The 125,117-nt window shown below is 35.3% G+C and overlaps 7 protein-coding genes, 3 long non-coding RNA genes and 1 other non-coding gene across 15 annotated transcripts; 7 read left to right on the top strand and 4 right to left on the bottom strand.

Moving 5' to 3' along the window:
• Nucleotides 1-4,919: 4,919 nt before the first annotated feature.
• LOC123317712 (vicilin-like seed storage protein At2g18540) lies at nt 4,920-5,597 on the top strand. Its single transcript, XM_044904320.1, has one exon. It carries the CDS (start codon nt 4,920-4,922, stop codon nt 5,595-5,597), a length of 678 nt encoding a protein of 225 aa, XP_044760255.1.
• A 630-nt stretch (nt 5,598-6,227) lies between these two features.
• Nucleotides 6,228-7,352, top strand: LOC123317714. The gene has a single exon (XM_044904322.1). It carries the CDS (start codon nt 6,228-6,230, stop codon nt 7,350-7,352), a length of 1,125 nt encoding a protein of 374 aa, XP_044760257.1.
• A 4,939-nt stretch (nt 7,353-12,291) lies between these two features.
• Nucleotides 12,292-14,076, top strand: LOC123317715. The gene is made up of 6 exons (XM_044904323.1): nt 12,292-12,496; nt 12,559-12,721; nt 12,818-12,898; nt 13,017-13,094; nt 13,205-13,252; nt 13,454-14,076. The coding sequence occupies exons 2-6, from the start codon at nt 12,694-12,696 to the stop codon at nt 14,074-14,076; spliced, it is 858 nt and encodes a 285-aa protein (XP_044760258.1). The 5' UTR covers nt 12,292-12,496; nt 12,559-12,693.
• Nucleotides 14,077-18,436: 4,360 nt separating this feature from the next.
• On the top strand, nt 18,437-19,077 carry LOC123317299. Its single transcript, XR_006538157.1, has 2 exons — nt 18,437-18,638; nt 18,739-19,077. It is a non-coding gene; the product is annotated as an uncharacterized LOC123317299 (long non-coding RNA).
• Nucleotides 19,078-21,767: 2,690 nt separating this feature from the next.
• LOC123317716 lies at nt 21,768-22,903 on the bottom strand. Its single transcript, XM_044904324.1, has 4 exons — nt 22,890-22,903; nt 22,460-22,782; nt 22,303-22,404; nt 21,768-22,252 (listed from the first exon to the last, which is right to left on the bottom strand). Exons 1-4 carry the CDS (start codon nt 22,901-22,903, stop codon nt 22,128-22,130), a joined length of 564 nt encoding a protein of 187 aa, XP_044760259.1. The 3' UTR covers nt 21,768-22,127.
• A 433-nt stretch (nt 22,904-23,336) lies between these two features.
• Nucleotides 23,337-23,464, bottom strand: LOC123318103. Its single transcript, XR_006538260.1, has one exon. It is a non-coding gene; the product is annotated as a U11 spliceosomal RNA (small nuclear RNA).
• A 291-nt stretch (nt 23,465-23,755) lies between these two features.
• Nucleotides 23,756-26,814, top strand: LOC123317017 (glutamic acid-rich protein-like). Of its 3 annotated transcripts, none has more exons than XM_044903363.1 (3): nt 23,756-23,886; nt 24,597-24,764; nt 24,822-26,814. In XM_044903363.1, exons 2-3 carry the CDS (start codon nt 24,638-24,640, stop codon nt 26,561-26,563), a joined length of 1,869 nt encoding a protein of 622 aa, XP_044759298.1. In that variant the 5' UTR covers nt 23,756-23,886; nt 24,597-24,637; the 3' UTR covers nt 26,564-26,814. The 3 variants fall into 3 exon arrangements, with proteins under 3 accessions (XP_044759298.1, XP_044759297.1, XP_044759299.1); XM_044903362.1 differs by having other exon boundaries at nt 23,852-23,955; XM_044903364.1 differs by lacking the exon at nt 23,756-23,886 and adding an exon at nt 24,024-24,187.
• Nucleotides 26,815-36,948: 10,134 nt separating this feature from the next.
• On the bottom strand, nt 36,949-103,558 carry LOC123316493 (sorting nexin-25). 2 transcript variants are annotated; one of them, XM_044902596.1, is made up of 13 exons: nt 103,123-103,558; nt 102,871-103,043; nt 84,904-85,038; nt 84,677-84,849; nt 84,435-84,621; nt 83,787-84,033; nt 82,462-82,705; nt 76,879-77,159; nt 71,862-72,035; nt 59,107-59,373; nt 49,969-50,102; nt 44,577-45,132; nt 36,949-37,502 (listed from the first exon to the last, which is right to left on the bottom strand). In XM_044902596.1, exons 1-13 carry the CDS (start codon nt 103,348-103,350, stop codon nt 37,494-37,496), a joined length of 2,808 nt encoding a protein of 935 aa, XP_044758531.1. In that variant the 5' UTR covers nt 103,351-103,558; the 3' UTR covers nt 36,949-37,493. The 2 variants fall into 2 exon arrangements, with proteins under 2 accessions (XP_044758531.1, XP_044758530.1); XM_044902595.1 differs by lacking the exon at nt 36,949-37,502 and adding an exon at nt 37,541-37,852 and having other exon boundaries at nt 103,123-103,557.
• LOC123316494 lies at nt 74,588-75,337 on the top strand. The gene is made up of 2 exons (XR_006538085.1): nt 74,588-74,898; nt 74,999-75,337. It is a non-coding gene; the product is annotated as an uncharacterized LOC123316494 (long non-coding RNA).
• LOC123316495 lies at nt 74,779-75,999 on the bottom strand. 2 transcript variants are annotated; one of them, XR_006538086.1, is made up of 2 exons: nt 75,760-75,999; nt 74,779-75,237 (listed from the first exon to the last, which is right to left on the bottom strand). It is a non-coding gene; the product is annotated as an uncharacterized LOC123316495 (long non-coding RNA). The 2 variants fall into 2 exon arrangements; XR_006538087.1 differs by lacking the exon at nt 75,760-75,999 and adding an exon at nt 75,329-75,444.
• A 130-nt stretch (nt 103,559-103,688) lies between the features above and the next one.
• On the top strand, nt 103,689-105,978 carry LOC123317717 (pre-mRNA-splicing factor Slu7-like). Its single transcript, XM_044904326.1, has 3 exons — nt 103,689-103,820; nt 103,877-104,137; nt 104,911-105,978. The coding sequence occupies exons 1-3, from the start codon at nt 103,689-103,691 to the stop codon at nt 105,913-105,915; spliced, it is 1,398 nt and encodes a 465-aa protein (XP_044760261.1). The 3' UTR covers nt 105,916-105,978.
• Nucleotides 105,979-125,117: the final 19,139 nt, after the last annotated feature.

Consider the following 125,117-nt stretch of genomic DNA (forward strand, 5'->3'; position numbering starts at 1 on the left):
TAGAGAAAGAAGAACCATGCAGATCTGATGATTCTATATCTGCTGATTCTCCTAGAAACCAAAGAGGAAAAGTTAATATTTGTAGAAACATTGAGTAGTGTGTATCGATTTTATTGACGTGAGCAATGTTGAACCAAACAGAACAACAGTACTCATCAACAGAAAAAAGGCTGCCGTATGAAGGGTGATGGCAGCAGCGTCCCATGAAGAACCAGCATTTTCTGAAGTATATTATTCCTGGATTTTAATTTAAAAATTTCATACAAATGGAATATGCATTTCAATGAAAAATCTAATTTTATTTCGAGATATTTAGGATTGAAATTATATGTAAAACATTAGGTAAGTATCATTTTTCTCTCAATTATTTATATACAGGGTTAGAACTATTCAGAGGGGGACTACAGGGATATCGAAAACCGTTAGAAATACAGGGTAGCTTAAATTACGAAAAAGTTGCGTTATTCAAGGTGGGTGTAAACAGTTCCCAAATATCTCTGATGGTTCCTGAGATATCTCGAAAAAACTGAAAATCAAGATTATCATTTTTTCTTCATAACTCATTTATTTTTGGAGATAACTACACGAAATTTGGTGTGTAGTCATAATTCTATATAACGATTATACTGGTGTACTACTTTTTTGTAATTTAAGCCACCCTTTATTTTTAAGGGTTTTCGATATTCCTAGTCAGTCTCTAAATAGTTCTAACCCTGTATAATTTTATTACAAACCTCAAGAATTGCACCCCACCCGATCGTACTTTCTTATCCATTCTTACGACGCTTGGACGCTCCCGACGACTTCCAATCCAACATTCAACAGCTATGTGAAGCAGGCACCCCCAAATGCGAATTTTGAAACAAAAATTTCAGGGTCGTTTGTCCAACGTAAGTCCACTTCTGTCCACCCAATTTTTTCATTTGTCCACCCACAGAACCAAATCAATCTTTGAAAATTTAAGAAAGTGTGAAGTTGGCACCGCCGAATGAAAATTTTTAAACCAAAATTTCAAGGTCGTTTGTCCACCTTAGGTCCATATTTATCCACCTTTTTTTTTGTCCACCCACTGTTTGAGACATATGGAAAAAGAAGTTGTTCCAGTGCAATACTCTGAGTAGCTCACCCAAATTGCAAAAACGTGTTTTTAATGGTAAATATCGTTTGTCGAACGTTAGTCCTCTTTTGTCCTCCCAATTTTTTCATTTGTCCACCCACAGAACCATAGAAATCAATCATAAAATTTCTTTGGAAGTGTTGAGTTGGCACCACTATACTCAAAATTTTAAACTAAATACTATGGAGGGTACCTTATACAGGGTGTCCCGTAAAGACCACGTCAAACGAAAACGGAAAGTAGATCAGAATGTGCTCTACCTGATGTGAAAAAATCTTTCATATGAAAGTCTCACAGGTTTCGAGATATTTGATGTTTTATGAAAATGTTGAATTTTTTCACTTCAAATGCTTTCTCTCTTGCGAAGCTACAATTAAATACTTTTCGAATCAGTTTTTTTCCGTAAATTTTGTTGAATGATTACTTCAATTCATGCAATGAAAAATACCACAAAATATTATACAGGGATTCTGAAAAAAAAAATTGAAATTCATGTTCTGAAGGAAGTGTTTTTTTGTGCTGAATTCTATCGGACGTGGTATAAAAAAAAGACACTAGACCTTTTCTGCATATTACGTTGAAAAGTTGCCCATTTTATGAGGATTCCGAAAAGGTAAAATACAGGTGATAACCTTCTTCACGAAAAAAGATATTTGAATGTTTATCGAAAATGAAGCATTTCTGTGAAAAACTGATTTTGTCACCTTTTCCATAAATACTTTCATTTTGCACTTCCTGCTGAAAATAATCAATCAACAAATCGATAAAATGTTATTAAGATGCTAATTCACTGACTGAGTTTTTTTATTTCCTTTTCTTTGCCCAAAGAACTCTCGAACATCGATATGATGTGATGCGATTCAATGATTTACCAGACTTAAATCCTCTGGAGTTTTTTACTGGGGTTTTTCAAAAAATGAAATTTATTCGAATCCTATAAGAGATGAAGTACAACTTAGGGATCGCATTCGTATTTCAGCAGCCAAAATAGCGGGGAGAAGTTTGTATGGTTTGAAAAGGTCATTTCTCAATAGATGCAGGGGATGTATTAGCGAAGGGGGTGGTCATTTTGAACATTTGCTCTAATAAGAATCCTGAATTTTTATTATTGATATTTTTATAAAGTTTCTCCACAATAGATTTGTTGATGCTGAAGGTCCTGTGCGTTATTACATTATATCATTGCAATTAATGAATAATTTCATTTTATAAGTAATTTAAAGACTAACTGAAATTTTTCAAGTGAATTATTCAATATGTTACAGCAGAATCTGCAAAATGAAAGAATTTGTGGAAAGGGTGACAAAATCAGTTTTTCACAGAAATGCTCCATTTTCGATAAACATTCAAATATCTTTTTTCGTGAAGAAGGTTATCACCTGTATTTTACCTTTTCGGAATCCTCACAAAATGGGCAACTTTTCAACGTAATATGCAGAAAAGGTCTAGTGTCTTTTTTTTATACCACGTCCGATAGAATTCAGCACAAAAAAACACTTCCTTCAGAACATGAATTTTAATTTTTTTTTTCAGAATCCCTGTATAATATTTTGTGGTATTTTTCATTGCACGAATTGGAGTAATCATTCAACCAAATTTACGGAAAAAAACTGATTCGAAAAGTATTTAATTGTAGCTTCCGCAAGAGAGAAAGCATTTTAAGTGAAAAAATTCAACATTTTCATAAAACATCAAATATCTCGAAAAGTGTGAGACTTTCATATGAACGATTTTTTCACATCAGGTAGAGCACATTCTGATCTACTTTCCGTTTTCGTTTGACGTGGTCTTTACGGGACACCCTGTATATACTAAATATTCAGGTTCGTTTGTTCTTCGCTATTTCATTTCTCTACATCAGGAATTTATTTTCATTTCCATCCAGACTAGATGCGCCAAATTTGGGATGAAAAATTGATTAATCAAAATTTTTCGTTGATTTCTCCTAAAATGCTAAAGAATGTTTTTCATCGAATGAATCGTTGGTCCATAATGGATTCAAATTTGTCCAATCAAAATTTTATTCTTTCATATGCGTTATTGAAAAAAATAATATTTACTTTTAGTCCAGTAGGACTAACGTACGTGGAGGTTTTTTGAATGCAAAAGGTGGAGTAGTAGCGATTTTTTAGTATGCTGTTAAGCTCACGGTCTTTCCATTATGACAGCGTAACGTTCTGAAAGCTAAATAATAAGCAAGTTTTTTTTTTTTTTGGTGTAGCAGGGGGAAAATCTGCAAGACAGACGAACACACCCTCTCCTGAGGGGGAACAGTGTGGGGATTCTCACTCTCTGAGCTCGAGACCCACTAAAAACCCTTAACTGCTTCTTCATAGGTTCCGGGCATTTTGCCTATTATCCAGTTGACTCTTATGGTTTCTGGACTCTCACACGATCATAGTCGTGTTGATATTTGTATGCTGCCTATAGCTTTCACAGGTTAAGCTCTTCTTTGGTGACATTTAAATTCTTAACTGATCTTTCGGTCTTCGGTGGTAGGTTCTTGACCTTCTAGCTTCTTCCGTTGGATCGTAGTCGACTAAGTCAATATCGATTATCTCCAGTCAAATCCCTCATGTAAACATCTTCTTGATGACCCACTGAATTATTTCGATTTGAAAGTTACTTTAATTTTATCAGCATTGATAATTTATTGATAATAAATTATTCTGGTATAAAAAATACAGATTTTGCTTCGAATGTTGAAAGAAGTCTCCAAAATTATTATGGAAATGTTTTGTAATCTTCGTGTACGACAAAAGGTCGATTCATATTATACGTTCCGCTCAGTTCAGGCCGGCGGAAGGATCATTAGCCCTTGACGGAGGTTGCGTTCATATCAGATTGTCTATGGTTCATATTATCAGTCACGATCGTCTCAGTCACCTTCCGCTTCGTGTGTCGTGAATCTTCGGTTGCATTCGCATAGACCAGCACATGACACATGAAGCCTTTCATTTTGATCAAAACAGTACAAGAAGGACCCTAAAAATTTTTGTTAAATTATTAGTATTATTATTTTCGTTATTCTCTTTATTCTCTTACGAAAACCCTTTAACTTTTGCTAAAAATAAAATTGCTGCAATTTTGACTCAAGGAATTATGTGCTTTTGCATTATTGTTAGACGAAGATGAAGAGGAACAAAAAGTCGGTAAAAAGATTGGGTTTCTAACCAATATTTGAAAAGAGGATAGTTGAAGGTGAATATTGGACATTGGTGCACACATCATGGCTATTTTAGAATGAACAGGAAATCATTTCGATTATATACTGTGAAAAATTTCGCAATTAGTACAAAAAAAAGTTCAAAGAAGCTTTCACAACAAAGGAAAACCCACTCTGTAATCTGTGGGAAAACCCTCGATTGACTGAGCTGAACTGAGCGGTTGCTTATTCATATTATAGGCTTGATCGTAGAGTGGCTCACAACGGTTGTGAACTGTACAGAGCACGCGCAATTCCATTTTAGGGTAGCGAAAATCCATTTGCGCTATAGAATAAGATATAGAGATAAGAAAATTAAAAATAAGAGCGTGAGGTAGAAGTTTTTTTCAAAGTTCAATTGGTGGGTTTTCAGGTGAGTCTGCCCGTTACACAAAAATTGAGAAAAAGGAAATAAAACACTCAAGAAAAAAGGATAATAACAACAAACCCGATATAGTAAAGGAAAGCTGTAACTGACGAGCCAGCGATAGAGGCGGGTCAAAACCTGAATTAAGTAGGGGGCTGACGCAACCGCTCTGCTGACGCACGGCGGTTATACGCGTAAATCGAAGAGTATACGGCAACAGGTGATCCTTAATGAGTCTAGCGGATAAAAAACGCAATAGGAGTGACGAGTTCGAAGAGATAGAAGCGGAGTCTATTGGAAGGAATAAAAAAGTACTGAGATCACCAAACCTGAAACTAAGAAAGGGTGGGGAAGAAATGGATTCCGGAAACCTAGAACATATGTTGAAGATGATGATGGAACAAATGATGGTGGAAATGAGGAAAAATACAGAAGAACTAAAGGTTGAGATCAAGAATATGCGGGAAGAAATGCAGAAAAGAGAGAAAAAATGGAATGAGGAGAAAAAAATGTTAGAGAAAAGAATTGAAATTTTGGAAGATAAGACCGAAAGAGAGGAAAAAAGAAGGAAGAAAAACAATATTGTAATCAAGAATCTTGCAATTGAGGTTGGAAAAGAGAAGGAGGAAATTCAAACGTACATAGAAAATGAACTGAAGACAAAAGTTGAAATTAAAAGAGCATACAGAATAAATCAAGGTACAAATATTGAAATGTTTGTCGCTGAAGTAGGTAGTTGGGAGCAAAAACAACAGGTAATGAAGAAGAAACATAATTTGAAAGGAAAGAAAACAATTATAGAAAACGACCTTACCCCAAAGGAGAGACAAATCCAGAAGCAGATCCTAGAAATAGGAAAAGTGGAGAGAGACAAAGAAAGAAAAGTGAAAATAGGATATCAAAAATAACGATAGATGGAATACTATATGTCTGGGATGAAAAGGAGCAAGGAGTAAAGGAACAAAATGTAACTCGGAACAGAGGAAATTTGGCAAAAAACTAATTATGGTTAGTGGCCACGGAAGTACTGAAAAGATGATGACTAAGCAGGAGAATGAAAATGAATATGGAAACACACAGAGAAAAGAGATGACTAGGGGAAAGAAAGTGGAAAAATGGAGGATAATATTCTGGTTGGAACGAAGACTAAATGGAGAGAGTGGAAATTGGCCACATGGAATGTTAGAGGAATAAGGGGAAAAGAATTGGATTTAATAGGGGAGTTTGAGAGATATAACATTGACGTTTTAGGTATAACAGAGACAAAAAAGAAGGGGAAAGGAGAACAATTGATGGAAAATGGGCACATTATGGTATACGGTGGAGTGGAATATGAAAGACACGGTGCAGCGGGAGTGGGATGTCTGATAAATAAGAGATAGAGTCAATTTGTGGACCACTGGGAGGTGTACTCTGAAAGGATTCTCTTACTGCGTCTAAAAAAGAGTACGAACCGAATTATATCTATATTGGTAGTATACGGTCCGAACGAGGATGCAAGAGCGGAAGAAAAAGATAAATTCTGGGAAGAATTGAATATGGCAAAGGAGAACTGTAAGGGAAAAATTATAATATGCGGAGATATCAACGGTAGAGTTGGTATTTCACAGGATAATAATGGAGTTGTGGGCAAATATGGTGAAGATAAGAAGACAAATAATGGAAATAGACTTATTGAATACTGCAGAGTGAACGACTTAATAGTGACAAATACTTTCTATGAACATAAGGATATTCATAAGTATACAAGACAGGGACCAAAAAGAGAAGATAGATCAATTATAGATTACATAGTCGTGGAGAGGGATAGTAGGAGAGAGGTGAATGATGTGAGAGTATACAGGGGAGCTGAATTAGGAACCGATCACTACATGTTGGTTGCGAGAATGGTAGAAGAGGATGAGGGAGGGAAGGTCGAAAAACAAAATGAAAGATGTTATGAACGGATTAAATATTATAAGCTAAGAAAACGTGTGATTGCAGAGAAGTACAGAACAAAATCTGATCTCTCCTCAGGTGCGAATAAATCTTTCGCCTTTTACTACAGAACAAAATTAGAAGAAGAACGTTCAAGGGTAGATGTAGTCAACTGTAACTGGAGGCTGGAAGATTTGTGGGTCGACTTCAAGACAAAAGTATTGGCAACAGCAAAGGAGGTTTGTGGAAGTGTAAGAGTCAAAGGAAAAAGGAAATATACTTCTTGGTGGAGTGAGGACATTAAAAAAGAGATTAAATGCAAGAAGAACAGATGGAAAGAATACTTAAGAGAAAGAACTGAGGAAAGTTATATGAGGTACAAGGAAAAAAGAAAAAAAGTTAAAAAAATGATCAAGAGCAACAAGGAAAAGAACTGGACTGATTTTGGGGATAAAATGGAAAAATATGCTAATGAGAACAAAAAATTATTCTATAGAATGTTAAAAAATACGAAAAAGAAAAAGGGATTAGAACAAATAACCATAAGAAACAAACAAAGGGAATTACTGACAAGTGAGAAGGAAATCATTCCCATGGGAAGATGGAGAGAGTATTTTATAGAACTCTTGGAAGGAAACGATAGATATGTCATGCCTGAGGAAGCTGTCGGAAAGGATGCTCGAACAAACACTGATGAAGGCCATATAATTATAGAGGAAATTAACGAAGCATTAAATAATAAATAAGTTGAAAAGTGGAAAGATAGCACCAGAGATGATAAAAAATATGGGGAATATCGGTAGAGAAATTTTTAGAGTGATCTGTCAAAAAGCGTGGAATGAGAAAGAAATACCGGAGGACTGGAGGAGGGCTTTGATTGTTCCTATTTATAAGAGCGGAGATAAAAAAGAATGTAGTAATTACAGAGGGATAACATTAATGAATACTGCGTTGAAGGTGTATGAATCGATACTCGAACAGCGACTGAGAGCACATGAAGAGAAATCCCTAGAAGAGGCACAAAGCGGGTTCATTAAAGGAAGAAGTACTCAAGATCATATATTCACAATTAAGCAGATAATTGAGAAAGTAAGGAAAAACAAAAGGACTGCCTATTTTGTGTTTATAGATTTGGTCAAGGCTTTCGATAAGGTCAGAAGAAAGAAGCTGTGGGAAATACTAAGGAAGCGTTGCATTCGATCCAGAGTATGTATTTATTTTTTATTTATTTATTTATTATAAATCTACGGGATAACCCCTTTACAGAAAAAAAATACATCTTAACAAAAAAAATAACAGCCTCATTAAAATAAAAACTACTACATAACAAACTATTTTGGAACACAGCAACTACGACATCGAGTATAACATAAAAAAATAATCTAGTGTTTCACCTTCTTCTACCCATCACTGAGGAACGCGAAAGCACAACGCTCAGCCGTGACCTGAATCTACCGAGTGACTGCTCGCAGATATCCAACTCAGGATACCTGTTCATAAAGTTAAGAGTTCTACCTAGGTATAGATGATTACCATAATTAGTACGTAACGCTCTCGGCCTAAACAAATCAGTATGCCTAGTTCTTCTAGGAGGCACATTCAAGGTTAGTCTTGACACTAGTTCAGGTGAGGAAACGCAGCCATGTAACAACTTATGCAAGAAACAACAGTCCAATAAACGTCTTCTATCAGACAGCGACCACAGTCCCACCGATTCCCTAATTGCCGTAACACTCACTTCAGCATAACGTATACCCCTTTTTTGAGCAATAAATCTCAGGAATTTGCTTTGTACACTCTCCAGTGATCGAGAGGCCACCACACCTCTAGGAGACCAGACCAAACCAAGGAGCCATACTCAAGAATGCTTCTAATCAGGGAGCAAAACATAGAAATCAGTGCACTCTCAGAAAACGATCTGCAATTTCTTATCACAAGACCCAAAAGTCTCAACGATTTATCCCTCACGTAAGCCAAGTGAGAATGAAATGATAATTTCGTGTCGAACCACACTCCTAAGTCCTTAACTGACGTTGTTCGAGTTAATCTCTCACCGCACAGGTCGTATGTGGAATGTATATAGCCTCTTCCTCTGGAAAACGTGATCACCGAGCACTTCTTGATGTTCAAAAACATACGATTGGAAAAACACCATTCCTCCAATCTATTGCAATGCTGCTGCAGTAACTTGACGTCATTGTCACATGAAATAACACGGTAAAACTTCAAATCGTCCGCGAACAACAAATAGTCAGAGTTGAGAAACACACTACTGATGTCGTTGATGAAGAGGCAAAACAATATGGGTCCTAGATGGGACCCCTGTGGCACCCCAGAATAAACAGGAATATAGTAGGAAATGCAGTCTCTCAGTTTGACTGCCAAAAGACGGTTCCTCAAAAAGCTGCTAAACCACTCGTACATAATACCCCTTATTCCCAATCTGTGTAGTTTCAACATAAGGATATTCAAATTGACTTTGTCAAAAGCCTTGCTAAAATCACTGTAAATGGCGTCAGTCTGCCTACCGTCCTCCAGTGCACTGATAATATCCTCCACATAAACCAGTAGGTTGGTCATCGTAGATCTACCCCTAGAGAATCCGTGCTGCTGATTTATTATAAACGAGGAACTCTCCCACACTAATCTGACACACACCAACTTATCGAGTAACTTCGGTAAAACAGACTGCAGCGCAATACCTCGATAGTTTCTAATATCCTCTTTGTCTCCAGCCTTATACACAGGTACCAAATAACCGTTTTTCCAGTATGAGGGAAACTTCCCAGTTCTCAAGGAGACCTCAAATATATCACGAATTGGTGTTGTGAGTGAAAAAATACACCTCTTTATAAGCATCGCAGGCACCCCATCCGGACCACACGAATAGCCATGCACCCTTCAAACCCTGGATCCCCTCAAAAACTTCCCTCGTGGATAGGGACAGCTGAGACAAACCAATACATTCCCGTATTGAGTGCATTCCAGGTGAAACTATATGCTCGTTTTCGTATGTCTTGGCAAAATAATCGGCGAACAAATTTGTAATATCTTCATCGCTATCAGCAATCTTATCATCCAAATGCATACTAACTGGAAGATCATTTGACGGACTCAGTGTTTTAAAATATGACCAAAAAAACTTGGGGTCGGTTCGCAAGCTCGCGTCGATCTCGGCGATGTAACTATTATAAAGGTTTCTGTTCAACTGCTTGCATTTCGCTCTAACCACCTTGAATTGATCCCAAATGTCTGCACACATGGATCTTTTATATTCCCTATGTAATTGCTTTTTCTTATTTATTAACGATATCAAACGTTTGTTGAACCATGCTGGATATTTCTCAGTTCTCATTTTAGTTTTCTTGGGAACAAATGATTCCAAACCAACATTGATTATATCATAAAATTTAGCAACACATTCATCGACGTCCTCGGACTGCGTACAGACTCGCCAATCAACAGAACTAAAGTAGTCATTCAAACCGACATAATTGGCATTACGGTAGTCATAGTATGATCTTGGTCGGTTGGCCCCAAGCTTCATTATCAATATTCTCAACGAAAAAAGATACAGCACTATGATGGATTGAGTCATGAAAAATCTGAGAGTCCTGGAACACCAAACTCAAGTTGTCCATATTAGTGTATATAAGATCTAAATACGTACCCCGGCTGTTTGGAACTTTATTAAACTGATGCATGCCAAGAAAGGTGAAAGTCTCAGCCACACACTGCCGAAAGTCATTTGATGAGCACAACACAAACCTATCGCCATCCCAACTCGCTGTTGGTACATTGTAATCGCCACAAATGATGAAATTGGAAGTTGGATCGTGGAGTTGAACCTCCTCAATGGCGTCGCAATGATGCTGGTAACGACTCTCAGAAGAGCCAGGGGGAATATAGACACCACATATAATTGTCTTGATCGAGTTGATGTTTACAGACACCAACACTTGCTCCACATCCTGAATTGCACATTTTATTGTCCTGCCACACAAACCTTTACGTGTCAATATCATCACACCTCCCCCCCTCACCTTGGAACTAGTCAAATTCGATCGATCACATCGAAAAACATCCCACTCGGGAGCCTGAAATTCCGCATCAAGCACATCCGCACTCAACCACGTCTCTGTCAAAACCAAAACATCATATTCACAGTCAATAGCCAAGGTTCTTAACTCATCCAATCGCGTACAAATACCACCGACGTTATGGTAATAAATCCTTATGTTCTGCTGTAAAGGGGGCTTAACTAGTTTTTCCTCCTGATGATCTTCGGCTCACCGCCGATGTATCTAATTGTTAGCTTTTCACCTTTTAAGCTTCTCTCATCGATTTCCCTCTTCAAATTTTCCAAATGATCGCGCTGCTGAGGAGTTTTATCGTTGAAAATTCTAAAACGTTGCCCATTCTCTCTTTCACTTTCATTTTGATCAAAACAGAAGGACCCTAAAAATATTGTTAAATTATCAGTATTTTATTATTATTTTCGTTGTTTCTCTTACGTGCCCTATCTCATAGGACGTAAACCCTTTGACTTCTGCTAAAAATAAAATTGCTGCAATTACGCCTGAATGAATGATGTGCTTTTGCATTATTGTTAGACGAAGATGAAGAGGAACAAAAGGTCGGTAAAAAGATTAGGTGTCTAACCAATATTTGAAGAGAGGAAAGTTGAAGGTGAATATTGGACATTATAAAAAAAATTGGTCCACACATCATGGCTTTTTTAGAATGATATCATTTCGATTATACAGGGTGATTCATATTGGGACATAGGCTAAGGGCAGATTGTTTGGACCAAAATATGGCGATAGGACCAAATATACCTCAATAAAATATTGCTGTGGAAAAAGATAGAGGGCGTTAAAGTTGAATTTTGTATAAGGGGAGAGAATAATATTTTCTTCAAAGTTCGAAAGTCCTTTATTGAAAGAATTAGAAAAAGCATAGAAGTAGGGGGAGGACACGTAGAACATTTAATTTAAGTTTATTCTTTTTATGTAACATTGTTTTTAATTATGCTTTATCGTCGAAATAAATGAATAAAATAAATAAGCCGTTACTTCAAATCCCCTTCCGATGCTCTGAACTGTTCAATTGTGTTTTTCTTAAAAACGGATGAAAAAATATACAGTGAAATTATTAGCAAAAAAAAAATCAACTTTAATGTCCTCTATCTTTTTTGCACAGCAATATTTCATCGAGGTATATTTGGTCCTATCGCCATATTTTGGTCCAAACAATCTGCCCTTAGCCTATGTCCCAATAGTTATGAATCATCCTGTATACTGTGGAAAATTTCGCATTTAATACAAAAAAAAGTTCAAAGAAGCTTTCACAACAAAGGAAAACCCTCGATTGACTGAGCTGAACTGAGAGGTTGCTTATTCATATTATACGTTCAGTCTCATTCAGTCCAACCACGCCCTTCAGCCCATCCGCACAATATTCTCTGGAAGAATACCGTCGGACGGTCGTAAGCAGAGACAACCGAGACGGTCAACTCCAGGCCAAAATTTGTCCGAAGTTAAGAATGATGCTGCATCTCTCTCTGTTCTGTGTGACTTGTATAAGTCTATCCTTTTTAACCATCTCCTCCAGTAATTTCCAGAGGGCGCTACCAACGCTTTTTGGATAATTTGAAATGTCTATGTACAGAATGCTAAAGAAGAAGAAAAATTTATGAAAGAAGCGGAATGGCGCATGACTCTGTTTATCCTATCTCTAAGAATCATTTTGAATTTCCTTAGAGAACGCCTCGTGCAAGTGATTTAATTTAGATTTTAATTTTTATTATGGCCGAAAGAAAGTGTTTAATATGTGGGGCTTCTGAGTCAGAAGTCCAGAGATTATTTTGTTTTCCATACAACCCTGCAAGGTACGTAAAATTGTTTATTTAAACCTAAGATCATTTGAGTAAATGTATATTTTCTTTCACAGGAATGAGTTGTGGATGCAAACTCTGGGTTTAAAGCATGTGCTGTAAGAAAGCATCACAGAATTTGCAACAACCATTTCAGAAGGGAAGCTTTCACCGATTCAAGTTTGCAGAAACTGAATAGAAATGCTATTCCCATGCCTTGGGTAATCTCTTCTTCTGCAGGTAATTAATTTTGTTTCTAAAATTACTAATTTCGTCCAACGTTGCATATTATCATATTCATATATTACAATGCTAACTCTTATTTCGATGTTTCAGCAAATACATTGGAAAGCATGCCTTCCCTTATTAATGAGGAACATGCTGGTACATCAGGTATATCCACATTCCCAGCGTCAGGTATTTTATTCATTCCTATAAATATCAATTTAGTTCATATGGTTGCATGTTATCTTTGATGCTATAATTAAATGTGTAAATCCCTAATCAAATACAATTCTTATTGTTTTTCAATTAGTTCTAGCTGATGAGGTAGAACCTAACACTGATGAGGAACATGCTGCTGTATCAAGTACTTCCACATTCCCATCATCAGGTATTATATTCATAAAATATTAATTTAGTTTATATGGTTCCATGTTTTCTACAATTCCGTCAAATGTATGATTCTCTTATAAACTACAACTTCAATGATCTTTTAATTAGTTCCAGCTAATGAGGGAAAAGCTTCTGTAACTGAAGAGATACATGCAGGTACATCAATTTCATTATCAGGTATGGTTTTTGCTTTCAATGAAAATCTTAAAACTTTTATTCATTTTGTATGTAAGAATTGTCATTAGACAATTTCTGACTTATTATCATCACTGATCATTATTACATATCAAGTATTGAGGTGTGTCAGCAAACTTTTTCTATTATGAATAAATGTAAAAATCATTTGTCTATTTTCAGATCTCAATGATCCGACTCCGAGTACTCCGGCATTGCCACAGTCTCCAATGTGGAGGAGATCCCGTGAATTTAGAAATATCGACAATTTCCATCTTTCAAATTCGACACCAAGAAAGAAGAAATTGGTCGATATACTACGGAGAAAGGAGGATCAACTGCGGAAGGTGAAGGCTTTGTGCAGAAAAAGGAGTGCTGCTGTCAGTGATATCCTTGACATTTCGAATGAAAGGGTTGTGAAGAATATTTTTAAGGATGTGCCATCACTGACAGCCAATTTGATGGTGTCTCAAATCAGAAACTATAAAGTGAAGAATGTTAAAGGAAGAAGATGGTCGCTGGAGGACAAAATATTGGCACTATCTCTCTTCAAGAGGAGTCCACGTTGCTACAATCTCCTCCGAAAATTTGCATCCCTACCATGCAAAAATACCATTCTTAATTTGCTGAAGAAGGTTCCTTTCAAAGTTGGCATAAACCAAAATATTTTTGACCAAATTGATCAAAATCTTCCCCAAGGTAAGGAAAGATGCTGTGTCCTTCTTTTTGATGAGATGGACATTAAAGAAGCTGTCCAGTACGATAGTAAGCAGCAACCGCACTTGGGGTACTTAGATCTGACATAAATTTTGAGGATCTAGGATGTCCTGATCATAAAAATCGCATAAGGGACATCATGACTGCTGCAATATGCAGGATTGGCATTCCTTGGTGGTGCAAAAGGAAGTGCGAAGAAGTAAAGTCAGATGCCAAAAAAAAGGCCTATGAAAAAAAAATTAAAAAATTGCGACATTCCTGATTTAATTTATTTTTTTACTTCTCTTCGACCAGCTTTTGCATCATCACCCATTTCGATCGCCATTCTTGTCTACCTTTATGACCTTCATGGCTCTAATTTTCATGTTTTTCAAAAATTTCAAAGTTTAATGAATTTTATATGTTCTAATCTTCAATTTCTATGTACCAATTGTAATAAATTCTTGGATTCACCAGCTATATATATATGTGTGTATGTCAATAAACATATTCTGCTGCAATATGTGGGATTGGCATTCCTTGGTGTTGCAAAAGGAAGTGCGAAGAAGTGAAGTCAGATGCAAAAAAAATGCTTCATTCCTGATTTAATTTATTTTTTTACTTCTCTTCGACCAGCTTTTGCATCATCACCCATTTCGATCGCCATTCTTGTCTACCTTTATGACCTTCATGGCTCTAATTTTCATGTTTTTCAAAAATTTCAAAGTTTAATGAATTTTATATGTTCTAATCTTCAATTTCTATGTACCAATTGTAATAAATTCTTGGATTCACCAGCTATATATATATGTGTGTATGTCAATAAACATATTCTGCTGCAATATGTGGGATTGGCATTCCTTGGTGTTGCAAAAGGAAGTGCGAAGAAGTGAAGTCAGATGCAAAAAAAATGCTTCATTCCTGATTTAATTTATTTTTTTACTTCTCTTCGACCAGCTTTTGCATCATCACCCATTTCGATCGTCATTCTTGTCTACCTTTATGACCTTCATGGCTCTAATTTTCATGGTTTTCAAAAATTTCAAAGTTTAATGAATTTTATATGTTCTAATCTTCAATTTTTATGCACCAATTGTAATAAATTCTTGGATTTACTAGTTGTATATGTATGTACCAATATGTGTGTGTATGCCAATAAACATATTCTTGTGAATACAGAGTTTTGTTATTCCTAAAAATGTCAAAAATGATTAACTTTGCACATGAAGAAAAACTTTCATTTTTGTTATTCAAGATATTTTCGTCGATATTATATGTGTCTTGAATATCAAAAATGAGAGCTTTTTCCTCATGTTCGCAAAAATCGAAATATTTAACTGCGATATGGACTAATGGAGATTCAAATTTCCCGCCATTTCTTCCGCCGCCTATTCCAGCGCCACCTATATATTCCCAAAGCCAATGTTAGAAAGAGATGGAAGATAAAATCGGACATAGATTTAGTTCCTAGTTGACCGTCTCGGTTGTCTCTGGTCGTAAGCGTGCCGATAGGTGCTGAAGAGTCGGAGACGGATAGTATGAATTAGTCCATATAAAACACATTGAAAGATATTTTGGCTGAGCTGAACTGAACTGAGACGGACGGATAATATGAACTGACCTTTTAGATCTGCATTCAAATACCTGTGCCGAGTTGCATTTGTCTGCTGCAAGAGTTTAGTTACTAACGAAAACGAAGATTAGTAAAAATAATAATTTAATTTCTTGTCAAAATATATAAAATGTGCGATTTTTCAATTGACCTTGGCAACCTTGGCAATCTTCAACTCAAGATGGAGATTTCATGAAGGAGACTAATCCCAGTAATCCCATCCTTACCTTACCAATCTCACACTATTCGACCTTTTCCGTCGAATAAGAAACGGAAGGCGGATGGTATTGTGAGAACTATGGAGGTAGTGAGAACATACATGAATTTGACACGGGAGATATATGGTGTGGATATGGAACATATAGTGAGAATCAACCTTTATTAGGATTATGACATAAACACCATTCAAGGAAATAATTTTTCAGGATTACCAAATCTTGGTTCAAAGTACCTATTTTCTCATACACAATTACATACTTCGAAATCAAAATGGCGAAATGCTAGAGCAATATATCATCGGCGCAAATATGTTTTTCGGAAAAAGTATCCGGGATATCACAAAAATATAAATTGAAAAGAAGAGGAGATAGTAAAGCTCCTTGTGGGAGTCCATTATTTAAAGTTAAAGTTTTGAAACTTCTGCTTTAATCATGAACAACAATCAATCTTCGATCAGATAAGATATTCTATAAAACGGAACTATTTAACAACATTTCAAATGTTTGATTTTTTTTTTTAATTGTACAAGGAATCTCTCCTTTTCATTTCATTATAATATTGTTTTTTCTTAGTTTTAATTCAAAAAATTTAATTCGTTATGGGCTCAGGGAGGGGCAGAGGCGGATGGGCTACCTCGAACCGGCCCGGGAAATTTCTTCCAGACCGGCCCGCTTCAAGAACGAAAAAAGTACTTTTAAGGTGGGGGTCCAGTGGAGTTGCCAGGAAAAAAAAAATTTGATGAGCAGCCCCTAAAGATGGCACTTCGGTTGGCACCTTAAAAGCAATTTTCAAATGTTTTTTTACAATTCAGAAAACTGTCAAAAAATTGAGCAGACATTTTGTGGGAGCGAGAAGGCGATGAAAAAATTGGGCCATGTTCCCATATAATTGCAAGGGATATTAAAAAACACCTCTAAAATCGTTTCGCCAGAATTTTTTTTTCTTATTCATATAATACTTTCGAGAAATTTTTGATTTCCTGCTTTAAGTGAAAGTTTTCACCTAGTTGTCGGATAGCATGCAGACATTATAGGGAAACACCAAAAAATTTTTTATTGCCTATAGAACAACTACTCAATTTGATTTTTGTCCGCTTTCTGGTTTCTAAGAATAAAATTGAACATTTCTTTTCTTCTTTTAATATGCTTTCTTCAGGAAGCTGTATATAAACATGGTTTGCTCAAAAAAAAAATATTATATGAAAGACCCACTGTTTTTCGACTATAAATCGACCCTTAAATTAACTACACCTTTACAATCTGCATTATGTTAGTTTTATATTTATTTCAATCCATTTTGTTCAAAACAACTCTGAGTAAATAAAATCAACGGAAAATGTATCTAGCTTCTGTCAAATAATATTGAATAAAGTAATAAAGTAAAGTTTGGTAATGTGATATTAAAAACAGAGGTTTAATATCACATAACTAAACTTTACTTTCACACCCCGTGTCCCATGGACTGGCAACTTAAAACCTTCGTATAAGGCAAGTTCAGCATAATAATCAAACAATTACGTGTAGGGTATTTCGCAGCTTCTGTATTTCATTACGTTTCAAGCCACCCTGTTTATGCCAGTTGTTCAGGAATAATTTATTTTCATCAATATTATTTTCAAAACTCATTGAAACATATATTTATTGGTAGTTTTCCCAATATTAATTTTGAATTGGTTTTCATCGGGAATCTTCCCGGTTTCCCGGTGGTCCCATCCGCCCCTGGGGAGGGGTAATTACCCCCTTCTATGAAACCATTGACCACAAAATTGTCCTCTACCAATAAATCTCCATCTCTATGATACGAATTGAAACTTTCCGTTCATATATTATTTTCATTTGTTAGCTGAAACAACTATAAATTCAATAAAAATTAGATAATTATTATTATTTTGTGAATTCTAAAAATTATCACGAACAACGCTCTAGAAACATTGATATTGTCAAAATGATTGTTTGTTGAATTTAAAGAATACGATGGAAACTTTTACGAATCGAAGCCAATCCAACCTTTTAACCTCACAAAAATTGTGGACGACCATAGACTTATAAATAACATGGACTCCGCATGTGAGAGAAGTCGGTTGGTTGAATAAGATGGAGAGTTTGTGGGCAAGCTGTCAAAAGGTTATAGAACACAAGTTTATGCGAAAATTTTCTTCAATAAATTTTAAAGAAGCTTCCGAGAAGACACACAGGAATTCCATAGCATTCCTTCGAAATCAATTATGTCAAAAAATATGTGAGTTTTAGTCAAAATAGATGTAATGAGAATAATAATCAACGTATCAACACCTTGTGGGCAAAGTCTGAGAAAATTGTAAAAATTTTCCATAATAAATGTTCAACAAGCTTCCGAGAAGGCAAACAGGAATTCCTTAACATTCCTTCGAAATGGAAAATATAAAAATTATGTGAGTTTCATTCAAGAATAAATATAATGTGAATAATACTCAACGTATGAACACCTTGTGGGCAACGCATAGACCTAATAAAATATGGACGGGCCCTGAGAGAGAGAGGTCACGAGTAGTACCTTAGAAAGAGATGGACATATGGTAGAAAATGTCAAAATCATATGTTTATTGTTTACTGTTCAGCTACTGTGTTTTCAATCGATATTTCATTCTCCTCATAAACAATTTAGCAGAAAACTTGGTTTTTAAAATCGACTGCTACATGCTAATAAAGCGAAAGTGATTTATTTTTGGAAATAATAGACCAATAAAGGAGTTTCTTTGTTATTTCATGTATGTACATATAGGACATGATTTACAAAGATTTACAAGGAATATACCTAGTCTGTTTTCTATATTTCACAAGGCCACAGCAAGAATTTGTGGAGGTGACTTGAATTTCGAGATAGTAGATATATTTTTGAATATTATAAAGAATGTTGTTCCAAACGAAGTAGTTACATATGTACCATCACATTCTATTTCAAGGCATGTCCGAAGAAAATACTTAATCCCAATCTGGATTCAATATTAGGAAGAGAAGAGATGTAAATCATGTTGATATTCAGTAAGCCCTGTGACATCGGCAAACTCAAAACTCGATATTTTCTGTTGATCAGTGTCACAGAAATCTAACACTGGAAAGCCACACAATAAAGAAACAGGAGCAGTAAAATATTACTGCCAGGAGTGCCAGAGAAGAGCAACTAAACCACCTGATGGAGAACCTATCAAAATATTTGTGAATGATTAATCATCATATAAATATTTCCCCAGCAGGAAATTTCATATTATTTGTGAAAGTATCAATAAACATACTTAAAATTATTGCCCTTTTCTCTATACCACACATGTTTTTGCACAAGGAAGGTAAAATGTTTAAAAAAATTCACTTTAACGATTAATTTTTCTCTGTCCAGCCAGAACGCAAAGCAGGGGTCCTTTTATCTTTCCAAATCATGAGTAATTTCAGTGTATATAAAATCAGACCCCGGCGAATGAGATAATAATGTTGTTTTACATAACTCTCAAGTTTTTTACATTAATAAAAATCAGAAAAAAAAATTTCAGGTAGTATTTTTTTATACGGAATCTATTATTTTATCAGCACTTGAGAGTTTCAAGTACGTGAAAAATATAGTTGATTTGATAACATTTTCGAAGTTGATTTCAGTCAGAGACAACCTCTGTTGTTGTCTCTGATTTCAGTACAAAAATTGCTTCAAATTAATAGAAAGTCTATAAATCTAGCGACAACCACCCAAAAATGCAACATGGAGGATCAGCGGACTGGTAGAATTCCCGAGTTTACTCGATAACTTGTTTGAAGCGGCAACGTTGAATTATTCTCTACCAGCTACCAGCTTGACGTTTACTACCAGGGACTGCTGTTATCTCTCTTTTCTACCACCCCCCTCTCTCTCGTGGGTATTCCTCGATGCGGTGAACGGGAAAACCACGTGAAGGCCTGTCCATGTATTATTAGGTCTATGGGGCAACGTCTGCGTTTATATCCATCATATGATTTTGACATTGCCCACACGGAATCAGTTCATCTCTTTCTTGTTCGATCAAAACGCATAAGCACTTCTCTCTCTAATGCATACAACCCCTCGATCTACTGAAATGTCACGTGACAGTGAGTCCATGTATTATAAGTCTATGTGGACGACAAACGCGTCATTACGAGTGAAGTTCCTCACTTGAAGAATATAATGCTAATTCAATGCACGTATATCGTATATTAATATTTCAAATTATGTTATGTTTACCTACACAACACCTATGTTTATCCTCCACAATTCTATTTTCATGTCTATCTGACAGCGGAATGGAGCGGCTTATTTATCGATATTAATCATAAATGAATGAATTATTCTAATGAATAAATTGGATAATGAAAACACTTTTAAGAAAACATTATTTGCTTTCAAGTTGACATACAAAACACGAGACCAGCTGATTCTGTTCGACTAAATCTTCAATCTTATTGGGGTCCCTTACATAGCATACGTTAATTCTCTCAAAGAATCCCAAAATCCTGGCCAATCAGGGCAAAGCTATCTCGTTTGTCGTTTTCCCTACGCCATGCACCCGATATCGACGTGTGTGAATCGAAAAACGAATGTTGTGTTATGAATTGACAGCTTTCAGCTGATAGCTTAACCTACAAAGAAAGATCTTTGCTACAAAGCTCAACTTGTAATAATTATTATTCTGTCTCTGATATTAGTGTTTTGTGTTGTAATCCACTGATAATATGAAGTACATTATTCAAACATGGATAATAATAATAATATTGGAAGTATAGTATTGTACAAATTTCTCCGTTCGTTCCTCATGTGGATGAATATGAATATTCTTTGATAGTTAAGGTGGTGCGAAACTTTACACGTTGATTAAATATGATATGAAATTTGGTTAATATTAAAATGTAATAAAAATACGGAATTGGGTAAACTTCATAATTACCTGAACTTATTATGCCATTTTAGTTAATATTAAAAAGATGTTGAAAATTGTATCCACTTCAAGGAAGATGTATGCTTTGAATACTAAAATATAACTATAAATCTAAGTCATATCATTGAGTATTAAACCCACTACACACTAATACTCAATGGTCATATCCAAAATTGAGTAGAAAAAAATAACTAATGTTATCAGACAATTTAATGTCTATTCAAAATAAGGATTATCTTTCTAGGGATATTTTTCTACAGAACTCGTAGGCAATGTAACTTCATAATTGCTTTTTCAAATTTTTTCTGTATCAAAAACTTTGAAGAATTGGCTTACAAAAAGAGATACACAAATTTTCTCACTCAATTCTTTTCATAGATGCTCTTGAGAATGAAAATGGCAGGACATAGGGAATAACAGAAACATCCAGGTTGAAAAGTTATCATTCTTTATTTTCTACACTGAACAATAGAATATCCAAGAAGTACGAGTCAATTTACTGAAAACATTTACTTGTTTCACAAAACAAAAATCTGTATAACCCATGGGAAGCAACAGTGCATGTACAATAGCATTATTCTCCAAGGTTGCACTCACAAACTTACTACAAGACTAGAGTATGACCATGCTCAGAGAGCATACTCCGAGGAAGACATACGTACATTTGTGAACGCTTTGAGTAATCAGAGCTTACTCGGAGAAAGTTTGTGTGCGTAACACAAGTGAACACTACAAACAAAATGTATTCAGAATGGATATAAACTAAGCAATCTTATATATTTCTTTAGTATAGTTAGATAATCCAAAATCAAAATAAAACCACATTGACCTACATGAATGAAATTATATTTCACCATCACCCAAAAAAACAAATTCATGCATTTTACTCGAAATTTATATTGAGTGGATAAGACCCATTAACGTCCAAGGCGACGATAATATATTCTCCAAGTCTTTCCCTCATTGACCTAAAAATATTTGGATCGTCTGATCCAAACGATTAGAAATCAAAAAGGATACAGGGAACCCAACATTGTTCTCATCTTTCACTAAAACAATAGTCAATTGATAATTCCTCATGTTGGTTCCATGAATGCCATCAATACAAATAATTTTTGGGAATTCCCTCGACTCTCTTTCCATAGACTTGTTCATGAAAGCTATAGCAAAATCTTCAATTTGTGGCTGAGGGTGACTTTCTCCTGATAAAAATATGATTATTACCTATCTGCTTGAATAAGAAAACAGTGTTTTCATCTTGACTGTTCAATTCTTCCACTTTTAAGGCTGTTGCTGTCATATCATCTGCATTTCGCTGTTTGTTTATGTTAAATTTTCGAATGATATATGAGAGATCTCCTTTTGTTAAAATATTCATTCTCTCTAATTTTCCTTCATTCATGAAACTTGCATCTTCAAGAACTCATTCCTCCGACAACAAGTTTGTTTGCAAGCAGTTCCTGCTGAGTATTGGAGAGACATTTAGATCGAAGTTCATCATTATGACCAACATGTGTCTCGATATATTTGACCGCCACTCCTGAAATAAAATGAATGAATGAATGTAATGTGATGCTATAAAAATGTTACCAGAACTGTTAATTTTAACAGAAATTCTTGATGGACATAATCCAGATATCTTAATGCTGCCTCCCTTCTTCATATTTCGTTGGCTAAACGGACTCAAATATCCTAAAAAAAATATATTAAAATTTCATGATTGTGATTCGGCTCTTCAAACACTAACCTATAGTATTACTACGATTGCAGTTACAATAAATATATTCTTCAGCAGAATCAGTTTTAACTGCTCGTTCTAAAATGTAATCTACATTCCTGTTGGAAAGATATCTCCAAGCCTCAAAATCTTCCTTGTTTGCAAAATGATGGCTAGACTGTTGGATTACCAAAGAATGCATCTGCTCCAAATGATCTATCAAATTTTCGTGGGATCCAAATGATATTTTATCCTCATCAGAGCAAAGTGGGCATTTAACATGCTTTGCTATGCATGCTTTGCTATTTAAAATGCTATGCATTTTTTTCAGGTGCCGATTTTTGTTCGACACACTGGAAAATTGTTTGGTATACCAATTGTTTTCCACATAGGTGACAAACTAAAAACATAAAAACAAATAAAACATAAGCAAAAAAAATATATAAAAGTTAGAACTCACTTTTGCTGATCCATGTTTGATGTGGTTCTCTTGAAATTCAGCAATCAAAATTGCTTTGTCCAATCGTTTGGTAAGTAAATGTCACAATTTGTGTTTTTGCGAATTACAATAATTAACTCAACGTTATTCAATAACCACTCTAAATTCAGAAGAATAATAATAAGATAGCAGAGACAAACTTTGTCTCTGAAAATAGTCACAAGAGCGCCGAGGCCGCCAAGAGAGCGGGAAAATATTTGTTGACATAGAAAGAGACAACTGTCTTCTGCTCTTTCAATCTGTTAGCTTTGCCCTGATTGGCCAGGATTTTGGGATTCTTTGAGAGAATTAACGTATGCTCCCTTACATCACATCTTGAAGCTTGAAGTGCAAGTCGGAAATCTCCTAATCCCCCTTTAATTACACTAACCTTCGTTAGCTAACCAACTTATTTTCGATGATTAAAGTGGGGGCGCCTCCGCATGTCGCAGGAAACTGCCCCGCGATTTCAAAAATTATGTGCTGGGTATGTCTTGATTTCCATACCCCGCAAGGCCGATAAGCCTGCGTGCTATTGAAGAGCAAGCACCCTTTTGAAGTAAGCAACATTTCTTATGATATTTACAAAATTTCGATAAGATCTTTTGAGTGGAGTATATTGTACAGCGCCATCTGTGGTACAATGTTTACGAACACGGATGTTTGAAAACTTCTCTTCAGAAGTAATCTGTTTTCTTTCACCTGTAAATTGTAAAGAAATCTACGTAAACCGTAAATCATGGACATTATGATATAAATATTATAAACCAAATGGGGATAATTCTCATATAATCGCAAACATAACACGAATTTGAAAGATGATCGAGATATTTCATATAAATAGAATGTTAAGTTCTGAACTTTCTATTCTGACTTATGGATTCTAGATTCTATGCTATGATTACAAATTTTCTATGTTCCTTGTTCTTTCCATTTCATCCTTTTGGAGGGATAAAAATTTATTTTTCTGTGCGAAAGGGTAAGTTAAAGTCGTAAAATAATTCACAAAAATCAAAAACAGTGTCAGTTGACTTTTTAGTGATACGAGGTGGGTTGGAATTGATTTTCCGGTTTATAAGTTCTTCTAATCTAATTGTTAAGCTCTAATTGAATGCAAAAACGGAATGCGTAACCCTTTGGTGGTTATGCTGCGTCTCTTATTGATTATTGTGATCCATTGCTTCCTTTTCATCTCACGTAGTTTTGGGTTCCTCTAATATGGATTAGATGATTCGTATTTTTCTGTATCTAATATAGATTATAATATAGGACCAATTTCAGTAGGTATTATATGCACGGATATGTTCATAATTGTCTCATGGAGTTAAATAAAGCCTTTATTAAAGGCTATCTGAAATTTCACAACCAGAAGGAAGATAATCACCTTGCGTTGATTTAATTTCAGAGATTTTATCATTTTGTGGATTGAAATAAATCAGCACATTTCCTATTGAAAAATATTTGCTTCATTAATCAAGAACTACTAAACTATAGGTATCATCAAGTATATCTGCAGTTCCTGGCATTTAGTGAGTGCAGTGATTTTGTAATGGAAGTTTCAATGCTGTTTTAAATATTTGGCCCATTTGAGTTTAATTACATCTGTGTCTGATCGTTGAATAAATAATGAAAAATTAGTGAAGAACTGCCCCACAATTTGACTGTTACTAACATTTCTTTTGAATTCAGGTTAAACTATCTTCTAATATATACCAATCATATTTCTAAATATGAGTAAATCAGCTAAAACTTCAGAGCATGAAGAAACGGATGAGAATGTTCTATTCGATGATGGATTTTCTGTAGTTGATGATACAGGTATTGGATCAGTGGAAGGGGACCAGGAGAAGACAAATGGTAAAAAAAGACATTCCAACATTGATCGTGATTTTAATTCCAAGGAGATTGTTTCAGATGAAAAAAAGGAAGAAGTCGTCTCCAACATAAAAAAGGATATTGCTAAAAAACCTGTGAAAGATCACAAAGATTCAGAGAGCAGTATTAACAAAATTGACATCGAGGATAACTCCGAAGTTAAGACGGAATCATCAAAATCCTGTGGTGACAGCAGTACCCTCATCTTATCTAATGATGTAGATTTGGGTACGGAAGTTCCAGTTACTGTCCACACCAAAGTTAAAGTTGAAAAAGTATCAGAAGAACCAAAAGTAGGTGAAACCAATCAAAAAGAAACTAAACTTGGATCATCTACTGATGAAAAGAATACAAATGCAACAGTTATTAAAAAACTGCAACGGAAGAAAGGAACTTCATCAAGCTTTGTCTGGATCGCTAATATTTCTAGCTCTGTTAATGCTTCAAGTTTAAAAAAACATTTTTCTGATTGTGGACGAGTGAATACAGCTAAAGTGGTTACAAACGGCAAATTATTTTTCGGCTATGTTGAATTTGACACTCCTAAGATTGCCTTAGAATGTGTTGAAAAAATGAACAATACAGTATTGGCAGGAAAGAAGATTTTAGTTAGCAGAAGTAGACCTGACGTCACTAAAAAAGGCCCAAATGGACAAAAAAAACCTGTTAAAAACGACCAACAATTGGTAAAGCATAATGATGCCACACAGAAAAAAAAAGAAGAGGAAATGAATTCAGACAAGAAAGAGGAGAAAAAGGAAGTTGAAAAGCCTAGTGATAAGATAAAGAAGGATGATAAAAAGAAGACAGACGAGGAAAAAAAAATTCCAGATGATAAAACCAAATTGGAAGACAGTGATAAGAAGAAGAAATCAGATGAGAAGCAGAGTGATAAAAAATCTAGAAGTGGCAAAGAAGAATCATCAGTTAAAAGTGATGACCTAAAGCAGCGAATGAATGAAACCAAGAGAAAACTGGATATACTCCGGACCGATTTGGATAGAACCCAGATTGAAGTTCGGAATTTACGCAGACGTCTTATGGGTGAGCAGAAAAAATGTAAGGCTGAAGAGATGCGCGCTGAAAGGTACCGGCAGCAGATGAGAAAACTCGCAGATGAACTCAAAGAAGCAAAGGAAGAGTTCAGGAAGGAAACACATCGGTTGACCAAGAAGCACAAATTGGAGTTGGAGAAGGCAGAGTTCGATCGGGAGAGCTTCTTGAAACGAGAGGATGATCTTAGGAGACGCCAGGAGGATCTCAGCAGGGAGTTCAAGAAATTGGAGGAAGCAAAGAAGTCATTTGAACATTTGAAAAGGTCCAGGAAATCCCGAAGCATGTCACCGCCTTTGAAGAGGTTCCGAGGAAGGGATGCTGCTTATCCAGATGTGTCACCACCACCACCACCTAAGTTATCTGGAGACATTCGTAAACCGTTGCTTGATCGTCCACCATCCAGTTATTATGAGGAAAAGAAATCAAGGGGCATATACGAGCGGTTGGGAGACTATGCTGACAAGGCTTTCTCAAAAGAATCTAGTAATGGTAGGTATCGTAGTTCCTATCCAGGGGAGGGCATCAGTTCTTCAAAGAGCTCTTGGAGTCAGTTACCTTCAGAACCTTGGAAGAAGAATTCAACCCAAAACACAAATTTCCTGAAGCCATACCTTGATAGATTTGGGGGTAATAGTTACCAGGCACAGCCATCATCATCATCATCGTCATATTACCCTCCGGGTACGGAATATCCCAAGCATTTCGATTCATCTAGAAAGTACTAGTTTGAGCCCAAAGATTTATGTTGTTATTTATTACAGTATTTCAGGTAAAGTCTTTTTTGTTGTCTGAGTTGCACATGTTTTTCTTTACTCCCTTTGTGTTGCTCACTATATCTGATTTTATATTCTTGGACATTCTTAATTTAATCTTGAATAATTACTTTGCTGTAATTCTTCATTACAGTGTGTGAAATCCAGAGGTATTTAAATGATGTTATGCTATGTTATGATTTTGAATAAATTGTGAGAAACCATTTTCATTATTATTATTATTACATCTGAGTGTTTGGCACTTACTTTCTCTATTGTATTATTGATTTGTATAAACATTTCCGTTTGAATGTTTCCAAAGCATTTTTCGATTCTAAAAGTAATACACAATTTTATTCTAAATATTTGATGGAAAAGCCAAGTTTGGATCTCTGCTATTGCAGATGGATTGCATGGTAGCTTTCGTAAACAGAGTGTTTCACGTTCTCTACAAGTGGCTAGAGAACCAAATGAGATTTTTTTTTAAATTTGTACATCGCAATGAATGAATGGGGATCTTCTATTGGACTAACATATTCTCATATACCTTCGGTTATACCGGAAGTTTTCCATTTGAAATTGGACATCCTGTATTTTATTAAATTTTTTTTGATTCTCAACAAATTTTTTACTACAACACTTTAGTTGCATTTCCTGAATCATTGGTCTCAAATTTGAAGTCTTGAATGAAATATTGGTATAAGTTTCTACTGACAAAAGTTTAAACTTTGAAATTTGTACTGTCCTCTTTAGGTTCTACTTGTTGATCAGAGTGTTTCAAGTTCAAAATTAGGGGTAACTTTTAATGACGAAAAATTTCATTTCTTCAAATAAAACACCTTTTGTTCAAACCATAAGATGAGACCCAAAAATCTATCTAACAATGTTTTCATACCTTTTCCAAAAATGTAATTAAATCTCATTTATAATAACAAACTTCCGGTATGACTGGAAGTACCACAAAGCATATTTTGGTTGAAAGATCTTGGTCATTCATTGAAATCCAAAATTCTATACACAAAAATCTCATTCGGTTCTCTAGATACTTCTAGACTATTCTTGAGAAGAACACTATTTATAGTTAAATGCTGAAGGGCATCAATCAATAATTTTAAACCTTTTAAAAAAGAGCCCCATGCATTAATGTCCTTTTATAAACAAATTCTATCAAGATTTTGATAAGCTCCGATTTGTTCAATCTGTATTTTGCTCCAATGGGGAAATCAAAATTGTAGGTACTTGTGAATGAAGTTGATATTCCTTATAGAAAGGATCGAAAGATTTATGGTGGAATATTCACCCCTGTAAAACACAAGTTTTCGAGCAATTCTCCTAATTTTAGTTTATTATGTAATAGTCTCCTGACCCTTGGAACCTAGCTTTATATTTGTGTTTAACTTAAAAATTTCTTTTTTTGAAGAAGTAGTGTAAACTCCTCAAAAGTGTATTAAACCAAACTTGGCAGTTTTTCAATTAGATTTTGTGGTTTTCCGACTAACGTAAACAATTTTCACTGACCCTTTGTTTTTTCCTCTTTGTAACTTGACTAAAACTAAAAGCATTATAAATTATCATAATTTGATTTGCAAATAAATAGTGTAAATTGAAATCCTATTTCAAACCAGTGGCATAGCGAAAAATTCGGCGGCCCCCTCCATAGATTTTAGTTATGAAGTTATGTTCAAAGACATAATAAAGAAAAATTTATCAGTATATATAGGCTGTGGTCCGTATATACACTTTGGTTTCTTCTGGTTAGTAAGTGGGCGTTCCGTATATGTCGAATTCCTGACAATTCGGTTCAATATCTGTCACCAGAGTAACCGCTCTGGTAACTTTCGGTTACCAAATGTGTATATACGGACCATACGCATAGTATATATTCTATAACAAAAATATTTAAACAAAAATTTATATTGCGGAAAAAACTAGACGTTGATGTGAAAATCTTAATACAATAGTACCAATCTCGGTATAAGGAACTGAATAAAAACAATTTGGATTCCTAAAGCAACGTTTCGGCGATATATTTCACCTTCCTCAGGCTACAATGAAAACAAAAACGAAATGAACAAAACACTATCAAATGGATGGAACAATTCAGAAAAATCTTTAAAAACACCATATAAAGAATATTAAAAACTAAACTAAAAAATTACTGGCAGATAAAATTTATAACAATTCATTGTTTGGAGACTGACTAGATCACAGTGTATATAACTTCACCTGTAATTTCCTACCTGAGAAATCTTTCATTCTTTAAGGAAGAACTTGTCAACAGTCAATAAGAAAGTCATAAAAATAAAATTCAAACACAATATAGGATGCTTTGAGGGCATATTATGCATCTATTACGATCAAGGTGTCTAATAGCGTTTTCTATTGGTAAAACTAGTGCTGCACTGGATCACCGAACATCAAATGTAAATTAGGATATCTTGAAGTTATTGCACTGTTTTTATAATATGCTCTCAATACGCACCAGTTTTACGAATGAAATTTGCTATTATAGCGAATTGCGGTGGTAAAACTAGCTTCAGATGCATTGGAATGATTGTAGTGACATCAAAATATGCACTCGCACTGCACTAGTTTTACCAATAGAAAACGCTATAAAACACTGTTGTGTGCACTTGTCACTTTTTGCAAGCATCAACATTTCGGAAAATCGGGGATATGGGATCAGTTTCGTGGCGGCGCAACCATGTCATTCGCTTCGTTCTATCCTTGTTCTGCCAAAGGAGGTACAATGATACTCTCTCGTTTTATTTTATTTTGCGTTGATATCGAATGTCGATCAACGAGTTCAAAATATGAACTGGTCCATTTTGTCAGCTGTTGAGGAATATTTGTGATTTACAGTTTAATTTTCGTTGTAAAAACAAATCTGTCAATATTTAAACACTATCGAATAAGGGTTCGAAGGAGTATTTACTATTCTTCTTCAAGATAATTTCTATTGATATGATATTGGTCAAATATCCAATATATTCGGTTGACGGAAAGGGAATTTTCACTATATCTACTCAGGAAGGATATTTGACGGACAGACTCGAATCGACTTATGATGTATTTCTGATTCTCAACAAGGGCGTCGCCAGAGGGGGGCAGCTGCCCCCCCCCCTAGAGATCAAATGTAGCTAGCCGCAAAGCGACCAAAGTGCGAGCAATTGACTTCCTTACCTATTAATAAATTTCGCATCGCATGACAAAACGTAAATAAATTCACAAAGTTTAATGTATATTGTAGAAAGTATTGAAATATTCAACATTTAGATTTTGACATCCGTTTTCAAAATCGCCGCCATTTTCATTACGACTATATCAGATTTGCCAAAACGCAAGGCCATTAATATTAAACAGTGTAAAAACATGAAGGTAGGAGGTAGGTATGGTGTGTGTGTGTGTGTGTGTGTGTGTGCATTGCATTTCTTTCTACGAAAACCGTTCAGTAGCATTCACGTTAGTTTTGTATAATTTGTATGCGGCATACCTTAAGTAGAAGTTATTGTTACGAACATACAACTTTAGTTGGTTTTGTGGACAATGTCATCTATAAATGTTCATAAGAAACACCTACCGTTGAATAAATCCACAATCTTTGTAAAACCTAGTATTGCTACTCGATGCTACTGGGAAACAACGTCATAGAAGCAATCATCCAGCAGAAAACCCTTCAGAATACTGGAAGAGGTCTTTGGTAATACCATACTTAGATTCAATTATCACCTCCCTTGAAGTACGTTTTGCTGAAGAAAACACGCCATCATTCGCATTATCTAAGTTACACCCGGCGCAGATGCAAAAGATGACAACTGAAAATTTGAAACGAACTTGTGAATCTATTGCCCAGTTTTATGATTTACCGAACATAAAGAATGAAATCGAACTTTGGCAGCAATTGTGGCACGACAGGCTCAATCTGACAGATCTAACAGAACAATTCCTTCTTTCCCGAAACGGAAAGAGCATTAAAAATTTTGATCGCTTTACCATGCACGACCTGTACAGTAGAGCGATCCTTTAGCAGCCTCAGAAGACTAAAAACATGGCTAAGAAGCACCATGGCAGAAGATCGTCTTAATGGTCTGGCCATGATGAGCGTACACAGAGCTATAATAAATAAAAACCTAAATAATTTTTATGATAAAGTGGTTGAAAGTTTTGCAAAAAATCCCCGCAGGTTATGTTTTAATTAAATATTATTTTTGTTGAAATAAATAATTATAACTGTGTCTGAAAGTTTGATTTAGTTCTTGTGCTGTCGAGGGCTTGGGAAGTTTTATACATCGATTATTGATATTAGAACCGTTTTTATTACAATGGTCATCGAGTCAATGACTTCCAAAATGTAATGCTTTCATGCTTTCGAATTTACCAGGCGTTCATATTTTTTATCCTCCATAATATTGCCCCATTGCCCCCCCCTTAGTCAAAAGCTGGCGACGCCCTTAATTCTCAATACATGCTCATCACAATTCAACATTACGTATTTCCATAAAACTTAGCTATATCCGTCCCGAATGTTCGTTCATCGGATTTGGATTTGCCTCAAATTCCAACAAAACCGAATTCTTAGCTGTAATTCTTGATCGTCCATACAGAAAACTGAACTTACTAAACTACATGATTAATAAATGAATGTTCTTAACAATTTCTCGAAACTCGAAACAATTTCACACACCAATAATCGTTTATAGATACAACATATTCGTAAGTCGTAGGAAAGTATTAAAATTATTTTCAAATATCAATTGACAATGCTCTGTCAAATTCCAAACAGCGCTACCTATAGTGGGAAAAACGAAACTGATCCCATATCTCCTCGAAATTAAAAACAAAATCGAATCAGTGAATACACCAGAGTTTTAGACATCTCAATAACGATGAAATAAACAGAAAACACTACACCGTGGTACCTCTCAATTATGTGACTAGATTTATGTATATATTGTATACATTATTTCTTGTTTTGTTGATGAAGATCATTTCCTTAAAAATTCTTTTGTCCAAGTTATTTTCCCTAAATAAAATCTCTGGTTCCTCAAAATTAAAGACGTGACCCGTATCCCTATGATGGAAGGATAGACCCGTAGAAAAATTGCTACTCTTGCAATCATTTTCGTGTTGTTTCATTCTACTTTTAAGATATTGTTTGGTTTGGCCCACATATGACGATTCACAATTTTTGGAGTTCACTTTGCAAATTAAATTGAAATTCTTCACGTGGAACTGGGATGGCTCAGACTCAGATTTTTTGTCTGATATTTTTTATTATTGATATTTTGTGTTTGAAACGACTTGTAATGAAGTATTCTACCAGAAGCTGTTGGTTTCTGATAAATTTGTCGAAAATTATTTTATTTTTCTCTGTAATGAATAATGAATCTAAATAGGGTATGGTACCGTTATTTTCAACTTCGTTAGTAAATCTTATGTCAAATATCAAAAATACCAACATGCTGTATCATTATTGCACTTCTTAACGTAAGATTTCATTGACTTTAAAATAACGGAATTATGAAGTTTGAAGAAAAATTCACATCCCGCTTAGATGAGGAAATGTATATTGAGATTTTACAAATGATTAACTTTTATTCTAATATCCGTACACATCCAGTTTCCTCCGATCTTGTTCAAAAATTTCCCAAAATACAGCCATTCTACAAAAATGGTAAAGAGCATATTATCCAAACACTTTTTTCCACCGAAGAATGTTGAAAATTAAAAAATACTACAGACACTCATCGGAAAAATCAGCTACGCAATTAATTATAGAAATTACCTTCAATTACACGATAAGATTATATATATTTCCCACCATTTCGGTAAAAAAGTATCCTGATTGGAGAATAGAATGGACAATCATTTTTCAAACATCTGAGGAGCCTCCAGCCGTGCAATAAAACCATGAGGGTTTCTAGTTTTTTTGTTAAAAAAGTCTTTTAGAGTTCCTACCGTCCACATGAGCTCTTCTTCCACCCATAGTAGTCTTTCTTCTAGACAAGGCAGAATTCTACGAATGTACTAATTCGTGTATTCGTTATACAGGCTGTCCCAGGATTAATGGGAATAAATTCGGATCTATATCCGAACCTGAACTGAGGTACTGAACCTATGTTCATGTTCAGTACCTTAAAATAAGATGAAAAGTTCCTATGGAGTCGTAACCGAAAACGCTCCGTTGAAGAGCTTCTAAGATGACGTTGATTATGGATTTATTTAGTTTTTTAAGAGGAACAGTTTTTCAAATAGAAATGCACCTAGAACTCAATTTTCCACTGATTCCCGATACCTACTGAGAAGTGAATGATCAATAGGATAACATTTTTTGAAATTTTCCACCATAAATTTTCATTCGGGGTCATCAAGAAATACGTATTGAATTAATAATTTTTTTTTGGAAACTTTATTGCCTTTTAACTGTCGTCAGAGAATAAATAATATTCTTTGGTCTGTTTATGAAAACCACATCGCATGGCATATTCCTCATTTAATTTTATGCATATTTTATGCACATATCTATACTTCATTCAAATTTATTTTAGCAGTCGGTTGGCCATGAAATAATTTTCTCAAGTTTTTGTAACTAGAACGAAGTTAGGTTGGCACTCATGAAATGTCGTTAATGTCATAACGCCGTTGCCACAACTATTATCAATTTTTATTACGAAAATGCCTAAAGTGATTGAAAAAAGAGACAGGGTTTCAGGAAGTGCTATTTAGAATTCAGGTCGGCTCATTCAAATAGTTATACCCTGATATTCTAAAATCCACAATACGTCAGACGGTAGCGAACATATTCAATGTAAGAGAATTTATATAATGTTTCATCTGAATCTAAACATCTTATATTTCAGCTGGATATTTCCACAATCATAAAGATTGTGAATGAAGAGGATGACAAAGAATTTCCTTCTATTGGGAGACCCAAAAAAGTGGTGGCATTTGAGAATTTTATGTTTGAGTGAATTAATGCGAAAGTTTACTACAGGATTTTCGATAAATGTAATCGGAGAATAAGTTTCCTAAAATGGATTTTTCTATTTTTCATTTGACTTGTCCTATACATTGAAAATGTCTTAAGGTACCAATAAATACCTAATTATTATAATTGTATCAATGTATTAAGATAAATAGCCACAAATACGCGCCAGTTGTCCTGTTAATTGCTTATTCATGTGAAATTTTTGTTCAAAGGTGAAGTTCATCTTAACTTGAAACTTCCTTCAATTTCTTTTACTTATATTGATGCAAGATGATTTTTGTTGAAGAATTTAACATTCTTGTAATTATCTGTTAATTCCTTCGGGAGATACCCATTCCCAACCACTGCATCATATGCATTTCATCTTCGGGTTAATATTTTTGAAATCTACAAATGATGTTAGCCAAAGAAGAAAACGAATATTAACTCTCCTCAAGCTAGTGCATATTATACTGATCTCTTGTATTTTCCACGCAAATAACTGGATTTGGTATGCCTTCAATCAGTTTGTATAAACTTCAATTATATTCGTCACATATTTTCCGAAGAGATTCGACTATGTGATAAAGTACGTAATAACAGAAACTTTTACGTAGAACGGGCAACATAGCGTTGATTTAAAACCCAAAAATGTTTTGACAAGCTTCATAACCCCACATTTTCGTACTATACAGAGTGAAATGTGTCAAATTTCCATAGCCAACCGACTGCTAAAATAAAAGTGAATGAAGTATAGTACACACATTTTTGGTTGGTAGTTCAGAAACAGATCAAAGGACATATTTTATTTTCTAAGGTAATACTATCATTTCGCTACGATGAAAATAAAAGAAACTTGAAAGAAATTGTCTTTTCTATGCATAATTTTTAAGGTGATATTCGAAGTCTGCGAAAAGTTGGCAGGATGGTAGAAAATCAGAGTATCGGGATGAGTGAGAAAATTAGTTTCATTTTTCTATTCGAAAAATACATATGCAAAATTTCATTTGTTCATCTTTCCATAATATTTAGTGATAATATTCGAAGCCTGTGAAAAGTTGGTAGGTTGGTAGAAAATCAGATTGTCGGTTTCAAGTCCCTCTAGCTCTGAGGGATGAGTGAGAAAATTAGTTTTAGGTGCATCTTTATTCGAAAAATACGTCTGCAAAATTTCATTGGTTCATCTTGGTCCTACTTTGAAAAAATTCTGTAACTCTTCAACGAAGCGTTTGCAGATATAAAATTTTCGTCTTATTTTGGACCTATATCCAAATCAATTCCCATTAATCCTAGGATACTCAGTATATAAGGGTTAGGTGTCCCAACCTAAGGGAACCTAACCTAACCTCAAAATTATTCATTTTCAATTTCATTCAAGTTGCTCACATGTTTCCAATTCTTCACCGTTTAGAATATTTATTTTGTTCATTTCTCTTATATCTTGTCACTTAGTCTTGCGCACTGTTGCTATTTCAGAAAGGTTAACCGTACGAGGACAACTTACATAATACATCAGTACATACACGTTTTTTCATTTCCCCTCATATATTATTACTTGTGCGCAAATTATCCACTTTTTGAGCAGTGTATAATAGATTGACGTCGCTGCGGTCAGATCAGTTAACTTTGTTCGCAATCAGAAAACTGGCTAAATATCGTACTAAAATTTTATGTTTTAATCACTTTTCTGAGTTGCCGATTGTCTCACTCTCATTGAGCATATTTATTTTCACTTGTAATAAGAATGGGAGTATGCTGTTTTCGATTTAATTCTCATCTGTCGCTTATTCACAATGAACGCGTAACAACCCATAGGTTTTCACAATTTGTTGTTTCGGATTGGATAACTCCAACCAAATTGCTGTACACCATGCATATCTACAAAATGGTGAGCATTGAACCTACTCCAATGGTTCCTATCGATTTGCAATTATTTCAGAAGACTATAGAAGTGAGTCTTCGAAAAACTACCCGTTGGCATATCTCCGAAGATAGAGGAGGTTTGAACAAACATTTTAAAAAATGTTTCGAGAGTATATAGAAGTAATTATAATTTCACCATTAATCCTAATTCCATTATTTCACACCTTACAATCAGGAAAAGACCATAAAACGTGAAACATGTCAAATATATCCCCTATTACAAACAAAATTTACAGATTACACAAAAACAGTTGAGAAACTATTTTCAATTATCGAGCTTGTTCATTCATACCAGGAGCGAGCACTCATCCAGAATTTGAACTCGCCCTAAATAATGTTTTGAAGGATTTTGTAACATTTTAGCTCGAGTATTTCATGAGAAGTTTGTTTGAGCGTTTTTCATTTAATTATCTTGCGATGCCACCGAAATTTTAAATTCAGGCCCGGTTGTTCAGTTCGGGATTAAAGTTAATCCTAGATCAATTTTGGCATTTCCGATCATTTCTGTCACGTTAATCTAGGATCAACTTAAATCTCGGCTTAATCCCGAACTGAACAACCGGGCCTTAGACTTCGAATCGGTACTTCACAACTAGTTAGTGAGTTCCGATTCAATTGAATCAGTATTTTTTTAAACATTGAAATCAAAACTTTCAGGTACCTATTATAACTCAGAAACCATGAACTTAACTGGCGCAACAGTCAACGCATATTGCATTCGTGTACATATTTTAAATTAAAATTTTTTATATTAAATCTATATCAAGGTTGTTGACTGTATCGAGATTGCAAGAGCTGGGGTGCAACATTTCCCGGAAAATTTGGACAACATCAAGATTCTCGGACTCTGATTCTGACTACTGCTGAGATTTCCAACGAGAGGTTCTTCATTCAAGGAAATCATATAAAAGATCATTCCATAGTGTTGGATGAAAATTTCCTTTGAATATGTAGTAATTTTCCTGTATTGTTTTACTCAAAATAAAAGAAATATGAATTTCAAAAACTAAAGCTGTTACCAATTATGTATCTAGTATTAAATTTTCGATTTATTTATTTTATTATTTCTAGACGAAATTGTATTTTGTCGATAATTACGAAACAAAAACAAAATATCCTTAATTTTCGATGTAAAACGGAATAATTCATGCAATATGAAGGGTGCCATAAAAAAATTGAAGTCCGCCCAGGCCAAATTGAACATACACCGTTATGTAATGAAGAAAAAAATAATTTTCATGAAAAGGAGTAAATGTCAGAAGATGCGCAGATACTCAACTGGTTCTGAAGTTATGAATTTTTTGTAGGTCTATGCAAGACGATATTTTGATTTATAACTTGACATAAGTCAAAAAGATAAGCAGATAAGTTTATCGGCAGGGTCGTGGGTGCCTTATGTCGACAATTTAGTGACAAATCTGAAAATGTAACGAAAATGGGAGGTTGCCTTTAAAAAACAAACTGAACCTATGAGCCTAAGATCTCTTTATTACAACAAATTTAAGGAAAACGTTAAATGTTGAACAGATGTTAATAATTACTTGAATGTTGAATGATTGTATAAGTGCCGAGTAAAATTTTATCCTTTTTCTGCCTCATCCCATGTATGAAAGCAGAAGGTATCAATAAATTATTATTATTTACGGCTTTTGTAAATATCCCCACTAGATGTCCTGAGGATGAATTTAAATCTCTGAATGCGCCTATTTTACAGATCTTCTTGATCTGTGTGGCTTTTTCATATCGACAATTCACAATAAATAGAAAAACAAAACATATCCCACAGGCAGTCCACATACCGGAACCGACAGCTATCAAGAGTGAGAAGACCCTCCTAGTCATGTCCATTCATGAGGCATAGATACAATTATTTTTAATCGAAGAGTAACAATTCTTGATATTTTTTGCTGTTAGCGTTGCGTGCTGTTGCAAGGATAACCTTTGTCGGCCTGTCCAGCTCTCTCGAACTGACCGATTTGAGCTTTCTCTCTTATGCGTTCTGTTGCAGTTTTTTTATCCAACCTGAAATATCATGAGTAGATCTATTGAAACAACTTAAGTAAAGATTTATATGTATTCATATCATATCACTTCAGGTACAAGAGATAGTGTTATCGTCTAATAAATAAAACTTTGGTTATATATTGTCAGATACCTTTGGTTAAGTAATGGTAAAATGAAACATGAATCGGTAAAAATTATTAAATAAATCTGATTTCTCGAAATCATAAATACATAAACACAACACTTCATATACAATAATAATACATAAATAATACATATTTGTTAGATAAATTAATAACAAGGTCATTGTATACATATGATTATTTTAGTTCCGGAAAAACTCCATCAATGGCCAATTCTAGTAATTCCTGAAAAAGAAAACTAATCATTTTAATTGTTCACACAACACATAACTGGTTAAGATATAGTTTTCTATGGCGGATTTCAAATTTCTCTGTTGGGCGCGGGAAGGTATCCAGGGTACATTCGATCTGAGCGATTTTCTGTCACACGACTCTAGAGCAGACGGATTGAAGGGGAATTAAAAAACGTTCTAGATCTAACAGATTCTACAAACCTAACCTCAAATAATTAGAGATTTATTTTCTTGTTTTTTTTCTCCGGTTATTCGTTAGTTTTCTGTATTTTTTTTTCGTCAATATTTAGGATTTAGCGGATTAACCGATCAGCAAGGAATGGAGACCGCTCTGAAGGCCATTGTGGCAATAATTCATGGCCACCAAATAATGTTGTTTGATAGTGATGACTAAGAGGAAAATCAAATAAACAAAACTGAAAATTTTTCTGAAGTTTGTTCCGAATTTTCCTGATAGGCAGTTTCAATAACACTTCAGAATGTATTCGTCAACTTTTGATACCTACTTTTTTAAAATTTCTGATGGGGACAGATAGCTAATAATGTAGGATGTTGTCACCCAGAGATCTCGCTTGAGAAACAGCTCCTCATTACCCTTTGGAATCTAGCCAATAATGAATGTTTTCGATGAATAACATCTATTTTTTTTAACCATGATGTGTTCATTAATTATTATTAAAGAACTTATCATTACAAACTGACCAATGTCTGTCAATTTTCCTAAATTTTTATTTCGCAGACATTAAACCAACTTCTTAATGAGCAACAATTTTGAAATTTTCAGACAGACTTCCTAAACAAACAAATGACCTAACCTCAAACGACCAGATTAATCGCTTTGATCCACTCAAATACTCGGAGCCAACAGATTTGCATCAGACTAGTCCGATTCGAATAAAAGAACGGATTTGATTTACTTCCCCTAAATCTAGATGGAATAACAAAACGATCCAGAGCAGTCAGATTGATCAGATGTAAATACCGAATGCGGCCTCATTATGTATTCTTGTGAAAACAATAATCGATCGCAATCGAAGCCTATTACTGGACGTCTGAAATTTTGTTCACGATAAAATATTCGACGATTCCGTGATGTTCTAAGTAAACAACTGATTCCTTCGTGGTTGCAAAGCTTCCGAGCACCAGGTTCCGCAGTAAACAATCCACGTCCAGGGCCTAAATTTGATAGTCTTACTTGTAGGACCACGGCGGTCCGTAGGGACCGCTGTTTTGGAATTTACGACTACTCTTCAGTAGTATTTTTTTTCGGATTTTTATTCGAAAAAAATTGAACAGGTGTTGTTATGGTTATAATAAGGAGATTGGACTCGACAAATTTCACCTGTACCGCATTTGCTGTGCGTTTCTATTTTTCTGGGGACCAGAGCGGTCCCGTGGGCCCGCTCATCAATATTCTTGATATCAGGCGATATTGCACTTTTAGCGAGAATCTGAGCAAAGGGATTATCTATATGATATAAGAGCAAATCAAAATATCGACACAGAAAATTTGGCTCCACAAGAAAATATATCGATATTTGGATGGCGCTCAACGTGTTAATTATTATTTCGCAGATATTAAACCAACATCTTAATGAGCAACAATTTTGAAATTTTCAAACAGACTTCCTAAACAAACAAATGACCTAACCTCAAACGACCAGATTAATCGCTTTGATCCACTCAAATACTCAGAGCCAACAGATTTGCATCAGACTAGTCCGATTCGAATAAAAGAACGGATTTGATTTACTTCCCCTAAATCTAGATGGAATAACAAAACGATCCAGAGCAGTCAGATTGATCAGATGTAAATACCGAATGCGGCCTCATTATGTATTCTTGTGAAAACAATAATCGATCGCAATCGAAGCCTATTACTGGACGTCTGAAATTTTGTTCACGATAAAATATTCGACGATTCCGTGATGTTCTAAGTAAACAACTGATTCCTTCGTGGTTGCAAAGCTTCCGAGCACCAGGTTCCGCAGTAAACAATCCACGTCCAGGGCCTAGCAGATTCCTGAACGTCGAGAAAAAACGAAAATAATGATCTCGAATTTCACCCCTTTAAATTCAGATTGTGCAAGCGCTGAAGTCTAATGATTACCATTTAACAATAATTTCGTACAGAAAACACTATCTTTCTGGAAGTGTAAACAAGAATGGCCATTATTGATCTCCTTAAGGCAGAACCCATGTCTGAAACATCGTTTGGTGTACATTATCGAGCAGTGGAATCGGTTGGGTTGAATACTCAATGCTGGAGACCCATGGCTCTTCTTCTATACCTTTTCAAGTTCAAATTGCCGCTAATCAGATTCAAAATGACATTAGTCAAAATCATCAAAGTTTTCACATCCTTGTGTATTCATGATTGAGATTTCACAGGAATAGGATAATGAATGAAATAGCCTTTTTCTCGACTAAAGCCGACGTTTCGTTGGTATTTTCCAACTTTTTCAAGGCTGTAAAATTTAATTAAAACAGTTTTAGTGGAATACAATGGTAGAAGTCGAGACAACATGAAAAGGAACATACACTTAACCTACACAAACGTCTACGAATAAAATAAATAAATAAACATATAAGTAAGACAAATGTACCTCGAAACAAGTTATACGAACTCACCAAGTCAAACGAAGCTAAATTGAAGATCTTAATATTACGCATTGGACACTATCGTCACCAAAAGCACATAGGTACTACGAGCCAAAAAAACTGAAAGATCTTTTTGAAACATTCGTTCATCGGGCATTACAAGCACCCTACAATATTTATATTCGACTATTATATGAGTGGTTTTTAGCTTAGGCTTTATAACAATTGTATTTTTTGAGAAAGTTCTTTTTTTTTATTCTTATTCTGAAGTGACTAAAGCCCGTTTGCAACAGCCGAGAATTCTCTACAAAAATCTCGCAAGAAAAGGGCGGAGACTATTTAGTACGCAACTGAACAGAGAATTCTACCGAAAAAGTGCGTATGTAACGGTACATAATTCACGGCGCATGAAATCTCGAGTAAATTTTCTAGAGAATTCTCGGCTGTTGCAAACGGGCTTAAGAAAACCAAAACAACAACCTTATCACAACTGCTCATGCTCACACCCACGCACGTATTGTAGGCTGCCTACACGTTATCAAGGCGGATTAATATTCAATTTGTACCTGTGTAAGATATTTGCGTAAATGGAGCTCAGATTTTGTGTGTCCGTTCTGTTGTTGACAGTATCATTTGTCTCGACTTCTACCATTGTATTCCACTAAAACTGTTTTAATTAAATTTTACAGCCTTGAAAAAGTTGGAAAATACCAACGAAACGTCGGCTTTAGTCAAGAAAAAGGCTATTTCATTCATTATCCTATTCCTGTGAAATCTCAATCATTAGTCAAAATCAATTTCAAACTGGCATTAATCAGGAGCACATTGACAAAAAAACGATGTCTAAAAACATGGTGCATGCACTGATTATATTTTGTTCTTCCAATTTATAATTAAATAAGGGATAAGTTTCGTTTTTCCCACTGTAGGAAGCGCTATTTGGAAATTGATAGCTTATTGATATTAGAAAATGATTTGAATACCTTCCTACGACTTGCGAATATGCTGTGTATACTCTTTTCCAATTCTATCCTTCCAAGACTGAAGTCGCGTAAACCTTCATGGTCCAACTCTTTTCTTAATTCGAATATAAGGGACAACCTTTGGCAGTCTGAATGGAATACGCGCACTATTTTCAACAAAGAATTAGTTCCTGATCCCTCGAATATAGTTCCTGGTTTTGATCTTCCCAGGAAAATATGGTGTATTCTGAATCGTATAAGAACAGATCACGGACGTTGCAATAGCATGCTTTTCAGGGGAAATTCAGTTGAAAGCCCTAGTTATGAACGCGGGGAACCAGAAGAAACCATAAATCATCTGGTTAATCATTGTCCGATTTATAAATTTCAGGATGGTTTCAGAGCTATACATGCAGTTTCCGAATATTTTTTGAATTGGGTTGTCAATTTTAGGTCAATCTGACATATTGAATCTAATTTTATTATTTTACCTTTTTCTGCTTTTGTTTTCTCTCTATTTCAGATAAAACTTTCTGGTATCTTGAAGGAGACTTTCAGGATTTTCCTTTTTGTTGAAGAAAGAATCAATTTCTGCAGTTCGAGATGCCCTTCAATATAAAATACTTCAGCTTATTTCGTGAACAATTACAATCCACTACACTCACGGGGAGAAAGGGTTTTTTTACCGAGGTTTTTCCCTAAGCTCTTGTATCATACACCAATTTGTATGGTACCCCGTTACGCTAACCTCTGGCAAAACTGTATCTCATACACATGCTATAATTATTGTTTGCTGTTAAAGATTTTAAAGCTCTGTATCAAAAGAATATATTGTATGTATACATATACCCCATTCACTTTCATTTTAGCATTTTTTAGCACTCGGTTGGCCATGAAATAAAGTTTTCTCAAGTTTTTGTCACTAGCACGGAGTAAGGTTGGCACTCAAGAAATATCGTTAATGCATGGACCTATAATACCAACAATAGTATTTATACATCATTATGTCTTCTATATCATAAGTATTATACATCTATGCGTTAATGTCATAACGCCGTTGCCACAAACACTCTATGGTTCCATAGAGTTCAATTGCCACAACTAATATCAATTAATATCACAAGAATGCCGAAAGTGATTGAGAGAAGACAGTTCTATTTAGAATTCAATTCCCGCTCATTCAAATAGTAGGTAACCCTGATATCCTAATACCTACAATATATCAGACGGTAGTAAGTAAATCTATATAATGTTTCATCTGAATCTAAACGACTTCCTTCAATTATTTGGCTTTCATTGATGCAAGATGATGCATCCTCAAAGATTGGTATAGAATCGAAAGACGGAAACATCTCCATAAAACCAACTAGTATATTGAAATTTATGAAACTAACCTAGTTTTTTTTTAACGAACAGGAGAATTCAAATAAGGTCGAATGAATTTTATAACTGCACACCCAGTTTTAAGAGGTACCTACTTGAGTTCTAGATTCAATGTGAAATGTGGTCAAATAAAATTGAGGACGACATTTTTGGACCTAGATGTCCGAACTTTGGATTGATACATCTTGAATACACTTTTGTGGACTCACATCAGGTTGAGTATTTGACTTGTACATATATGTATTTTAGCAGTACATTCTTGAGGTCAAAAGAAACTTTTTTACTTTACCATTTTTTTCGATTCGACCTAGATAGAAAGATATAGCTATTCGAAGTATTCATAATGAGCTATGCCACCCCTGGAAAGCTGATACTGAAGTTTTTCAAGCATTAAATATACCGTTTTAACCTTGGAAATAAGCTACTATATTAGGAAATTAAGCATTAATTAACTTTTTCCATTCCATTTGGTGGATGAAGTAGTATTTGTAATAAATGATTCACTGCATTTTCGTTGACGATAAAGAAAAAATAATTAAACATATTGTTTTTTTTTCGCGCTAATTGAAAAAATGTATATTTTTAAGTATGGCCGTTAAAATTTTTCGAACCTCCATCAAACCTTCTCGTCTCAAGGAATGTTTTTGTTTTCGGAAACAATTCCGCTTTTCAAAAAACTATAAAACTATAGGGGTCCAAGACTTTCGATGAGAAGTGTATTATCCGATTCAACCGCCTTCCACGCAATTTTACCCGACTCAAGCCTGTAGCTTATAATTGATTTCTTTGAATGTTACTTTTTCACTGAACGAAAATCGTGAAACTGTTTTAATATTATAATGATAATGAATCATATCTTTATCAACACTCCTTTTTAAAAAGATGAAAATGTTTTGTTCAAATCGATAACAAACGAAACGCACAAAGGTGCAGGTGTTGCAATAATGATAAGGGACTATAGTTGTCCATGCACAGAAGGTTTTGAAGGCGATTTTAAAAATGTTTTTCAACACTATCGAAGCAGTTAAATTTTTCAATGCTTCCCAAAAAATTATTATAATTACAGTGGAACTCTGCTTACTCGAACTTCCCCAACTCGAAGAATATTAGTCGAATGTTCCTCAGAAACATAGTTTTAACATCACTCAGTATTTTCCCTTTGAAAGTTTCCACGACTCAAATATTTCTAAAACTCGAACTGAAATTTGGTAGTAGCCAAGGCGGAAGTAAAGCGGTACTCGATTTTTTTGGGGGAACACTGCAACTTCATCGAATTACCGGAACGGGCGACAGATAAAGACTTGTTTTGAGTTTCCTTGCATAAGTCACATGCGCTTCCCAAGATTTTAGCAGTTTTAATTAGTAGTGAAATTTGAGAAACGAAATTTTGAGTGTTTAACGCTTGAGGAAAAATTAAAATCAATGATCAATGAAGTAGAAATGGAACATTTTGAAAATCAAAGAAAAACCAGGTGACTATGAATAAAAATTCAAATAAAAAAAGCATACAACTTGTGTAAACAATGATGTTGATGAAGCTATGCTTAAGTGGGTTGCTATCGCAAGTGCCAAAAATCTTCCTCACTCGGGAACCTTGATCAGACAGAACGTTAAAGAATTTTAAAACCCTGATTTTAGTGTATTTTGACCACTGGCCCTTAGAGATTCGAGTTAGGGAAGTTTCACTGTATTTTGTTAGTGGTTCTACGGCACAAGGGTATGGAAAACCGTTCCTGCAATGAAGTGAATCATAAATACAAATCGACTTACATAAAAAATTTGTTTGTTCATTTTCTTATCTTGTAGGACGAAGAATATTTTGTTCGCCCCATTTTTAGCGGCCGTACTCCCGACCAGGGTAGTGAGTAATTCTGGTATGTTGTTCATGAACAACTCTTTGGCTTTCTTCGTAGTTTCTGCAATTTCTTGTTTACTTCTCACTGGTGACGGGTCGGTCAGAGTGCCACCAGGCCAGAAATTCTTCAGCACAAGCGTGACATAGTAATGTAACATTTGTTCCGAGAGGAACCAATCGATTGTATCACGGATTTGACGATTGATGCTACGACCATAGCTTACTTGAACGAAAGCTATCAGCGTTTTCCTCAAATATTTGAAAACTCCCCTCATGTCGAATATCTCACTCATTAACGAGTAGAGGGGCTCTGCTATTGTGTCTTTGGCTTCGTCATAAATTTTTTGACTTCCATTTGATTTCAACGAGTCGGCAGTGTCGGTACTTCCCAATATTTCCAAACACTGGGATATGTCTTCTTCATCGCTTTCCCTGAGGAATGTATTGCGGTCTCTGCTTTGTTCTGTGTTGCTGAAAACAAAAAAACATTATTTCGCATGGATCAACCATATGGTTCTGTGTACCTTCTGTAGCTATTAAATAGTCTTCCAAAAGAATTTAAGTATTCCCCTTGTATATAAAACATTACAGTCCCTCGGCTGACTCAGCAATACTAGCAATAAAAAACTATTTATACTATTTTTTTCGTTCATTAATAATCATTAATGACAAATTACTTTATTTTCTAACTTTGAAGTTTTATGATATTCATATCAACGGTAGCCGAACAACATCTAGATCTCAGAAAAAACGAGTTAGACTTCCTTACTGGCTTTCTTACAGGATGATGTCACCTCAGGAAGCATTTGATGAGGAATGGGTTTATAAGAAACTGACGAGTGTATATTCTGTGGGGAGGAGATGAAAACTCTTATTCACTTGGTTACTGAATGTCTCGCCGTTGCAAGCAAACGGAAAGAAAGCTTTGGACAAGAATCTTGTAGGAGCGTGGAAGAGATCCCTCCTTGAAACGTTCCTAGATACTGGAATTCCTTATACCCGGTTTACTCACTTCCGCGGCAGTGATCAGGGACAACGCGAGTATGTAAACGCGTCAATTGCTGCGCTACCTCTGCTCATGCCACGTGATTCCTTCCGTAGTCTGTATTTGGGACGGAAGTCAAAAGACTGGCAGTGCGAGTAGCAGCGACTGTTTACATGCTGTACTTTCATTTGTACACTCGTAAATTTCGCTTCGCGACAAAAGAACATTGAAAATTCGTCGTTAGGTCAAGTGATATATATATATATGAATGAGGATTATAGGATTATAAAATTATACATAATATGAAACATAATATTCACAATGCCTGGAAGAGGATCAGCGAAATTCTGGGAAATATTTCAGAATGTTGGTTTTACGTCATTTATGGAAACAACAGCCAGTTACTTCTTCCATTCAGTTTCCAATCAACTTCTAATTTCGATAGACGGTAATGATTATTCGTGATTCCATTTAAATATCAACGGCAACTCGATTACAAAATACATTCGATGATACAAAATCAGCTGTCACTTAAATAAGGATTCGATAAGCTATTGACGGCACTGGGTCTGTGTTTTCAATCATGCTCCATCTCACGATTCTATATTCATCTCACTTCCTTTTTGAGAAGTAAGAGGTTTGAGGCATGCCTACGCGCTTCCTTGTCTAGCGCGTGATCACAGAACATAAACATCAAGAGAATGGTAACTCCCGTGCTAATCTTCTTGACAGTGTTTTTTGTCTGCGACACTAGCGCTGCAACAGCGTATTGTGAAACTACGTTCTTTTTGCCCGTGCGGCTTCCGCTTCCTCCCGTCCGGACCTTACTAGCAGCAGGCGGGAGATTCAAATCGACGAGGACGCATTGAAAGAGCGCCGAATCAGCGAAAAAATGAAAAATTCGAAAAAAATTTTGAGTTTTATAGAAAAATAAAGGATGATATGATTTCTTGTATTCCTTTTCCTGATGGTACTCAGAAAAAGTAATGAAATTATGAACAGGAAGATTTTTCTTCTTTTATTCTACCTATTCCACTTAATTTTTTTCTCGAATTTTTCATTATTTCTCTAATTCGGCCATCCTTCAATGCGTGCCCGTCAGTTTGAAACAGCACCTCGAGTTATTTTGCAGGGGTGAAAAAATGGCTAATGCTAGTAGTCAAAACAAGTTTTGTTTCTTATGTTTTCTCTTATCTCACGTTATCCAACAAAGTATCATAATTATTATTTGGAGAAGTTATATTGGGATTATTGTCTGGGTTTCTGAATAGAAATATTGATTCCGAAAAGATATTCGAAAAGGCATTTATAACAGTGCATTCAACTGGCAGCAGTTAGGTTGAACGATTTTTCTTTGCGAGAGTTTTGTGCTAAGTTCAATTGACGATTTAGAAATACAATTTCATAATTTTCATACTTCCAAATGAATGCTTCTTCTCATCTGTAGAACTTGTTCCATGAGCTGAATCATATTTATGTCTCTTGAGATTTCAGTATGAGGCATACCTATATCGTAACATGGAATTGAAATATTTCAAATAGATACTTTAAAATTTCCACATAAACGCTTTACTTATCAAGATGTCTAGCTTCTACCTCCTTCACAAAGTTAGTATATTATTACCCAGGTTTACTTCAAGAAAGAATCTGTGAAATAATAGGAATTTGTGTCCAGTTACAGTGGATTACCAATATCATCGCTCGATTTTATTCCACAATTCATCCCTTTTAAATGAAGTATTTCCAAAGAATGTTTATCTTTCTGTACGAAACTAAATCAGTCAATTCACCGATCATTCCGATAAATATCTTGATTTACTAGAAAAACTCTGTTAAACCGTACAATCTCGAAAAGAGTACTGACAAACGTCAAAGTTTGTTTACATTTCGAGTTTAATGGTTAAGGATTTGCCAATTGCGTGGTTGCCAATTGGGAATTTCTGTGTTGCCAAGGAAAGCGACACTAGCGCTATAACAGCGTAAGCTTGCAACTCGTGGTCCAAAATTATCTGAATGAGTTTACTACCTTCCGAGATGGAAATCTGCACAAATGATAGTTTTCAACAAGCCTGGAAAGGAACGGAAATTTCCTCAAAATTATAGACCAATCAGCCTACTGTCAGCACTAGGAAAAATCGTCGAGAGGGTTATCGCTAAAAGGCTGAATGAGTAAACAGAAATGTTGAAGATAAATCCACCCGAACAATTTGGATTTCGACGAGAACATTCGACTGAACTCCAATTGCTACGGCTCATAGAATACTTCACCGAAGGAATGCAGACCAAACAGGCCACAGGATTTGTTCTGATGGATATCGAGAGAGCTTTTGATAGAGCATGGCACGAAGCCCTAATCTACAAGATGAAAAAAGCAGGATATTCGACCAAGCTATGCAAGATTATAAGGAACTATCTTAGGAATAGAAACTTTTATGTGAAGATAGATGGAGCAATATCTGACTATGCTTATTAATCTCTTCACAAACCTTTTAGGGCTTTCACTCCCAATCTCTGAAACAAAATCAATTAAAAATGAAATCAACGATTTGCTCCTGCGTGAATTCTTGCACTAATTTGTCAGGAGCAAATTAACTAGAAAAAATTGTTGCCTGACAATGAACTCAAAATAAATAACGTTGAAACTATAATTCTTCGTAACGTTTCGGAGTCTATATCAGACTCCTTCATCAGACGAAAAAATCTACTTTTGAAAATCTTCTGGAATTGTCGCTTTTTGTCTGACATTAAGGAGTCTGATATAGACTCCGAAACGTTACGAAGAATTATAGTTTCAACGTTATTTATTTTGAGTTCATTGTCAGGCAACAATTTTTTCTAGTTAATTTGCTCCTGACAAATTAGTGCAAGAATTCACGCAGGAGCAAATCGTTGATTTCATTTTTAATTGATTTTGTTTCAGAGATTGGGAGTGAAAGCCCTAAAAGGTTTGTGAAGAGATGCAAAATCCTCCCAAAATAAATTTCAATCGATATGCTTATTAAGTTTCTTCTTGTCTTCTTCTCTTTTTGTTGTTCTGTAGATTTTTCTGAGTCTTCTGTTCTTTTTTATAAGTTCCTTTATATCCCTTGGCGTATCTCCATGTGAATGTTTCGGAATTAGTTTCCTTATTCTCTTGGTGCTTTCTTCATAGGCTTCTTTTATTTGATTTTCCAATTTTTCAACTGCTTCATCTAATTCATCCCGGGTGTTTATTTGGGGAATTTCCGTGATTTTCTCCTGAAGTAAATTCGTATATTTCTCCCAGTCTGTGCGATCCTTGGTTTGTGTCTCTTCTTCGTTTCTTGGGCCATGTCCCACTATGAATTCTATGGGATTGTGGTCTGAAGTTCCGTCTTCTATTGTATCAATGCTGATTTCTTCAGTGATGTCTTTCATTACGACAATGTCCAGTACATCGGGAAATCCATTTACTCTTGGTATGTAGGTCGGTATGTCAGGTCCTATCACAACTGCATTAACCCTTAATAACCTGAGTTATGATCACTATTCTAATTGAATAAATATTCTTTATAGAGTGTACAAGACAAAAACAACTCAATTTCTGTTTGAAAATTGTATAGTTTTTGTTTGAGAAAAATGGTGTTACATATATGTAACGCTAATAGCTACAGTTACTGAGAAATAAAATAGATTTGCCAGTGAAATTTGCGTTACATATGTGTAACACTAGGTTATTATGGGTTAAGTTTTTCAGCATAAATCTTCAGTCTTCTCCCGTTGGTATTTTCCACCCTACTGTTCCAATCCTATGATTTGCAGTTAAGATCACCAATTATGATTTTCGGGTGTCTTCCTTCTAGTAGCATTTTAAGATCCTCTCCCAGCATGTCCTTATCCGGTGATTTATAAGTCGAAATAATCTTCACTTGTCCTCGGTTGGTATTCACAATAATCGATATTGCTTCTACTTCTTGACCATTGAATATTTGGTCGAAATGGTGATCCATATTCCTTCTAGCCAGTATGGCAACGCCACCTGTGCTGTTAGGTCTATCATTTCTGTAGATATCGTAATTGGAAAATGCTATCCGTTGGGGTTAAGTTTTGTTTCTTGAAGAGCTATGACATCCGGTCTCTTCTCTTCAATCAGTTCTTCGATTCGGCAGTAACGCAGATTTGAAAAAATCTTGATTCACTTCCAATGTCCGAGCACGCCCAAAGAAGTATTCGCTTCAAGAGTAGAGTGTCACAACACACCTTTGTTTTCAGTCGACTAATTTTCAAAGTTTAAAGTTGGTTATTGCTTATTGCCCATAAGTAACAGATTTTCTCAATAACAACAATCATTAAAATGAACTTACCTCTTGAAAAGTGTTGAAAATGAGAATCTAGTTTTCTTTGGACTGGAACTTGTATGTTTCAAATGGTCGGAACTTGGACTCAAAAAGGAATAAATGGCTTCGCTTTGGTTTAACTTATCGTCTTGGAGTATGAACTGAAATATTAATTGACCGAATCAAACATGGATTAAAAAAAAAATAGTTGGATTGATCAACACAGCGTTTCATCATTGAAGCTATTAGAAATAATGAGAATATCTTTCAGAGAGCTCAAATGAATTTGAAAGAGTGATATGAAGCTGAGAGCCATCTGAAATAAAATAAAGGTTCCACATACACTCATTTTATGCTTTCTTTTTGACCGTTTGAGCAGCTCCTGGGCAGCTCCGGTGCATCTCGCTCGAGCACCGACGCGTTCTTTTTGATTGGGGCGTGAAGCACCGGAGCAGCTCGCGTTCCCTTCCCCTACCCCCTCTTGCACCAACCGAAATGCTGGTGCACATCGAGGGCTTGAAGCCCGTAAACAAACTTTTTGGTTATGTTTACATATGTCAACAAATATTAGAAGACGTGTATTGTTGAAATTTGTGGATTAATACTATAAAAAGGCTGTAATACACCTTATGGACCACCTAAGATTGATTTTTTCGTCAATTGAAACTGTCAGTTAGTTTTTTCATTGAATAAATGAATAAAGAATCAATGTTAGATGGAATTAGAACTAAATGATTTTGAATGAAGATAGGATTCTTTCTTTCAGGTTTGAAGAGTGAACTGATCATTTTTGTCATGAATGCATAATTTTTAGAGATCGATCAAATTAATAAACGATAAGCTTTAGTTTAGTAGCGCCCATCAGTGAAAATGTAGCATTTCATTTCAAATAAGTTGATATTTCATGTACTTGAATGCAATTTTCGTAAAATCAGAACACTCTTTACCTACTTTTACCAAAGAGGATTATTGACGAATCTTTAACAGATGAAATCATTGTTAAATAATTTTTTCAAGTTTTATATCTACAGACATATCCAGTATTTTGTATATTTGTACTCTCCATAGCAAAGAAAGGGTAAAGTTTACCCGGTAAATCAAGTTTTTCAACCAAATATATGGCAATAGCTTTCGAAAAAATAGTGAAACTTATTAATAATCAACGACTTTAACGTCAAACTGAAAACAAATAATCCAAAGAACCGTGAATCCGGACTTGTCCCTTGTCATTTTGCTCAACAGCTGATGGTTCAACTCACTGCGCGGAGTTGGTGCACTAATAACCGTTTTATTTGGGAACAGCTCAGGGGCGAGAAGCTCGGAGCTGTACCGGTGCATGAAGCACCAAAAAGAAAGCACCTATTGAATTATTTTCTGATTTCAGAAATCTGACGACATAGAGAACATGGGTTTTTATAGGGATATTTTGTTGTTGTATTGCAATTAACTGGTTTCATTTGTTCCTGCTACCGAAAACCCTACTTTCTATTTGGAAATTCAAAACAAGCGATACGCCCCCTGGTGTCGATTTTTGTAAATAAAAAGTTAATGCACTTTTGTTTGTTTACATCGAGAAACGGAAAATATTTTGGGGTTTCAATGAGATCTTTCATACAAAATATATCTTAATCTGTTGAAAATATCTTCATCTATCTCGTGATAATGGGCAAAGCTTAGTGAAGTTTTCATAAATTCTATCCTTCGAGCAATTCTTCGATTACGAATTTCTTGTGAAGATGTCAGTTTTTACTATTTTCCACGATGAAATGAACTTTTGGTCAATGTTTAAGGACATATGTAACTCGTCCTTTTATAGCATAATGAAGGTTTTGTACATTTCAAATCAGTTACGAAGAATACGAGGTGAGTTAAATAAGGATATATATCCAAGAAAATTGCACCTAAAATATATATATATATATATATTTACATCTGGCATACTTTATTGCGTCCTTTCAAAAAGCAACCTTATTGCGTCTCCCAGAAATACGCTACCTAGGTGGAATCTGATCGAAGTATATTAATCTACGCAAAAAATTACGTAGTTTAGTCGTTTCAGATCTCAAATATCTTTATTAATAAAGAAGTTGATATACGCACATTATTGCGTCCTTTCATGGTCCTACCATTAGTGCGTCCGGCGTATATTTTGTTTTCATATGTAGCACAATGCTGCGTCCGAATTATATTCAATCTTTCACCATTAGCATGTTGTTGCGTCCAGCGTAGTTGCCACATATGTTTTAGAATCTGGTACAGTAGGATTATTCGAAATCGATGACTTGATCGTATTATAACATTGGCTCCAGTTATTACAACTTTCATCTTTCAAAACACCTCTATATTTATGATGGCTTCATCCTTAGTTTGTGGACTGCTCACTTGGGGAATCGTATTTCAGAATGTTTCAAACACTCTTTAAGTGTCTTTTTGTCAAGAGGAGCTGTAGTGATTATGTAATAATTTTAAAAACGTTATATATTTCATTTTTGTTTTTTTTAATAACGAATGAATGTGAGAGAGTGGTGCTCTGGAGATAACTTAAATTAGGAATGCATTAACTGCACAGTTGTTAGTTTATCCTACGTTTATCCTACGAACAACTTGGCAGTCTGGAGATTAAACTACTCTCTCAGGGTAGTTAAATGGACGGCGAATGAAATTCTCGAGTTCGATAGAAGAGTTTGAATATGAATCGTAGCCTGCATCCTAGCTCTTCGATATACAAGGACTCTCTTTGCTTATAGGAGGAAGAAACCATTGAGCATATCCTCAGTGACTGCCCAGCGGCAGACAAGGTTCGCTCAGGCTGGTTCAAGGGGAACTCATGAACTACTCCTCCTCTGTTATCACCTCTTCCTTTTGGAAGATGGCACTGGGGGTAAAAGTTTAGCTCTTTGAGCTTGTTTGTGTGCCACAATAGACCGCTTTGGTCGCGGTAGCAGGTCTGGGGGATTCGACAAATGCGCCGAACAAACTGTAACTGTAATTCTTCGATAAAAAGGATATACTTTCCTCGAATGCAGGAAGACAGGGGTTTCAAAGTTTGCAATACCAACATTATACACAAAAGTTGGAAATGGAATAAGATTATTGAGAGGTCAAGACCCACTCAAGGGAATAGTAGCTCATCATAAAATCAAAGTCAAAGAGCTGGAGTGTTTTGGAGAAGCTAATATCCGACATTTGAATCGATCTTAAGCTAGTAGGAAAATCTATCACGCCAGCAGAACAAAAATTATTAGAAAGCCAGATTAAACGAGCAAAACTGAAGTTTTCATTCGAATATCATATGAGTAAACATATACTTCATATATTTCAAGAGCTTGAAAGACCATGACTTGCTGTAAAAATCATCTTCAGCTTTTCTGGAGTCGGTTGAGTTGATGTCGGAAACGGGAGGATTTGTTCATCAAGATGGAGTGATACTAGATACTAGAATACTAGGTAGTATAAGAAGAATATAATGCAAGTGGTCACCTCAACATCTTGCAGGGCTAGCCGTGATCGACGAAAACTCTTATGCACATCTTGTCCGCTTGCAGAATTCATACTTTATCAGGGTATATAGAGAGACACAATGCGAATTCCTTACTTCCATCTGTGAGAAGTTTATGGCATAGACGAATAAACAAAGCTCTCATTTGTACCTCCAAAGACCAAAGCAGTTTTTGAGAATGATACATCTCGCATATATTGCAATTAGGCTTTTTCAACAACTTGGCATATGCCAAGTTGTTGAAAGAGCGTGTATATACACGCAAGGGCTCGATAAAGTTCTGCCAGTAAAAGAGCTCAAAGAATTTCTTGTGTCGTATTCCCTTCGCTGCCAAAAATAATGTGGTAGTGAACGAAGAACAGAAAAGTGAAAAATACAAAGGATCAATGTTCGAACAGGGGGCTTCATACCCAGGGCATAAAGTTTGAATGGTAATTCTGATTGAAGAATTTTTAGATATGAGAACTTATAACGTTACTAAATTTGAGATTATTCTGGCCTGCAGAACTCTGGCAGAATGAAGGACTATCTCAAGAACGTGGGGACAACACCTGGTTCTGTCACTAGGGCGAGAAAAGGGGTTCTGGACGTGACAATGTTCAACGCAGCTTCCAGAAGAAGTGTTAAATCTTGGGAAATGTTGACCAAACCATCAATCTATGACCATAGGATAATCGAATATAAAATAACAGAAGAGGAACTGATCCACAATTAAGATCCATCTGAAGCAAAACTTACAACAGTTCGAAACTAATTGGCCAAACCCCTCGCATTACGATCTGGAACAAAAAGTCGATCAGGGAATTTTAGAGGCCTTCCATTCCAGTTATCCACTCCCGGAAGTTTGAACAAGTGAGGATGCATCTAATTAATCCTATTCGTGCATGGGCTCATGCCGACGATTTCAAAATCTTTGGTGATATAGGCTCTATTGAAGACTACATTTCCTGCAGCGTGCTTTGTGGACTCATTCTTGATTTGGTGTGGCAGAAATCAAATACCATTGAGCATTTTTGAGTGCAATGTCGCCACGTACACCAGGAAAAAGAACTATTTATTGTATAGTTATAGTCTTGATGGCAGCGTCCTGAGCAAAAAAACGGAGATAAAAGATCTTGGCGTTGTTTTGATCAAAGTTTTACATTTGTTCCTCATGTTAATCATTTACTTGGTACGAGGCCAAGAATGTATGAATTCATCGTGCGTAATAGCAGATATTTTCTGATCCGGAAACCATGATTTTGCTGTTCAATACATTTGTGACGAGCAAACTGGAGTTTGGATGCATTGCTTGCAACCCAATATACGATTGCCATACACATCACAATGACATATATTCCGAGAGCTGGCGACGAAAATCGGCAAAAGATTTGTAATGGATCATAATTAAATATGAGTTAGTTTTGACGGTGTATATGAATCAGCACCCAAGCTAAAAGGTCAGGTAATGGAACATCTGACAGCGACGCTCTTTGATTTATATAAAATTACAATATCCGTACTTTGGGGTGACTGTTAACTGCCTCTCTTCTATTGATATGTGGTCTGAATATTTTATTCACAAATAATATATGATATTTGAGCAGTAAATGCAGTTTCAGCCAATACAATTCTTCTGAAACAACCTCGTTAAGGCAGCAACTTATGTGGTGTACTGACACACCGTGTTTCACTAAAATGAGATCTGACCACTTTTTCAAGTTTTCTGTTCTATTAACTAGTGACAATTTTCAATAATTACAAAATACTTGTAGAGTGTGTTGTAATTTCATATACCTACATCAAAGCGCATCGCCGCTAGGTGTTCCACTACCTGACCTTGAGAGTGGGTGCTGACTTATGTACACCCTCAATACTAAATCATATTAAATTATACGCCAGTACAAAACTTTTGCCGAATTTCGTTGCCAGCTCTCGGACTAATGGAGGCTGTTCAGAGAAGTTTTTTCGAGTAAGATCATGCTGTTTTGTTGAATAAATTCGGTGCAGTTAAGCTTGATGTCAGGAAGGGCTTTGTTTGTTTGAAGTTCCTTCCTGGACCCTTGAATGGCACATCTACTCGCTAGAGTAGGATTTCATGTAGGACGCCCAAGTTCTAGAACCGTACGCTTATTCAACCTTACTACGCCCAGAACAAATATATTGTTTCAGTCATCTGTGTACAATATGATTTGTTCTAAATTCAATCAGATTTCGCATCTCTGTGATATACTCTTTGACAAACAGTCCTTATTAATTAATATATTACAGGTACACTACATATATACAAGAGTTTACATAAATTGTAGAACTTTTTAATTTTTGTGGTAATGTCACTTCTAATCCCACAGCACTCAGAATACAAAAGGTCATGGCAAAAGGAGTAATCAACCCCACAATATCGCTCAATAAGCCAGACGGATAATTCACCGAAGGAGAACAGGAACGATCTTTCAGTTTTCCCAAAACAACCTTCACAGGTAGTAAACCCATAACTAGAATCGATACAGCAATATAGACCAAGAAGAAGGAAGATTGGGATATTTAAAAGACGATGTTTGGACTGGGCAATGAACACCTTCAATCTATATAGATTACCAGAAGTGTAAAGAAAAATCCTAGAAGAGATTCGTCTTCATCTTCTGAAGATAACCAGAAGCTGCTTAGAATGAGTCATATACACAGAAAATGGAGAAGGACAAAAGTTCCCTTCACACCAAAATGGGGACCCACAATCTTCAAGAACAATTAATTCAACATCGTTTCTATTGAAGACGATGAAGAAAGTAGTAGATAACAACATAAGAACATAGAATCTGGAGAATACACCAATTCACAAATGCTTGAGGGCCTACAGGACCACCGATCAACAAAAACTGCTCTGTATGACCGTAGTGACTCTATAGCTAGGTTCCTGGTCCCTCGGGAACTGAAGGAAATGGAGAGGCAAATACACTTGCCTCTAGCAACAAGGGAAGTTGACGTTTATTCATCATGTGGAATAAAAAAATTTCAATTCACAAGTGAAATGAGATGATATAAGCATAAGCGGATAAAGCGATACCTTTCATGTCAATTTATTAATCCGATAATTCTCTGGAAAGTGTTATCGTTTGATTTCTAATTGAAGTGGAATAAAATTCACGTTATAATTTTTTTTCATTCGAAAAAATAATAATGACAATATTAGTTAAAAGAACACCATAAGGGCACTTCAATCGGACCTGCTATTGCTCTAGAGACAGAATCCAATTCTTCACCTAACAGACTTTCGGGATGACCTTGGAGCCTAGGAAGCTAATTCATTTCAGTTGTGCAAATACAACTTGGTTTACTTGTATACACAGTTGCCAGATTTAGGACGCAACATTATGCGTCGTGTGAAAGATGTATATTGACTGTATATCAGTTTTCATCATTTGAAGCGCCCTCGAAGCGGAATTTGCGTGAACTAAAAATATACTTTAGGTTTCATGAGACGCACTTTACTGCGTCTGGAGATATGTTTTTCAACATGGAATAACTCTTTTATCAAAAGATGAATGAAATCTATAATTGTTCCAAAGATAGCTCTCGACGTCCTTCACGATTTGCGACCACCCCTGTCGTTGAATCCCTCGAAATACCAGAGAAAACTTTGAAAAACAATGCTGCGTCCGGTATACGGACGCAATAATATTCAGGACGCAATAGTGTATGGCCAAAAGACAATGTATGGACGCAACATAGTATGCTGGATAAATATATATATATATATATATATATATATATATATGCATAGTCCATTCAAGAATGATTGACATCCCAGTAGGTCTTGAAAGTCCAGACGCATCTGGTCCCAAACGATCTTCTATAATTTCTATTATTTCAATCACTGAACTGTAATACAGGGTGTCCGGGGAATAACTGTACATGCTCTCACCAGAGATAGAGTTGGACTAGCTGGTTACGGATTGACCATAAAAAACTAATTTCTGGATTTCCATAGTAAGCTACAGGGTGATTTTCCAACTTCATGGAAATACTTAGACCATCATAAAATCCAAACTTATTGACGAATATCATTGAAACTTGGGAGGTTATTGACACATGCTAAGGTCAAGTCAGAAATATATCAATTATTTCATTATTCCAGGGCCGGACTCATTAATCTTCATTTAAAGTGTGCAGGGTGAAAAAAAAACACTTTGTATTTCGAATTACAAATGATTGATTCGCTTTTTAGGGAGAAACTAAATTATGCTTCAATTTTTGGTATCACTCAAAGTTGTCACATCAACAATTATTTTTTTATGAATTTTTGAATTTGAATAAAGTTCGAAAAATTGAATTTTTCACCATGAAGAGAACTGAAAATCTCATGTTTGAATATAAAATGCGAAAGTATTAGTAGAAAATTTACAAAAAAGTTCAGAGCTTCAATAAGCACTTCATTTCTCTGCATTTTTGAGCTTGATCTTTGAATCTAGTTAGATATTTTGTAACATTCTCCCAAACTGAAAATCATAAAACTCATGATTATTTGGACTTGCCATACCAATTTTAAATTCATATAGAGGTTTTTACATTGGAAGAAGTGTTACTTTGGTCTATATCATTGTTGTCGAACACCCGGTAAAAATAAGAATAATTTTGAAATATGCTTCTGTATACCCTATACACATCACCAATTTTTTTTTTTCAAAATACCTTCATTTACTCCCTCAAAGTGAAATCCGCGGCTGGGGTGGCCACCCAGTACAGATATCAACAAATTATTATAGTCTTCTTCACCTTCAGTGACTTTTTTAAGAAAATTAATTATTTATTTTCGACCTGCACAAGATGACTAAGTCCTGTTCAGGTAAATAAATTGCAATTTTCGAACTTTATCCAAATTAAGAAATTCATAAAAAAATAATTGTTGATGTGACAACTTTGAGCGATACCAAAAATTGAAGCATAATTTAGCTTCTTTCTAAAAAGCGAATTAATTATTTGTAATTCGAAATACAGAGTTTTTTTTTTACCCTGAATACTTTAAATGAAGATTAATGAGTCCGGCCCTGGAATAATGGAATAATTGATATCTTTCTAACTCCACCTTAGCATGTGTCAATAACCTCCTAAGTTTCAATAATATCCGTCAATAAGTTTGGATTTTATGATGGTCTAAATATTTCCATGAAGTTGATAAATCACCCTGTAGCTTTCTAGGTAAATCCAGAAATTAATTTTTTATAGTTAATCCGTAATCAGCTAGTCCAACTCTATCTCTGGTATGAGTATGTACAGTTACTCCCCGGACACCCTGTATATAAATATAACCTAGAGAAATATTTGAAAAGAAGAAATATTCAAATTCAGAGCATATTAACCAGCATTTGAAATTGTTTCAATTAGGTTTCCAATATGTACGATTAAATTGAGAACAGAAAGAGCGGTACAAAATTCAAATTAACGTCAGTCAGTGCATATATTCACATATAATGGATCTATAGATAACTGTTTATTTACAATACCAACCTGATTTCCGCAACTCAAAATCTCAACTTATGGGATATTACCAACTTAAATTTAATTTTCCATAACCACCTGAGATGTCAATCATTCTTGATTGTACTTTATATTATGCAGTACGAAACTGTCATTTCGGACAGATAAATTACCCAAAAAATTTGGAAAGGAACAATTTGCAGTGTAGATACCTCGAGATATTTTTGAATTTGTTGTTTCGCCTTCTCAAGTGATGCCTTATCAGTTTTCCCAAACAAAAACTTGAAAGTATTGGATGGTAGTTCTAAGCTTCTTATTTCTGAACACATGGTTCGTAACTTCCTGTGCAATTCCTGGAATTGGTACAGGCTCCTACATACTACCCATCCAGTACTTATACTCTCCTCTCCTTCCATAGTATCATTTGCGAGCATATGGACCACCATGACAAATTGTGGTGGCTCTTTTTCATCAGGAACCTGAAAAAATTATGAGGGTTTAAATGAAGGATAGGATATTTCTTGGTAGTCCAGTCTTTCAGGTAAAAAATTGTGAAGGGTATTTTTCGACGGATCTATTTGTTTTTTGGTATGCAGAATCCGGAAATCATGTAATCGACTAGATTCAGCTATGGCTTCACTATGAAAATGGTGAGAAACCATTAAATTTCGAGAGTCATTTAGACAGTTTGCTCATAACATCGGAATGACACATGCCTGAGAAAAAACAAATAGATTCATTCAATTTATTCGTATAACCATAACTCACTCGTATAAATTCCCAGCAGTCCTATACTAGGAACTAATATTGATGCAGGTCTTTTGGTTCGAGGAGGGGGAAAAGGGGATGATTTGTGGAGTGGGGAAAGACTGTCCCACGAGGTCCGACTGTGGGGCACAGCAAGTTAACCAAGCTTTGAACGTCACAATGGCATCTTCTGGTTCAGTTTACCTTCACCCACTAGAAGATGCTATTGTGAGAGCAAAATACGTGTTATGGTTCGAAGAATCATATTCGTGATGGTTCGAAGAATCATATTTGTGAAAATCGTATGATCTGATTTCAGTTCAATTATGGATTTCAAGGATTTCCATCGAGTATCGGCCACATCAATTCGATAAGCCATTTGGTTCTAAAGGAATTAAAGAGGAGAAAACCAAAAGTATTATGTAGTTGATAACTTCTCGGTTTAAGGAACTGGATGAAAACACTTTGGACTCTTAGAGCGACGTTTCGGCGTTATATTTCGCCTTCCTCAGGCTACAATTATAAAAGAAATCAAAAAAACATCAATACATGGACGACTATGTGGCTAGAACAAACTTATATCGATATCTACATAAACAGATTACAGGAACTATTACAAATTTTTTAAAATTTAGGTTGTTTAATCAACTTTACAAAAAATTCAATGTTTGGAGACTGACTAGATTGTATTGAATTCAAAAACATCATCGCCCATAATATCTTACCTAAGAAATCCTTTATTCTTCAAGGAAGAACCAGTCAATGGAAAAGTCATAAAAAATAAAACATAATAGCAATAAATGCTTAGAGGGCTCGGTAAATACTTGAGATTTTCTTGGTAATCTATTCATAGTAAATCCAACAGTCAACTAAACAGAGAGACCGGCGGGCGAGTTATCACATTGAACATATGAAATTCTTACTACCAAAACACAATTAGGAAACACTACACAGGGGTATTCATCGACTATCTAACGAGGTTTATATATATATTATTAAGGGTGGAAGTATCAGATTGAACATTGACGTTGTCTGTTGTTTTCTTGATGAAGATCATCTCTTTGAAAATTCTCTTGTCCAAATTATTTTCTCTAGATAGAATCTCAGGTTCCTCAAAATCGAAAATATGACCTGTATCTCTATGATGAAATGACAAACGATTTTGAGGAACCTGAGATTCTATCTAGAGAAAATAATTTGGACAAGAGAATTTTCAAAGAGATGATCTTCATCAAGAAAACAACAGACAACGTCAATGTTCAATCTGATACTTCCACCCTTAATAATATATATATAAACCTCGTTAGATAGTCGATGAATACCCCTGTGTAGTGTTTCCTAATTGTGTTTTGGTAGTAAGAATTTCATATGTTCAATGTGATAACTCGCCCGCCGGTCTCTCTGTTTAGTTGACTGTTGGATTTACTATGAATAGATTACCAAGAAAATCTCAAGTATTTACCGAGCCCTCTAAGCATTTATTGCTATTATGTTTTATTTTTTATGACTTTTCCATTGACTGGTTCTTCCTTGAAGAATAAAGGATTTCTTAGGTAAGATATTATGGGCGATGATGTTTTTGAATTCAATACAATCTAGTCAGTCTCCAAACATTGAATTTTTTGTAAAGTTGATTAAACAACCTAAATTTTAAAAAATTTGTAATAGTTCCTGTAATCTGTTTATGTAGATATCGATATAAGTTTGTTCTAGCCACATAGTCGTCCATGTATTGATGTTTTTTTGATTTCTTTTATAATTGTAGCCTGAGGAAGGCGAAATATAACGCCGAAACGTCGCTCTAAGAGTCCAAAGTGTTTTCATCCAGTTCCTTAAACCGAGAAGTTATCAACTACTGAATTCTGGAAGGAACGAGAACTATCCACAAACAAAAGTATTATGTTACATCACTACCCATGCCCGGAGTGTGGTAGGATATGTAGGTCACGGTTGGGTCTCTACAGTCACAGGCGAGCACACAGTCGCAATTAGCCCTGAAAAATTATAAGTCTGTTCGCACCTCCTTTTTTTCCTTTTTCTTTTGTCCATTTTTTCGTCTTTTAGTAGATTCATTCCCGGCAACGGGATATAGCAACGAATGAATGAATGAATGAATGTTACATCACATTGCAGCAAATGCGAATTAGAAAAAAGGTTTTCATACTAGCGTGTTTGAAATTTTGGCCCTTTAAAACGTGCAAAACAAGAGCAAAATGTGAAAAAAAGGCAGAGTATATGAACTTTATGACGGGTGTAACTTAACAAGATGAACGTGAATCCTATTAAAAGAGACGTTGATATTCGTAATTGACAGACTGAACTAAACTTTATTCAACAAGATGGCTACATATCAAAAAATACATAGATGGCGTTACCTGTAACAACCATACAATATTTTGTTATCTTTTAACACCCCCACATAACAAAATAAATTTTATTTTCCTTACAGAACACATATTTGTCTATTTAACCCTGATCCCCAGCATATGCATGAACTTATAATGCTTAGTGGATAAAAGACCTTTGGTCAACAAGTCAGCGGGCATTTCCTGTGTTGAAACATATTCAATATTAATTAGTTTATTTCTAACTGCATCTCTTACATAATGAAAACGAACATCAATATGTTTTGATCTAGCATGTGCCTGATGACTTGTTGCTAACTTTAGTGCACTTTGATTATCACATTTCAATTTAATTGCACACATTTTACCACTTAGTTCATACAAGAGATTTCTAAAGTAAACAGCCTCCCTAGAAGCCTCTGAAAGAGCAACATACTCTGCTTCAGTGCTGGAAAAGGAAACTGTCTTTTGTTTTTTACTCTGCCAGGAGACTACAGAACCACTCATCAAGAAACAGAACCCTGTATAAGACTTACGATCTAGACTATCGCTAGCCCAGTCTGCATCAACAAAACCTATCAACTCTGAATTACAATTATCCTTATGATATGTCAAACAATAATGTTTTGTTTTCTTTAAGTACCTCAATATTCTCCTAGCATAACCAAAATGTGTTTCATCATAACAGTTATTGAACTGGCTGAGGTAACTAAGAGAATATGACAAGTCAGGTCTAGTCAACACAGCCAAATACATAAGGCTTCCAATTAACCTTTGATATGGCAGGTTGTCCTTACAATTTTCTGCCTTTTCTATGTTCAATTTACACTCTATAGTATATATAGGAGTATCTATAGTTTTACAACTAGACATTTCAAATTTTAATAATAACTGCTCTATATATTCCTGTTGATCCACAGTTATAGTTTTAGATTCTCTGTTTACATTAATTCGCATACCTAAGTAACGTCTAACAGGACCTAAATCCTTCAATTTGAATTCAGAACTTAGTACAGTTTTTAAATTTTCAGTTTTAGCAACATTATTTGAAAAAATCAAAAAGTCATCAACATAGACCGCTACAATGATCTTAACATTTTCAGAAAAATATGTAAACAAACATGGTTCAAATTTACTCATTTTAAAACCATAATTAAGCAAACAGTCTTTAACTTTCTCATACCACACTAAAGAAGATTGTTCGAGTCCATATATGGCTCTTTTTAGTTTCAAAACCTTTCCAGTTTGATTATTTACAAAACCTTCTGGAATTGACATGTAAATATTTTCCCTTAAATGCCCATTCAAAAAAGCTGTTGTCACATCAAGGTGATCAATATCCATGTCCCATTGTACACTCAGAGCAAACAATAATCTTAGTGTAGAATGTTTAACCACAGGAGAAAAAGTGTTTTCATAGTCTATACCACGCCGCTGCGTAAACCCCTTGGCCACGAGTCTGGCACGATACCGCACTTTATCATTCACATCTAGCTTTTGTTTAATACCCACTTGTTTTGCACAATTGAACTGTCACTTTCACCTGGTATATCCACAATTTCCCAAGCATCGTTGTCCTCGAACGACTGGAGCTCGTCTTGCATGGCTTTTCTCCACTGATCAGCTTCTGGTCCCTTCAGCGCTTCTGAGAAATCAATTTGTTCGACTTCCGGAATAGTATTAGAGATACAGATATTACCAAACCCAAAACGTTCTGGAGGTCTTCTTATTCTCTTATCCTGTCGTGGTAATTCTGGAATTGGTTGCAACTCACTGGTTGAGATATCTGTCTCTATGTTAGTGGTGGTTGTATCATCATAACTGTCACTAGGTGGATCAGTATATACAGATGTATTTGAATTTGAATCATGGAGAGATTCATTCATTGAAGACTCCCCCACTGAATCTCGGTCATCTTCATTCAGAGAATCATGCCCTTCAGTATCAACATCATCCTGTATCCATTCTGCTGTGTCATCTCTATTCATTTCTGATGATACTATTTTATCTTCCATTACTATTATGTCTCTTTTTACAGTTACAATATTTTTTATAGGATCATATACACGATATCCCTTTACTGTTTCTGAAAATCCCACAAGAATGTTCATTTTGGCCTTCTTGTCCCACTTTAACCGTCTTTCTTTTGGTATGTGAACCATTACAGGACTACCAAACAGACGTATATGACTTAAATCTGGCTTCTTTTTATACCACGCTTCATAGGGTGTTATCTTTCCTAAACTTGAAGTTGCAGATCTATTCTTTAAGTATGCCGCTGTGTTAGCTGCTTCAGCCCAGAACTTCTTCTCTAGTTTGGCATCAAACAACAGGCATCGTGCTTTCTCTACAATAGTTCTGTTTGCTCTTTCACAAACACCATTTTGCTCAGGTGTGTATGCAGTAGTCTTCTGGTGGATAATTCCTTGTCCAAGTAAATAATTCTCCATCTCACTACTACAAAACTCACCGCCATTGTCTGTGCGCAATATTTTAATTTTTTTATTCTGCTGATTTTCAGCCATTGCTTTGAATTGCTTGAATATTTTGAAAACTTCATTCTTATGTTTGTGGAAGTATATGAAAGTCATACGACTGTGATCGTCAATGAACAAGACAAAGTACTGAGCACCACCTATGGACTTTGTCTCCATAGGACCACATACATCGGCGTGTATTATCTGTAGTGTTTGTGTACTTATTTGTCCAACGTGTTGAAACGGTAATCTCATTTGTTTGCCTTCACAACAGGTTATACATTTATTCATTGTCGTACCACTAGTATCCAGGTAAGACAATCCATCCACAATGCCGTTCTTCATTTTCATTAAATCATTGCTGTAAATATGTGCTAACCGCCTGTGCCAAAGCTCTGCACTCGCATCTGCAGGGGCTGCCAGCATACAATCAGCTACTTTAATATTTAGCTTGTACACTCCATTTGTAGACATTGCTGTGGCTACCAACATATTCTTGTCGTTGCGAATGTAGCATTGGTTTTCTTTAAAAATGACTTTGTTGCCGTTTTCGATTAGTTTACTCACTGACAACAGGTTTGTTGTTAAGCTTGGCACGCATAGCACATCTTTAACCATGATATCATAGTTACAATTAGTCGATATCTGTACGTTTCCGGAACACAAAACAGGTGCCTTCATATTATTTGCGACGGTTATCTCTGATAAATACGGCGTAAAATTCGCGTTCTGTATCCATTCTTTGTTGGCCGTCATATGTGCACTTGCGCCACTATCTACGTACCATTCGTTAGTACTGTATTCTCCATTCAAAAATACCACGCTAAAAGCATTGGATTGCTTGTTTTTCTGCAATAATGGACATTTGTTTCTATAATGACCTGATTGTTTACATTTATAACAGGTGATTGACGTTGACTTGTTGTCAGAGGTCACTGTCACTTTCGAGTTTGTCGATGAGTTTGCGCCGTTTTTAAATCTGTGCTTCTTGCTGTTGTTAGCAGCGAATGCAGCGCCGCTGGAAGAATCCACGTCATTCTTTGAAACCTCCATATCTATCAACTTAGATTTTATTGCATCGGTGGTAATCTGCATACCCGAGTGCTCAATTGCCATAATCATCGGCGAGAATTTTTCAGGCAAACCTGCCAGTAATAACGATCCGATCCATTCCTCGGTGATTGCAAATCCTGTGCCTTTTAATCTCTGAGCCGTTTCGACTACTTGCGTTACATATGAAGTCATGGACTCGCAATTTTCTTGTCGTAACGAGATTAAATGTCTTAGTAGGTTTATCTTACGAACATAACCTGAGTCATCGAACATGTTCTTCAGTTTGATCCATAACTCCAAGGATGTTCTTGTTTCCTTAATATGCACGTACAATCCAGGTTCGACGGTTAAGACTAGCTTCGCCTTGGCTTTTGCGTCATCTGATGCTTTTGGCTCGAATGTAGTATCTGGCTCCGACTTGATATAGTTCACCAGGTTGTCGAGCACTAAAAGATTTTCCACAGCAAAACTCCACTCGTCGTAGTTATCTCGGCCTTTCAGCTTCGGAATGCTTTGAATATAGTTCACCGCCATATTTCCACGAAAAATCAACTATTTTCGACTGCTTTAAACTCGTGTAAAACCGAAAAAAAATTGGAGGCCCATAACCTATTAAAAGAGACGTTGATATTCGTAATTGACAGACTGAACTAAACTTTATTCAACAAGATGGCTACATATCAAAAAATACATAGATGGCGTTACCTGTAACAACCATACAATATTTTGTTATCTTTTAACAAATCCTACCAACAAATGTCCGGTAAGCCTATTCATTACCTGATATGCCGGGTGATTTATGTTTCTGCAGAAAAATTTATATCCTCTATAGCTCAGAGCACTCAACTCCGTAAGTAACAGTTTGAAATTCTAGGTCCGGACTAATTTCCTTATTTGCAAGGGCCGAAAACAAACACCCTGTATACATTCCTTGGTTACTGTTCATGATTTATCTGATTCAACATGAATTCACCTATCGAATTAGGTATGAACAATGTTGTCATGACTCAGTAACATAGTTTCATACGACAATACAGTGCACACATTTAGGTTTTTCAGGAAGCATTGGCATCGGATCTCATAATTTTGAAAGACTTATTTCATGAACCAGTATTTTTGAATTTAATTCATAGAAATCATAATATATATACTTACTCTAGAATGCTAATCCAGTAGTAAGAAATGCGGCGAAAAATTGACAGTTGTCGTCAAAGCGAATGCGCGCCATTAGTTTATTTCAACTCAAACGATGCCTAGACTTTCCTACCTCAGTCGAATTGTTTATTTGGTATAAATGAGGAATAAACATATTTCATTCGGTAAAAGAACTTATTCTTCGATTCATACAGGACTTCTTGTCGGTATTGAACACATGCATGGATGACTAATTTTGTTTATATATGCTTTGTTAGAAACGCAAATGATGTTGCAGGTTTCAATGAAAATATATCAGGATCTCGGAGGTAAGGTGTGTCAAATGCAAATCTAAATTTGTCGGTAGAGGTATTATTGAGTTTTCATTGATTGTTTGACCAAACCGTGAATTGGCTGAAAATTGGAGTTTTATAGCAAATTCCAACAACTGGTGCTTACTAAATATTTGGAACTCACAAGAAAAATTCCAGAAGATCTAAACTTAATATCACCAATGCAATTCGATATTATCGCAGATTCCATTAGATGAGCAGGTACCTAAACATTGAGTGCATATTATAAACTCCGTGTAACAATTTTGAAATATCCTGATCTAGTGAAATACTACTATATACCATCAATGGAATTCGCTATCAGTGGAACTCGATAATTCATTCAAGTTTTGAATTTTTTGTTTGCATTTATTATTTTTAATATGATAGACAAGTACACAAGTACATTTCAGAAAATGTGACTTAAAACTCCTTAACTGCGAGCAGATCGTGCAACAGTGAAAAATCAAATGACTGAAAGAAAACACGTTGCTGTCCGACATACCTTCGTTACATGAATTGTCCCCTCTTCATAAGATTTGATCGACAGAATATTCAGAAACTCGGCAACGTTCTGTTAAAAAATAAACTAATGATGGGCATTCGTATTAACGACCACTGTCTATTTTTGGCCGCATTTCTTACTACTGGATTAGCATTCTAGAGTAATAATATATAATATGATTTCTATGATTTAATTGCGTTTCATTTATCATCGTATTACTTCAATATATCTCTGTGCTTTTCAGAAGTGCACAAGTGTTCTTCGATCTTCGAATTAGGCTGTTTACTATGTGAAAAGTGAATATAAACACATAAAAGTTGGGTTCAGTGAATAATTTATAATAATATTTTCTGATCCTATTGAGTGAAAGAAAGGTTTGAAAATTTCAAAATTAACTTGATTATTCTACCTAAATATATAGGATTCACAGTTAATCAGAACAAATAAAAACCTGAGAAATCAACATAAGCGCATCTGTCCAGATGACCCAAGGAACAGATAAGCGCTGAGAGCGGGGAACAAAACATGAGTTTAACGCCTAGCGATCTGATAATTTCGAACCAGAACACTAAACAGGATGTCGATATGAATGCCACCACACAAAATATTCGTCAGAAACCGTCAAAGTCAGCGTATTTTTGCGAATGTTCGCAAAGTAGTTGAAAAAAGCTTCACGTACCCCTACCATTTCCAGAAAGTTCAAGCACTCCAAGAAGAAGACTATCCTCGAAGAAAAGAATTCTGTCTGTGGCTTTCAAATCACCAACATCCATTCTGTTTACTGACGAAGCCCCTTTCACAAGAAATGGAGTAAACAATTTTCACAATACCCATGTATGGCCTACAGAAAATCCTCACGGTATCAGAAGAACAGATTTTCAGCAAAAGTTTTCCTTGAATGTCTGGATCGGACTCCTGTGTGGAATGCTTATTGGGCCATTTTTTTTTAAACCACGAATGACAGGTGAGGACTTTCTCCAGAGAATGTGGTTGTTACTAGATGGAGCACCACCCCACTTGCTGTGTCCCCGAATAGGTAGATAGGACGTGGTGGGTCCATTTCTTGGCCTGTACGCTCTCCGTATCTCAACCCCTGTGATTTCTTCCTTAGGGGTCATTTGAAAACATTAGTGTACAGTGACGGTGAGGTGGAGAGTGCGGACGAACTAAGACAACGCATTGAAAATGCTTGTGAAATTATTGGTGAGCAAACTGATGTTGCACGTATCAATTCATTATTACGCCGGGTAAGACTTTGTGCCCATCAAACGAATGGTGATCACTTCAAACACTTTTTGTGAAGAATTAGGAGCAATAGGGAATAGTACTTCTGAGGAAAATTATGTATTTTTTATGAAATATCTTTGAAACGTCACATATTGAAATAACCATTTCAACCGTTTCCCGAAAAAATATTTTAAGTACTTAAAAATGAAAAATAAAAATGGGTATTTAAAATTCAAAGCGTTTGCACAAGTTGGCAACATCGACTGAAATATGCGTTGATAATAAAGGACAACAAATACACTATCTTGATGAGATGTTGCTGTTATTTTATGAACAAGCCATTGTTCTTTTCTTCTTCTTGTAGGCGCTGTTGCCAAGTCGTAAACTAGAGACGAAGCGATTTAAATTTTAAAACCTCATATTTGGAGAATGATTTTGAATAGTTTCCGCGGTGCATTTGAAAAATTCTACCATAAACAGACTGAATGAAGCCACCAAAAAAGATCTATTATCATCTGGTGGTTTATAAGATACCTTGCTTGGATTGTGACAGGAGTTACATTGGACAGACTCGACATTACTTAAAAGATAGAATTAAACAACACAAATATGATACAAGGAACGTGGACAACAAAGAAAAGACTGCCCTAACCTATCATGTGTTTGGTGAATGCCACAATTTCAACTTCGACGATGTGGAAATACTAGATAGAGAGAGCAATGGTTATAAGAGAAATATCAGTGAGATGATTTCCATCAGGAGCAACAACACCGTACATTTCGGAGACGACGTTAATAATCTAAGTTATTTCTATGACATTTTATTGGGCACGACGTGAATAAGAACGGAAAAATAAAAAAAATACGTTAAGTGTTATTGACAAAAAAAAAGATCTCTCAATTGTCTTTGTGTTTGTGATACTTGACATTTGAAGTTTCCCTCTTTGTTTTGTCAAGTGTCCTTTTTGTCTTTTATTTTTAATATTAATTTAAATTTATTGATTAATAATTTTGAAAATTATTTGAGAAAATAAAGCTATTGTCCAAATTCCTGAAAAAAGTTTCATTAAAGTTTCCACAACTATATCACAGAGTTATCTCCTGACGACTATTCCTTGTGGAAAGCTACTAAGAATTACAAACAGCCAATAGTAAACGATTCACCTATGAGAAAACCAGACAGAAGCTGGGCATTCGAACTCTGAAAAATCAACAGTATTCGTCGAATATCTAGGCGATGTGTATAGTCCAGCTCTACAACAAGGTAACAATGACAATAAAATTAAAGACTTCCTGAATGCCCCTAACCAGTTATTTTCTCCAATAAAGGCACTCACTCCAAAAGAAGTGTATAGAGAAATAAAAAACTTGAATTCACGCAAAGCACCCGGACATGATCTGATAGGAGATATACTGAAAAACCTACGACGGAAAGCAATCGTCCTCCTCACTACTATATTCAACAGAATTTTGGAGATAGGCTATTGTCCCATGCAGTGGAAGCTCGCACAAGTGATCATGATACCCAAGCCCGGTAAACCTCCAACATAATGTGACTCCTAGTGCCCAATAAGTTTACTACCCTTCACGTCAAAACCATTTACGAAACTCATCTTAAAAGACTAGAAGAAACAAATCACTGAAAGACTGTATACCAGATCATCAGTTTGGATTCCGAAGTGAGCATGCAACAACTCAATAATGCCATCGATAGGTCAACAAAATCAAAACTTGCCTTGAATCAGGAAAATACTGTACTTCAGCCTCCTAATCAAACTAAAAACTCTATTACCTCAATGATTTTACATCATACGACGACACAGCAATACTAAACTCAGATACATATCCCGCAAAGCTGTACAATACCCCCATAAGCGTTAACTCCGAAATCAGATACCTTGGACTGCATTTGGATGAAAAACTGACATGGAAAACTCACATCAAAATGGAAACGCAACAACTTGACATGAAGGTAAAAAAAATGTACTGTTTACTGAATAAAAAAAACGAAACTGTCCATCGACAATAAATTAATCATCTATAAATGTATCCCAAAACCAGTATGGACGTACGGAATAGAGCTATGGGCTTGTTTCAAGCCATCAAACATAAGAATATTAGATTTATTTCAGTCAAAAACACTCTTTATGATAGCTGGAGCATCTTGGTGTAACAAAATGTAACAAACCAAACCCTACAAAATGATCTGAAGATGCCCTCCATAAAAGACACAATAAAACTAAGAGTCAACAAATACAGGGACAGAACACAAGATCATGAAAACATGGTCTTAAAGGATCTTTTCACCGAGAAGACTGAAACGAACCTGTCCAGAAGAATTCTAAATCGTGCGGAGAACTATTGATGGAAGCCACGAAAAGACCTTTCATTTACTTATTACTGTATGAAGTAGATTGTAAATATGCAATAAACAGTTATACAAAAAAATCATAATCGTTACCATAGTTTTAAGTTTGACATATTCGCATGTCAACAATGAAGGCGAAAAACTAAAGATCTGAAACGAATGACATGTTTGAAAAACCGGTAACGGGATATTTTTTGGACCATTCTACGACAAAAAACCTGCGTTGAAAAATAAAAGGTGTCCGATTTAAAAAACACGAACTTTCCTCCATATCTCTGAAATAGAAATCAATTTCTATTATCCGTTACGATGAGTATCATATAAAAAACACAAAAATTAGTGACAAAAATGTCTTGGAATTTCTCAAATATTTCTAACATGACTTAAGACATAGTTAAGTATTCTAAAGTCATTTTTAAGAATCGCCCTGTAACTCGAAAACGAATTAAGATATCTAAGATCTTCTTTCTGATATCTAATTATTTCGAAGAAAGAGATCGGGTGTTCTCCAAGTCTTATAGTTCTCGTGATGCTCTCAGTGAGCATCTAATTTGGGATGCGCTGTACAGGGACACAACACGGTTATGTTTGACTCGCTCTCGCCAGCGGATGAAGGCAAATCGTCGGAAAGATCCGCCCTAGTTTAACCAATTTGTATATGAGGTTCCGATCGAGCGTTAGACACGCAACGTATGATCCATACATATAGTGTGAACCCAGTTGGATCTTTCAAATAAAAAAATATGAATGATGAAACCATTATTACTCTAGAAATTTACCTCAACACTTTGAACGACTGCTCTCCATTTGCCCAAATTTTCACCCCATATTTCTGTTCTGTTTATGTGGGCCTCCAACTGCCGCTTTTCTCCTTGAAGCCACTCAACTTCTTTTTCTAAGATGCCCAGAACCTTCGAATCGGGCCTCAAGGTGGTACGTAATGCTTGAAGTGCCTAAAAAAGTTGAATTTTTTTTATAATTTCATGGATTGATCCTCAGCAATATTGTTCATCATCATTTCCCTCTCGATAGGTATATGGTCCACATAGAACAAACGAATGTTTTCCAAGTAGGTTATGTTATAAACAGGTTGATGTTCACTGAAGAAAATTTATTAGATAAGTACAATCTTTATTGCAGGTAGCTTCCGATACAGCTTCATCAAAGATCCGAAAACGTTGTAAATATATTCTAAAGGTTCGCGCTCATTTGGAGGACATAATACTAACGCTCAGTTGCAGAAACCTCAGATATAATCTAACTAGATTGAACCTGCGCCATGCTTGCCTTATATTTCATTGTAAGACGCTAGTAAAGATATAATAAGAATAATTAAAGAAAGATAATGAGCATATAATCAACAAACCTACGACCTCATCACGATCCTAGACCAAATCGAAATGATATCGAAAACTATTGAAAATACGATATTGAAATATGGCCGTTATGAACCATTTATTATTATTATATATATATATATATATATGAATGAATTTCAAGGCTCTATATGATGTCCCAAACTAGGGACGAAATATAGAGTATGAGAACGAATTGACCTTCATTTCGCCCAATAAAAACCTAGTCGAACGGCCTTGAAATTCAATATACCTTCACGACTATTACTTCAATAAAATTATATATATATATATATATATATATATATATATATATATATAATATATATCATATATATATATATATATATATATATAATATATATAATATATACATATATATATATATATATGTAATATATATATATAATATATATATATATAATATATTATTACATTTTAAGCAAGCAGCTACTTCGTTACTACTTCACATTTCGGGTCACGTGATATCATTTTCAGATAAGTTAAGGAGACCCCCTGTATACTGTTCCACTGCTGTGAAGGTCTCTCTTGTATTTAATAATAATAATAATAAATCGCTGTATGCCTTTCCATCTATCGTAAATAATTTCGCCAATCGTTTGTATCATATCTTAAATCCTTGAGTAGATTTACGTGCGAATGAATTTATCTATTCAAAAGTCATTTTTTGTCCACTTAGAACGTTTCCTTTTTGAATTTTCAATTGCCTCCTTTTTCGTTAGCAGATACTTGAAAAATAACAGCAGTAGAAATAGTTCTTCGTTTGGAAGCATTGTTATCGCAACTACATCAATCCCTAAAATCAGTTAATGCTAATCATAACTGGGAACAACTAGCGTTAGACAGGTCACAGTGGAGGTCTTTGGTCCACAGTTATAATGGAGAATCGAGAAGGATACAGCGGCGGCCAGATCTGGTTGGAGACTATCCATGCCCTGAGTGTGGAAGGATCTGCAGGTCACGGTTGGGTCTCTTTAGTCACAGGAGGGCACACAGTCGCAACTAGCACTAAGAAGTTACAAGTCTGTTCGATTTTTTTTTTCCTTCTTCTTTTTGTAGATTTATTCCCGGTAACGGGATACAGCAATGAATGAATGAATGAATGAATATCGCAACGAAAGCTTCGACAAGAATGAGGCTTGCGCTTACTTAACTGTGCCGTGTGATAGCAACTGGTGTGATCAGTCTCAACCTACGAGATTACGAGAAGCTTGCACTAATCCAACCGTGGTGAAGGTTGAGCGTATGATAGGCCCATAATGTGCCTACCACTTTGGGTCTATCAAGAAATGAGTGAAGTTTTCTTCACTTCGATTCAATTCTCATCAGATATAAAAGTGCAGTACCTGAATGACAAACAGTACCTTAAATATAAACTAGTATTAGTTAGAGTTAGAAAAAAATTAATAATCGATCCACTCAACTCAATAAATCGATGAAGTTTGTTCATTCATGAATGTGTTATTTTGAGTTCGATTTGATCAATTTTTTTTGTGGGTAAGTTTATATAAAATTCATAACTACAATTTTTGAAATTCAAGAAAATTAGGCTTACGTTATTTTTAACTGTGTGAAACGTTCGTTAACTCTAAAACAACATGTGGAATATTCTAGTAGATCCACCTTGTGATTTCCGAATTTGTCATCAAGACATATCTTTTCCAATCTCATTTTGTATTTATTACAATGTATAGTCCAGTCATTTGGTAGTTTTACCTTGAAAGTTTTGAAAATTGGTGATTTTATAGATTTCGACTATCACTTTTCGAATTTTCACTTTGACAACTCGTATCTTTGTCGCTCGCGCTAACCATTCAAAATGGCGCTCAAATACAGTTTTTTTGAGACAAACTCCGTTCCAACTCATTTAACGATAAGAATAGTTATGTAATGAATTAAACTAGAGAAAATTTCCTACAATTTTTGTGGTAACCTTTTTTTGTAGAATTAATAGATTCTGCGTACGAGAGCAGCAAAGTCCACTCCAACACGCGTTTTGGACAAATAACTAATTTCCACTCCACAATGATGTAGAGTAAGTGGCGCGTTTTTTTTTTGTGGTATCTCCAGTAGGCCCATAGACCTAATAAAATATGGACGGGCCCTGAGAGAGAGAGGTCACGAGTAGTACGTTAGAAAGAGATGGACATATGGTAGAAAATGTCAAAATCATATGTTTATTGTTTACTGTTCAGCTACTGTGTTTTCAATCGATATTTCATTCTCCTCATAAACAATTTAGCAGAAAACTTGGTTTTTAGAATCGACTGCTACATGCTAATGAAGCGAAAGTGATTTATTTTTGGAATTAATAGACCAATAAAGGAGTTTCTTTGTTATTTCATGTATGTACATATAGGACATGATTTACAAAGATTTACAAGGAATATACCTAGTCTGTTTTCTATATTTCACAAGGCCACAGCAAGAATTTGTAGAGGTGACTTGAATTTCGAGATAGTAGATATATTTTTGAATATTATAAAGAATGTTGTTCTAAACGAAGTAGTTACATATGTACCATCACATTCTATTTCAAGGCATGTCCGAAGAAAATACTTAATCCCAATCTGGATTCAATATTAGAAAGAGAAGAGATGTAAATCATGTTGATATTCAGTAAGCCCTGTGACATCGGCAAACTCAAAACTCGATATTTTCTGTTGATCAGTGTCACAGAAATCTAACACTGGAAAGCCACACAATAAAGAAACAGGAGCAGTAAAATATTACTGCCAGGAGTGCCAGAGAAGAGCAACTAAACCACCTGATGGAGAACCTATGAAAATAGTTGTGAATGATTAATCATCATATAAATATTTCCCCAGCAGGAAATTTCATATTATTTGTGAAAGTATCAATAAACATACTTAAAATTATTGCCCTTTTCTCTATACCACACATGTTTTTGCTCAAGGAAGGTGAAATGTTTAAAAAATTCACTTTAACGATTAATTTTTCTCTGTCCAGCCAGAACGCAAAGCAGGGGTCCTTTTATCTTTCCAAATCATGAGTAATTTCAGTGTATATAAAATCAGACCCAGGCGAATGAGATAATAATGTTGTTTTACATAACTCTCAAGTTTTTTACATTAATAAAAATCAGAAAAAAAAATTTCAGGTAGTATTTTTTTATACGGAATCTATTATTTTATCAGCACTTGAGAGTTTCAAGTACGTGAAAAATATAGTTGATTTGATAACATTTTCGAAGTTGATTTCAGTCAGAGACAACCTCTGTTGTTGTCTCTGATTTCAGTACAAAAATTGCTTCAAATTAATAGAAAGTCTATAAATCTACCGACAACCACCCAAAAATGCAACATGGAGGATCAGCGGACTGGTAGAATTCCCGAGTTTACTCGATAACTTGTTTGAAGCGGCAACGTTGAATTATTCTCTACCAGCTACCAGCTTGACGTTTACTACCAGGGACTGCTGTTATCTCTCTTTTCTACCACCCCCCTCTCTCTCGTGGGTATTCCTCGATGCGGTGAACGGGAAAACCACGTGAAGGCCTGTCCATGTATTATTAGGTCTATGAGTAGGCCTAATTCGCTAATGCACCATTACTAAATTTAGCGGATTCTTCTTCGCTTCTGTATTCTTGATGGATCAGGTTCTGAAAGTTCATCATCTTTGGTCCTAAGCGAAATGTCACAAATAGAAATTTCTTCCTTGTCATCCGCGATGGAATCATCAACTTTATAGTCCCCTTGTTCCTCGATTTCGTCATATATTTGCTCGAGAATGGACTGTTTCTTCCTTCTCATCGCTATCTTTTAGTGCAACATGCGAAATGAAAATTCGAAAAGAGCACGTCGAATTCCATGAAATCATAAATTTTTAAACCTTTCCAGGTAACCCCCTTCTAGAGCACCAAATGACTGTACTTGTATATAGTACGAGATACGGTATAAGAAATATATACTCTCATCTGTTATTCAATGAAGACAAACGTTGTTAGTAAGAAAATATATACATTGATAAATCGCGAATGGGTTGCCTAGCTAAATCAGGGGCCAATAGTATTAAATAATTCTATCAACCTTTTTGATTTGCTTGCCTGGTTTGTTACTGCTGAAAATTGAGCATTAGTTGACAGAATATTAGACGAGGAATTTGGAAAACAAGGGGCCTACTTTCTCTTTAGTACGACTTAATTTGTCAGGTAAAAAAAAGATGTAGACAGCCGTTACTTTTATACCCTCATCAGTTATTTAATTGATTTTTTTTAATGAAAGGTTACTTTATTATCTATCTCACAGTATTAGGTTGCCTGGCCAGAAGTGTGTCGCATCGATAGTTGCCTGGATTTTATACTAGATATACAATTCGAGTGAAACGCATTTAAACTTTTTTCGCTTTAGAAAATCAGACTTTGAGTATTCAACAGAGTTGATAAATATAAAAAACACACCTGAACTTTATTGTTACACTTTTCCTGCAGCTGGTCAAGTTTTCTCTTCGCATAAATATTATGTTCACCAACATTAGAGCCAGTGTCGGATGTTATGGAATCTATTGACTGTCTCTCTTCCCAAGAACCAATAGAATCAGACTCTGCCTTATCCTCTTTCTCCAGAGCTCTTATCATTTCTTTGTAGTAATCGCTAATTAGAAATGGTTGGTAGTATTTATCTTCAATAGTTTGCACCACCATATCTTGTACCAAATAAAACACTTCTGGACCCCTATCACCTGTAATAAATATACGTTATTTTGAAACGTCGTTAATTATGCATTTCAAGAGAACCACATATTTCGAATTCATTTTTCCGGATATCATGAAACGATACCTGCTGCATATTTTCGAATTGCTTCAAAACCAGATCTAAGAAAAAAATTACACGTTTCTGAGATAGGTAGTAACTCATCGACTAAGCCTTCGGCATTAAGGCAGGCACCAATAATCGAAATGAATGCAGATACATACATTGTTATATAAATCAACGAAAGTTGGATCTTCTTGTACCTACCATTGAATATCGAGAATTCATAATTAACACGGACTCTCCGAATAGTGCGTTCATCGATATTGAATGATCAAATTTATCAGGAACAAATTTTGGGGCATATTTTTACATCACCTAAGAGTTTTTCAAAAAAAAAAAATCCCCAAGTTCAGAAACAAGCTTGGAATGTTGGAAATTCTTATTCAGATATCAGCAGAATCAAAAATTTTATGGATAAAAATAGAATCAAACACTCGAAAAAATATTGAACATTGAAATGAACTAACTCTTAATGATAGGATTGAAAATATAATTTGTTCTCGACAATTCACTTCATTTCTTCGTAACACTTTCTAGCTCTTGTAAATAATTGTGCTGCAGCTTTCATTAACTTTTCTACTCGTATCTCCTCACATGCAACTTGAATCAATCTGTTGATCCCTTTCTGTCACACTTTTTATCAATATTTGATGTACCACTTATTTTCAATGATGAAAAATTACAGAAGTAAAAAATTAAATTATGATTCTCGTTTTAATTTATTTCCTAATTAAGCAATAAATGAGAACATGTAATGTAATTACATTACCTGTTTTTTAGATGCATTTTCATTCCTTAAGTCCATTTTTCAAGTTCACTTCAATCCACAATGGTTTCATTGTGTTTTCCATAAAATCTTTAATGATTCTACCATCTGTGTTTCAATTACATATTCGGAAATGTAATCATCAAGAATGAATAATTTGAAACTTTCTTCTGAACTTGGGCAGAATTTTTTTTAAATTGGGTTGGCAATAATGCTATTTCATTTTGCATAAGTAGTAATCTTCCAGAGAATATTGTGCGGATGGGCTGAAGGGTGTGGTTGGACTGAACGGTGCTGAACGTATAATATGAATAAGCAACCGTTCAGTTCAGCTCAGTCAATCGCCGGTTTTCCTTTGTTGTGAACGCTTCTTAGAACTTTTTTTTGTATTAATTGCGAAATTTTTCACAGTATATCATCGAAATGATTTCCTGTTTATTCTAAAATAGCCATGATATGTGGACCAATTTCTTTTATAATGTCCAATATTCACCTTCAACTTCCCCCTTTTAAAATATTGGGTGTCTAACCAATATTTTCATAAAGTCAAGAAAGCGGCTGAGGCTACCTAGGAAATATGTGAAGTGTATGGTGTTGATTGTATAACAGACAGCACGTGTTTGAATTAAAAATTTTTGTTCTGGAGATTTTTCACTTATAATTAAGAGTTGGATGGGGGTGGCAAGGGCAAAGTAGTAAAAGAATACGCTTTAAAGATTAACTGAAACTGTTATGCATTCAAGCACAGGAAAGTGTAATTTGGGGGGGTGGAGAGGGTGTGGGGTTGAAAATACAGTGTTGTGTCCATGGAGACTTTTGATCGGCATACCGAATACTATATTTTCACTGAGTTTCAGCTAATTTAGCCGAGAGAGCCATTTTCCACGCCAATTTTGCGAGGTCCCTTCTATGATAGTGAGGGTTTTCAGCGTACGGCCACAAATACGGCCACGTTGATTTCTTGAGATTCTTGAATTATTGAAAACTCGATTTTTTTTATGCTGATTATTTCTTCTCGATTTCATTTGTCATAGTGAGATTTGTTGATTTTCTGCTTAGGGCATAAATATGAAAAAATTGAATATTAGTTTCAAATTTCACCAATAAAATTCGTCTAAATTATTCACAAACTTTTTCATAATGGTCATCACAATCTTCTTCTTGTTCGAATCCTCCAACAAACGTCGTAAAAATGGGGTGAAATAGGGTAACAATAATAGCACTTTGTCAACATAAGCCCTTTCAATGTCTCAATTTTCTATAGTGTTTTCACCCCAAATCGCACGATACAACAATTTTTTTTCGAGTGATCAGTGATCTGATGCAACTAGTCAAATAAACTCGCAAGTACTGAACCATTCATTGTCCAGCCATATATTATTGTTTTGTTTCGTTTTTCCGATGCCGGAGTCACCTTTCACAGTCCGGTGCTCGAAATTTAATGAAATTTTGTCGAAATTCTAGGGGTTGTAGCTCAGCTATCTTGAATATTTTATATCTGTTACGGCTAAAGATAGGTGTGAACATAAACTTAAGATTAGCCGGTTAAACTTAGGGTTAGCTTCGGGTATTTGCTAATGTCAGTTTCTTCTATGTTTAGCCGGCTAAACATGGGATGTGTAACCACATCCCATCGGCTATAAATGTAGAAGCTAATAGAAATGAAGAAAATTATTGGCCACTCATGCGAAAACCATATAGGCATATAATATTATATTTTAAATATAATGACAAATTAATGAATGAATAAAGTAAGACAAATAAGATAATAGGCTCAAGCAAATTATATGATAAACTAAAATTATTTCAAAAGATACGTATCATTCAATTTATATATTTATGAAGAAATATTAAAAGAAACGCATTTTCAAAACAATGAAAAAGTTAATATTCATTATTTTCAAGGAGATACAAATTTAATTATAATATGAATATAGTACAGATACTTTCTAGAAAAATATTATAGACGATCCCTAAGTTTTTATTTTCCGGAAATTTTTTTGACTGTACATATTAGCACATTAGAGTGTTATCATTATTATCGTTTGAAATAACATAATTATTATCGTTTTAAAATAACGAGCGTTAGCTACGTAGAGTCAGTAAAATAGTAGAAATATAAAAAAATAGTGTTCTGAAATAAAGAATGTTCGTACACTGCATTTATTTATCATAACAATAATTATAACATAGTAGTATGCCCATAGAACTACCTTGTAGGTAGATTCACCTTTACAGGCTGATTCGCCTTTCGTCTGATTCAGTTATGATTCTTATATTGATTATTATCTTATTAGTTGGGGAGCCGACGATGCCAAGTCGGGATTTACTCCAGCGTAGTAGAGACCTAGTGGATTTTAAAGAATAGATGGTAGAAAGAAAAAAAGGTTCTAAGAGGCATGCACTTTCAGCGGTGGGAAAAGCGTCTGCAGGTTCTCAAAGATGTAAAAGAAAATCGTCAGGTGTACATACTTGAGCGTGTTTCTGATAATAAATTAATGATAATCTGACAGTTTGCGTGGTGGGGTTAGCCGTACGGAAGAGTTGAAAATGGCAACAAAAAAATATTTCCGAGCGTGTCAAATTTTTGGGAAATACATATATTAACTGGACCCAAAGGAAGCAACTTTTCAAGAGGCTGACAATTTCGAAAATTTCGAAAGTCGCAGTGGTTACTTTTACATACTTGAGCGTGTCAGATTTTCATACAGATGGTTAATCTTGGTCTTGCAAACATGTTGAACTACTAATCTGACAATAATCAAGGGGGGGTTTCTTAATTTGGCAGTTTGAATATGATAACAAGGCAATTTTTCTGTATCTCTGATCGTTTCTGTATTTACTATAAAAGTTGTAGATAATAAAATGCTATACAACTTTTTTCTGAATCAATCTTACATACTCTTTACTGTTCTCGAGTTAGAGGGCGATAGGGGCGAGGAGCTTAACCACACATGAGAAAGGCCAAGGTCGTTCTAACCCAGTCTTATGTACATTTATCGCCAACAAAAATGTTCATATGTAGAAAAAATTGCTTCTGATAAAATTTGTAGAAAATTTTATGCGCTACATCTTTTATAATGAATGCGAAAACAATTTGAAGATTTTTGTGATCTTCATGGCCAATTTTTATTGCTTCCGCATGCTGAAACTGTCAGATTATATTTTTTCCGTTATTGCTGAATCATTAGCTTCAAAATAAGAAAAAAAGCCACCACACTCTAGAATGTACATGTGAATTGAAGTTTTTCGCCCTCCCATACATTTTAGTCACGCTTAAATTGTCAGATTAAGAGCATATATACTTTTCAACATGTAATTAACCACAGTTATATTAATCTGACACGTTCAAGTATGTACTGTACAATAATCGTTTTTTTTTTACTATTCTGACAGGCTGTCCTAGAATCCTAGACAATTCTCGCCAGATCTAATTTTTGGTAGAGATACTCTACCTACAAGGTACAACGTATCTCCCCTTATATTGATTTGACACGCTTTAGTAAATCCCGAATTTCCTTCTTGGACTCCTCAACTATATCAAACAAATTTCTTTTTTGCTATACGGAAATGCTAACAGATACAGGTCGAGTTAGACTTGGCTGTTTTTTGTGTGAATATATTATTATAGTTTGATTCAGACCATCATTGTTCCTGCTTTCCTTATTATTTACGAATCAACACCTATTCCATAACACTGATTCAAAATATATTCTCCCAAAATCAATTTTATGGGGGGCACGATGCCCCGCCTTGCCCCCCCTCGCTACGCAACTGTATCAAAATAGCAAAGTTCAAATTCTGGGGAAAAATAATTAGCAGTACCCAATCTTGTTTGTATCTAAACGGCTTTACGCTTACTGCACTTGAATTCTCCGGGATGATTCATCAAGAGTGGCGACAGGCCGTATGTTCAATGACTTGGGAAGAAATTTTTAACAAAATCAACTAGATAAAGTGTTTTTAACTATTTTCACATTCGAGGTTTTTTTTGCAAAAGTATTGGTTAGAGAGAAATTGCAACATTAAAAACTATCGTTTGTATTTCGTAGAAAATCTTTCCATAAACTCAATTATTGAATGGTAGAGAAAATATACTTTTGTTCACAGAAAAAAAATTCCCTCCCTGTACAGGGTGTTTCACATGATGTAGAATAAAAGATCTAATTTTCTCAGTCCGCACCTGCACTGTCAACATGTAAATGTGAGTTAATACTAGTGATTGGTCTACACTAATTTTTGAAATTTTCAGGAAAATCCATGGGCGTTCAAGAATTATGCCGATTAAATAGTTCTCATAAAATACATAAAACATCCTGTATCTTTCAAACGAATTTAGTGCACAAGTCTAAGTCACTATTGCCCAAATTTAAACGCATGTGAAAAAACAGAAAATTAGCTAACTTCACTCAACTCATGCTGTGTTGTAAGTAAAGTTGAGCATAACATCGCTGTATCTTACCCAATAAGAATCCTTCCATCCTCTTCTTAACGCTTTTGTCGACCTTTATTTCGCCGGTAGAATTTCTGATGAATGTGTAAAAAATTTCTGCACCGAGTTGATGCCAGTTTTTTCTTGGCGCCGTCCTCAATTCTTCCACGGCGGACCAGAACCGAATTAAATCGTGACTTGCTAAGGTTTCTAGAAATTGAGATAAGAATTTTCTTCCTATTATATGCTCCAGAATATTCTTGAGAGGCATAACCTTGAAGAGAAAATGAATTCTTTAATTGAAATGTTAGCTCTTATACTAGAGAATGATCTCTCAAACTTAAATACTTCTATACAAGCGGCAACAATTTTAATAATAAAAACTGAAAAATATTTGTGAAGTACTACAATGAAATGCTACATTCATTTCAAATGCTAGCCCTGCATTCGTATAACTGAGTTTTCTACTATGTAGGGGGTTCCCAGTGGATGGCCTATTAGACCTTTATAGAAATCTAATCACACTGAAAATTTGCAAGTTGGGGTTTGTGATAAAATGAACTATCCCTCTGAAATATTTTTAGCTTCCGGTTACACCTGAAAAAACCTTTCTTATTTTAAATGGCACACCCATTAATAGAATTTTAGTTGGTTTCCGCAGACTCATCAAGCAGTTCGAAATTTCTGTTTTCCCTAATTTCAAGTTTTTCCTTGATATCACTGAAATTTCCCTTTTTAGGTATGGGGTTTATTTCGGTAACTCCCTCTCTTTCTTATGTAGAATCAACTGAAACAATAAAAAATGTAGGTTGCAATTTGAAATTGGGTTTGTCTAACTTGATCTTCCCATTAACACCCTGTACAATTTCATCGAAACAACCAATACTTTCAAATTACCACATAATGGCAGTTTGAAGAAAATAAGTCTGCAGTAGAAATATTCACAAAAGTGAGACTAAGCGTTCCACCATTCTTATGGAATTTCAATAACGCCTAAACCGTTGATTTTTCATCCAAGGTATGGCCATAAAAGAAAAAGTTCTTTTAGAGTTCACTCGGTATGGCATACTCTCGAATCTGTCATTAAATCCACTATACGAAGATGCAAAGATATACTGGGTGTGCGATTTGAAGTGTAGTGATATTTTTTCGGTATAACCGGAAGCTGCTGAGTTCTGAGAATTAGGGAGAATGTTCATAGTTGAAAACCAAAACCCCATCATATTTTCAAGGCAAAGTTGTGATTAGTTCTCTATAAACGTCTGTTGGGCCATTCACTGTGATACACCCTGTACTTATGTATGGAATTAGAAAAGTTGACGATGCACTCAATACTTTCAAGATGTGCTACTCACTTTTTCTTTTTCATCTGTGAATTGATATTGGCTACCTTCACCAATATCACTGAGCTGTCTTTCACATTCTTTCTTGGCATAAGTTAGTTGGTTAATATATTTCTTCAATTTTTTTGCTGCCATCAGATCAGCTTTACTGATCCCTGCAATTGAAAGACTTGCCTTTTCATTGTCCAAATCAATTCCTTTAGTTCGATTCAGATTTTGCAATGTAGTTGCCTGCATTATCCTATTCACTATATTATACCTTTAAGAAAACAGTTGTTAAAAATCATAAAAAAATTCAGTCAGAATTTTCGAACATTGAAAACTTTGATTAATATTATTCCAAGATTGAAGTCACCCATTTTCAATCATGCATATTTGCAGATCAAGCTTCGTGATTCTAGAACTCTGAACCGACGGTCAAAATATGTAGCAATTCAGTTAAATCTCCTTTTAGGTCATTAGAAGAAGAAATAGAAATCAAGTGCCTGTCATGCAAAACCAAATTTGGAAGAGACGTAAGAAACTGACCGTAATGATGATTTTTTACTCTTTATTGTTTTCCTTGTTTCGTGTTTTTTATTTGGAAGTAAAAAAGGTTCTAACTTATTCATATTTATTGGTGATTTATTCAAGAAAATGAAATAATATTCATTACTTTACCTTATAGACACCAATGCATCCATGTTATCTGTTTTTCTGATAATTTTCAAAAAGTCTTCGAATGTTCTGGCACTTTCAAATGCTTTTACATAAACATTAGATGATATTTTTCGGCTCTCGATGTACACGATGATATTTCTATTTATGAAGTCAGGATCGGTTATTTCATTGATGAGTGGTAAAAACACTACAATATCAAAAATAATAAATGTTCAAAAATTCGTCCAAGCCTTATTTTTTACATTTGAAGACCAGGCACTCTCTGATGAGATATTTGGAGGGTGATAAAAAATAACTTCTTGGGAGGAGAAACATAATCAGGAGTTCGCTCAGGTTCCTTAGGAATTCCACTTCATTGGAAAATGATATCACATGGTTAGAAAGAGCAAAAACTGGAAGTTTCCTGTTTTCCAAACTGGAAATTGAAGGATGGTTGAACATGCTAGAAAAATACATACATCCAACTTACGCTAATGTTTTGGCCTCCCTTATCTTTTCGAAATGTAAAGTGATCTTTGTTACAATGTCGCACGCAATCAGTTTTATGTGATCAACCCTAGATAGTCTTTCCTGGAGAGTTTTTGCCCCACTCCATAAATCCTCCCTGAAAAAAAAACGTACACATATGTTTCTGCTGGGAATCTGCTGATTGCTCAATAATTATTAAGCATTATGAGAATTTCAATTGTTCAGGGAATACACAATGAAACACTCAGTTGAACCATTACCATAACATTGTATGTACTATTATACAGTGCGCGTCAAAATTATGGAAAAAATTAATTTTTTTCAGAAAAATATTTGGCAACAAAATCCTGGAACAGGTCAATTTTTGTTTCACTTTTACCAAATTTTTATACATTTTTGCACCCTGTGCCATTTCCATCAACCCTCTAAATTTTTTGAAGTGGGAATGTGGGTGTTAAGCCAAAAAATGGACCTCAAGCCAAAAAACGGACTTAAAGAAAATAAATTAATGTAGAAAATATTTCATCAAATTCATGACATGAGATAATGTAACAATCAGAAGGTTAATTTGAAGTAGATAGTTTTCATAATATATTTTCGTCTAGCCTTGCACCAAATAAAAGAATCAAAGAATGAGCAACTAAGCAAGGACGACGCCATGAATCACATTGTCAACTATTGTTTACTATTTTCAATTATTGGTGTATATAAACTACAACTCATTTGTGTAACAACAAGAGTCCGCAGTTAGCTTGTTCAATAAACGGTTATCAGTGGAATCTCAAACTTTTCCCTTTCATACAAAAAAACACCTTCCTCCATCCCATACAATTACTACCGTAGGATCATCACCTGATTCTACAGTAGGATCATCACCTGATTCTACAGTGGGTCATGTGGTACTTTTTTGGCATGGTCTTTGTATCTTCTTTACAGGCGTGCAGAAATTTTCAAGAATTTTTTTTTTAATTCAAAAAGGTTCAATGAGGTTTTCAGTATGTGCACTTTGTCATGGCTCATGTACTTTGTGACGATGGTACCTGATGAAATTTGTCACCGAATGAAAGTCGACCATTACAGTTTTGTTCATGCACAACTTTCATCCCCTTTCAACCCCAAGCGCTTTGATTATTGCATCCAGAACGATGATGGTCATTTTGAACATTTAATTTAACTTATCTTGTAATACACGATTCGTGTATTACACGGTAGTACTTCAATGCCGACCTAAATTTCCAATGTCACTTCATTTTTAATTGAAACCATGAGGTGAATCACTAAATCATCCTGTGTACTAGTAATAAATCTACCCTTACTGTATGCGCATTTCCCAATGAAACACCATGTATAAAGTGATGAAGAAAGACGGCAACAGGGAAAACAGGAAATCATAACAAAATCGCACTATGCGTACACTGCAAGATTTACAACATTAACAACAGAGTACCTCATCTTGCCAAGATGCCGGAAAGTGGTACAGACCTGAGCGAAGTGCTCTGCAAGTATTACAGTAAAACAGTAATAAGATCATTGAAATGTCAGTGTGCAGTGCAGTGTTCGAAATTCGAACATTATTTCAAATTATTCATTCCGATGAACAATCGAAGTGGATCACGGTACCTATCGAAATCTGCTGACTGGAAGGAAAACGGTGCAACAACCGGGGACTTCGCGAATCCATTTGTGACCAAATAAGAAAATGTTATTTTTATTGTTATGGTTCTATTTAGTATATGAGCATAGATTGTAATTAATAAATCATCATTCACTTATTGTCTGATCAATTTACCTCACCGTCAACTGTGGAGTTACGACATCCCTTGAACGTTCTGAGTCTGGTCGTTCAGTTGCCTCAAACATAGAAGCAACAAAGAGTGTGGCGGTTAATCGGAAATTGAATACTGTGGGGGATTTCGACAATAAGAGTAGGTTTTCCTACAAATTTTATTTATAATCGAAAATAAACAAAGATTACTGTCAACAAACAGCAATAAATAAAAATCCTTTCAATTGTTCTATAAAGGGGTCTTTGTGGACTTCGCACTTAATTCGGTAAAATGCCGCGACACTTGCCGATGAGCGGGGACACACTTAACGCAAGTAAAAGGCGGGCACAGATAGGCGGCACTGGGCGCAGTGGAGGATCAGGAATACGGCACTACTCGAGAGCGGCGCACTGGATTCTCGTCGACGTCACAGGTAACTAGCTACCGGTACTGCGATGTTTCGAAAGTAGGTACTTCTCAGCACAGAAGACAAATAATATCTCTCAGTTCTAAACGATAGATGCTGGGAGTACGGTGGTTGAGTGTTTCCCTTGGGATGCTTCTTAGCTTAGTTCCCAACTAGATGCTAATCACAAGTATAGTATTCCTCAAGGGATGCACGGTATACTTCCTTAGTACTCAGTCTCAAGATGCTAAGTTAGTCGGAGTGTTTTACGAGGGATGCTTCTCCACAATTTCCTGACTTCTGGATTTTCGTTCCTGATATTTAAACCTTCTCGAATAGGGGATATGAGTCATATGGAGTAGATTAAGAACCGAAACTACCCTTGTGGTGACATCCGTAATCTTATCTCGCGAACCCTAGAAACCTTCCTTTTGGTACCTACGCCAATCGCCCCATCTAGGCGGGGGTGTGTGTATGCATATGTTAAGGGTGTGGCGCAGAAGGAGAAACTATAGATCACTTGGTAAAGAGATGCAGAAAATATAAATTTTAGGGTGATTTCGAATCGGTGACCGATTCTTTTTTGAGATGGGTTACAAATTTCAAAATTATTTAATGAGAAATATAAAATTCAATGCCCCTCTCGTTTCTTCTTTCTTTTTTGTTTTCAGATTATTCTCACTTCGTCAAACATCATGGTAGAAAGATTGGAAAAAGTTTTTGGATTTTGTCCTATGAAGAAGATATCCTTCAATATAATAATTTCAGCTTATTTTTCACACAAATTCATTATCATTGCACTTATATGGGCAAACATAGATTCTTTTCTGAGGACTTCATCTCTGTTTTCATGTATCATACAAAGATATGTATGGTACCCCGTTGACATTTTTCCTCTGCTTACACTGAGATCTGGAACGAGGAACCGGTTTTAGGATCTGTCTCTTGTTGCCATTTCTTTACACCCGCTTCATTGTTTTCAGATTGTAAAAGTTTTCAAAAGAATATATATATATATATATATATATATATATATATATATATATATATATATATATATATATATATATATATCTATTTTATTTTACAGTCGTACTTTTAGTATATAGGTATTGGTTAAGGGTACTCGACTGATATACAGGAATTTAATTATTCTCTTTACTCCATGCCGAGCTTTCGGAAATGTTTATTTCCTTCTTCAGGGCCACTACAAATATGAAAACAAAACATTATGAAATCTCAATACATCAAAACAAAATACACTTACAGAATGTGAGGTTTTTTCCTTCTTAATAACTTGAAATACGTGAATATGTCATGTGAATATTTCGAACTACACTTAACCTAACTTGATTATTTTCTTTGGCATATATCATAGATAATGTTGTTTATTATAATTTTGTTAATCTAGTGGACCATCATAGAATTCTTCTCTTTCACGATTTGGATATGTTAATAAATACGTGTATACATTGCTTAGCCTTTGTACGTCAGTCTTCTTATTTATTGGGTTGGCTTGATTATTAATATTTATCATCTCCAGTATTAGTCTTTTGTTGTATTTTGGTTGTGTGCAAAGTACTGCTGCACTATCGAAATCAATCTCATGTTTTTTCTCCAATGAGTGAATAGTCAGTGCACAACGTGGGTTCTTAGTTCGTATATCACTTATCCTATCCTGTATATCAGTCGAGTATCCTTAACCAATACCTATATATGTATATATATATATTTCAGGTGCAATTTTCTTGGGTTTAGAGCACAATAAAACTCTAAACCCAAGAAAATTGCACCTGAAATATATAAAATATAGCACAAGAAATTTTACCTATTGTATATATATATATATATACACAGAGTTAGAATTATTTAGAGGGGAACTACAGGGATATCGAAAACCGTTGAAAATACAGGGTAGCTTAAATTACGAAAAAGTTGCGTTTTTCAAGGATGAGTGGGTGGGTGTAAACAATTATTTCTGATGGTTCCTGAGATATCTCGAAAAAACTGAAAATCAAGATCATCATTTTTTCTTCATAACTCATTTGTTTTTGGAGATAACTACACGAAATTCGTGTCATAATCCTATATAGCGATTATACTGGTGCACTACATTTTTTAAGCCACCCTTTACCCCACGTTTTTGGATATTCCTATAGTCAGCCTCTAAATAGTTCTAACCCTGCATATAAGGGTCGGACTGAAGACATTGTGCACGTCTTCCTGGGTGGCCGTATGTGTGTGATCGACTAGTGAAAGTCAAATATTATAGAGTTAACCTAACTCTATAATCTTTGGTGGAAGTGGGGGCTGGTTGCTTGTATGTGTTACAATAGGAGTTATTAATTACAATAATTCTTACTGAATTGGAGGATAAATTTGATCTATCAACTCAAAATAATGCGTTAAGACTTATATTTCTACATTAAAGCATGCAATTGCGCATCGTGATAACAAAATCCAACAATTCGAAAAAAGAATAAACATGAAACAAACTAACTCAGATGTGATGAAAAGTAGTAAGAAATCCACAAGGACTGATTCTAAATATGTATGTTGAATTGCCGATAACTGGCAATACCAACAAACACAGTCAGCAGGTATTTCGAATCAGGGACCAACAAAATCGGGTGGAAAGACAGTAGAGAAGATATTAGCTCAATAAAAGAAATACAGAGAGATAATAGGATTGAAATAGTTAATCTTAAAATAATTTCGAATAATTTCAATGCATATAATAAGACTGAAGAGTCAGAATCTAAGGGTGAAAGCGATTGACAAGCAATACGTAAAATGCGTTCGAGAAGGTTCACGGCCCCAAGATTAGGCACGTTCAAAACTACAGAGAGTACGAGTTTCATGGATCAGAACAGAAAGACTTGGTTTTTCATTAATCGCATCAAAAGTAATGTTACTGAGGATATTGTTAAGTAATATAATATAAGAAAAAAGAACGGTTTTGAGAATGAGTTAATTGAAGTTCAAGAATTAAGAGTTTAAAAGGAAAAGGGACAACCTCGACAGTTTTTTGAGAAAAGATGAAGTAAAGGGTGGGTCATCCATCGGTTTAAATTTGAACCACCGGTTAATTCGAATTTGACAATACTTATGTCATTCTTTTCTGCCACAAAATTCAGTGTATTATCTCCGCTGAACGAAATGAATCGATTTACACTGGAGCAACGTTGAGATTTATTAGAAAATTATTTCCAAAATGAAGACAATTGGTCCGAAATTGCAAGAAAATTTCGTACAAAATTTGGTCCCAAAGATGGATCAACAGTGACCGGTATACACAAGTTTATTGCTAAAGTTCGTGAAACTTGTTTTATTGTTGTTGCGCCAACAGGTGAACGTGCTCGTACAGTGCGTACACCCGAAAATATCGAAGCTGTGACCAGAGTCTCTGCTGTGACTAACAGTGTGCTTGAGAATCATTGAACTCTATGGGAACTGGAATGGCATCGCGATAAAGGCAAAGTGAGGAAGAGTGAAAGGGAAGATGTAGAGCAACCTTTCTCTCTCGCACACCGTTGCTATTAGCAACGTAAACATTTCAATTTGCGGGAATGAAAGAATGAATTGAAAATATTTGAAGGTTTGATACTGATTGGAAAAATTCACTTCTTTCTCTATTTACGAAATTGTTCAAATCTTTCAACGAATCGGTTCGTTCTAAAAATAATTAATCATTGGTTTGTCATTCTAATCGAAATTTCTAAAAATTTTCACGAATATGCACTTTTTTTAGTGATTTATGATGTTAATCATAATTTCCTGAATTTCGAGAACGAAATAATCACCCTTGCAGCCTTGATGAATTAATAAAATTGAAGCTTTAGAGTAATTTGAATATAAATATTAATTTAATAAAACTATTATCAGGAATTTGGACAATCGATAATAGTTTTATTAAATTGTAATCATGGACGAAAACCTCTCTGGAGCAGAGACAGAGTCTTCTCTGGTGTCAGTGCGAGAGATTTTAAATAATCCAAATAGTTCAATATATAAAAGGAACCATATCAAAAAGTAAAGAACAAAATTGCTGAAATATTTTTATCTAACATAATTGGGACAAAAATGTTACATTTGCTTAACAATTATTCCCTGGCTAGCCCTAGTGCACTCTTCATGGTCAAAATAAATCCTGAAGCGAATGTCTTTCGACAGTGAAGAAGAATGTTGGTATCATCAATTTCCAATGATTCTTCTAAATATTCTATAGTTTCACTGAAAATTTCCTCAACATACCTCAGGGAAGAAGATCTAATTGGAGCTTTAAACCCTCTCTGGCACGGATTTCTAGAATTAAGAATGTCAAACACTCTATCAATTTCTCTAATGAATTCAACGGTAGTGGCATTATCTTTGAATTGTAAGTTCTTACATTTTTTATCAAGAAATTCAATAGCATCCGCTACCCCATTACTCATTGTTTGAGTAGCTAATCTGACATTCATAATTCTATTTTTATAATTGATATGCTGAGATGAGAGGGAATTAGCCAACCTTAGACCTTCCTCCCTTTGAAATTTTTCTAATTCCTTGACAAACTGCCAAGAAATGTTTTCTGTGGGGGACTGCAAATTTTTTTCTGCAAACGTATTTCTACGGATACCAATTTTTCCTTCCTGTAGCTTTGGTCCAAAGTTGTAAAGTAAAAGGTTTTCGGAGAGGGAACCTAATACAATGAAAAACATGAGGCATAATTCCTAATTATTTACTGCTTCTCTCCTTTTGTGGATTCTCAGTTCCGTAAAACTGATCAGGATGGATTGGTTTATGTGATACCAACACTTCTCAGAAAAAATATCATATTATATTATATTTATGTCCCCTGCATTATAGCATCCGTTTCCAACACAATACTGGACCATTGTTGTTATAAAATTCTTCTTATTCAAAGTGTTTTTTGTTACTGCAAAAACCACTTTTGTCACTCTGGGAAACACATAGACTTGAAAAACACTCACCAAAAAACTATATTCAAGCTTTGAAAAAGCACAAGAAATTCTGTTCAACAGCTAACTTGACTTGATATATAGACATTTTTCGAGTTTCTTAGGAATGTAAATCGGAAGTATATGGCTTCTAAACAATTTTTCACCACGATTTTTACTAAAATACTGACAAAAAGACAAACAATGTAATTTAAAATTTATCTACGAAAATGACATTTAAATTTAGGTTATAATAGTGTAAACAAAAACACGCTAGAGAGAGAAAGGTTGCTCTACATCTTCCCTCTCTCTCGGTCACACTTTTCGTCGAATTTTGCTACCTACGAAGCCATTCCAGTTCCCATAGAGTTCAATGTTGAGAATCAACATCAACTCGTCATCGTTCTCAAGAATTGAACATTTCACGCATTAGTTTACGTCGAATTTTGTGAGAAGATCTCGGTATGGCGCCTTACATAGTTTAATTGGTTCAAGAATTGAAGCCGCCTGACAATCCAGTTCGTTTTCGCTTCGCTAGATGGGCCAAAGAGAAGCTGCACGATGATGTCGATAATAAATTAAAATGTATTGATCGGTGATAAGAGTGCACAAACTAACTAACAAGTGCATATAAATCGAGAATATACAGGGTGGGCAAAATTCGTTGTCTACTAAAGGGATCTAGAAAACTATTGCAGCTAGAAAAAAACGGACGACACATTCTCTAGCTCTTTTTTCTTGACTAATCCAAAACTAAAAACAGATCCAGCCTTACGTTCATAGATTTCGAGTTATGAACGAAAATTGAGAAATTGTCATTTTAAATGAAGCTGAATAACTCGCTTAATTGAACTCGTATTCGAATTCCGTTGTTACATTTTATAGGCACTTTTTTATGAGGAATTCGAATATGATATTAATAAATTTTCGAGATACGACAGGTATTTCTGATTTTTCAAATGTAAACTATAGTTGAAAGTTCTTTCATCTTTCTGCAATTTTTTTGCTGATTTCAAAAATGTATCATATGTTGCTATTCACATGAATGTTACACGAGAAAAAAAATCAATACTTTTTTCTGCTTTTCTACTCACTGTTGAATTTTCAGTAGGCTGGCGTAACTATAGCGACCGTTGAAAATGCATTATGGTTCATGAACTCCACATAATCCTATGTGAACTCAACCTTCTGCGATAGGAATCACCGACTGTCGAATAATTATTTATTTTATATATCGATATCCTTTAAAGGAGAGTAAAAAAAGACTTTCGTCTTATTATTAAAGAAGAAAATTTATTCAATTATCGTTTATGAAAAAAACTTAAATAGTCAGTAATATAGATAAAATACGATAGCTATCTATAATTATATTTATTTTTTGCAAAAGTAAGATACTCGAATTGTGAACCATCGTAAGATAAGCATGCCAAACATCGCGAGAACAAACGATGGCAAATTAATCATCGAAATATTTATTCAGCAATCCGTGATTCCAAGCATAGAGGCTCAGGTTCACAAAATATAATGCATATTCAACGGTTGCTATGGCAAGCCACCCTACTTATAATTCGACAGAGAATTGAAAAGTAAGAAAAAGTATTGAATTTTTTAGCGACATATGATACATTTTTGAAATCGGCAAAAAAATTACAGTAAGATGAAGGAACTTTCAACTATAATTTAAATCAGAAATCCCTGTCGTATCTCGAAAATGGCTGTATCAAAAAATTTAATAATATTATATTCGAATTCCTCATAAAAAAGTGCCTGTAGAGTGTAACAACAGATTTCGAATACCAGTGCAAATAAGCGAGTTATTCAGCTTCACTGAAAATAACAATTTTTCAATTTTCGTTCATAACTCAAAATATATGACCGTTAGGCTGGATCTGTTTTCAAATTTGGAATAGTCAGGAAAAAAGAGCTCGAGAATGTCGTCCGTCTTTTCTAGCTGCTATAGTTGTAGTTGTATAGTGTACAATCATTGGGAGTCAGCAATGACTCACTTCAACCCCTTCATTTCGGCCATCAGGACTGTACTTTTGTGGACAATGAAACCCAAATATCATCAAGCACCACATCCAAATACGATAATGAAACACCTGCTACTTACTTAATGTTACAATGTAGGTATCAATTCTACACCAAAATGTTCAATCTATCACTAATGTAACTAATCACCTTGAAGGAGTGAAAAATGGCGGCCGATGATGACGCATCGTCGAGCGGCTCTTCCAAAAACTATTATAAATGCTGTAAAAATAGATCTTCAAGTGCTATAGTGTGCATAAAGTGCGGTAATGTCTTTCATTACTCCTGTTTTGAAAGAAATTTCCCGAATCAAGTCATAAGTGGAGCTAGAACTATCTGCTGTGACAAGTCAGTGAACGATATCAACATTCTCGTTGCTTCGAGTTTAAATCAGAAGGATTATTCACAGGAATATAATCAGGTTTGCCTGGAAAATAAATACCTCAAAGAACTACTAAAAGAGGTCCAAGAAAAGAATCAAATTCTCATTGAAAACAATAAATTGTTATCACTCAGGATCCAAGATCTAGAGATAAATAATCCAAGAGAAAGTTATAGTCAGGTTGTAAAAAGTAATAAAAAAGACGTAAAAAAGTCTAACATAAACATAACAGATCACAGACGACAACCCACAATTCCAGTGGCCTTGGACCGAAAAAGTGTCAAAGTTCCGTCAATTAGTCACTGTCAAAATCATACAGAAAACAAAGCTGAAAGTAGTCATAGTTTGAATGAACCAAATATAGCCAATAGAACTACCATTGAACCTAAAACTGCAAACAATGATCCTGGAACGTCAAACGGGACCACAGAACATTCCCAATGCTCTTTGAATATAGCTCTTGACAACAAAACTACTGAGGTTATAAAACAACAAAACATAAATACAATGCAGGTGCAGGATGATTTTAAAAGAATTAAACGACCACGCAAACATAAACCCATATTACTTGGTACAGCTGAGAATAATGATGGAGAGCTCGCTAACCAATTCACGGGAGCATAAAGGAAGGTATGGCTGTATATATACAGAGTACAGAAACATGTCACCTCGGAGATAATCCGAGAATTCATAACTTCGAAATCAGATCTCGAAAATTCAACAGTTGAAGTCAAAGAAATACCAGGCAACCCAGAAGGGCTCAAACGTTTCATGGTGGGTGCACCATTTAAAATGAAGGACGCAATGTACAACACTGATTTCTGGCCTAAGGGAGTAGGAATTAAGCGGTTCAACTTCACAAAAAACATAGAAAACCAACATGGCTATTTCCTGCCCAACAGAATTCCAGTCAAACAAAAAACCTCGAACTGACCAGCAAAAACAAAAATTAATATCACTCACCAAAATATACAGTCAATCATAACCTCACTGAATACGCTTGAAAAGTTTGCTGCTGATGAGATGGCCCATATAGTGGCTTTGACCGAGCATTGGAAAGGTCCTGAAGAAATGGATTGCATTCACTTGAATGGCTACAAGATGGTTTCAAAATACTGCCGACCTAGAGGCAAATATGGAGGTAGTGTAATTTACTGTCATGATTCACTCAATGGCATAGAAAGGCCAGACCTACAGAAGCTGAGCATAGAAGGTATATTTGAGTGTTCTGCATGCGAGTTCAAGTCAACAAGTGGACGACTTGTGGTGGTTTGCGTATACCGTCCCCCCTCTAGACTGGTTAGCGATGTTGAACTATTTTTGGAAAAATATACAATTTTACTGGAAGAACTGAGTCGAAAAAATGTAGAATATGTGATAACTGGGGATTTCAACCTGGACACATTAACAGATGATTGTTACAGGGTGCAACTGTTCAAAGTCATTACTGAAAGCTTTGGTGCTAAGTTTACCATTCATGAACCAACACGAGTGACACCAACATCGGCTACTTGTTTAGACAACTTCATAACCAACATTGAGGATGCCAAGGCAACTGTTGTTCAGGGGCATATGTCGGATCACAAGGCCCAAAAGATTGAGATACCATTTGACGGATCTTTTTCCTTCACACCTCGGAAAAAGATGATCCGCAAGTTTGATGATGACTCTATTACTACTTTTTTAGAGCGGTTGGGTGAGGTTGATTGGGATGCTATGTTGGATATACCAGAGGGCAATATAAACGAACTATGGAATGGCTTCCACCGCCGATATATTGAGATATTCGATACTGCTTTTCCTGTCAAAGTTTTATTTGAGAGAAATAAACCCCTAAAGATGTCCGCGGGAGACAACAGAAGACTACAACACCTGAAACAAGAACTTGACATTCTCTTTGTGTTATACATGAATGATCCCTCCTATCTGCCTCAATACAGGAAGGCCAAGAGAGGTTATGATGAAGCTCTTAGGAAGCAGAAGCAGTCCTATATTGGAAATAAAATTAAGAACTCTAAAAATAAATCGAAAACAATTTGGAGCATTGCGAATAGCTTAAGACCTAAAATCAAGCCAAAAAATGCCACCTTTCCTAAGGGTAACCCTGACGATTTGGTGAATGAATTCAACAGATACTTTGTTAATTTAACACAGAAACTTCAATTAGGTGTTGGGGCGCAGGATAGTCAGAAACAATTCCTTCCTACTAGATGCGATAAATCATTTTATATGTTTGAAGTAACAGAAGATGAAATATTTAAGATTGTTAAACAACTAAAAAACACAAGTTCAAGTGGATATGACGATATTCCAACTAACATCCTAAGGAAGTCCATTCATATAATAATTAGGCCTCTTACTGCAATAGTGAACAGAGCTTTTGAGGAGGGTGTATTCCCAGATGCGCTAAAATTAGCTGTGGTAAAACCTATCCATAAAAAAGGCAGTATTCAGGATTTTGGTAATTATCGTCCAATAAGCATTCTTCCCACATTTTCGAAAATTTTTGAAAAAATAATCGCAAATAGATTCCTGAAGTTTTTCAAGAAATTTAAAATTATTAATAATGCACAACATGGTTTTCTACAGAATAAAGGAACAGACACTGCTGTGTATGAACTAGTAAGAGCGGTCTTACATGGGATTGAGATGGGGAGGATGCCTCTTGGCATCTTTCTTGATCTGTCGAAGGCTTTTGACCTGGTGGATCACACATTACTAGTATGGAAGCTTGAACGATATGGTATCAGGAATGAACAGCTAAAACTGATAAAAAATTACCTAACAAATCGCAGGCAGAGTCGAGGTTATGTTGGATGGCGTTACGTATGCCTCTGGAGAGGAGAGTATCACCCGTGGGGTTCCCCAAGGAAGCATCCTGGGGCCGCTTTTGTTTGTCGTCTTTATAAATGATCTTCCGGAAATCCTTGATCAAAAAACTCAGCAACCCTATCAATACGCTGATGATACAAACATAATCGTAGAATCCCCCAACATACCACAGCTACAAGTGAACTCCTCTGATGCGCTGTTAAGGGTAACGCAATGGTGCGACAGCAATGGTCTGCTGCTAAACATAAATAAAACCGAATATGTTGCTTTCTGCACTGATCGTTCAAGACAACCCCTGCCGCAGATACAACTTCTGGACGGCACTGTCGCTGGAATTTCACCATCAACTAAATTCCTAGGAGTCCATCTAGATAAGGACATGAAATGGTTTGGCCACATCGATTATCTGAATAAAAAGCTATCGTCAGCTGTCTTCTCTCTACGTGCCCTCAGATTGCATGTGGGATTGGACATTCTCAGGATGGTCTATTTTGCAAATTTCCAGTCTTTACTATCATATGGAGTTATATTCTGGGGTTCTAGTCCCAGAGCCGAAAGAATATTCATAACTCAGAAGCTAGCTCTAAGGGGCATGCTGAGGATGAAATACAGGGAAAGTCGAGGAAAGTTTAAGGAGAATGGGATTCTTACAGCAACAGCATTGTACGTGTACAGATGTCTTCTGTTTCTTCGAAACCATGGTTGTTACTTTGAGCGGTATAAAAGTTTGAGCTGCACTAGACATACTCAACCATGTCTCTATTCATCTGTCAAACTCACGCTCAGTAAGAATAATGTGGAGTTCATGTGTATGATATTGTACAATGCTCTTCCTTTATTCATTAAAAATATTGATGATTTCAAAATATTCAAAAAAGAAGTGCTGAAATTCCTTTTGGATATGGAGCCATATAAGATAAGTAAATACCTGGATGGGTGTACCAATTAATTTGATATTTTTTGTTGACGTGTTTTCTCTTCACTGTTTGTACAGTTATTTGGAAAATAAAATGCATTATTATTAAAAAAAAAAAAAAATGTCACAGGATATAAATAGACTAAAGGTAATTTGCCTAACGGAACAATGGAAGTAGGAAGAACAGCTCGGAAACCATAGCATCAAGGACCTTGTCAGTGCTTTCTGTCGTACTAAATACATCAATGGTGGAAGTGCCATAATACATGTAAAGCGGGGGAGAAGAAAGGCCTTGGTCAATAAATCAGTTAAAAAATTTTGGAAATATTTGAGGTGGATGTCAAGATGGGTTCCGGGAACATCACAATTTTTTAATGTAAGCATATGTTCATTCTAACCTTTTAAAATCTAAAGAAGTCACTTTTGAATTAATTGGTAATAAGCAACTTCTAAGCCATTTATCTCAGAACTAGGCTGAATGGACTTGGTTCACTTCGGCTCTGAATCCCTCATATAAATTGATTGAACATGTAAAACACCTACTTGTGAAAAGTACCACCAACGTCCGTTTGTTTTTGTTTTCAGTACAGCTACAACATGCACAACGAACCATTTTTAATAATAATTTGTTTACAACTTTGACAACAATGAAATCAAATGTTGAAAGAAAACATAGACCTAATATCAAATTGATTGATATTAAGCTTGGAACATATATCTATACTCCATTCACTTTTATTTTAGCACTGGGTTGGCCATGAAATAATTTTCTCAAGTTTTTGTAACTAGAAAGGAGTAAGGTTGGCACTCATGAAATGTCGTTAATGTCATAACGCCGTTGCAACAACTAATATCAATTAATATTACAAAAATGCCGAAAGTGATTGAAAAAGGTAGAAGACCGGGTTTCAGGAGTGCTATTTTGAATTCAGATCCGCTCATTCAAATAGTAGGTAACCTTGATATTTTAATACCTACAATATATCAGACGGTAGCGAACATATTCAACGTAAGTGAATTTTTGTTTCATGTTTCTCTAAAAAAACATCTTTTAGAGTTCACTGACTCTAATATGGCCGTTTCCGTTCGCAACGTTATACAAAGGATACTCCTCCCTGGTATTTTATAATCTATGGTTCTTTGCAACCAAGATAAAGGTGATTTATTAATTCTCCCCATTTTTTAAATTGATCATAACTTATGAACCACCCTATACTTTTTTATGATATATAATTCGTATGTTCTTTGTCCGGCGAACTATCGAATTATGTACATATTGAAAAAAATCTCATTCCAGGTCCGGCTATGAAACAATTAATGAGTAGGTTTAGGGACGAAGCCCACCTCCGATCTCTAATCGACCCTCCTGACCTGCTGCGGTGGCCACTGGCCACGTATAGTACCCCGATTCTGCGGTGCGCGGTGCAGCAGCCCCACTCTCAGTGTTCTTCAGAAGCGAAAAACAACACATTACACATTTTCCTATGATTCTCTTTATTCACTTTGTTGAATCGACTTCCAATGCTCTCACATATTTTGTTGTGAAACTTCTTTCATCTCATTTAAGTAATTCTCTTTCTAGTCTTCTAATTGAATTCTGGTGCTAAATTGTTCTACTCAAAAGGTAATGTACGCATAGTCTTCTCAAAATTATTAATTTTGATTTTCATGACCTTTTCATTCTGATGAAATAAGTCCACGAGCAAGATATTTCAGAATCTTCAAACAGATTATTATTATTATATTTTATAAGTTACATAGATTTTCAGACCTGTCTAGACATCTCTCTCACATAAAAATGGGTATGCAGCACCAGAATTGAATCTTCTCAAATCTTTCTCATTGATAATGAATACTGATTTACTGTCTTCTCACCTGCTCAATGACATATGACTAATTACTGTTGTCGAGTTTCAGATGAATGAATCCTCATGTTCTCCAGAGTGGACCCTGGATTTAGTAGTTTTCCTTCAGAGCACGATGTGTCTCCACCCTGGAAGGCCTACTCTGGTAATCATGCACACTCAATTGATATGATCTACTCATTGTAATTTGAACTCTCACTGATACATTCTCATATTCATTCATCATGCTCGATATATGTACATGTTAGTTTTCAGCCTTCTACACTTCTCGAAACCAACGATTAGTGGTTTCCCTCATTAGTACTCTCGATTTGTACCTCTCATAATTTATCAATTGTATCTTTTGTTATTTTGATGGACGTTCTAATCGTGCCTACTTGTAAGCAGTCCGTCTGTGTAAATGTTGTATTCATTAATAAATTTTTGCACACTTCAAGGCCAACGTAATGTATATTAATTATACTATTCTTGCTCTTCTCAGATTAATTATTTATTATTGTTCTTCTTATTTTATTAATTATTCTTGATCTTCTCATTTCATTATAATATTCTTGCCCTTCTCAAATTAATTGTAATAAATCTAACACTATCGTATTCCCAAGAAAATTTTTCCATATTATTAATTGTAATATTCTAGCACTTCTCAGATTAATTAATTTTGCTCTTCTCATTCAACTTGTTAGATTCATGCACTGCTCATAGTAAAATCATAATCATTGGTCAACTCACATTTAATGTATTGATCTCTTACTGATGATCAGACTAAGACAATATAGTTTCACCTCTTGGATGATATAACTCGGTCTTCTCATTAAAATTCATCATTCTAACCTTCTGTTTTATGATGGAATGAAGAGGCTCTCGCAATAAATTTTTATTGATTGCTCTGTCACTGTAAACGCTGTGTTAATTTTGAATTTATTCAACTTCTCCAAGTCTAAGTCTGAACTCAAGTGACTTCTCATTCGAACTGCTCTGGATTATCTCTTTATTTTAGTTGAATAATGTCTCTCTGAGTCTATACATGTTGTTGATATTTGTTTTTCATTACTGTCTTAGCTTCATGCAGGTGACTTATTCATTTTATGATTGTGAACGATGTACAATAAATATTTTTATACCATCTCCAACTCAATTATCATATTATACAAAATCATAACAACACCCTTCCACAACATTGGAAAGAGCAGAAAAAAATAAGTGAGAAAGAATGTATTTGGTGTTTCCGCATCCAACTTTTCCTTTTGTTAACTTGTTTTCCCCAAATGATACTTTTTCATTGAAAAATGATCATCACTAGCTCTACTTGGATCGCACGGCTCTCGCAGACCAGAAAATCACTATAGACCTAACCTCATATTGCTGAACAAAATTAAAAATTGAGAATAGAGTGCTATTCATCGGCGCAGCGATTCCAAATAAAAACAATCTACTAGATAGACACATCAAGAAGATTCCCAAATACAGAGACCTCGAGGAAAAAACTAGGAGACAATGAAAGTTGAAGGATATTAAGACCATCCCTATTGTTTTTTCATCTACAGACCTGATTACCAGAGAATCTGAGGAAACTTCAATTTGATGAAATATCTAGAATCATGCAGAAAGCGGTACGGCGAGAACGATACATGGAAAATGCAGAAGAACACCATCAACTCTGAGAAGAAGTTGGGGTAGATCAGGAAGCCAACCGACAAGGAGCCGAGATTGAGACAGGACCGCATAGACATCAGGATCAGGGAGCCAAGGAGCAGCCAGAACCGAAAAATAAGCGAATATTCCCCTGAAGAGAAGTGTGAAGGCCTCAAGGCTAAAGTTATAATCATAATCCACTTCGACAAGAAATGAGGGGAGATCAAGAACTCAAGAGACAAGGAGGAAACAGGACCCGAACAATATCAAGAAACAGAGACCACCACTATGAGCCCGAAAACCAGGAAAGGTCTCTTACAGAGCTTAATCCTTTTGATAGCTCGGATAAGTGAGTGTTCCTCTGGGGAAGAGTGTAAGCCGCAAGACTAAAGTCATAATGACTGCATGATCCATTGATCCTATTACTACTTCTTTGACTTTGTTTACGATGATAAATGTTGTGACAAGCGAGATAACTTTACATTTTATTCTAAGATATCTTGAAAAACTGAAAATCAAGATTAAAATTTTTCCATCATAACTCATTTATTTTTGGAGATAACTTCACGAAATTAGGTGTGGAGTCATAATCCTATATAGCGATTATACTGGTGCACAACTTTTCTGTAATTTAAGCCACCCTTTAATTTTAACGGTTTTCGATATTCCTATAGTGAGCCACTAAATAGTTCTAACCCTGTATATATGTGATAATTGTTAAAATTAATATATTTATGTTATTATTATTTAATGAAAGTTTTAGCGGCATGCACTAAAACTATCATCACAATTATTATTGTAATGAAAAATTATGGTAATGAACCAATCAGTAGACAAGGTAAAAGAGGCGTTATCGACTTATTCAAAACAATTGTACAACATATGAAGAGCATGTTTCTTCCATGGTTATGAATCACGGTTAAATTCTTGGCTCAGATTTCAGGAGTAATACTTCTACATTAAGCAATAATTCTCCAAAGGAACAATTCTAACTAAGCGCAGTCTGAAGCACAAACTCTTAAGACTATAGGTAAAATGAAAATTGAAGCACATGAGTAAGTTAACACAACACAGCTTAGATAATGAATAGAAGGGTGAATTTAAAGCAAAAAGTGTGTATAAAACAAATCAATAATGAATATGCCAATGAGGATGGATTTTTCACACTAATTACAATGACGGTAAAATCACTTACTTGATATTTTCACATATGGATTCAGCATCATAGGCATGGTTATCCACAAAATATAATATGAAATCCCTAACAAAGAAGTCCAAAAGTTGTTTAAGCAAACTGTCAACAGTTTTACCAGCAATCGATACATATGTGATGCTTGGCTTATGTCTTAAGTCATATTCATATGAATGCTACAAAAAAACGAATATAAGAAAGGAAATAAAGTAAATGCTTATTGGACATTTAAAATCAAGCATTTGGAATTTTCACCATTATTCTGTTGCGATGCTGCTCCATATTTTTGAACAGACTTTCCGGGCCTACAATTGTTTTGTGTGTTGAGCTCAGAGCAAGATGGACCCATATTACAGTAAATGCAGTAAAGGCAACCGTTGATACTGTAGCAATTAATATAAGAATAGAAATAAGCGAAATTGGGTATATTATCAATATGCCTGATACGGCAACTATAACACCCAAGGAAAAAAGTTTCGACATATCCAGCTGATAAACAATATATAAACTACATTTTGTCAGTCCTCTTCATATAATTATAAAAGCTTCATTTCATGTTATCATGAGAACAAGATAGGAAATCCACTCAACTATCAAACCCAAATAAAAATTACAAATTCCATTTACAGATTACACCTGTTTTTCGGATTCCGATATTTCCGATCACCCGGAACCGGAATCACAGGATTCACAGAAGACAGTTATTTTGGTAAATGTCACTTGTCCTTGTCAATCTGACAGCACAGCACAGAACCAAAGTAAAGAGATTTGACAGAACGTAGTAAAGATTAGGGATTGCTCTATGGTTCCCATAGAGTTCAATGGGATTGCCACAGAGATATAGAAGAGATATCTCTGGATTGCCAGTGAACCCTAAAAAAAAACTCTTATCAAAGAGGAACTCTTTGCCCTTTGCCCGTTTCAGAGATATAGATTATTTCAGAGTTTCGCTGGTAACCATGGTTAAAGGTTAAACTAATCGATGTTTAATATTTAAACGCTGCTTTAGCGGTTGTCGGTATGGGGAGTAGAGAGAAGGAGAACGATCGCCGTACTTGCTCCTGATGAATTCTTCCAAAAAAACTTGTTATTGAGTTATGATGGGAAAAAAGATAGATGGAGTGGATATGAACCATCAGAACATACAGCTGTCATAGAAGAATTTCAGAAAATTGAAGAAGCTAAACGACAACTGAAAGCAGAGAAATTGAACGCTGGTGAAGACTCAGATGAAGAAAAAGATGAGGATAAGTATGTTGATGAAATTGATATTGGCGAATCCAAAAATCTAGACGCCCTCTGCCGAGTGAATTACGAAACTACTTTGTCAGTACTGCAAAGTCAAAACAAGTTTTGTTTCTTATGTTTTCTCTCATCTCACGTTGTCCAACAAAGTATTATAATTATTATTTGGAGAAGTTATATTGGGATTATTGTCTGGGTTTCTGAATAGAAATATTGATTCCGAAAAAATATTGGAAAAGGTATTTATACCAGTGCTTTCAACTGGCAGGAGTTAGGTTAAACGATTTTTCTTTGCGAGAGTTTTCTGCTAAATTCAATTGACGATTTAGAAATACAATTTCATAATTTTCATACTTCCAAATGAATGCCTTTTCTGATCTGTAGTTGTTCCGTGAGCTGAATCATATTTATGTCTCTTGAGATTTCAGTATGAGGAATATGGAAATATTTTCCATAGAAACTTTAAAACTTCCACATAAACGCTTTACTTATCAAGATGTTTAGTTTCTACCTCCTTCACAAACTCAGCATATTCTACCTCAACATTATTAACTAGGTTTACTTCAAGAAAGAATCTTTGAAATAATAGGAATTTCAATTCAATTCATCCCCTTCAAATGAAGTATTTCCAAAGAATGTTGATATTTCTTTACGAAACTAAATCAATAAATTCACTTCCGATAGGTCCGATAAATATCTTGATTTACAAGAAAAACTCTGTTATGCCGTACAAATCTCGAAAACAGTACTGACAAACGTCAAAGTTAGCAGCGCCCTCATCGGTAATTGGATTCGCGAATACCAGGTACAAAAGTGGATAGTAAGCAAAGAATCACAGTGCGTAATTATCTGAGAATTAGAGAAGATACAGCAAAATATTTGAGAAATTTAGACCCCAATTCTGCTTTTTACGATCCTAAAACAAGGTCTATGAGAGAAAATCCTAATCCAGGAAAGGATGATATATATTCGGGGGAAAACTTTGTTAGATTCACAGGAGATACTCAAAAGCATTATTCTAAAGCACAGTTATTTGCTTGGGAAGCTTACGAAAAAGGAGTTGATGTTCATCTGCTAGCAGAACCAACAAAATTAGAATTGCTTCAAAAAGAATATGATAAGAAAAAAGATCAGTTTAAAAATCAAGTAAACAAAAGTGTATTAGAAAAATATGGAGGAGAAGAACATCTACAAGCACCACCTAAAACACTGCTATTAGCTCAAACAGAAGATTATGTGGAATACTCAAGATCAGGAAAAGTAATCAAAGGTCAAGAGAAAGAAGAAATAAAGTCTAAATATGAAGAGGACGTATATATAAATAACCATACATCTGTATGGGGTTCTTACTGGCAAGGTGGACAGTGGGGATATAAATGTTGCAAATCATTTATAAAGAATTCATATTGCCTAGGAGAAGCTACTGTAATAATTCCCACACAAACTATTGAGCATGAAGCTAAAGATGAGGCTGCAAATATTGAGTCTAGTGATTCTTCTAGCCAGTCATCTTCAGAAGATGAATCTAAGAAAAAGAAGGAAAAGAAAAAACAAAAAAAGAAGAAGCATAAACAGTTGAAAAAGAAGAAAAATAAGGAGATCCTAGAAGAAGATAAACTCAAGAAAGCATTGATAGCAGAGGAAGAACATCAAGCAAAGGTCAAGGCGTTATTGTCAATGGATGAAAGGAAACGTCCCTACAACAGTATGTATGAAGTTAAGGAACCCACTGAAGAAGAAATGGAAGCTTACCATCTAAAGAGAAGGAGGGAAGAAGATCCAATGAATCAGTTTTTGAACTAAACATTTATCCTAAGATTGTTCTTGTACATGTAGTGTAAATAATAAAATTTTGTTAATACCACACAAGATCTCTTACTTTTTACTTAAAATTAAATAGTTAATAATTCATCATTGCATATAAGGAAATGTAAGGAGGGCCAAAAATTCTAGATACCTACAGCCAAGAAGATATAGAAGATACCTCTTGGATGCAGAATAAAATTTATCCACAAATTTTAAAGGCTAGAAACACCTGCAAAGAGGACAGGAATGGTGAAAAGGACTAAAGAGGAATCTTTGTTAAGAGTCTTGAGTAGTTGGTGCTCAAGCTGAACGGATTTTGATACTAGCCAGATCTTTGAATTGAAGATCAAAAATTAAAAAAAGCAAAAATTATAAAGGGAATATTATCTTTGAAAGAAAGCAATAATAGATAATAAAATCATTCATTCAGAATAGAACTGACCATGGTTTCGGTCTCATTCGACTTCGTCAGAGCAAGGCAACACAGACTCCGACGAAAATGGAATGAATGGATGCCAGTTGCCGGTAATCGGTATGGTGGAGGAACCCACCCTAGCCATTGATTGAAGTATAATATTTCAATCAAAGTTCTAGCCACATCTGGCAGGAATTCACTCTCAGAACGAAGACGGTAGATCCATTTTCCCCAACTTTCAGACCGTAGGTACGTATCGTGCTCGGAGATATAAGAATTGCTATATCTCTTCAGCATTTCCAGTGACTGCTCGTTCATTAGGGGCATATGGTCCGTACATTTGGTAACCGAAAGTTACCAGAGCGATTACTCTGGTGACAGATATTGAACTGAATTGTCAAGAATTTGACATATACGGACCGCCCACTTACTAACCAGAAGAAAGAAGAAACCAAAGTGCATATACGGACCACAGCCAGATAAACAACGTTTTGGTACAAAAGTGATTTTGAATTTTTATAACATTAACTATACTCGCTACTGGACCCAGTTCTGTCAATTAAGCTTGACCTTGCCACCTTCTACGTCATCACCCTTCCAGTAGGCTTTGAAGTGAATTGCGCCTCCTTTCTATATATTCTTGCCTCAACACGATAGACCTAATAATCATAGACATATGGACCGAGCAATGCCAGCATGAAATTGACTATTTTATAGAAAGAGGAGAAATGTACGTCGGATCATTACCTGTCTCTTTTGTGTTCATATAGAGGTGAGTGCGGACCAATCAAAATTCTAAAAAAAAAACAACTGCATGCCCGATGTTCAGTTTCTCTCTGTCACTTTTTTTTACCGCATAGGCACAATCCTATGCTAATAATAAATATATTATTAGGTCTATGCATAGAGAAAGTCTCTGGCATTATCAGAGACAAGACCCTATGGGCTTGAAAACTTGAACTGATAGAGAAGTCCGCCCCTGGTAAAAGTGGTAAACTAACAAGCTAATTCAAATTTGAGGGCAGAATTTTAAGAGGTCCTTACTACTGTTTATCATATAAATATATATAATAATAAATATATTATTATTAGGTCTATGATGAACACTTGAACCCATAGAAAAGTCCGCCCCTGGAAAAGGGGGTAAACTAAACAAGCTTATTTAAATTTGAGGGCAGTATTTTAAGAGGTCCTTACTACTGTTTATCATATCAAATTTTCATTAAATTATAGTAGTTTAAAATTTTCTACGTTTTTTTCACCCTAAATCGCACGACACAACAATGTTTCAAGTGGTGTGATGCTCATAATCAAATAGAATCGGAAGTTCTGAACCATTCATGAATGTTTATTTCGTTTTTCCGATGCCGGAGTCACCTAGGTTGAAGCTTCCACAGTAAAAGAAAATTTGAAAAAAAAGTTTAATGAAATTCTAAGGTTTGTAGTTCAGACATATTGAATATTTCCCATATAGGTAGACAATTTTTGGTGAAATTACTTATTTTGATGACTTCTACCTTCTGTCAAAAAATCCCTCACTTTTGAAAACACCCTGTATAATGACAGGCGTGATTCTAAAATGTCGTTACCTATGCACAGAATAAAAAATACTATCCTCAACAATAGTTATTTTTCTACAAGCGTGCGCGTTCAACCTTTTTCCGCACGCATTTCAAATTGCAAAGAGTCACTTTCCCAAAAGGTGCGGAAAAACGCCTGCTATTTCTTTCATTATACAGGGTGTTTCATTGGTAAATGAACATACGGTAAACTGAGCTAGAGCTACCCTAGGCGAGTCCAAAAAACCCATAATAGATAGGTCTAATCAATTCCATATCCGAGATACAGGGTGCTTCATGTATTCACCTAAAATTTGAATTTCTCGTAACTTTTGAACCAACCAGTATAGTCGGTTGATATTTGGAATATATGATTCACTTACACAGGTCACAGGTCGATAGATTCACATTTAAAATTCTGAAAAATTTCAGGTCCGTATTTGAAAAATATGGGACTTCTTCCAAGCTGGAATTCAACATCCTGTAAATTAAAATTTTGGAATTTGATTGAGATATTTGAAAAGAGCAAAAAATTTTCAATAAGATTCAGTAGATTTCATTGTCCCGCACGTCATTTTGTTCAAAGGAAATTCCAGAGAAAGATCATATTGAATATTGGAATTCTTCTAATCTTCAGAAAAATCGTACATTGTGATAAATTTGGCTTTTTTGTCCCACTTATTGCACATTCGTATTTCATAATATTCTGAGGAATCATTTCAAGTATTTACCGGAAAAACATGCATGATTGATTATAGGAAAAATTTATTCGAAGACAACAACGATGAATAAAGAAACATAAAAATTTAACGTAAATTAAATAAGGTGCTCGAAAGTACCACCGTTTTGCGCAATACACATTCATGCCCTCTTCAAAATATGTCTGATACTTTTTTTTATCATGTCTGGATTATTGCGTCATTCATTGCAGGCGACTTCGATACGTTGAATGAGAATCTCCTCACGTCCTATTTCAGATGAGTATACTGAACTTTTTAAATAACCCCAAATAAAATAATCAACCGGATTGAAATCTGGTGATCTAGCGGGCCAGGCATGCGGTCTACCTCTTCCTATCGACAAATTTGGAAAGTTCTGATCCAAAAAATGTCTGACCATTATTCTGAAATGGGGTGGAGCTCCATCATGCTGAAAATTCATTCCTGCAATGTCCGTATCTTCGAGTAATACAGAAAAATGATTTTGGAGGTAATATAAGTAAAGATCACCCGTGGGCCGTCTTGGTAGGACGTGTGGTCCAATTAATCGATTTTTATAAACGATTTGTAACCAAAATAAGCAAAGGAAACATTTCTCACTTCGCTTTCCCTCAAGTTTCCTTTGAGCAAAATGACGTGCGACAATGAAATCTACTGAATCTCATTTTTCTCTCTCTCTTTTCAAATATCTCCATCAAATCCAAAAATTTTGATATACAGGGTGTTGAATCCCAGCTTGGGAGATGTAAAATATTTTTCAATTACGGAATTTTTTGAAAATTTAAATGTGAATCTTTCGACCTGTGCAAGTGAATCATATATATATATATATATATATATATATATTTACATCTGGCATACTTTATTGCGTCCTTTCAAAAAGCAACCTTATTGCGTCTCCCAGAAATACGCTACCTAGGTGGAATCTGATCGAAGTATATTAATCTACGCAAAAAATTACGTAGTTTGGTGGTTTCAGATCTCAGATATCTTTATTAATAAAGAAGTTGATATACGCACATTATTGCGTCCTTTCATGGTCCTACCATTAGTGCGTCCAGCGTATATTTTGTTTTCATATGTAGCACAATGCTGCGTCCGAATTTTATTCAATCTTTCACCATTAGCATGTTGTTGCGTCCAGCGTAGTTGCCACATATGTTTTAGAATCTGGTACAGTAGGATTATTCGAACTCGATGACGTGATCGTATTATAACATTGGCTCCACCTCTATATTTATGATGGCTCTCATCCTTAGTTTGTGGACTGCTCACTTGGGGAATCATATTTCTGAATGTTTCAAACACTCTTTAAGTGTCTTTTTGTCAAGAAGAGCTTTGATGATTATGTTATAATTTTAAAAACGTTATATATTTCATTTTCGTTTTTTTTTTAATAACAAATGAATGTGAGAGAGTGGTGCTCTGGAGATAACTTAAATTAGGAATGCATTAACTGCAGAGTTGTTAGTTTATCCTACGTTTATCCTATGAACAATTTGGCAGCCTGGAGAGTCAACTACTCTCTCAGGGTAGTTAAATGGACGGCGAATGAAATTCTCGAGTTCGATAAAAGAGTTTGAATATGAATCGTAGCCTGCATCCTAGCTCTTCGATATACAAGGACTCTCTTTGCTTATAGAAGGACGAAACCATTGAGCATATCCTCAGTGACTGCCCAGCGGCAGACAAGGTTCGCTCAGGCTGGTTCAAGGGGATCTCATGAACTACTCCTCCTCTGTTATCACCTCTTCCCTTTGGAAGATGGCACTGGAGGTAGAAGTTTAGCTCTTTGATCTTGTTTGTGTGCCACAATAGACCGCTTTGGTCGCGGTACTCGCGGTAGCAGGTCTGGGGGATTCGACAGATGCGCTGAACAAACTGTAACTGTAACTCTTCAATACAAAGGATATACTTTCCTCGAATGCAGGAAGACAGGGGTTTCAAAGTTTGCAATACCAAAATTATACACAAAAGTTGAAAATGGAATAAGATTATTGAGAGGTCAAGACCCACTCAAGGGAATAGTAGCTCATCATAAAATCAAAGTCAAAGAGCTGGAGTGCTTTGGAGGAGCTAATATCCGACATATGAATCGATCTTAAGCTAGTAGGAAAATCTATCACGCCAGCAAAACAAAAGATATTAGAAAGCCTGATTAGACAAGCAAAACTGAAGTTTTCATTCGAATATCATATGAGTAAGCATATACTTTATATATTTCAAGAGATTGAAAGACCATGATTTGCTGTAAAAATCATCTTCTGCTTTTCTGGAGTCGGCTGAGCTGATGTCGGAAACGGGAGGATTTGTTCATCAAGATGGAGTGATACTAGATACTAGCATATTAGGTAGTATAAGAAGAATATAATGCAAGTGGTCACCTCAACATCTTGCAGGGCTAGCCGTGATCGACGAAAACTCTTATGCACATCTTGTCCGCTTGCAGAATTCATACTTTATCAGGGTATATAGAGAGACACAATGCGAATTCCTTACTTCCATCTGAGAAAAGTTTATGGCATAGACAAATAACCAAAGCTCTCATTTGTACCTCCAAATACCAAAGCAGTTTTTGAGAATGATAAAGCTCGCATATATTGCAATTAAGCTTTTTCAACAACTTGGCATATGCCAAGTTGTTGAAGAAGCGTGTATATACACGCAAGGGCTCGATAAAGTTCTGCCAGAAAAAGAGCTCAACGAATTTCTTGTGTCGTATTCCCTTCGCTGCTAAAAATAATGTGGTAGTGAACGAAGAACAGAAAAGTGAAAAATACAAAGGATCAATGTTCGAACAGGGGGCTTCATACCCAGGGCACAAAGTTTGAATGGTAATTCTGATTGAAGAATTTTTAGATCTGAGAACTAATAACGTAACTGAATTGGAGATTATTCTGGCCTGCAGAACTCTGGCGGAATGAAGGACTATCTCAAGAACGTGGGGACAACACCTGGTTCTGTCACTAGGGCAAGAAAAGGGGTTCTGGACGTGACAATGTTCAACGCAGCTTCCAGAAGAAGTGTTAAATCTTGGGAAATGTTGACCTAACCATCAATCTCTGACCAAAGGATAATCGAATATAAAATAACAAGGGAGGAACTGATCTACCATTAAGATTCATCTGAAGCAAAACTTACAACAGTTCAAAACTAATTGGCCAAACCTCTCGCACTACGATCTGGAACAAAAAGTCGATTAGGGAATTTTGTAGGCCTTCCACTCCAGTTATCCACTCCCGGAAGTTTGAACGAGTGAGGATGCATCTAATTAATCCTATTCGTGCATGGACTCATGCCGACGATTTTGAAATCTTTGGTGATCTAGGCTCTATTGAAGACTGCGTTTCCTGCAGCGTGCTTTGTGGACTAATTCTTGATTTGGTGTGGCAGAAATCAACTACCATTGAGCATTTTTGAGTGCAATGTCACCACGTACACCAGGAAAAAGAACTATTTATTGTATAGTTATAGTCTTGATGGCAGCGTCCTGAGCAAAAAAAACGGAGATAAAAGATCTTGGCGTTGTTTTGATCAAAGTTTTACATTTGTTCCTCATGTTAATCATTTACTTGGTACGAGCCAAGAATGTATGAATTCATCGTGCGTAATAGCAGATATTTTCTGATCCGGAAACCATGATTTTGCTGTTCAATACATTTGTGACGAGCAAACTGGAGTTTGGATGCATTGCTTGGAACCCAATACACGATTGCCATACACATCACAATGGCATATATTCCAAGAGCTGGCGACGAAAATTGGCAAAAGATTTGTAATGGATCATAATTAAATATGAGTTAGTTTTGATGGTGTATATGAAACAGCACCTACGCTAAAAGGTCAGGTAGTGGAACATCTGACGGCGACGCTCTTTGATTTATATAAAATTACAATATCCGTACTTTGGGGTGACTACTGACTGCCTCTCTTCTATTGATTTCTGGTCTGAATATTTTATTCACAAATAATATATGATATTTGGGCAGTAAATGCAGTTTCAGTTAATACAATTCTTCTGAAACAACATCGTCAAGGCAGCAACTTATGTTGTGTACTGACACACCGCGTTTCACTAAAATGAGATCTGACCACTTTTTCAAGTTTTCTGTTTTATTAACTAGTGACAATTTTCAATCATTATAAAATACTTGTAGAGTGTGTTGTAATTTCATATACCTACATCAAAGCGCGTCGCCGCTAGATGTTCCACTACCTGACCTTGAGAGTGGGTGCTGACTTATGTACATATCATATTAAATTATACGCCAGTACAAAACTTTTGACGAATTTCGTTGCCAGCTCTCGGACTAATGGAGGCTGTTCAGAGAAGTTTTTTCGAGTAAGATCATGCTGTTTTGTTGAATAAATTCGGTGCAGTTAAGCTTGATGTCAGGAAGGGCTTTGTTTGTTTGAGGTTCCTTCCTGGACCCTTGAATGGCACATCTACTCGCTAGAGTAGGATTTCATGTAGGACGCCCAAGTTCTAGACCCGTACGCTTGTTCAACCTTACTACGCCCAGAACGAATATATTGTTTCAGTCATCTGTGTACAATATGATTTGTTTCAAATTCAATCAGATCTCGCATCTCTGTGATATACACTTTGACAAACAGTCCTTATTAATTAATATATTACAGGTTCACTACATATATACAAAAGTTTACATAATTTGTAGAACTTTTTAATTTTTGTGGTGAAGTCACTTCTAATCCCACAGCACTCAGAAGTAATCAACCCCACAATATCGCTCAATAAGCCAGACAGATAATTCACCGAAGGAGAACAGGAACGATCTTTCAGTTTTTCCAAAACAACCTTCACAGGTAGTAAACCCATAACTAGAATCGATACAGCAATATAGACCAAGAAGAAGGAAGATTGGCATATTTAAAAGACGATGTTTGGAGTGGGCAATGAACACCTTCAATCTATATAGATCACCAGAAGTGTAAAGAAAAATCCTAGAAAAGATTCGTCTTCATCTTCTGAAGATAACCAGAAGCTGCTTAGAATGAGTCATATACACAGAAAATGGAGAAGGACAAAAGTTCCCTTCACACCAAAATGGGGACCCACAATCTTCAAGAACAATTAATTCAACATCGTTTCTATTGAAGACGATGAAGAAAGTAGTAGATAACAACATAAGAACATAGAATCTGGAGAATACACCAATTCACAAAGGCCAGATGGCCTACAGGACGACCGATCAACAAAAACTGCTCTGTATGACCGTAGTGACTCTATAGCTAGATTCCTGGTCCCTCGGGAACTAAAGGAAATGGAGAGGCAAATACACTTGTTTCTAGCAATAAGGGAAGTTGACGTTTATTCATCCAGTGGAATAAAAAAATTTTAATTCACAAGTGAAATGAGATGACATAAGCGGATAAAGCGATACCTTTCATGTCAATTTATAAATCCGATAATTCTCTGGGAAGTGTTATCGTTTGATTTCTAATTGAAGTGGAATAAAATTCACGTGAGTTATAATTTTTTTTCATTCGAAAAAATAATGACAATATCAGTTAAAAAAAACACCATAAGGGCACTTCAATCGGACCTGCTATTGCTCTAGAGACAGAATCCAATTCTTCACCTAACAGACTTTCCTGATGACCTTGGAGCCTAGGAAGCTAATTCATTTCAGTTGTGCAAATACAACTTGGTTTACTTGTATACACAGTTGCCAGATTTCGGACGCAACATTATGCGTCGTGTGAAAGATGTATATTGACTGTATATCAGTTTTCATCATTTGAAGCGCCCTCGAAGCGGAATTTGCGTGAACTAAAAATATACTTTAGGTTTCATGAGACGCACTTTACTGCGTCTGGAGATATGTTTTTCAACATGGAATAACTCTCTTATCAAAAGATGAATGAAATCTATAATTGTTCCAAAGATAGCTCTCGACGTCCTTCACGATTTGCGACCACCCCTGTCGTTGAATCCCTCGAAATACCACAGAAAACTTTGAAAAACAATGCTGCGTCCGGTATACGGACGCAGTATTATTCAGGACGCAATATTGTATGGCCCAAAGACAATGTATGGACGCAACATAGTATGCTGGATAAATATATATATATATATATATATATATATATATATATATTCCAAATATCAACCAACTATACTGGTTGGTTCAAAAGTTATGAGAAATTGAAATTTTAGGTGAATACATGAAGCACCCTGTATCTCGGTTATTGAATTGATTAGACATTAGACCTATCATATATGGGTTTTTTGGACTCGCCTAGGGTAGGTCTAGCTCAGGTAACTGTATGTTCATTTACCAATGAAACACCCTGTATATGTATTAATCAAATGAGATATGATCTGTTTCGTGAAATGGATATATTTATATATTTCAAGCGCTTGTAGAAAAATTATTGTTCCTAACTCTTACGGAAAGTGTCTTGCCCGCACGAAACTGTCGTTGCCCGAACGATGCGAAGCAGAGTTCGGGTAAGCAGTTGAGTGCGGACAAGTATCACTTTCCGCACTTGATACACAGATTACAGAGTGGACTTGATAGGAAAATAACTGTATCAGAGACAAAGTTTGTCTCTGATATTATGTAATATCTTTGATACTCAAAGATCTCATCTCACTCTGTAAACTCATCGTTGGCGTTGGGTCCACGCAGAGACGTGACTCTTTTGACAATTGGGTGCGGGAAAAATCCATGCTTTTTCTTTCCCGCACGCAAATGCACCGTTAGGGAAAGTGATCACAGATTAGAGTATGGAGGGTCTACTCTCCATAGATTAGAGAGTAAAAGTGATTCTTTGCGACTTGAAATGCGTGCGGGGAAAGGATTTTGAAGAAAAATTAAATTACTTATTATTATGATGTAATGTAATTTTATAATCGGACCAATTTGCATATTCCTAGAACTAAAAAATAATAATAATCTAAAATAGAAACTTTGGAAATGATACACACATGAATGTTGTAAGGTGTAATGTTATAGAAAATATAAAATAAAATAACTCAGTCTGAGACATAACAATAAAAAATATTAGATTTTTTACATAATATATATATATTCCTTAAAACTACTCATCATACTCATCAGAGGAATAGGAATAATCAAAATCGTATTCAGAATAATCATCGGAATCGGCGTAATGATCGGAATCAGAGTAATCAACGGGATCAGAGTGATCATCGGAATCAGAGTAATCATCGGAATCAGAGTGATCATCGGAATCAGAGTGATCATCGGAATCAGAGTGATCATCGGAATCAGAGTGATCATCGGAATCAGAGTAATCATCGGGATCAGAGTGATCATCGGAATCAGAGTAATCATCGGAATCGTTATCCAAGGAACAATTCCAATGGTACACATATAAAGGTAAAAATTCGGAGTCTTCAAATTTGACCCACACATTACCATTTGGCGATTTCGACGTATCACTATTCGAACGTGGTAAAATATCTCCCTCATATCCAATCTCAGCAGAGCAACATAGAAATTCAACTTTTACGATTCGTTTATCCAGACTCTCGCAAAACTGCTTAGCAAATGATGCCTTCTTGGAAAAGCAGACGCCTTTTCCATGCTTGAAGCCTCTACTGCGGCCGGCCAATCTCCAGTTGAAATTGTTTTCAACAATCGATTCTATGTTTCCAGGTTTAGTAGCATGATAACCAACAATTATTCGCGAACCGACACACTGTTGTTTTTTTAAATCGAACGCTCTTTTTAAGTAAGGATTGATTACCTTCTCCGCTGCTTTGCAATAAGGACTTGATAATAGAAATGGTTCGTGAACCAATTTGAAGGGTTTGTTCTCGTGTTGGAATCCCAGCCATTCTGGTTTTGGCTCTAGCGGAAAATTCCATTCATTCTCACTTAACAGTCGGACTTCGTCCGCAAGAGGATAATAGTGTCGGTTATATTGAGAATTACTGCAGGACATTTTTGCTCACGGCACTGTCACAGGTCACAGGGGTCACAGTATGCTAGATAGGTGTTCAACACAAGCAATGTTTCGTCAAAGGGGTTCCTCTTTGGGCTCTTTGGTTTCGTAAAGTCCGATAAAGCACAAGTTCTCCTTTGTCCTTTGACAAGCGAAACTTGAAATTGATTTCGGAAAACTATGAGGTATAGTAGGAATACGGAAAAAGTTAGGGGAATCCTCCAACTGATAGCCTGCGCCTGCGCTTGAACCTTGTAGCACAGAACACTAATAGAGAGATATGGAAGCATCACGTCATGCGGTAATAACGTCAAGCGCTAATAACGTTACGACACATGCGTATTTCCATTTTCAGAATAGCGGGCGTTATTAACGTTACCACATGCCGTAATAACTAATAATAAATAGAGAGTTGAAGTGTGCACAATAGAGAGCTGAAGTGTGCACAGAACGTTAGCCTGAATGTAAACGTTAACGTGAGAAATAACGTCAGATATATCGTTTACGTGTTGTGATGAAATTTGAGTTGAAGTGCTGCCATCATGAAACGTCAGACGCTAAACATAACCTATCAATTTGATTTTGCTTTCGTTTCGCGTGAACTCTCTTTTATATAATATTGAGCTTCGACAGCTGGAATAACATTTGGAATATTGATGTTCTAATGATTTATATGCCTAATAAAGAGAATTTTCAGCTTGGAAGTATTTTATTATCAATGAAGTGCTCAAGTGTTAGAGACATCAGAATTGCAGTGTAGTTTCAGCCATTTCCTTATGTACTGAATGTAATCTGATAACACAGTAATTTAACTTAATCCTTTTGATAACTTTCAAATCACTGCTGATTTCCTATAATTTTCGTTCATTATGAGAAAATACACAGGAAATGTAAACAATGACAGTTTGAGGTTATCGAGAATTGCATTTAACAATCAAAATTCGGCCATTCGCAAGTCATCGGTGCTACTCGTTTAACGTTCGGTTAACGTACGTCGATGTTTAAGGTATACGTGGGAGACCGCTAGTTTACGTAGGCCGTAAAGCTGACGCTAACGTTAACGTTAAAAACGGACGAATGAGCATGCGTAGATGTCAATTATAACGTTAATGTTTACGTTCATGGCTGCACTCACAGAACACTAATATACTGCACTTCAACTCTCTAGAGAGTTGAAGTGCGCACAGAACGTTAGCCGGAACGTAAACGTTAACGTGACAAATAACGTCAAATATAACGTTAACGTGTTGTAATGAAATTTGAGTTGAAGTGCTGCCATCATGAAACGTCAGACGTTAAACATAACCTATCAATTTGGAATTTGATTTCGTTTTGCTGGAACTCTCTTTTATCTAATATTGAGCCTCGACTGCTGGAATAATATTTGGAATATTGGTGTTCTAATGATCATATGCATAATAAAGAGAATTTTCAACTTGAAAGTATTTTATTATCAATGAAATGTTTAAGTGTTAGAGACATGAGAATCGCAGATGAGTTTCAGCCATTTCCTTACTGAATGTAATCTGATAACGAAGTTTCATAACTAAATCCTTTTGATAACTTTAAAATCAAATCTGATTTCCTATAACTTTCATTCATTATGAGAAAATACATGGGAAATATAAACAATGACTGTTTGAGGTTATTGAGAATTGCATTCAACAGTCAAAATTCGGCCATTCGCAAGTCATCGGTGCTACTCGTTTAACGTTCGGTTAACGTACGTCGATGTTTAAGGTATACGTGGGGGACCGCTAGTTTACGTAGGCCGTAAAGCTGACGCTAACGTTAACGTTAAAAACTGACGAATGAGCATGCGTAGATGTCAATTATAACGTTAACGTTTACGTTCATGGCAGCACTTCAACTCTCTATTATCTATTTACGGGTGGATAACGTTGAACGTTATCGTAATTTACGTTGTTTTCTTGCCTTGCGCATTACTATTTTTCCGTTTGTTTTGACAGGAGTAGGTTATGAAAAAGGGGCCTCTTAATCGACATTGAATCGAATTTTTTATAAGAGCAGAAGAGACTAAATGATTTCCTCAAGAATAATCTAATAACCAAAGGTAAAAGTGTGTATCTTCAATTAATGGGTCACATGAAAGGAAGAGTCGAATGAAAATAGAAATTTTCATCCTAGTGTTTAATTCTGAGTACCTATTTCAGTCCCATATTGTTGATTATGAACTATGTAACTTGTTTTCAATAGGAAATAAAAGGGTTCAATTCGAGATTTTTTTATTAAGACTCATAAAAGTAGAAACATCTAGATTGGACATTGGCTTATAGGTTAATGGCAGTAAAGCAGAACACAAATAATTCTACGTTATCTCTACATATCCTCCAGATGATATTCCAATTTTTTCTTAGTAACTATAGTGTCCACTTAAAGGTCCATGTCTATTTCAAAATCATGAAAGCATCACTGTGAACAGGTATTTTTCAATACAGTTTAATCCACCTCCACAAACAAAAATTCCTGTAGATATGCATCCATATAAACGCAAATTATTCACAAAAACAGCATAAAATCAACCCAAAATGCATAACCTATCGACAACAAACTTTGACATTTACCGATCATCTGTTGCTTACGTAATAACGTAAATTCGTATCTTCCATACGACTAAAATCTGAGCCAGATAGCGCAAGACGTTATTCCATTACCGCATGACGTTATTAACGTACGTTCGCGTTTTACGCTTCTTCCATATCTCTCTATTATCAAAAATAGAGAGTTGAAGTGCCGCCATGAACGTAAACGTTAACGTTATAATTGACATCTACGCATGCTCCTTCGTCAGTTTTTAACGTTAACGTTAGCGTCAGCTTTACGGCCTACGTAAACTAGCGGTCTCCCACGTATACCTTAAACATCAACGTACGTTAACCGAACGTTAAACGAGTAGCACCAATGTCTTGCGAATGGCCTAATATTGACTGTTGAATGCAAAGATATTACAAGTGTAATATCTTTGGTTGAATGCAATTCTCATTTGAGGTTATCCTCAAACGGTCATTGTTTACACTTCCCATGTATTTTCCCATAATTAATGAAAATTTATAGGAAATCAGCATTGATATTAAAGTTATCAAAATGATTAAGTTTTGAAACTTATCAGATTACATTCAGTAAGGAAATGCTGAAACTCCACTGCGATTCTCATGTCTCTAACACCTTTGAGTATTCAACTTAAGGCTAACACTTAAACATTTCATTGATAATAAAATACTTCCAAGTTGAAAATTCTCTTTATTATGCATATAATCATTAGAACATCAATATTCCAAATATTATTCCAGCTTTCGAGGCTCAATATTAGATATTAGATAAAAGAGAGTTCCAGCAAAACGATATCAAAATCCAAATTGATAGGTTATGTTTAACGTCTGACGTTTCACGATGGCAGCACTTCAACTCAAATTTCATTACAACGCGTAAAGCTGCATTCACAATCAATTCGCGGGCCGAAGTGCACTTCGGCACGAAATTTACCATTCGCAATAATCTTGGTACCAAATATTCAAATGAATCAAAAATGTAACTGATCAAAACATAAGCATCAGCATCATCTATAGCCGGCACGAAATTCCTTGCCGAAGTGATAGTTTGCAACTTGCAAGAAATTTTGTCTTGAATTTCATTGTGAATGGTAACGGAGAACGCCATCTGCTAAGCTTCCGTGCCGAAGTGCACTTCGGCTCGTGAATTGATTGTGAATTTAGCTTAAACAAACAAGCAAAGATTATAGAGTTAGGAAGATAGGAAACCAAGCGTATACACTTGCTGTAGCGCCACCTGGTGGTTCAATTGTTGTACTAAGATGCCAAGAATGGTTAAAATATTTATTCGACGGCCATTTGGAGAAACATAATTTGACTTTTGTAAGATGAAAGAAACATGGCCGTTTTGTTTTGGTTCTCTTTCCGCTCGTCGTTTATTTAGTTCATTTTAGTCGTTTATTGGAAATTCAAATGTAGATTGCAGCGACATAGTGGTGACAGTTCGAAGTAAAAAGTTAATGCCTTTACGTCATTGTTCTACGTTCCTCGATGTAAACCATAGACCTAATAATACATTTTATTTTATTAGGTCTATGATGTAAACAAACAAATGACAAAAGTGCCTTAACTTTTTATTTACAAAAATAGCCACTAGAGGGCGTATCGCTTGTTTTGAATTCCCAATTATTAGAGTTTTTTGTGTATTTACTTAGTGAAAACTTCAAAATCAAAGAAAAATATCTTTGCTCAAAATGTCTTATGGAAACTATTGTATGGTGAGGAACTGTGGAAACTGTAGTACGAAAGATTCTCGGAATATAAGTTTTTTGAATTTACCATAAATATCTGAACGTAAGTATTGAAACTCGTACAATGTGACTCTGATATTGATTGATTTTTATTTTCAGTACTCTGAAGTGAATAGGATTTTCAGTATGTCCAGACATTAACTTGGTGAACTGCAGTAAAAAAGTTTCTTCTGGAATACGTAGAGTCATTATAATTTCTTTGAGGTTGCATCTCCTAAATACTGAGCAGAAAAAAGAAATTTGTTCTCTGATGTACGATGAAATTAGTCTATCTGAAGAGTTGCACTTTGGCGATCACCACGTTGTCTATGAGTAAGTGGTGTAACAAGCTGAGGATGGTATAAAAGAGTAAGTCCAAAACTTCAAGTGAAAAAGACAGAGCAATACAAAGTACTAGAGAAACCAACAGGTCGAATTTGGGAATAATTTTTAAGTTTAAATCTGATTTTCTCAAAACCAAATAAAATGCACTTGTAGTCCTAGGCTCTTATACTACAATTTTATACATTAGAATAGATACACGTATTTCAATTTATCACTGAATTTTATCATTTATAGCTGGATATATGTATTATTAGGTTGATATGCAATTCATGTTATTAGTGAAGTTATTTGCATTTTGGAGTTGACTTGTTATTCTTACATATCTTTAGCGATATACAGGTTACACCTATGTAAATTTGTTTTTAATTGTGGTTCTGAAAATTCTGTAACTAATATGTAAAAGAATTCTTGAGATATGTTGTATCGAATATTTGTTCATATTAATTTCTGATAAAAATTTTACAAATTCAACTGATTCTATTAATTGGAAAAAAAATGTATTGTGTAGAAATTACACCTCATATATATAACATTTCACAATGTTCTGTTGTGTCCTATATTCAGAGCTCAATTATTTGTGTACAAGATGTTTTCAAAGGTGAATGATTTTCACCAATTGTACCTTCCGTTAAAAAAAAGCCTGACCTTTGAATACACCATGTACAATCTTCAATTTTGTCAAATTTTTCTATATATTTCAAATAAAAAGTATAGCAAATCTAACACAGTATTTCATTAATATTAATTGATTCACAACAATGTTTAGATGAAAAAAACATCTTGATGACAAAACAAAGGCCTATTTTTGTTTTGTAGCTCAGGATGTTTTTTCTGGTTTCGACCAAGTCTACTCGAATTCAATAAAAGGAATAGAATTCGAATTTCGCGCCCTTTTATCGAGCAACAGAATTCGAATTTCGCGCCCTTCAATTATGAAATAGAAAACTGTCATTCAACAGTTTTAGAGCACGATTCCAGCGCCACCTGATTGTCAATTGTGTGCAACACAGGCCAAAACGTATACGCCAAAGATTATAGAGTAGAAAGATAGGAAACGAAGCGACTAAAGTGATGTGAGCGCCATCTGTGTTTCAAATGTGTTTTTAAGGCTCTAAGACTGGTTAAAATTTTAATTCGAAGGACATATGAAATTTTGCGAGATGTCAGAGTTATATATGGCCATTTTGGTAGGACAGGTTTTGAATGTTTTGATTCTCGTATCCATAGACAACCTCGTATCGCCTTTTGTTTTTCAAGCCCGTTTTAGTTGCTGATTATTGAAATTCTTGTCTAATTTCTTGGCAAAAACCTCAGAATATCGTTCGAAAATTATTGTATGGTGAAGAACTGTGGATCAAATTAAACGAATTTTACTAAGGAAAATGGGAATGTGAGTATTAAAACTGGTAACATGTGACTCGGTCATTCATTCGTTTTTATTTTCAGTGCTACGAAGTGGATAAAATTTTTAGGACATAAAGGACTGCAAACACCACTGACTACATCATGTGCAATGAACATTTTACTGCAAGTCGATTGAGAACTGTTCATCCACGTAAATTGTTGTATGCAGGAAGCATCCCTTACATGAAGGTCTCATTTAGGGGAAATTATGACTTTTATATGTCCATTCAAAGATTCTCAATTGCCTTCAATATATTCAGAAATCAAAAGTTTTATGGATTCCGATTTGGGAATCGGGTGACTGTCAAAATTGTCGTTTGGAAAGTCAAAGTTTTATGAAATCTTCTGTGAGTGTTTTGTTCATTCGTCCAGAATGAATACCATGAAGAAATCATAAAAAAGCTTGAAGAAATTATACTGACGGGCTTGAATACAGGTCTTGTATACCTCTCTGAGGTTTTTTTCAATTGTGGTTCTGAAAATTTTGTAAATAATATGTAAGTAACGGAAATGTGTATCCTATGACGGTAAATTGAATATTGGTTCATATCAATTTCTGATATGAATTGTACAAATTCAACTCAGTTTATTAATTCAAAACGTTTTCACAGAAAAAACACCTTTGACGTACCTATAGCAGATAACCATGTACTCTTGTATCCTAGTCAAAGCACTATTCGTTGTCCATAATTTCAAATTTCTGTAAATTTTTTATAGATTGCAAATAAAAATTTATCACATCCAACAGCGTATTTCATTGATACCAATCGATTCCAAACAATGTTCAGATGAAAACTAACATCCTGGCCACAAAACAAAACCATCCTCCTTCTGTTTTGTCGCTCAGGATGTTTGTTTTCTGGTCTCAACAAGGTCCATATTGAAATTCAATACAAGGAATAGAATTCGAATTTCGCGCCCCTCAATTATAAAACAGAAAACTGTTATTAAACAGTTTTTCTGTATTGATCATACGTTTTCAGCGCCATCTCATTGTCAAATGTGTTTTCACTGGCCAAAATGTAGTCGGTTTTTAGTACTAGCGATATGAGGGCGTTTCCTATCTTTCTACTCTATAATCTTTGGTATACGCTTTTTAGTACTAGCCATAGACATAGAGACATGGACTGAGCAATGCCAGCATGAAATTGGCTATTTATTAGAAAGAGAGAAAAGCTCGTCGGGACATTACCTTTCTCTTTTTTGTTCACATAGAGGTGAGTGTAGACCAATCAAAATTCTAGAAAGAGACAACTGCATTCCCGACGTGTTTTTCTCTCTGTCACTTTTTTTGACCGTATTTCATGCATAGATATAAAGGGAAAGCACAGTCCATGTCTCTATGTCTATGGTACTAGGGATATGAGGCGGTTTCCTATCTTCCTAACTCTTGCAAACAAGTTCAAAACAGGAGACATAACATTAAAACCATAGAGAAAGGGAAAAGGGAATTTTCTCTTGTCTCTGATTAAAACGCTCCGTGACGCGGTGTAAAAAAAAGTGTTTACGGTAGTTTGTATGGGGTGTCTACTGGTAAAAAATATTCATGCTCCTAGTGTTGAAGGACGGAACACAAAAATTAAACTTATACAACAATTCAGGGTACATTCAGGGTTCTTGAATTAAACATTTTATTATTATTCTTTTTTTAATTTCACAATTTATGGTTGTAGCAGATAGAACCGGGGTTTAAACCACAGAACACTAATATACTAATAAACTAATGGTTTAAACCACCAACGATTCAATCCCTAGACAGTATGGAGTGTCTCTGGGAATACAGTACTATTCGGGTGTTCGGCAACTTCCCCAGAGTCTATGGGTGCTGATCACAGATTAGATTACTAACATAGCGTATGGTCCGTATATCAGAGATATATATATATATATATATATATATATATATATATATATATCTCTGCCGTATATACACATTTGGTAACCGAAAGTTACCAGAGCGGTTACTCTGGTGACAGATATTGATTGAACCGAATTGTCAGGAATTCGACATATACGGACCGCCCACTTACTAACCAGAAGAAACCAAAGTGTATATACGGACCACAGCCATAGACCATATTAGTGAGGTTAGGCGGGAATTTTGAATCGCGATCCATCCGTGGATCTGGTCCCTGAATTCCCTATGCATTTCTTATGGGACTAAAAATGCCGCGTACTTCTCGCCTGTTTTTGGATATTTTAGCGAATTTCTTAAGATTTATTTCTGTTGGAATGTGTTCTATGGTCCTTTCTTAACAAGTTGAAAACAAAATTTCGTAATAAAATGGTATATTTTTTTAATAATGGATCAATATAAAATTGGTCGGCAAGATCCATGGAAGTTTGTCGCAGCTTCATTTCGTTTCTAACCTCTCAAGCTGACATCATTCTAACGCGCAAGCGTAGCATGTCATTTTCCTTGTTACGGTTCATGATTGACGTATAGCAGAAATGATCTACGACATACGGATATATTCCGTATAATAATGTGTTCAATTTTGATTTTAGGACATATAAAA

This window comes from Coccinella septempunctata, chromosome 7 (genome assembly GCF_907165205.1).
Source record: "Coccinella septempunctata chromosome 7, icCocSept1.1, whole genome shotgun sequence".
Lineage (NCBI taxonomy): Eukaryota > Metazoa > Arthropoda > Insecta > Coleoptera > Coccinellidae > Coccinella > Coccinella septempunctata.

Coding starts and splice junctions, on each gene's coding strand:
- LOC123316493 (XM_044902595.1), bottom strand. CDS start 103,350: ATGTCGAAACTTTTTTCCTTGGGTGTTATAGTTGCCGTATCAGGCATA. Junction 84,034..84,434: donor GATGCATTGGTGTCTATAAG/GTAAAGTAATGA, acceptor GTTTTCTTAAAG/GTATAATATAGTGAATAGGA. Junction 37,853..44,576: donor TGAACAAACAAATTTTTTAT/GTAAGTCGATTT, acceptor TTTCTTTTTCAG/GAATTACTAGAATTGGCCAT.
- LOC123317715 (XM_044904323.1), top strand. CDS start 12,694: ATGCCTTGGGTAATCTCTTCTTCTGCAG. Junction 12,722..12,817: donor GGTAATCTCTTCTTCTGCAG/GTAATTAATTTT, acceptor TCGATGTTTCAG/CAAATACATTGGAAAGCATG. Junction 13,253..13,453: donor AACTGAAGAGATACATGCAG/GTACATCAATTT, acceptor GTCTATTTTCAG/ATCTCAATGATCCGACTCCG.
- LOC123317717 (XM_044904326.1), top strand. CDS start 103,689: ATGGGATTGCCACAGAGATATAGAAGAGATATCTCTGGATTGCCAGTG. Junction 103,821..103,876: donor ATTATTTCAGAGTTTCGCTG/GTAACCATGGTT, acceptor ACGCTGCTTTAG/CGGTTGTCGGTATGGGGAGT. Junction 104,138..104,910: donor AGTATGTTGATGAAATTGAT/ATTGGCGAATCC, acceptor TTGGATTCGCGA/ATACCAGGTACAAAAGTGGA.
- LOC123317017 (XM_044903363.1), top strand. CDS start 24,638: ATGAGTAAATCAGCTAAAACTTCAGAGCATGAAGAAACGGATGAGAAT. Junction 24,765..24,821: donor GGACCAGGAGAAGACAAATG/GTAAAAAAAGAC, acceptor AGATTGTTTCAG/ATGAAAAAAAGGAAGAAGTC.
- LOC123317714 (XM_044904322.1), top strand. CDS start 6,228: ATGGCAAAGGAGAACTGTAAGGGAAAAATTATAATATGCGGAGATATC.
- LOC123317716 (XM_044904324.1), bottom strand. Junction 22,405..22,459: donor CAATCGTAGTAATACTATAG/GTTAGTGTTTGA, acceptor TATTTTTTTTAG/GATATTTGAGTCCGTTTAGC. Junction 22,253..22,302: donor TGTTAAAATTAACAGTTCTG/GTAACATTTTTA, acceptor ATTTTATTTCAG/GAGTGGCGGTCAAATATATC.
- LOC123317712 (XM_044904320.1), top strand. CDS start 4,920: ATGAGTCTAGCGGATAAAAAACGCAATAGGAGTGACGAGTTCGAAGAG.